The following is a 141,398-nucleotide window of genomic DNA, read 5'->3' on the forward strand; positions in this document are numbered from 1 at the left end:
GCCTATTAGACATCCCCCTCCCGCCTCAGACATGTTCGAGCTTCACTCACTTTCCCCCTTCCAAACCTCCTGCCGAGCTCTCTAATTTGGTGGGGGGAGAACATCACCTAAGTCAGAAACCTAGGAATCTTGATTTCTCCTTCTCCCTTAGAGCCCGAACCCGTCTGTAATTGAGACCTGGGGAGTCTGTTTCTTTTCCATCTTTCGTGTTAACCCAGGGGGAGGGCCTTGATCTCAGAGCCTCCTATCTCTTGCCTGGAGTAGATGCTGGTCTCCTTGATCTGACCTTGGCTCTTCTAATCTGCCAGAGTAATGCCTTTGCCGTTCAGGTTTACTTCCCGTATCCAAGAGTATTTTGGTCTAGCCAAGCTTCGGCTCTGTAAACTGGTAAACTGGGGAGTTCTCCCCAACCCTCGTGCTCGTTGTCACCCCAGCACACCTTCAGTGGATAGTCCCGCAGGTAGAAAGGTTGGCAAGATTTTTTTGGCTCACATTCTTGCCTGTGCCTGGAGAATTGACCCTTTGCCTGTATTCCTCCAACAATTAGCTGGCACCTAGGGAATTGCTGCTCACGCGGGGCTTACTGTCAGCATGAGCCTCTGCTCAACAGCCTCTGCTCCGCATCTGCCCTGCAGTAACTGCTCCTGTCTGTTTTAGCTGGGTCGCTTCTGGTCTCTGCCTCCTTATTCCTAAATACATCCTCGTGAGGCTACTTCCACCAGCCGCCCTCCGCTGCTGCCATTGTCGGCCTTTCTCGTCCTAAGCACGTGCCTAAGAATAGAACTCAGTCTCCACCTTCTTAATTTCACTTTTCCACCCACTGCACCTTAAGGAGTAAATCCAGAAAAAGATGACACTGACTCAGGGAAACAGGAGACACGGCACAGGAGAGAGGGAGTCTTGGTCCAGGAGGTGCGCAGAAGGCCCGGAGACTCTGGGATGTGGGAGGTGGGAAGATGAGGGCGCTCAGAAGGACGTCTCCAGGGGGAAGTGGACTGTGCTGATTCAGTTCTAGGGGAAACTGGGCTCCACCAATTCCAGGAAAAGTTGTATAATAACGCTAATCATGGTGTACCGCTGGCTCAGCCGAGAGCGATGTACAAGACATTGTAACAACACAAATACTCGTTTCTGATTAGTTTATTAATGTTGCTTTCTGACTCACTTGAAAGGACAAATGGGGAGCAGGTGGGAAGGGGTGTTCAAAAGCTAACTCTTCTGTTTTCTAGGAAGTCAAAGGGCTTGTTAAAATCTCTTGTCTCTCCTATGTTGGATTCTTTGTCTTCGTTTTCTGGATTTTCTCTCTTTCTCTGGTGGAGCTTATCCTCTGTGGTTCCCTGAGAAGACAGACCTAGGAGATAACGTTTTTTGAGGCCTTGAATCTGAAAATATCTTGATTCTGTCATTGTACTTGATAATTTGACTAAATACAGAATTCCTGCATAAAACCCATTTTCCCTCAAAAATGTGCAGGTATCACTCACTACATTGTCCTCTTTCTTCAGTGCAATTGGGAAAGTGAATGTCATCCTTTATGAGCTGGGTCTCTTCTCTCTGGAGGGTTTTGTGAATGTGTCTTCATTCGTTACTCTGGGCGTTTGGGATGGACTTGTTCAATCTGGAAATTCATGTCCTTTGAATTCCTATTCTGGAAAATTTTCACCTAATATTTGATAACTTCCTCCCCTTCCATCATGACATCTTCCTTCATTGTATCTCTTCTGCAGCTTTTATTAGTCAGCTTGTTCCACAATTTGTCTTTCTGTCTTTTCTCACTTACTTGCTGACCTCTCATCTAAGGCAATAAGATACAGAAGTGGTTGAGGCCTGGACCAGAACCTTAAGAGTTTGGGTGTATCTGAATTATGGAGCTGCATGTGTTGTTTATTTTTTAAAGCGGTACATCCCAAAGCTATTTACAACTTTTGAAGAGGAATGAATTTAATAATGGCATTTTATATAAATGCACATGTACCGACAGTGTGGGACAGTTAGCAGTTTCCTTCTAGAAGTATATTCCCCTTAGTACTCGGTTGTCACGATAGAGATTTTATTTGGGGCGCCTGGGTGGCTCAGTTAGTGAAGCGTCCGACTTCAGCTCAGGTCATGATCTCACACTGTGTGAGTTCCAGCCCCGCATTGGGCTCTGTGCTGACAGCTTAGAGCCTGGAGCCTGCTTTGGATTCTGTGTCTCCCTCTCTCCCTCTGCCCCTCCCTGCTCATGCTCTGTCTCTCTCTGTCTCAAAAATAAATAAAAACATTAAAAAAAATTTTTTTTAAATAGAGATTTTATTTGCTAAAGCAAGAGAAACACATAGATCTTATTCTGCGAAATGTGATTTAGTAAGTTTCCTTTTTCACTTACCTGCTAGACATTCACAAAATAGATTTCAGTTTTTAAAGATAACCTAAAACTTTTTAAAAAAGTGTGAGAAAGGGAAAGATTAGGGAAATATTTTGCATGTAAAATGTCATGGGTTCATACAACTGTGATAACAGAGAAAGTGTCATTACATGATTGTCCCTTTAAAAGTTCTATGGTTTGCAGATTATTTTTAAATGTACCAGTGACTTTTAAATTTGGAAACAGCTGGGTCTTTTTCTTTAGCAACCACCCTTTTTCCCTCCTCTGCACTATCAGGCGATATTAAAAATACCTCTTATTAAAGCCCTTGTATTATCTTCTTCCTGTGGCGCTTTTCTCCCATTGCTCAAGTGTCCCATCTATGCACTGAACACACGATGTTTTCAAGTTTCTGGTAAGTGAAGCCACTGTCCCCGTGGATGGGTTTATGACAGAGCCTGTGGGCGGATCTGTGGCTTGCTGAAGCCAGAGCCTACGTGAGGGAAGGAAATAGGTCAACGGGAATGGGGTTGCTAAGAGAATTTTATTACGGATTTGTCTTCGAAGAACAGAAGGAACAAATAGAATCAAAGTCTGATAATTTGGCAAACAGTCTTCAACTAGCAAAGACACTTTGCAGTTACTTGGAACACTGTTCTTAGGGCTGAGGTCGAGAACTAAGAAAATCACGTGGACACTATCATTTGGAAGCAAACAGGCGAGTATGGATATGGGCACTTCGTGAGGGGCCAGCTGTACTGAGTCATTCTGACCTGAATTTTGCATAATTCTTCCCAAAATTTGGGTTGAGAAGCAAGTTCCTAGTCTCAGTTTTTATTTTGATTTTTCAAAATAAAGTATACACGTAAGTATAAAATGCACTAAGTGCTCAGAGGCTCATAACCAATTAGAACAGCCCTATGCCACATCAGTCTTGTTACCCAAAGGAAAATGCATTCAACTCTTATAACTGACATTTTATGGCATTTATCTATCTCAAACTCATTTGCTCATAAGCTATTTCTTGATTTATCATTTGTAGACATTTTTCTAGTGATTTCCTATTATGAGAGAGGAGGATTTCGCTTTTTTAACCCAACTCATTGGGTTTAAGAGCTGTCTTAAAGCTCGTTTCTCCCTCTAGCTCTTGTTAAATATTTACGTTAAAATTCTGTGTTAAAGCAATAGTCACTGCAAACTAATTAGTGCATAAATATGATTCAAGCACTATCCAGGTGGTATGTTATGGGTATTTTTTAATATAACCTTTGTGTTTTCTGGAGTTAATAATAACTGCCTAGTTTTAAAAAATTGTTTAGTGGATGTACCTCTTTTAAGATTTTTCTAATTTCTCCATTGGTGTTTATCTGCCATTTAATACTTTTCCCCCCGGGTCAGGCGTATCAGTCTGTCAGATTCGTATTTTTCCTGGAGGCTTCTCCCCCAGAGTTCTCTGGCCTTTGCCCCAATATGGACTGGTCCCTTCCTAGGCCTGCTGGACATTGCCATCTCGAGACTTCCCTTGGCTGTGTTTCATGTCGGGCCCTAATTTTTAGAGTCTTCTGTCTTCTACATTCTTGCTTTAACAGAATACATCCCTGCCAGGCATTAATGTAATTGAAAATTGAGAGATGAGTGGAGTCACAGACAGTATTGGAAAGGGAGAAAGTTGACCCGTACGATCTCATCAGCTCATTGTTGCTGCGACAGGGAGGCAGTGATAGATCAGGCTGTCAGCAGGGGCTGCGTGTACCCTTGAGGTTGGCACCGGCCTTTGCATCACGAGGAGAAGCAGAGGGCAAGGATCCTGCCTAGTTAGCTTGACACGGCAATTATCCGACTACAACTCTGGCTATTGTGTTCTTTTCCGAGTTAATGCGGTTACAGAGCTGAAATCTGGGAGTAGATGTTCTCCTTCCCGTAGCTATTTAGGCACGTTGAAAATACACCCCAACCTCCCTCCCACCCCGGGGAGCATTCTGAGACTGTTTCTGGGATGGCCCAAAGGTTCCTTGCACAGAACGGTTGGGTCAGGGGGTGGACAGACAGGGGAGAAGGGTGCAGGGGGAATATAGAAAAAGGCGGAAGGAGAACTTCTGTAGTAGAAAGTAAGCTCAGAGCAACCTGGTTGACCAGTCAGCTTTCCTACTCTGCCTCATCTGGCATTTTTGTATCAAGTTGTGGGGAAAAGCGGTCACAGAGAGCACTGCTGAGGCTCAGTGGGAGGTGTGGAAAGGAAGGTTCTGGACAGAGTCAGAGTGGAGCTGGTCATAAAACTGCCTTCATTTCCTATAAATCAGTGGGAATCACCAGCCATTTGCCAGCAAAATTCGCAGTTCTCAGTGGCCAGTGACATTAGAGCCAAATGGAAGAGCAGTGTGTTCTGCAAGGTTAGGCCTCGCTGGCAAAGACAACAAAATCGAACAGTAGCTGTGTCCGATTCCTGGGGCTGCCATAGCAAATACCGCAACCGGGTGGCTTAAAACAACTTCTCTCTTTCTCAGTCCTGGAAGCTACAATTCTGAAATCAAGGTGTCAGTAGGGTGGTGCTCTCTCCGGAGGCCCTAAGGGAGGCTCCTTCCTTGCCTCTTCCGAGCTTCTGGTGGTTGCTGGCCACCCCTGGCATTTTCTGACTTAGAGACTTAATTCCAAATGTCATCACATAGCATGCCGTCTCCAGTCATATGGGACTTAAGACTCACCTTACTCTCGTATGACCTCATCTTGACTAATGGCATCTGCAAAGACACTTTCCAAATAGGGTCACGTTCTGAGGTGCCAGGACATAAATTTGGGGGGGGGGCGCACTCTTCAACGCAGTATAGTAGCTTAAATAAGAGCATGCTTTGCATCCAGGGACCCCCGAGGCTGATGGCTCTGTCATCCTCAGCTTGTGCCCTCCTCTTTATGGTCTGCGAAGGCCACTTAAGTTCCATCCATCGTGTCTGCCTTCCACTTGCGAGAAGGGGGTGGGGGACAAGAGGGGTCCACGAGGCAAGTGCCCGCGGCCCTGCACACCGCGGTGCAGTCAGTACTTTGACTTCCACGGTGGCGGACGGAACTCTGACAAAGGCCCAGCAGCTGCGGACGAGGCTGGGCCGTAGCCCTTTCTTCCGACTGCTCCGCGTCCCGCTGACACTGGCACGTTCTCTCTCCAAGGACAAGAAGGTGAATGGAGGGGAGGCGGGCAGCCAGGCTGGCTTGGCTTCCCCTCCACGTGTACAGGGAATGGCCTCTTAAAGGAATCTCCAGAAGTTACCGTGCTTGTTCAGTGGCTCTCACAATGTCTTGATAGTATGTTCCCTTAAAAAGTGACCTATGTATGTGGGACTCAGAGGCGGGTGAAGAACTCCTCACCTGACTTTTTTTTTTTTTTTTTTTTAATGGAATGCAGAGCTGCTGCATTACTTTAGAAATTCAAGGGAAATTTTGATGCTTCGTGTCTACCCTTTTGCGAGGCGAAAACCGTCCCGGCCCCCCATATCCTGCCCAAGATCCCCCCCAGTCCACAGCAGTCAGCCCCCCTTACCTTCCTGCACCCGGGCCACAGAGTCTTCTCGTGTCTTCCAAGCGTGTCATCCAAATGCAGTCCCTTTCCTGCCCTTCCTGTGCAGGTTCGCGAAGCCTCCAAAGGTACAGAAGCAGGGTTTCTGCAACGACCCAAGTCTGGACGTTATCGGAGAAAACAAAAGGGGAGACCTTTTCTGGGGAAGACACGGCATTTGCTAACAATAAAACCTCTGGTCCCTAGAAGGTCTTCAAGAGGCCGGGAGGATTTTCTCACCTCCCACCCACCACACAACCTCTTCCCTCGACTCCTGGTCTCCGAACCGCTTGGCATATTTGCCCGCTTGTCGGACGTGATCCGGCTGAGGTGAGCCCCCCCCCCCCCCCCATCGACCGAGACCGCGTTCTTCTCCAGGTTCTCGCCACGCTCCCGTCTTCCCCTGGGCCTCAGTAGTGCGAGCAGTTGTCAGTGCCCCGCACCCCACCCCGTTAAAGATTCATGCGCACCTTGTCAGGAGGACTGCCAGGAAGGAAGGGCAGGGTTTCTCAGCTCAAGTCTGGGACTTGGGGGCGGGCAGGTGCCTGGAGACGCAGCAAGAGGGGAGTAGGGTGCCCGCCAGTGTCCCCTTCCTCTGCCCGAGCTTACTTGTGGACATCTCTGTTTCATATATTCCTTGTCTTGGACCGAACACATTCTGAATGGCAAGGCATGGGCTTTGCTTGAGAGCTTCAAACCAAAGCCACCCTTTTTCTTGAGGAAGTGAAAACGGATCATTTTCTCAGATCCTCTGCAGACTTCATGATGGACAGTCGCTGACAAAACTCATCAGGCATCCGCCTCGGCAGTAAGGGCGGTGTATGATTTCCACACTTGGTGACGTCTCACCAACTGTTATTATTTTTTTTTTAGTGTTCACTTGTTTTGAGCGAGAGCAGGGGAGGGGCAGAGAGAGAGGGAGAGAGAATCCCAAGCAGGCTCCACGCTGTCAGTGCAGAGCCTGACGCGGGGCTTATCCGAAACCATGAGATCACAGCCTGAGCCTAAATCAAGAGTCAGATGCTTAACTGACTGAACCACCCAGGCACCCCCCACCAACTGTAGTATTTTTGTAACAATAACCACACAGGAATAAAGGCCATGCTTTCCCTCCAAGCGATCAGATAGGTGCATATTTTCTGACATAAATAAACTTTTCTCCTACATGTGCTCTTAGGTTTCCCACCAGGTCACCCACACAAGCCCACATTCTGAATACCAAGTCCCCTCCTACTTTGGGGCAAACCCAGAAGTTGTTTCCAAAGACTGAAGACATTGCCACCTGGGTGGTGCCATCAGACCCCCTGAGCTGTTTGATGGCCCTGAGTGAGCTTTCCTGGGTTGAAATGTTTCCTCTTCCCGGGATGTAAAAGGGAAGAAGCGGCTGAAGTAAGACGTTGAACTTCTTTATGAAGAAGTCGATTTGGAAATAGTAGGTGAGGAGGGAATGCGGTACAGCTTGCTTTTTTCGGTGTTAGAAAATGCCCTCTGTTTATCTGCACAGAATAACCATTTAAGCCCAACTGTAATTTGTTGACTAGAGCAGGTTGGAAAAAATATTCAGGGAAATTATATATTTTTATACCAGTTACCTGTTGATGAGGTATTTATTAAATTAAAAGTACTTATTAAAATTCTGTTAGGTCATATGATTAATAGTGTACCAGATGCCTTAAAATCATGTTGAAAATACAGGTATAAATATGGTTCTAAGATATGGTTCTATTTAAACAATAGTGCTAGCAAACAGATGAAGATATAAAACGCCGGAAAAACACATTGTGAGCTTTAGAGGAAAGATTATTTCCCCCGTTTTCTGGCTTTTAGAGCCGTATTAAAACAAAAACTTCCAAAGCATGAACCCCTTACGGAAGCCACTGAGCACCCCCAACCACCCAAACCCTCAGATGTTCACCTGGCTCGTGTAGTCTTCCTCGACTCCTCTTCTCGGCCAGGGGTGGGCGAGACCTGTGGTTCCAAGCCCCCATCAGTTTCCAGTTGTCAGTCCAGCCAGCCAGAGAGGGGCCCTAAGCACCCTCCGACAGATGACCGAGTTGAGACGCCGGACACCCCTACTAGACAGCATGTCGTGAATTTCGGATTAATCTTGGAAATCTGAAAACCGTTCATTTTAGTAAAACGTTTTAAAAGTCCTTAGTCCAAGATTGGTGCTTGTCTAGAACATTTGCTGTCAGTTTTAAGGACTGGGGTGTAAACAGAGAGAACGCATCTCCCATGGAGAACCCGTCACCCAACCATCACTGGGTCATTCTGAGCAAGACCGAAAGGCCTTCACATCCCCTCCCGTCCACACAGGAGCTCCGTGGGAACCGGCACCCCCTACCCCTTCTTTTCGTACCCTTGCTGCTTCCCAGCACCCAAGTTCTAATTCTGCCTAATGAGATGGCCGCAGAAATATCTGGGTCTTTGAGGGCAAGCTTTTGCTTCACTGGTAAAAGGGAAAGATGTAATGGTGCTCCTTTCCCGCACCCCACCACACCGGTCAACCTTGAATCACGTGGTCCTGGTGTCCGGAGACCCCCTGCCGCTTCTGGTAACACACCCCCCCCCCCCCCCCCCCAAGCTCTGCCTTGGGAAAGCCCTGCGGCCTGAGCTGCTCCTGTGACCCGGGCTGATCCACTCGCTTCCCAAGTAACACTCCCTCCCTTGGGAGCCACTCTTGCCGGCTCAGAGCCCTCGGTTCCAGCGGGGGTGGGGGAGGCGAGACGGGGTGGGGTCCCCTGGCACCCCACCCCCATCGCTGGAACCCTTGTGGTGGAGGCCAGTCGGCCATGACACGGCCAGATGACCAGTGGAAGGAAGAGATGAGAGCCAGGCGGGGTCCTGCAGCTCCCCCTCAGGTGGCCACCCGCCCCTAGGGCTTGGGGGTCCCGCCTTTCGTTCTGAGTGATGTCAGCACGCTTCCAGATGACGCGCTTTGGCCTAAGCTCCATTGAGTGTGCCGTCTGCGCTTTCGAACCAAGCCTTTTGGTGACCCCCACAGCTACTGGTGAAGCTCCCTCACTCCACGGGATTGTGCTTTCCACTCCTGCCTGTGACCGTCCACATGCTGTCCTCCTCTGTAGTCGCTAAGTGCCCTGGGCCTGAGGACGCTCTGCACCCCAGACCGGGACACCATTAGAAACTCATTCCCTAATTCTGGAAGCAGCAAAGGCCTTCTGAGAGCCGAAAAGCTCTTCTCAGATCCCATCTAGAAAGTCCCCAGCAGCAGATGTACAATTTAGCTTTCTTTTTAGTTGGAAACATGTTATTGCAAAAATAACCCACAGTTCAGAAGGTCTGGAAAATCTTTATTATGTTGGATATTTTTTGCTGTCCCAATCAGGGTCTTTCTGGTCGATAAGTAACCTTAGTCAGTGCCTTGGGACAGGAGCCCTGACTTGCTGATATGACATAACTGTTTCTTCAGGGTCTTTTTCTTTTAACTGTGGAAAAGTTTCTATTTAAACAGAGGAATATGAAGCAAATTAAACCCAAACTTTTGATATTTTGGGGTTAAGTTTAGGTGACCAGTATCTCTTGGGCATCTTGAGAACTTGTAATCTTAAGAGGATGTGGCAAATTTGAGTATCCAATGGACAGGCCTTGTGATCCCAGTTTAAAAAAAAAATTTTTTTTTTTTTTGAGAGAAAGAGAGAGAGAGAGCATGAGCGAGCACACGTGTGAGCCAAGGAGGGACTGAGAGACAATCTTAAGCAGGTTCCACACTCAGCACAGAGCCCAACTCGGGCTCAATCTCACGACTCTGAGGTCATGACCTGAGCTTTAAGCTAAAAGGTGCGATGCAATTTTATTAAGATTATCAGCAGTATGGGAACATTTAATAAAAGAACTGAAGATTCACCATATTTAGTTGGTTATTTGGCAAGGCTTGTGAGCAAACCAAAGTGTTCTGAAGTATAAAGTATTTCATAAATGCAGTTTTTAATTGATAAGGCAGTTTAAATAGCTGGGTTTCTACATGGGACCGGTCATCAAATTCCCCTGAACAATGACTGTTAAGTTTTACTATATTTTATATGATAAGGTTATAAGTAGAATAATGCAGCTTTGAGTTAAGTCTAAGAACTTAAGGAAAACCTAAAGTGCAGTAAAAATATATGTTCCTCCAACATTAGAAATTCTGCGTTTTCGGGGCGCCTGGGTGGCTCAGTCAGTTAATCTTCTGACTTAGGCCCTGGTCACAATCTCGCAGTTTGTGGGTTCGAGCCCTGCATCCAGTTCTTTGCTGTCAGCGTAGAGCCCACTTTGGATCCTCTGTCTCCCTCTCTCTGTGCCCCTCCCCTGCTTGCAGTCTCTCTCTCTCTCTCTCAAAAATAAACATTAAAAAAAAAAAAAAGAAATCCTGCTTCTCTTTTAAGCAGTCATTCGGTCCTCACATCGGGCCAACAACTAATATTCTCTGAATTTTACAGATGGGGACACAGAGGCAGAGGAGGGAAGAAATGGCCCGGGGCGTGGAAGGGAGGGCCAGTTCTGGAGCTGGTCACACATCTTCCACCATGTAGCCTCCACGATGCCGTCCAGTTTGCCTCCAAGTTGTTCTGATCACGGGTTAAGTGAGAGCCCACTTCGAAGACTTGCTTTTTCTCTGGAAGTGACAATGTGACTCATTTGAATCACAAAGACTCTTCATTTTCCTCTTCAGAAGGGCAGCATCATCTTCTAGGACCATAATGGGAGTGGAAAGCCACCGCTTGGCCAGAGCAGTTGTGCCTGACTTCTGGGAAAGAGGCAGTCTGGCTTCTCAGCCGTAAATAGGTTATTAAGACTAAAAACACTGAGGTCGGATGGGCTTGGGTTCCCAGCTCAGCCAAGCCCTCTGAGGGCTGTGATGCCCCGCCCGGAGGACAACGACTGACTGGAGAGAACACAGCTCCCTGGAGAGAGGGTGTGGCATGGTGAGGACAGTGGCATCTGTTGAGAGGCCCAGCTGGAGGTCTCTGCTCGTCTTTTGTGGCCAGGCGCCCAGGGCAGGCCACTTCCCTCAGCCGCAGCTTTGTCAGTAGCGAGTGGGGGTGAATGCTCGCCCCTGCTTGAAGCAGGAGTTTGTCAGAGTGCTGAGAAAAAAGGACACGCTCGTTGCGACAATGACAAAAAGCCTGGTCATCTGCTGGCACAGGAGCGAGCTTCACAAGAGCAGCTTGGTGACATTCTGGAGTCCTTCAGGGCTCTGATGTTTTCAGTGATTCCATCCTCAATGCAAGCCCGGCCCTGGGCTCGGTGGGCTTCAAAGGCCCAACTTAAACCCCGTTCGCTGCAGCCACTCTTCCCTTGTGAAGAAAGGGACAACTGTCCCCGACTGGCAGGGAACTGGGCAGCCCCAGGGCGTGCACTCCCAGCTGCTGGTGCCTCCAGAGCTGCTGCTGAGCACTAAACACAATGCTACTCTCCTTCTATCCGGGACAGCGAGGATGTGGATAGCGTCTGTCCCCTAGAGACTGAATCCTGATTTCTGAAACTCCGCGACCGGAAAGAGAAGAGATGATAATTTCATTCCAACACGGTCAGGGCTGTACTTAGGAACTGGTTTAAACAGGAGGATTAGTAGGAAAGAAGGAGACTCTCTCTGAGCCAGGTCAGACTGATCTGGTGGGCACCGGGGAGCCCACGTCCTCAGAGCAGGTAGGCCGTGCCCCCCACCGTCCACAAACCTGTTGCCCGTTTATATCCATTTATTTGGTTTAAGAAACTACCCTGCGGCAGGCAGGACTCCCACGTGGCCCCAGGATTCCTGGCCCTCGTGTACACAAACCTTCCCCAGTTACTCAAACACTAACCCAGTATTGCCGTGAATTTGCAGACAAAAGTAGGATCCCAAATCAGCTGGGCTTACGATACGGAAACCATCTACAAGGGCCTGTGTCCTTCCTTAAGGCAGGGAGTTTCCTCCGCTGGTCCCAGAGGAAGGGGTCAGAGTTCAAAGCCCGAGAAGCCATCCACCTGCCTCCGCTGACCTGAAGACAGGAGGCGGCCACGTGGCAAGGATGCGGGCAGCCCCTGGGAACAGAGTGCTGGCGGCTGGCGGCCGGCAGGAAGTGAGGACTTTACTCCTGAACTACAGGAACTGAATTCTGCCCTGGGAATGAGCTTGCGAGGCGGTTTTCTCCAGTCTCCGGTTGGGAACTCCCCCACTCACAGTGATTTCGGCCTCCTGAGACGCTGAGCAGAGACCCCAGTCTTGCCAGTGTGACTTCTGACCTACAGAATCGGGAGAGAATACATGGGTGGTATTTTAAGCCACTAAGTTTGTGGTAAAAGCTCCTCCTCACTGTGCTGCCTGGAAATTAGGCAGTTCCCATCATTAATGGTAATTAGTAGCTGATTACACAGCCAGATCAGTTTGGGAGTTGTCTCATTTAGCGAGTTCTGCAGTCTCTATGATTACTCTTTAATTTTTTTTTTTTAACTTTTTATTCTGAATTTTTAAACTTACAAACATTTTGCAAACAGTCTAAAGAAGTCTCAAACACCCCTCCCCCAATTCTCCAGATGTTGCATAAACACAGTACGGTTACCCAAATCCGGAAATTAATATTGGTACAGTACTATTCCTGTTTCACCAGCTGTCCTACTAATGTCCCTTCTGTGGTTCAGGAAGCCATCCAGGATCCCATGTTCCATTTAGTCTTCATGGCTCGTCAGCTGCCTGTAAAGCAAGAACACTTCCTCAGTCTATCTTTGTCTTTCACGATTTTGACATTTTTGAAGAACTGTTTGCTAGTTATTTTTGTAATGTCCTTTATTTTAGGTGTCTCATGTCTCCTCATGATCAAATTCAGGTTATGCATTTTTGCGCAAGAATACTGCCCATGTGATGTGTCCTTCTCAGTGCATTGTATCAAGAGGCACCTGATGCTGCTTTGGTCCATTACTGGTGATGTTGACTTTGATTAGGTGGTGGAGGTGGCTTCCAGTTTTTTCTACCGCAAAGCCACCACCTTCCCCTTTGCAACTAATGCTTACCTTGTAGGAGGTACTTTGAGACTGTTAGTATCCTGTGTCTCACTGCATTATTGCTGCTTGCTAATTTTAGCCTCCCCGGAGGGTTCTTCTGTGAAACAATTATTTCTGTGCTATTTGCCAAATGGTGACTTTTCTAGCACCATGATTCCTTCTCCATCTATGAGCTAGGATTCTAGTCATTTCTGTGAGGTCTAGGATTTGTGAGCAAGAGCTCTCCCTCCTCCCCTATGTATCTATTCACTTTCCTATTTATTTATGCCAGTGTGGACTCATGGCTTCTCACTTTGTTCTCTGGGTCACAATCCATTGCTGCCATGACTGTTTTGGAGGAGCCCTTTCACGTTGGACCCTGTGTGTTTTGGACGCGTCCCTGTCGTTTGTCGGCAGGTCTGCAAAATGATTACTTATTTTCTGGCACAACAAGATGTTCCAGGCTCATCCTGTGCTTAGCCGCTCAAACCCTCCGGGGGCTCTTGGCTCCTTCAGTCGGAGACTGGTGTTTAGGAACCAACAGCCGTGAGTTAGATGTGTCCTTATAGCTACCCTTAGTATTTATAGTTTTCTCCAATACTGTGAATCATTGATTCTTTCATAGTTCCATAATTAGGTGTGCGCAGGTGAACACGTGCATGCGTGCGCGCCCATGCACACACACATGCACACGCACACACATTTTGGTAATGGATACTTGTTCATCCCCCAGCAGCTGGATTTCCCTCGGCCCCCTCGACCCCAAGGAAGCTCAGCCCCGACATTCCTGGGCCAGCCCACGTGCTCCTGCCCCACGCCCTCCCCTCCCCCATGCTCCCCATGGCTTCTCTTTTCTTCTGGGACCCTTCCCTCTCACTACCCCAGGGCCCCTGCTTCCAGCTCTACTACTGCTAATGTTACTCATAATGGCAGCTGCCTTTCACTGAGCATGGGTGCTCCAGGCAAATACGATTTCACGCGATCCTTACAGCAACATGTAAAGAATGCATTATGCCCATTTTATAGGCAAAATACTGAAGCTTGAAGAGGGTCTATCATACAGCCTTGGGAAGCCATGGCAGAGATTCTCAGCCAGTGTCTTCTCCTCACCCCTTGCTTGCGTCTTGCATGCACCCACGCCAGGGCTGGCTGGCCGGAGGTCTGCCTTTTGGCAGGACCCAGGGGCCCAGAAGCTTGAGGCGGCAGCAGCTTTAAACTACCCGGACCGTATCAATGTGGGGTGGTCCACAGTGGGGACAGCCGATGGACTCACCACTCTGGGGAGTCTGGTGGGGGTGGGGCCCTCAAGTACTTTATGGGCCCTACTGGTCCCTGTCCCCAGGCACGCCCCTTCCTTCCTTCCTTCCTTCCTTCCTTCCTTCCTTCCTCCCTCCCTCCCTCCCTCCCTCCCTCCCTCCCTCCCTCCCTTCCTTCCTAACACACTCTTCTTTACCAGTGTTCCCTGACCCCGATCAAATGTTCCCTCTTCCTATGACCTCAGTTCCTTCACTGGAGACCAAACCTCACATCCTACAGCTAGAGAGGAAAGACTTGTGGGTAGAGATGAATTTCCGGCGTGGAACGTGTTAGATCTCTGAGTGTTACCCTCACTTTGGAGAGAGCATGAAAGCCTTCAGTTTGGCCTACAAACTGGAAAAGAAATCTGGGAAGGGGGGCCCTTTTCTTCCTGCAGTAAGGAAACCAGAGGCCATGGCTCTGGCACTTTCTGCCCCAAGAGCCTGGGCCGGGAGGCGCCCCGCCGAGCACCAGGACCAGAGGAGAAGGGCGGCTGGTGCCCTGGGTGGGAGGAGCCCCGATTCTGCTCCAGATCCTGCAGGACCCCTCCCAGCCCGGTCCCACTCCCCCTCTTGGGTGTCTGAGCGCAGCCCTACACAAGGAGGGCCGGCTGCACCCTTATCACCTGGGAAGCTTCAGGCCCCGCCCCAGGCTTACTAAATCAGAAACCGCCCCTGGGGCCCAGCCAGCTGTCACAAATCCAGGCCTGCAGCTTGCTCCCTGCCCTTGGGCTGGAGCAGCTCTGTCCTCAGACCCCCGATGACCCGGCTGGTGCTAGTGATGGTGGCCATTCTAGCACGATGACAGCTGGGGCCCTGGAGGAAGACTGGAACCCGCCTGAGAACTCTTGCAGTTTCTGCAAGGTTCCAGCCACTAGGCTCGACTCTACACGGCAGTGTGCTGTGCTCAGAGCTCCTCAGAAGAGTACTGTCCCGTCCATAGGTCATCAGACCCAGAACAGAAACGTCACCGGACACAACGGGGAGTTTGGGGAATAATGATGCGATTCCTTCACTCTGCGACTCACACTATATTGTGGAAAGTGCCTCGGAATATACTCTCCACTTAAGATCTCTTCAAATCCTGCCTCCGCGCCGAAAACCAGGGGGCTGTGAACCACTACCCCAGCCCATACTGGGTACTGGCCACAGAATTTTTCAGGCCACTCGTTTCTCTCCTGTGTGAACTTGCCTAGGCTGTTGCCTCCCTTGTGCAAAGGACAAGCAGAGACACTCTTGCGGTTATGAAGTGTCCACGGCAACCCTTGTTGGCAGGTTCTGACTGGACGTGAAAGAACAGACGTCCCCGGGGATTATGAACAACAAGACCCAACATCAGAGAGGGCTGCTCTCGGCAATGATGGGAATAAGACAGCCACGAGTCCCCTGTTGCTCCTATAGGGGATTATGCTCAAGAGTGGAGAGATGGGGCTCCGGTTCCTCTGTGGGGAACCGGTTTTCCTGCATCACTTCTGATTCCGCATGGGGGGGCTTTCCACACCTATGAGCTCTTCTCCCAAGTGTCGGGCAATTGGATCCAGTTCCCACACTAACTCCCTGCGCTTGGCATGGACCCCACAGGGCAACAAGGGGCTCAGCCCCACAACACTGCCCCCCACTTCAGATGCCAGTGCAACTACTGGGTGCCCAGGTACCCGCTCTTCTGTCTGACGTGGCCACAAAGTCTGGGGTCTCCGCGACTTTCGCTTTCAGGTTTGATAATTTGCTAGCGCTGCTCACGGAACCCAGAGAAGTGCTTTACTTGTTCTTATCAGTTTATTGCATGTATCAGTTTATACAACTCAGGAACAGCCAAATGGGAGAGGAGCGTAGGACGAGGTGAGCGGGTAGAGGTGCGTGGAGCCTCCCCGTCCTATCGGAACCTGCCACCTTCAGCCTGGAAACTCTCCGAACCCGTCATTTAGGGGTTTTTATCCAGGCTTCATTACATGCGCATGACTGACCACTGGTGATCCGACCCAATTGCCAGCCCCTCTCCCCTCCCTGGGTGGGGGTGGGGGGATAGAGCTGAGAGTTCCAACCCTCTAAGCATGATGTGGTCTTTCTGGCCACCAGCCCTTATCCTGAAGCTACCTAAGTGTCCCAGCCACCAGTCATTTCATGAACATGCAAAAACCCTCTTTTCGCTCTGGAGATTCCGAGGTTTTTAAGCGCCAGGTGCCAGGAACTGGGAACAAAGACCAAATACGCATGTCTTACTGTATCACAATCAGCCGCCTGAGTCCACAAGGCGGTAAAGGCACCAGCTACAAGGAAGAGGTCCCCGCCCCCCCCCCCCCCCCCCAGCGTGCATGTCCTCTGGCTTCACTGTGACTCGCAGCCGCACAAATCCGAGATGTGCAGGCTTGCATTTATCTGGCCTTAGATAAAATTTGCCTTCCTGCAGGTGAGTCCATGGCGTAAAGTGCAGGTCCGCTGGGTGTTATGGTTGTGGCAGGGGAAAGGGCAGAGGGCCTTGGCGATCTCTCTCAGTGTCAGATCTGCCCCCCCCCCCACTTCCTGTTCCTCTTACACAGACTGACACCCACACTCAGGAGCTGAAGTCGGAGAGCTCAGGAACCCAAATGACAATACCTTGTCTGAACCAACGCTGGCTTCCTTCTCCCAGACGTGGGCTCCCTTCGAATGTGGGGGTGGAGTCTGGACCACCACCCATAAAGGGTAGCAGCCCAAGGAACTGCACCCGCCCCCCCCCCCCCCGCCCATCACGAAATGATTAAAAACCCACGAACACCCCACTGGCTCTGACTTTTCAGTTCACCTGGATTTTTTTTTTTTCCACTACGTAGAAAGTGGGGAATTGCATAGGTACCTTAAATATTAGATCTGGACACTGTTCCCAACACCATTTCTTCAAACTGTAACATAAAATAGCACTTTTTCACAGGAACTAACTCTCACCTGGACGGACAGATGACCTCTGCCTTTGAGAAATTTGATCCCACCAAGTAGTTAAGCATTTTTCGGGTGCTGGCCTTCACACAAAATGTTTAGTGATGTGAGGAATGGTCTCCCTTCTCCATTTCGCGAGGTTACGGTTCCTGGAAGTCCCCTTATTATTATCATTTTAAAATTATTTTTGACATATGTATTGATCAGGATGTGAGGTGCTGTTCTAGGTCCCCGGGGAAACAGCGATGCGCAAGGGAGAGAGAGACGCACAGTTTGCCGGAGGCGATCACTGCCGGGGTGGGGTCGGGGTGGGGGGTGGAAGAGCGCGGGGCGGGAGCCCAGGAGCTGGAAGGATGGCGGCCAGAGATGCGCTTTGCGGGGATTACTCCCTCCGGCCTTCATTTAATTTCCGTCCACGCCGGCCAGCCGTTGGCGCCGCCCCCCTCCCCCACCCCGTGCCCGTGCCGAGCGCCCGAGGGCAGAATCAGCGCGGGAGGCGGTCCCCCGAGGCCCCGCCCGGAAGGTGTACCCGCGGCGTGGGGAGGGGCGCGCAGCGGCGCCGGGCGCGCAGGGGTTAAGCGCTTTCCGCCGGGCCCGCCCCGGAGGCCGCGCCGCCCGCCTCGCCGCGGTCCCACCCTCCGGCGGTGACGCGCCCCGCTCTGTCCAAATATGTCCCTTTCCCCCCTCCCTCGCCCGGCGCCCGCAGGCGCCCCCGAGCCGCGAGGCTGGCACTCGGACGTCGCCCGGCTTCGGTATCCCGGGCCGGCCCCGCGGGGCGCACCCCTCCGCGATGCCCTTCAGGAAAGGTAGGCGCCCAACCCCGCGCGCGGCCGCCGGGGACGCAGCCCCGAGAGCCCAGCCCGCGTGGTCTCCTCCTCCCCCCTCCCGGGCGCGCGCCGCTCCCCGCGCGACCCCCCGTCGTCCCCGCGCGACCCCCCCGCCCGGCCCTGCCTGCCGTGCCCGCCACCCCCACCCACCCCGGGCCCCGCGCCGCCCGCCACCCCCCGCGCTGCCGGGCACTGCCCGGCCCTCCGCACCGCCCCCCGCGCCGGCTCTGCCCTCGGCCCTGCCCGCCCCCGGTCCCGCACCGCCCTCGGACCGCGCGCTGCCCCGTCCGCCCCCGCCACCGCCGCACGTGTCCCGGCCGGTGCGCCGCGCGGGCTGCCCAGGGCCTGCGCCACTCGCGCGACTTTGAACGAACCCCCGGTCGCGCCTCATTAAGTTGGAGGTCGCGCGCGACCGGCGGGCTGGGGGCCCTCGGTGGCGGGGGCTTGGCCGCGTGGGATTCCCCGCTGCGCACTCGGTGGCAGGCTGAGTCCGGGGGGAGGGACCGCCGGGACACGCGGGTGGGAGAGGCAGGTCTGTGTGCGAGTCCTGCCGCCGCCCTTCTCTACCCTCCGACTCCTGGGACGTCATGTAAACCACCCGGAACCTCAGTTCTTCGGCAAAATGGGGGACTGGGGACGGCTGTGTGGGACCGGTGGGACAATGCACCGAAAGGCGGATACCGACCGGAGGTGAGGTCGGCCTGGCCTAGGAAGGTGCCCTCGGGCAAGACCTCCTCCCCCCCCCCCCCCCCCCCCCCCCCCCCCCGCGCCCTGCGCCCTGCGCCTGGCACGGGGACACCCACCTGGCCCACCTGCAGGCCTGGCATTTAAGCTTGTTCACTGGGCCCTCCCCCTCTGCAGCGGGTGTGTGTGTGGGGGTGCACAAGCCCTGTCCGCGAGCCTCAGATTCTCCTGTGGCCCCTGCCCCGGAAGGGAGACCCACTGTATTTGGCCTCAGTTGGCTAGCCGGGTGATGAAGGCCGCGTCACTGCAGAGCTCCGCTCGGATCCTGGCGGCTGCCGGTCAGCTCGGAGCCCAGGGTAGGGAGGGAGATTCAGTTTTACTTCCCAGTCCGAGCTGTCTGACTCCTTCCCCTTTTCTCTTCGTTTGGGCTCTGGTGACCCACCCCTACCTGGGTACCCTGGCCGGGTGAGGAGTAACTAAGAGGAAGCCTCCACCCCGCCCCCCCGGGGTGGGGGGCGGCTGGGACTGAGCTGGGTGGCCCTCTGCCTGTCTTCTTGCCGGCTCTTCCTTCCCTCATAACTCAGATTCTAGGCCAATGCTCTGGTTGCACTTGAACCCTGTTGGCCTTTGTCCTTTTTACAAAGGTTGCCGGATAGAGCTCCTGGTTGTGAACGGGACTGGTGAGAAGGAAGGCGGCTGCTTCTAAGAGCAGGCGGGGTGTGTGGGGGGGTGGTGAGAAGGAAGGCCTCTGCTTCTAGGAGCAGGGAGAAAGCTGTCTTTGGTCCTCTGTCAGCTCACGACGTCCCGCCCCTCGGTCACTGTCCTCAGTGTCTCCATTACTCCACTTATAACATGGCGGCCTTGCTTGGACGGTCCCTCAGGCTCTCACCTGACCTCATTTAACTGCAGCGTGAACAGTCGCATGTCTGCTGACTTTACCACTTCTCCGCTCACTCATTTCCTTGTGGTCTCTGCGGGGGAGCTCCCAGAAGGCCTGTCCCAGCACTTGTTGGTGGGGGCCGGGGAGGGGGTGGCGAGCATCCACATCAAGGATGAAATACCTGCGCAGCTAAATGATCTTGCACGTGTGACGATTTCCCTTGATGACAGTATTAATAGCTCACACAGGACAAAACATTTGCAAACTGCTAAAGGTTAAGGCTTTGTCATTGCTGCACGAAGGGGACAATACCATTCCTCTGTTCTGTGGATGCTAATTCATGAAGGTCCTAGGATGGGAGGAACAGTAGTTGCTGGGTTTTAGAAGCTTTGGTGGTAAGCCAGCCAGGGCTGGGACTCTGGAGGGCTTGGAGCCCGAGCCAGAACTCCCCCACTTGATTGAGTCGTGATCTCCTATCTAGAAGTAAGCCCAAGTGGAAATTGCAGGGAGACCTGGTTTGTTCAGTATCGTGATAGGATGTCATTTGGGGCTGCGCAAGGCAGAAAGGTCGGCCGTGGGGTGGGGCTCAGCACCGTGTCCCTGGAACTGTCCAGATGGTGGACACTTAAGTGCATATTATGTTTTACATATATATATATATTTGGATTTTGAGCCATCTGAATATATTAACAATTCAAAAAAATAATTTAAAAATTAGGAAATGAAAAGCCTTTCCTGCTTTCCCCACAACCCCCCCTCCCGCCCCCAAGATGAAAAGAAGCCCGATGGAGAAGGACTTCCTCTTAGCTAACCTCTTGAAAGTTACTTGACTACTAATTCCCTTCCCATGCTGTGTTTTTGGGGCTTGACAGGTAGGACTTTGGGATCAGCTCGGTCAGAGGCCCAGTGAGAACACAAGGTGTGCTCGCTCATAGGGGGCAAGCTGAGCAAAGTTTAATAAGGGGACTGTTAGAACATTTGGGTGGGGTGTACAAAAAGCACAAAAGAGAGTGCAGAACCTCGGGCATTACCGCCCGAGGCCCAAAGGGCTGAGGAGCCTGATCGGAGCTGAGCCAGCTTATGATCCGGGCAGCTCGTAGTCCCAAGGAGAGCGGAGAGCAGACTGGGAGAGTCAGCAGCAAGGTCACGCTCCTCCCTCCCTCTGACCTCAAGGCCTGGGCAGCCTGCCGGCCGGAGCCCCTCGATTCCACGCAGGCTGGCCTGCTGGGACGCAGAGCTGGGTGGGCTCACCTTTGGTGGAGGGCAGATCTGGTGAGACAAACAGGTGACCTGCCCAGGATCTTAGGTCCTGTGCCTTGAGTGTGGGGTGAACAAGCTGATGTCTCCCGAATGCAGAGTTCAGTGACTGCATGCTACTTCATTCTTTGTTTTGTTCGCTCATTCATTCATTCATTCATTCATTCTCTGGATCGAGTGCGTGCTATGCACCAGGGTCACGCACGTGCTGGCCCAGTGAGGTTTGGCACTTCCCTCCCTGGACTGACACCTCCAGTCCAGTCCACGGCGCTCCTGTATGGCCAGGCAGAAACCACCGAGTGCGGATGGATGAACGAAGCTGGCCGAGATCGGCCCGGGCAGCAGCTGCCAGCGACCTACCCCACGGGCAGGTGGGGATGACGGTGGCCACGGTGGGGAACAGAGCTGGGTCCTCTGCCATGTGTCTGGAAGAAGTAGGCTTCGAGATTGGTCTGGGTCAGGAGGAGGCAGCACTCTCCGAAGTGGGCAGGAAGAGCTTGGGCCAACACCAGGAGAAGGCGGTGGTGGGCGGGGGAGGCCGTGGTGGGGGGTGAAGGCTGGAGCCCCGCTGTGAAGGGAGGGGATGGCTCTTCTCAGAGGGCTTTACAGATGGGAGACGGGGTGACTGTTCCTGAGATTTAGGTGCGGCTCTGTCCGAGCCTGGGGTCTCCACTACCTTCTCGAGGTCCCCTTCTGGTTGAGAAGTAAAACTGTCTTAGGGAACGGGGTCGCAAGGATTCTGGCACAGCCCCACCTTCGGGGGGACAAGGGGAACAGTGAATGACAGTAAGAAACCCAACTAGCATCACAGAGCATCCTCCACAGGCCTTCTCCAAGTGCCTTCTGTGTGCTCACCCGTTCTCCCCACCTGCTGATGTGAGTGGCGTCATTTCCCTGTAAAGATAAAGGACACGTGGCTTACAGGGACAATGCAGCTTGTCTAAATTCCCTCGCTAAGTTGTGTGCTCCGCAGGGCTGGGACTTAGGCCTCTGCATTCTGCCTTTCCGGCACGGCCGGTGATGGCACAGGTTAGGAGGTGACGTAGGATATGATCGCCATCAGGCAGAGAAACCATACAGTATGAGAAGTTTGCCGTGTGAGCCAGCAATTTCTTTCACATCAGAAAGGAGCAGAGGGACAGACGGGGTTGCCTGACGCGTCTGGGTCTTTGAGAGACGGATGCAGGCGGATGCGGGTGGGCCCGCACAGGACAATACCGGCCTTCTGCCTCTCTTCAGGTGGCCCCAGGACACTGCTGTCATAAGTGCCGATCCCGTGTCGTGGAGCTGAAGACAGGCCGCAGCTGCTTGGGGAGCTGACCCGTGCCTGCTGGGCACAGGGTTTCCGGGGATGCTGAGGGAACTAAGGGAAAAACAAATACCATCACAAGGGATGCGACACATTTGGAATTCCTGCAACTCAGCCACTTGCAACAGGAAATCAGTTACATTTGTTTCGATTTTGCTGACTGGGGTCAGCATTTTGGGACCGTAAACCCAGGACCTGTCCTTCCTTTCTCTCCCCAGGGGAAGTGCGAAGATCAGATCCTGAAAAGACCTTCTCCAGGAGGGGCTGGGCTCTCCTTCCTTCCTGTCCCGGGCGCCTCCTTGCACTCTGGGTGTCTGTGATGGTGGGCTATGTTCTGGGGTGCGCTCTCCTCCCCCAGGGCCTAGCAGCTTCCTGGATGAGGCCGGGGTTCCCTGGCCATTTCAGAGCCGTATCCCAGATGTGCTTGCGGCGTGCTCCCCAAGGAAGGAGACCCAGCGGTGTTGTGTACGGACAGGTCCTGGTGTCGGGGGGAACAGTCTGGCCGGGGAGCTCAGAGACCAGGTAGTGACAGGGCGACTGGGGTCAGTAACTGGCTGGATTATCTCAAGTCACTTAAGAGCACTTGGCCTCAGTTTACCAGCCTGGGAAAGGAGCGTGAGCTAAGATTCCCTCCAGATCTGACTCCGTGCCCTCTAGTCATTTGTCTCACACACACGGAGTCTCCCACGCTTCTTGGGCAAGCTGTCTGCAGGAGGTAGAAGGGATCGTCTCTGTGCCTTTGTCCCCAAAGACTGTCCTGGGCATGCTAGCCTGCTGTCTCCCGGTGTCTTCAGGAGAGAAACTAAGTTTCAGGCAAGTGGCACATGACAAAGTCATGGCCCTGCGTTCTCTGGTCTCCGTGATCCTTCAGCTTTGACTTCAGGACTGAAATTTATGCCCAAGGAAGTTGGTATCGGAGTCCAATTTCTTTCTTTCTTTCTTTTTAATGTTTATTTATTTATTTCTGAGGAGAGCGAGCACAAGCGGGGGAGGGGCAGAGAGAGGGAGGGAGACCCAGAATCCGAAGCCGGCTCCGGGCTCCGAGCTGTCAGCACAGAGCCCGACGCGGGGCTCGAACCCACGAACCGTGAGGTCGTGACCTGAGCCGAAGCTGGACGCGTCACCAGCTGAGCCACCCACACGCCCCTCAGAGTCCAGTCTCCTGAATGTGCGTTATACCTTCCTGTCCTATGGAGTCTGGAAGTCTGTGTGTCTGATGTCGGGCTATCATATTCATGGGTCTGGCAGTTCCATCCGGTAGCTCCGGGGCTGAGAACGTTTTGCTCATCTTCCCAGAGTCTAAAGTAATCATAAGTAGCAGGCCCCCCCGGGTGGAACTCTATAGGTAAGAGTGACTGTGCCCACACCATGCTGACAGTCAGTTTGTCAGAAGGAGAGCCTCCCTCTTCCCCGTGTCCTTGGCCCGATGAAAACAAGCGGGTGTTCCGGAAATGTGGACCCTTCACCTGGCTTTCCTTTCTTGATGTGCAGGGAGCTGAGCTGTGCTGATGCTTTTTGAGGAAAGTACTGTGTTCTTCCTTAGGGCCAAACTGCTTTGGTGTTTTTACCTTCTCCTTGACGTATTGAACCCCAGCAATGGATTGGATTCAGGAAGCCCTCCCCTCGAGGCTGTGGACGTCATCACGGGCTTGGCGACCTGGCTCGGTCCAGTCACAGGCAGAGCAAAGTTTCATCGGTCACTGGGGGCACACAGGAGTTCAGAGAGGTACCCCAGAGAAGCGTGGGCTTCGGGGCAGGAAGAAAGAAAGAGAACGAACCTGTCAGGAGAGAGATGCATTTTGATGCAGACAGAACCTGGAAGGCCTGGCCCCCAGCACCATGGCCGCATGACTGTTCGTGTGGCCAGATGCTGCCTGGGAAGAGTGGGTGCAGAAAGTCCCCTTCTGTAGGGAAATGTCTAGACCCTGTGGGCCTTATTCCTGGCCACACATTTGGATTAACCGGGGAGCTTTTAAAAAAGTCTGATGCACCGGAAATTCTGATGGGATAGTTTTGGGCCGATGCTCGGGCAGAAAGTTTCATGAGCCAGTACTGATCCCAGAGTGTATGGCACGCTGTGATATTTTGTAGTCTCTTCTGCCTCATTGAAAAGGATTCTGGTGTGCTTCCAGCAAATCGATTTCAAGGCCACTAGTGGGGAGGAGCCCACAATCTTGAAAACACTGTTCTAGCGTGATAGCTCGTGCTGCAGAGGCTTCTCCCCTGCAGCTGGGGTGCCGAGCGTGACTTAGGGTTTTCATCAAGGTCCGAGTGGTCCTGCTTCAAGGATTCTGGCAGGTACAGCTGTGGAGGCGTCCAGCCTCTCAGCGGGGGGCTTTCTGAACCAGGCAGCCTCGGCAAGAAGCAGGGAACGTGGATAAAAGGTTAGCGTCCCCCCCGTTCAGTCAGCCATCCACAAAGACCCCATTTCTCTGGGGACATGCACAAAATAACCAGTTGGGGAACACTGAGAAAGGGAGGGTTGTAGACTCACTCAATAGTTGAGGACATTGACATAGAACGGGCAAGAGGGGCGCCTGGGTGGCTCAGTCGGTTAAGGGTTCGACTCTTGGTGTCGGCTCAAGTCATGATCCCACGGTTTGTGGGATCGAGCCCCGTGTCAGCCTCTGCACTGAGTGTGGAGCCTGCTTAAGATTCTCTCTCTCTTTCTCTCTGCCCCTCCCCCTGCTCCTGCTCCCACTTGCACTCTCTCTCTCTCTCTCTCTCCCTTAAAATAAATAAATAAACCTAAAAAAAAAAAAGCGAGAAACACAACTGGATGCCAGCTGGCTGCCTCTGCCCACAGTACCTACCTGTGCTGTTACTTCAGTCATTTCCATACGCTCTTCAATCATCTGGCAAAGATCTATCTGTTCGGCTCCAAACAAACCCCACAGCATCTGCTTTACCTGCGGGGTAAAGAGTTGAGGGTACAGCAGTGACCAGTGTAGGCAAAACTGCCTGCCTTCATGGGACTGACTTTCTAATGGGGGTAGACAGGCAATAAACAGATAGGTGAATATAGAGTGTGCCCAATGGACCTAATGGCTATGGAGAGGAGGAAGGAGAGTGGGGATGGGGGGCAGGCCTCTATTTTAAGTAGGATGGTCGCCCCCAGGGTGACATTTGGGTAGAGACTGAAGGGAGTGAGGAGTGGACAGTGCAGTATGTTAGGAGAGTGTTCTCACAGGGGGAAGTGCAGGTGCAAAGATCCTGTGGCCACAGTGGGCTGAGTTTGGGAGGAAATATGCAAGCCAGTGAAGCCACCTTTAGAAAGGTAGCAGGGCAGATGCTATAGATCAAGGCTACTCTAGGGCCTGGGCCTCTGACTCCGAGTGGGATGGGAAGCCCTTGGAGGGTTTAAGCCGAGGCATGGCAGAAATGAACTTGGCTACTATAAGCCATGAGTGCAGGATGTGGCTGCCTTCCTGAGAACAGGCTGTAGGGTGACGAGGGTGAATCAGGGAGACCAGGTGGGAACCTGTTGGTGAGCGGTGACATTGGCTTAGGTCAGGCTGGGGGAGGGGCAGGTGGTCCAAAGTGGTTGGATTCTGAATATATTTAGGATTCGCAGACTGCAGGGATTGTGAGGCATTGGATGTAGGGGAAGAGGAAGGGTGAGCCACGGGTGACTCCCTAGCTGCCTTGTGGGAGGGATGCCGAGGGCCCTGGTGGTTATGGTCGCGGCCGCGCCACCAGCTGAGGCGCCACCAATCCCGGGGAGTTCATGGCGCTCTGTAATTGTGCTGTTGACGTCAGAGGAGCGGACCTCCCCAAGCAGCGGTTCGGCTTGTATCCGTGGTTCGGGAGGGTTGGGACTCAGCAAGGAGCCTTCCAGAAAGACCGATTATGCTCTGAGCCACGTGTCAGACAGACGCCTCCTTTAAGAAAAACCTGGCTTTCAAAACCAGGATTGATTATTATTGCCACACATGAGGGATTCTTAAAGTTCGGGTGTGTTTTACATAATGGACACATGGCCGAGCACGGGTAGTTTCCCAGCCGGGAGAGAAGCGTGCGCTGGGGTGTTCACGTTGCCAGTGTTTCTGTGTCCGTAGTACCCGATTGCCAGACAATTTCTGTCCATCCTTCAGTTTCCTTAGACCACGAAGGCCTCCATTGTCAGAGAGGGGAAAGCTCCAGGCCAGAGAGCCATCCTGAACAAACTCAGCCCAGCCACCAGCTGACCATGTTGGCCTCCAAACAGGGTGACCGGCTCGACCAGGATTGCCCGGGATGTCCCCCTCCTGAGTGCAGGGAAACCAGGAGACAAGGCCACCTCCTGAGTGCCGGGCACACCAGGACGCTGGGTCACCCCACTTGCCTCCTGCCAGCCCTGGCCCCGGGCTTGATGGCCTCATTTAGAGGAATAGGTTTTAAAACCTCATTAGTGTTTGAATAACAAAAGGAAAGAATCCAAGCTAACATCACGGTCCCACAGACTTGAAGACTCAGGAAGATGTGTTTCCTTGCGGTTCTGCCAAGGGGCGTGGAAGGAAATCAAAGCAAGAATTGTCAGCCACTTGCTGCCTCCTGCTCACAGCAAAGGAATCCGAATCTGCAGATTGGCTGGTGTCTGTGTGAAAAGTCTGCAACTTGAATGTCATGCTTTTATGATAAAGTGAGTCGGTTGGCATCCACTTCACCGTGAATCATGTCTGCTGCAGATACATCATTTCCCAGATATACGTGGAGAACAAAAAGTGGAGCCCACTTCAAGCCAAATCATGTTTTGGGCAAATCCTGGATTATGTAAAAGCTTTTCATTTGAAGTCATTTGAATGAAGCAAAAGGTCCTGTTGTCACTGCTGCTGCTTTAAGGAAATTTATTATTTCTTAAGCGTATAAGACTTCAAAAGATTCATTTTGTAATGCACGCTAGTAAGTAACAAACGGCATGACGGTAGAATCACGATCCGTGCTACCGAGCAGTGAGACGGGCCTTTTTCCTCTGTGGCTACGTTCCTTCCCCTGGCTTCGGTGAGAAAGAACCCAATGGTTTGTAACACCTGTCCGTCACCAGGTGTGTCGTTCGTGGGCATGTCACGGAGAGAAGCTTCTGCACCGGTGATGTTCAGTCCAAAAGGAACAGCTTTCAGCGGCTAGATGCACACGTACAGGAGACGAATAAATGACCTTTCGGGGTAGTCGCGCCATGCAGTGTTACACTGTGGTCTGGGTGAGCCATGCGCTCTGATAGACGGCTGTATTTGATATTGTCATGACTGTTTAAAAAATTGCAAAATGTTAGGTGCAGTGAAATACTTAAAAAAAATTTTTTTTAACGTTTAATTTTTGAGAGAGAGCGAGAGCAAGCTGGGAAGAAGGGGCAGAGAGAGAGGGAGAGAGAACCCAATGCAGGGCTCTATCCCACAAACCGTGAGATCGTGACCTGAGCTGAAGTCAAGAGTCTTAACCAACTGAGCCACCCAGGGGCCCTGTAAAATATTTTTTTATAAAACACCTGAAACTAAACAATATTGCTTTTAAGCAATACTTACATAACAAAACAATATGTCTTTTTATTATTATTTTTTTTAAAGTTTATTTATTGAGAGAGAGAGTGCGCAAGCAGGGGAGGGGCAGAGAGAGAGAGAGGGAGACAGAATCCGAAGCAGGCTCCAGGCTCTGAGCTGTCAGCACAGAGCCCGATGCGGGGCTCGAACTCATGAACCGCGAGATCATGACCTGAGCTGAAGTCAGACGCTTAACCAACTGAGCCACCCAGGTGCCCCCAAAACAATATTTCTTTTGTAAAATTCAGTATAATGGCTACTTCCATCTGGAGGGAGACAGGAGCAGGGATGGGGGAACATGTATAGAGAGTGAAAAGCTCAGCTATCAATTGGCTGATGGGTTTCTGCTGATCTGTTATGTCACTTCAACAGTATAAAAGGGGGCCGTTCAAAGATCAATGAGGAGTGCATGAGATGAACCAAGGATTATGAACCCAAACCTCTGTGCCTGGGGCCCCCAAATCAAGAAAGAATGAAGAATTTTTCCTCCTACTTGTTAAGGAGATCAGCAGTTTCCAAAGCTGTGTTTTCATGGTTCATGAAATAATTGTCAGGCAAGTTGAGTGCCCTTTGTGTCTACAGTCTTGATTGTTTTCTAGGCAAATGGGCAAGAAAGAAGAGTGTGTAAGAAGAGTGTGGTAAATCGATGGGGCGCCTGGGTGGCTCAGTTGGTTGAGCGTCGGACTTCGGCTCAGGTCATGATCTCTTGGTCCGTGAGTTCAAGCCCCACGTCGGGCTCTGTGCTGACAGCTCAGGGCCTGCAGCCTGCTTGGGATTCTGTGTCTCCCCTCTCTCAGCCCTTCCCCTGCTCACACTGTTTGTCTCTCTCAAAAATAAATAAACATTAAAAACAATTAGAAAAGAAGAATGTGGTAAATCTAAACACTGAGTGTGGTACTTCATCAAAATAGGACATAAAATTGTATTTTTAAATTTTAATTGCTCGTTTCTATTACTACCAATTATATTTAAGTTTTTTTTAAAGTCTATTTGTTTATTTTGGGAGAGACAGAGATAGAGAAAGTGGAGGAGGGGCAGAGAGAGAGAGAATTCCAAGCAGGCTCTGCACTGTCAATGCAGAGCCTGACATGGGGCTCAAACCCATGAAGCCATGAGATGACCTGAGCCGAAACCAAGAGTCAGATGCTTTACCCACTGAGGCATCCAGGTGCCCCTATGTTTAAGTTTTAACAGGGAAATGGAATTATTTAGAGAGTCCATTTCGAGTAGTAGGTACTTGTAAGTATTAGGTCCTTAAAGATACGGACCCAGATATGTGTGTGTGTGTGTGTGTGTGTGTGTGTGTGTGTGAGAGAGAGAGAGAGAGAGAGAGAGAGAGAGAGGGAGGGAGGGAGAGGGAGAGAAAGAGAATGATACAATAAATACAGTACATGAGCCTAGACTAGGGACTGGGCATTGCCATGGCATTTGGCCAGATGCATTTGGAGTCCTTATTGTATTCGAGTTAATCTCCTGCTTTTAATGGTTATATTGTAGTTATGCGTGTAGGAAAGCATCTCTGCCTTTAGGTAATACACTCTGAAGTATTAAGAAGAAATGGGGCACATTTTGTCTCCATGGTTCAGAAAGAAATATGCATGAATTTTTTTAATTTAAAAAATATTGCGTATGTGCTATTTTGTCTATATAAAATATATATTTAAAAAATGTAATTACATAGAGGATGATAAAGCAGATGTGGCAAAGTATTAACAATTGGTGAGTCTGGGTGAAGGATGCGTGGAAATTCTCTGTGCTACTTGACATTTTTCTGTAAGGCTGAAATTATGTCAAAAGGAGAAGTTAAAACAGGAATGAGAAATGCTCGGTCACTTCTCCAGCCACATTGCCTAATCCCGTACCTTTTGCCCCATCCTTCCGTCCTTCGGTGTGGCCTGGGGCCATGTTCACCCTGCCTGGAATATTCCTCCCTCAGAGCTTGGCGTGAACCCTGCAAAGCATCACCTGATTCTCGCCTCCTCATGGAGGCCTTCCCTGACCACCCCTCTAAGAGCCCCCCACCCTTCCCATCACTCATTTCTTGGCTTTTCTCATCCCCCCATTTCTGAGGGTACAGGCAAGGGCACTTTTTATACAGAGTCACCGACTGTATGACCCAGCAATCCCGTTCCTAGGTGTAAACCCAAGAGAAATGAAAACAGTTGCCCACAGAAAGGTATACGTGAACTGTCAGAGCAGAGTCAGTCATGATACCCCCGAAGTACCAGCAACCCAGTACCCACCAACTGATTGATGAACACATACACTGCAACCCAGCACTAAAAAGGAATTGTGTATCTACAGAGCAGACGGGTCTTGAAAAACATGCTAAGTGAAAAAGCTATTCACAGAAGATTGTGTGATTTCATTCATATTTAATGTCCAAAAAGGCCCATCTGTAGACATAAAAGGTGGATCATGGCTGCCTGCAGGTTAAAGGAGGAGAAAATGGGGGTGTGACAGCTCACGGGTTCTTTCGGGGTAATAGAATGGTCCCAAAATTGCGATGTTCACACAAGTTTGTGAATACAGAAAATGCACTGGATTGTGTAGCTTTATTTATTTTTAATTTATTTTTAATATTTATTTTTGAGAGAGATTGAGAGTGTGAGCTGGGGAGGGGGCAGAGAGAGACAGGGAGACACAGAATCCGAAGATCCAAACCACGCTCCAGGCTCTGAGCTGTCAGCACAGAGCCCGACGTGGGGCTCAAACTCACAAACTGAGATCATGACCTGAGCTGAAGTCGGACGCTCAACCAACTGAGCCACCCAAGCGCCCATGGATTGCACAGTTTTAAATGGGCAACTTCTATTTCAGTAAAGCTGTTCCAAAAAACAAACCAACAAACAGATTTCATCATCCTCCACGGAAGCTGGTTTCTCACCCTTCGAGAAGCAACTCTTATCCCCATTTCTGGATAAGCAGAAAGATACCAAGATTTTACAAACTTTGTCAAGGTGAATGGAGGACCAGGAGGAGTGGCTGAGGCTGGGTCCTGGGTTCCAGGCTCCCTCATCTTCTGCCTGGACCACCATGTCCTTGTTCTTCCCGGGGGGGCCTAGCCTTGGGGCAGTGAGGACAGTGGTTCCTGACCTGAGCTCTGCCCTATAGCAGCACGGAGACCTCAGAGAACATAGAGAGGTACTGGGCAGAGACCTGTTTTCTTGTCCTGTGATGGCTCTATTTGTCATGTGGCTTCTGATTGGCCACCTCACCCCTCTGGACCTTCCTTCTCGCGTCTATAAAGTCAAAGGGTTACCCGGATTATCTCTTCCGGCTCTTATATGCTACGATTCTGGAGATTCTCTTTCATCTGTCATAGTGTAATTATTGGTTTTTACAACCTACATTTGGTTTTTAGCCCCAAGATGGGTATAGTAATGGTATTTAACTTGTGACGCATGTCATATTTTAATAACCTCAATGTGTATCAGGAAGGTCTTAAAAAATGAAGTTTAATTAGTAGTCCTTCTTCATCCCCTGCACAAAACGTGTGTCAGACTGGACTCTGGAAGAACATACATAGCCACCTTGAACACATCAGGACGAGCCAGTCCCCTGCCATAAAATGGCATATCCCTGTCATACTCTGGCGTCAGTAAATCTTTTGTCCTTAGCAAGTCCAGAAAAATGGTTCACAGCATGCCCTACGTCACTTTTTTGTTGTTGCTCTTGGCTTACATTTTACCTCTCTTTAAAGCTGAGGTATAACATATATACGTAAGTGTGCAAATGTACATACGTGTGCATCCGTGCAACCAACACCTGGTCAAGCTGTAGAACATTTCCAGTAACCCCCAGAAGGCTCCTTCCCACCCTTGCCATTGAGAAAGCTTCTCAGCAGAAACCACTCACTGTTCTTTTGACTTCTCTCATTATGTATGTTTGCTTGTTCTTGAAATTCACATGGAAGGAATTCTACCTTATATGTCTTTTGAATGTGGTTTTTTTCCCCCAACATCCTAACTGGATTTTTCTGTGTTGTTGTGTGTAGAAATCCTTAGTTCATCTTCATTGCTATATAGTATTTTATAGACTACGGTTTGCCCCTTCCATTGTATTCATTCATTCATTCATTCATTTGTATTTAATTAAAAAAATTCTCTTAATGTTTATTTTTGAGAGAGACAGGAACAGAGTGTGAGTGGGGAAGAAGCAGAGAGAAAGGGGGACACAGAACCTGAAGCAGGCTCCAGGCTCCAGCTGTCAGCACGGAGCCCAACGTGGGGCTTGAACCCACAAACTTCAGATCATGACTCGAGCCAAAGTCAGATGTTTAACCGACTGAGCCACCGAGCACCCCCCATTTTTTTTTTTTATTAAAAAATTTTTTAATTCCAGTATAGTTAACATACGGCATTATATTATTTTCAGGTGTATAAGATAGTGATTCAACAGATTCATACATGACTCATCGTGTCCCTTCTGTTGTTGTTGTTGGACCTTTGGGTTGCTTCGGGTTTGGGGTCGTTCTGTTCGGAGCCACCATGAACACTCTGTTGTACCTGTCTTTTGGTTGATAAAAGCATCCACTTCGTGGTCTTGCTGGGTCAGAGTGGAGGTGTAAGTTTAGCTCCTAAATCCCTTGGTCTGGATGATTTTCTCCTCTGTAAATTCGAGACTGGGTTATCTATATGATCTAGAGGAAAGGTACTATCTTCCTCAGGAAAAGTTTACCTTCTCAAGATTTTATTCCCCTTACATCTTCGTTACTGTGTCTTTGCCCCTGAAAACACTGTTTTCCCATTCTTTTTTTAATGTTTATTTAAGAGAGAGAGAGAAAGAGAGGGAGTGAATGAGCAGGAGGGAGGGGCAGAGGGAGAGAGAGAGAGAATCCCAAGCAGGGTCTGTGCTGTGAGCTCGAACCCACAGACCGTGAGATCGTGACCTCAGCCAAAACCAAGACTCGGATGCTTAACCGACTGGGCCATCCAGGCGCTCCTCCAGTTCTTTGCATTAACAGCCTCATGGCCTGCCTTTCCTTGGGCACACCCTCTCTCTCCCAGCTCTGCCTTTTCTCAATAGCTCCCTCCTTTGGTGTGTTTGCTCCCCATTTGCAAGGCCTCACTCTTCAAGCCACCGTCTGCCTTACAGCCTCACAGTCTCACAGCGGGAGGTAATCATGGTTCTTGTGCTATAATTTGTGTTCATTCCGTCTCCCCAACTTGACTGTAAACTCCCTGGGCAGTGCTCCTCCTGTCCAGCCGAGGGCCTGGCAGATGATCAAAAACTGTGGGTTGGGGGAATTAATTTATGGGAACGTTAATACTCCGGTGCCGTAAGATTCCTCAAAGAATGGCATTCTCTGACTCGAGATTCTTTAATTCTCCATTCATGATTAAAATTTCAAAGTGCATCAGAATCTTGTTGTGCTTCCTTACAAGGATCGCGTGAAGGGGGTGGTCAGGGGAGGCTGATGTGCTGAGTGAGGGAGGAATAGAAGGAATAGAAGCCCGGAAGGCCTGCAGCTTTCCCGAAGTCCTTTGCGGCTGACTGGTTCATGGAACTCCCAGCCTTTACGTCTTTATGTGTAGTTGAACCTGTAAAATCGTTCAGGTGACTTATTTTGGGGTGTTTCACTTCATCGTCTTCTCCGTCGCACCTTTCCCTCATCCCCCCACCCCCCGGGCCCGCCCCCAACAAGCCACATACTTATTTTTCAGAGGGAGACCGCGTTGGGTTCCACACCGCTTGCTGTACGTTGCTTCGATCGTGTCCTGTTATCCTAGCTGGGAATACCCTCCTCCGTCCCAATGACCTAGAGTGTCAGGTGGACATTAAAAAGGGAATGGAGCCTCGGGAGAGGGTGGCCCTGCGCTATGCAGGGCGACAAAGATGAGCGGTAGCAGGTGTCCCCTAGAAGGTGTGAGGACCGCTGCAGACGTCTGTTGAACGAACGGACCACACAGGCTTTGCCGGCCTCCCGCAACAGAGGAGACGCTGGCTGCTTAAGCGACAGCCAGAGAGGCATCGGGGCAGAACTGGCCAAAAGGAGGCCGAGATGTCAGGAGACCTCTCTGACCCACTTGGCCTCCTAATAACCCATGTCCGTGGTGTTCTTTGTTTTGAAACAGAAATTGCAGAATCCGCCCTCCTTCCTGAGTCACTTGACTCTCCCCGACACTCGGTGTGTGTTTGTACACTGGCCTCCGGAAGAGGGAAGGGCCGCCCTGCTCGGGAGAGATGGCTCGTAAGCAGACGGGAAGGATCCCTCTGTGTCAAACACTGGATAAAACACCTGGGACTTAGTGACTCACTTGCCAGAGACTTGTCCTGTTAATTTCATACGTATTGTATTTGTGTTTCTACACAAACATACCAACTTCGACTTGTAGGTGTTTGATGAGTCAGAAATACAGTTTCCTGGTCCGCCGAGCCTTGATTGCTTGTTAGGAACGTCAAGGCGTGTGAAGGCAAGGGACTGCTGGCCTGGGGAAATTTTCATTTCTGTCTCTTTCTGCTCTAAAAAATGTCCAGCCTTCCGAAAAGTTTCAAGAATGGCATAGAGAACGACCTGTATCACCGAGAGTCACCCGCTGTTGCATTTTACCCTGTTAGTTCCTCAGTTGATTTTGTTGATGTCAAATAACCAGCTGCAGACATCATGACACCATCCCCAAATGCGTCAGCATGTTCTTCCCAAGAACGAGAACATTCTCTTAAATTATCACGATATACTTATCAGCTAGTTGGAAACTGAACACGGACACCAGACTGTTACTAGCGGCTGGTCCATATTTGGATCATCTCGGTAGTGTCTCTTGTAGATTCTTTTTTCTTTTTGTATCTAGGATCCCATCACGTGTCACACATTTATCTAGAAGTCTCTTTTTATCTAGAAGAGTTCTGCATCTTATTTATAGTTATTTTAATGATACTGATATTTGTGAAGACCCTGGCCACTTCTTTTGCAGGAGGCCCCTCGATCTGGAATTGCCTGATTGTTTCCTTCTTAGATTGAAGTTTAACATTTTTGGCAAGAACACAGCATGCGTGATATGCGTCCTTCTTACTGGTGTTACATCAACAGACTAAGATATCCGCTTGTCCCTTTAGCAGTGATGTTAAATAACTTCAGTCATTTGGTTCACTTACAAAGATAACTTTTCCCCTTTGCAATTAAAAATGCATCTGTGTGGGGGCCCCTTGGGTGGCCCAGTTGGTTAAGTGTCTAACTTTTGATTTTGGCTTAGGTCACGGTCTCACGGTGCGTGGGATCAAGCCCCGAGTCGAGCTCCTTGTTCATAGGGTGGAGCCTGCTTGAGATCCTCTCTCTCCCCCTCTCTGCCCCTCCCTCCCTCAAAAAAAATTAAACATTTAAAAAATGTATCTGTGCGGATCCTTTGGGATCATTCACAAAATGTGAATAAAAGTACTCTTGTCCCCAGTAATCTTTTATGCAGTGGTTTTAGCATGGATTGATGATTCTTGACTGGAACACTCATGGTGCTAAAAAATGGCAGCGTACATTTCTGCCATCCTTTCAACATTTATTGGTTGGCATTCTGTTATAAAGAAGAGCTTTCCTGCCTACCCTTCCCTTTAAAATAGTTTTCATTTCATTATTATTAATAGTAGTAATGGTATCGGTCTAGATTCAGGGATTTTAAAAATTAGCATCACACGTATTATAAGCAATCCATCCCTGACTTACTCATTTTGATGCTCGGATTATCCCAAATTGGGATGAGAGCCCTCTCAAGCTGGTTGCTGTGTCCTTTCGACACCATCTGAGTTCTTCCTCATATGCTGGCACAACCAGAGGTCCCAAGCTCGGCCAAGGAGCCCTGGTTACGTTTAGGGGAGAATGAGAGTTGGTAACCAAGGTCTGGACTCTGCTGTGTTCCTTGTTACAGGGTGTCATCGTTTCTAGGGCCTTTCCCATGGACAGAGCTAGGAAACAGGTTTTTCAAGATCACAAATTCATATTGCTCTCATCCCAGTCCAATACCAGAAAGTTCTCCCTCTCTTCCCCCCATTCTGGGTTTTGCATCTTTCATTCACTTTTTATATTTTCCCTAGGAATTTAAAAAAAGGCTTGAATCTCCTTTACTCCTGGTCTTATTATGAAAATAAAATTCCTCGTGATTGATGTCTGTTTCCCCGTAAGTGAGGACATTCAGTAGATCATAAATTCAGGGCAGAGGTGAAGGCCAGTGCCCCATCTCCTGGGGCTCTAAAAAATATCTGCACAGATAGGAAAGTCTGGAGGGAAACACAAGCACGAATGTGTTATGTTTTTTCCATATTTTCTAGTCATTTCACGATGAATGTATGCTACTCTTAAAATAACAAAATAGGAGTATTTTAAGGCAAACGAAACCTAGATAGACTGGATGTCAGTACTTTGGTCCTATATATTGTAGGAAAGGAAAGATGATTTTCCCTTTACCCGTTTAGATTCTTGGCTGAGACTCTCCCCGCCCCCATAAAAAACAAACAGGAGGAACCCCCCCCCCACCAATTTTTAATTATGTATGTGCATCCATTCACGAGCCCCACAAAGATAAGAGACTCAAAAGGCCGCCAGGCAGTTGAGGCTCATGGACCATTCTGAGCTAAGGAAAGGGATAAGGGTCAGGGGTTTCAAAGGCAAGGAAGAATACTCACAGGAAGGTCAGAAGAGAAATTCATGGTAAACAAGGCTGCCCTGCCATGCACAGGAGTCAGGTGAAGTGATGTGTGGGCATAGCTGCATTCCTGGCATAACCCCCCTTTCTATGTAAATTCCCCCTATAAAAGGGTCACTTATGCTGTTTGCAGGCTCTTCCTGTGTCTGCAGTTTCTCAAAAACAATCAGCACAAAAATCCTTATGCCAGAGGCATACTTGGGGTGGCATGTTCTGGTCCCCTGCCATAGAGCCAGACACCGTGGGCACAGAGATGGTCAAGTACCGAGTAATAAGAGGATGGCAGGCAGAGGGCAGCGCTCCGGGGGCCTCTTCTCCAGCGGGAAGGTCGAGGAGGAGCCCCGGGCTCTGCACGCTCCCGCCCCTGGCAGCTCGGTTTCTAGGGCGATGCCCCCACCCGTGCCGTTTCTCGGGTCTCCGGTCGGGACGGCTCTGTGGGGCAGGAGCCGCCTGGCAGACCGGGGGCGCCACAGAGTCGGGCGACACGCCCGATCCCTTGCCACCGCCGGTGCCCGGCGCTGAGGTCAGCGGAGCCCGGCTGGCGGGGGCGAGGTCAGCCCGGGACACCCGGCGCGGGGCGGGGCGGGGCCAGCGGGCGCGCGCGCGCGCCGATTGGCTGCAGGCGCGGCGCACGGGCCGGTCAGCGCGCGCCCCGCCCCCGCTCCCCCGCGCCGCACGCCGCGTTCACGTGGCACCGCCCCAGCCTGCCCCGCGCCGCTCGCTCCGGCACGTGGGCGCGGCGTGCACCCGGCGCAGCTGCGCGCCTCGTGGATGCTCTGTCCCCTTCCCCCTCTCCGCCCCGTGGCCTGTTTTCGTTCTGCTGGCCGGGATTCCCCCCCCCCCCCCCACCATTAGGTCTGGGAGCGCGGTGCGCTGCCAGCGCGCCAGAGGAAATAGGTCGGCAGGTGGCTGAACGATCCGGTCGGGCGGGGCTGGGACGCTGGTGCACGCAGCGGAGGGGGAAGGGCATACCGGGACACGTTAAAAGAAAGAACGCGGGAGGTTGCTAAAGAGCACGCAGTGTTTTTATCTTTGGGGAGTACATAGTTCTAAGTGCCCGACGCTGCTTTTCCCCGCTCTCAGCATCGTGGACATGATGTTCTGTGCAACCTCAGTAAACAGCCGGCACAGGTGCTGCGCGATGACGCCTTACTGAGGGCCACAGTGGTCCCGGGACACAGCAGCCACCTCCTGGGTGCAAGCTGTCTCAGCCCCTGGTTTGGGGCCCAGGCTCTGACCACAAGCTGGGGGCACGCTCCCCTCCCCACTGGTCCCGGCCCCATGGCCTAGAATGAATTGGGACCTTGGCTGTAACGGACTCTTCCTTAGGAGGGCTTGGAGTTAACTTGCAGAGTGACTCAGCTGGTGAAGGGTCAGGAAACCAAGTCCTAGGAGAGGTGCCTAAAGAACTGGGGATGTTTAGCTCCGACCAGACGGGCCCCGAGGGCCTGTGAGCCTGTCTGCAAGTATTTGAAAGACTCATGTGATCAGATTTGACTGGTCTCGTGCTGCCCTAGGGGACAGAACAGAGCTGTTTACAGGAGGTGAATTTCAGGTCAATTACAGAGACAGGGCAGGAACGAATGTTGGGTTCTCCCCGGGAACCAGGTACAGCTAGGTGTTTGCATGTATCAGTAAGAAAATAGCAGAGCCACGATTGGAATTTCGATCTGCTAGGACTGCAAAGCTGCTCTCTGCCTTTCGTGATGCATTTGTTTAATGGAATGGGTTACTTTGGGCGTAGTGCCAAAGAGTTTCTGCATCGCTGGAACCCAGTGGACTGGAGGATTCGTTCAGCTGTGTTTAGCCGTGTCACTGATTCTCTACTTGGGTTGAAGAGGGAGGTTGCCCCGGGCCAGACGAGGATGCCAGAGGGAGGAGGCCACCTATCTCCCAGCAAGTGAAAATTTCCAGCAGGGTACATCTCTTACCCATTGTGCCTGTGAGTGCTCTCCGCCTGGTTAAAGCAATAACCTTGACTTCGAGTTTAACAAATGTGATCACAGTATCCAGCTGTCATCCAACGTCCTTACTGCCTCCTAGCCCTTCCTTTTTTCAAATCTGATACCCCTTTCCCTTATGCAGCCCTTTCTGCCTAGGCCAGACTAAAAGTGGGACCAGGGCAGTAAGCGCCGAGGAGCAGATGAGTAGATGCGCGAGTAACCTGGGCTCATTTCGGCCCTCTAGGCAGTGCCAGGTATGGTGTCTGGAAAGGTCAGGAGGGAAGGACCTGGGCTGCTCGGATTCGAGCTGTGGCCCTCGGGGTCTGATACTGCTGACCTTGAGCCTGTAGGGCAGATGCATGCAGGAGGGAACTTTCTCCGAAGTTCGTGAGTCATTTTGTGAATTAATAGCTTCACAAGAGGTCTTTAGGAATCTCCTTTTGTCTCGTGTGCAGGTATTGAATTGTCCAAAACAAACCCATAATAGCATCCCTGGAAGGAAGGTAGGAGTATGGAATGGGTATAAAGAGGCAATATCTGGTTTTTCTTGGCTCTCCAGCAGACCAGGTTACAGTTTCTTATCAAAACCCAGCCAGAAAATACCAAACTGAGCCTTCTTCTCCTGGAGGAATTGGCTGGAAGCAGAGTGGTCTCCTCTCTGCCCTGGACATAATTTTCAGAGATCTAGAAGGTGTGTACCTTCCTTTCAGTAAGTCTCTGGTTATTCCTTCCTAATCTCCTGGGTCTTAACGTGTGTCCTCTGCTTCCGGGGTATTAAGGTCGCGGAGATCTCCCAGGTAGCCAGTCCAGCCCAGCTAAGCAGTGCCTACATATAAGATTAAGATCTAAGCAGTGATGCAGAGAAGGTGAAATATTTGTGTCTGTCTGCCCGCAAGTACTCTCCTGCGTTCTCTCTCCTCTCTCAGATCCTTCCTTAACGGTGATTCTTTAAGGGATCGTAGCTCAGTTTTCGTTTTAACTGATCTCAAAGATCTTTAACTCAAGGGATGGCATCCTAATGGTGGGCTTTAAGGCTTAAACTTAGGGAGAGGGTAGGAGCAAAAGTTCAGATGCATTGTTCTTTCCCTGGCCTTTCGCTGTCCCCACCCCAATATCCCCCCCCCCCCCAACCCAGCACAGCTCCCTGGTCACCACCACCCTGACCCTGCCATCTTTGTATTTATGAATAAGGGGCAGACATGGAACCCCTCAGGCTCTTGCTGCAGCAGGGAGGGATAGCAAGAATGAGAATTTGTCTCTGGGCTCTGCACGTCAGACTTCCTGGGCTCAGACGCCAGCCAGGTAGGAGCTGTGTGACCTTGGAGAAGTTCCTTCACCTCTCTGTGCCTCAGTGTCCTCACCTGTCAATGGCGCGGGGTGGTTGTGAGGATTAGGCCCCAACCATGCCTAATGCTGGCATATGCTTGGTGCTCCAGGCGCCGCGGCTGTTTGTTCCTGACCGGAAGGAGCCCTCAGTCTCGCAGTGACCGCTCCGTGGTTGCTGTCAGCACCGCTTCCGTGTGAGCTTAAAAGGGCTGGAGGACTCCAGGATGGGTGGTCGGCACAGCAGGTGCCCCTGCCCCATGTGCTAACTGGTCCTCAAACCAGGCAGTCTGCATGGCCTTGACTCCCACCCAGGACAGCCCCTCCCAAAGTGGTCCTTAGCGGGACACCTCTCCTTCCTGCCCCCACATTTCTCTACTAGGCTGGTCGCCCTCTCCTACTCTTGCCACGAGGTAGCTGGTTGGGTGGCCACGTGCCTGGGGAGCAGAACTTTTTCCATTCTTTCTCATTCTTCTACCCGTGGGATTGTGATGGGGTCTCTGGTGGCGACCAGCAGAGCTGGGTCTCAATTTTAGAGAATGGAGGAAGAAGGCAGCTCCAAGGTGGGCGGAGTCAGTGCGGTTGGTTAGAAGGGGTAGGAGGCGGGGCGTCAGCAGACCCTGAGCAGAACCGTCTTCCCCTTCCCCTTCCCGTCTTCCGTCTTCCCCTGCGGCTTTTGATGTTGTCGCTCTTGGGCCTTCGTATCTGTGCCTTAGGCTGCCTTGGAGGTGAACTTGCCCCTGCTGTCTGCTGGTGTGGGGACGCCCGAGGGGCCGGGAGAAACGGGATAGTTTGCTGTAGTCCAGACAAAAGCTTGCTAGTGTGCAGAGCCTTTGAAAATACTCGGGAACAATTTGGTACCCTCTGCGTGTTACGCTGCGGGGTGATATCTCAGCTGCTGAGCTCTTGCGTACGAAATTGGCCACAAGGCTCAGGGAGGTTCAGGGGAGGGTTGGTTATAGTTATTTAATGGATGTGCATTTCCTCAAGCCTCTCCCAGCGTCTTGGGGAAAGGACGTTGAACTATCGATCGGTAGTATGTGTGGCTTGCTCCCTGGAAAGACTTCCTATTCTCTATTTGTAGGAACCTTAAATTAGTCACATTTGGGGAATTTTCTTTTTTGCGTCGATTTTCCTGGACTTGTGTTGTGGTGGTTTTGAAGGGTGGGGTTGGGGGTTGTGTGCCCTGGGGGCCCATCCTCTGGTTCTCTAATGAGGAGGCCATGGTTTTGGTTTCAAGCAGAAGAGTCACATTTACCAGAGCTCCAGAAATAGATGCTTATCCCAGGACAGTGGTGGTGGCATGCCTAGAAGCAATTTAAAAACCACTGTAGCTCTTGACTATCACCTTATCTTGAGCGACTTCTTGGTCGTTTGGTGATCTAGAAATGAGAAAGAACACTAAGTATTTTAACATAAAAAAAGAATCCCCAGAATCTCCCAGATTCTGCCCTGCTCCCCTCGGCCCCTCCTTTATGTTTTTTTCTTAGTCTTCCCGCAAGTGAGGTGCAGGAGATCTCCATTTAAATGGGACTAGAAACTCACAGCCACAAAAACTCCTGGGACTGTTGATGATGCCACATGGGAAGATTAGAACAAAAGTGGGGTGTGGGGGGCATCGCGAGATAGAAGGAGCGTAAGGAGGTGGTGGCCTTGAAGCTGGGTGGGTGCGGGGACAGAGGAGTAAGAACTTTCTGAAAAGAGGTTACTGGTACCAGTTCCATTAATCCAGGAGTCGGGACAGACAGGGCATACCCCATGTCCTTCTGTGGCCCCCAAAAAAGTACTTTTACAGCTCCCTTTTCTGTTTATTTTAGCGCATCCTTTTACACATATAATTTTGGCTTCAGTTTTATGATCTATACAGTATAACAGCACAGCAGCACGTGTATATAATTTACAACTAAAAACTGCCTTTTTGAGAGCTAATAGTTTGTGGTCAAAGAAAACCGGGCGGGGAAACAGCCTGTGCTTCTCAAATGTGGACGCGCAGGATGGTTGACGATGTTGCTAACATGCACACTTGGATTCCCTGGTTCTGGGCTGGAGCCCTGCATTCTGTGGTTGGAACTGACCCAGGAGGCATGAGATTGATGTTTTTCTTTCCTCTTTTTGCCGCAGTTTCGCACTTGGCGTCTTAGACGCGCAGGGAAACCCAGCGGCCCCCAGGGGGTCGGGGGCAGATGCTCTGGCTTTTCCTTTCCTGGAACGCCAGGGCCTTGCTCTTGACGCTGCGAGGAAGTCCTGTGCACCGCGGAGCAACTTGCCCGCATCCGTTCCCATAAGGGACGTGTCATTGTCACCTGTCACGTGGTGTCAGTTTGCTTCTTCCAGACACCACCTGGACCCCACTTCACAGAAAGGGAAGGTGCTGGGTGCAGCAGAGAAAAGCTGATGTCTGTGAAGTGTGGAGAACAGGTGTGCTCACCACACAGGCAGCTGTTGCCTCTCGCTGTTCCGTACCTGGCGGACGTCAGTGCCTTCCTTGGCTTTCCTTGCCCTCATTCGTGGCACTGGTGACACGGGTAATACGGCACCTGCTGCTTCTGATGTTAGCCAACATCTGCCGAGCGCATTTCAACACTGCTGCTTTAACGTGGCCGTTCTGCGGGGCCACTCTTCTGTCACCAACTTGCAGGTGAGGAAACGGAGGCCCTGAGTGGCCGAGTCACGTATCTGAGATCACAGGGCTTGTAAGTAGTAAGACAGGGCATACTCCTCCGACTGCGTGCCCAGTGTTCTCTCTGCTTGAACCAAATCTGCCCATGTCCTGGGAGCCAGTGAGAGTCCAGAGGCCTGGGTGTTTGAGGACCTAAGTTCTCATTCGCGCATTCATCGCGCAAGGCCATGTATCTGGTACTCAGCGTTCAGGATTCGGAGATGAACAAAATAGTCGGTGGCCTGAAGGAGGGGGATGGAGAAGCAAAGATGCATTTACCAGACTGCTGAGTGCCATACCGGGGTCAGGTCACTGCGCCGTGGGAGGGTCTGCTGGCCCATGGAAGGGGCGGCAGGGAAGGTGGACTGGCCGAAGGGTCTCTGAGGGGTGACCAAGAGTAGCAAGAGAAAGACGGGGAGGAAGCTGCCAGCAGGGAAATCAGTAAGCCGACAGCAGGAAGTTTTCCTAGATCCGACCCAAATAGAGATGATGGTAATTAATACGTTTGAGACTCAGTAAAGATAATCCTCGTGACGTGCTCATTAGTTGCCATGTCTTCTTGCCAGACCAGCTGGTGTCATCACGGTCAAGTGTCCCTCTTGAGCCCCACAAAAATTGTTTCTTTTGAAATTGACTTTGCTTACTCCCTTTTCGGTTGATCAATGTTTGTGTGGTGGGTTTTACTGTTAACTGGCTACATCTTTATGTTTCAAGTGGATTTCTTAGAGTTGGGCTTGCCTTTTCTTTTCACCCAACATGATTGTGGCTTTGCATTAGCGTTTAGACCATTTACCCTCTGAGCCAAGAGCCAAAAGGAAGCAGATGGGAGGTGAGAAGGGTGGTTCTCCCAGCCTGTTCTGAGCCAGAGGCTGGATATGGGTTTGGCCTGCTTGCTCTAAAGGTTTCCCCAGTGGGAGACCCCAGAGTCAGCGGCCTTCTGGGTGTGAGAGCTCAGGTTTGGGGGCGCTAGTTTGAGAAAGGAGGGGCCGGTAGATGCAGCCAGTTTAGAAACCACGCTCCCTGCCCTCATGCCCACATCCTGCCTTGGAAAGCATCCAGCTTTTCCCCTCGAATCCCCTTCTGGTCTGAAAAAGCTCAATGGCCTCATGATGACATCTTACAATGGCGAAGAGCTGATCGGTTTGCAAAAGGGGGTTACTTATGTAGGGCACATGAACTCCGGGTAAATCTGACGGTGCTCTGGGCTGTGGCGCGCAGCCCAGACACGGCCCGGGGAGAGTTCCTTTGAAAACAGGTTTTCTGACTCCTTACCTCAAGCCTACAATGTGACAGCCAGGGTAATGTGACACGTCCTGGAGCAAAAGGGATTGGCCCTGGGTGTGGGAAAGGACCTCCGCCTCCGTGTCTACACCATGCAAAGGAAAGGTCATCCTCCAGGTAAACATCCAGGCGCCCCGTGGATGCACCCTGTCAGGGCTCAGTCATCTTGCAGTCCAGACACTAAGTTCTCAGGTCTCTAGAGAGACCCAGTGGTCAGTGGGCATGGGCTTCTTCTGGGTTAGGAGGGAGCCACAAGAGGTGTGATTTCCAGCACCTTAAGTTGGAGGTCATGACCGGGGGTCTGCGGACCAGGGACACTGGGAGGGTGATGGGTCCCCTCGCTAGGGGTGGTTTTCCAAGGGCACGGTCGGAGTCTTCAGGGTCACCCTGGTGGACGTGGGGAAAAGGATAGACATGTCCATCGAGGCCCTGAGGACTGGAGCGATGTGCAGGTTGGCCCGAGGCCAGACAACTCGACAGAGAAGGAGGAGCAGAAGTAGGGCCTGCACCTCTGCCTGGCATGCGGGGGCCCCTGTGCCCTGTCCCTCCTGACACAGGGCCTCTCCCACGATTCTGTGTCTTCACCTGGTAAGCCTCGTTCGGGCTGTTATCCATCGGCCATCACGTGCCACCGCCATTCGGGTCTTCCCAGAGCCCCTCACTCACGGCCTGGACGCTCCCGGGTTCCCCCCGCCCCCGGACGCCCCCTTCTCTCTCGCCCCCGATCCCCCACCGCAACCCTCCCCTCGCCCGCTTCAGAGCTCACGAACCCCTCCCCCGCCTTGTGGCAGGATCGAGCCTTGTCTGGGCCTGTCCACCCGGCCCTGCCGCACCTGAGAACAGAAGCCGTGCCATCGCTGTCCTCGCTTGGGTCCGCGTCCCCGCGGGCTGGTGGCCCTGGAGAGGCAGAGATGGTGGTCTTGCTGTGCTCGGGGGCCGGGCCGGGTGGACGGAGAGCTCGCTGAGAAGGCCGCCGGTGTTGCTGGTTGTGTGTGTTTTTCTCCCCGAACTGCAGACGGCTGGACACGGGGAAGGGTGTTCAAGCTTGCGGGTGAGAACACACACGGCAGATGCGTGCGCGCCCCAGGAGCCAACAAGACGCCAGCGTTTGCCGCAGCGTGGAGATGGCAGCTGGTGGCCGTGGCCGGGAGGGATGCTAAGGGACGCGCGGGACGGGTAGGAATTAGGAGGAGAAGGGGTTTCTGGAGGAATGCTCGAGAAAGGCAGAAACGTACGGGAGGAGGGATTTTGCGGAAGAAGCAGGTCAGGTGAACAGAGCAGAGTGGAGGTAGGGGTGAGGGGAGAGAGGTTCTCAGGAACTCCTCCCCCCTCCCGGGGGGGCGGGGGAGAGCCCTGGAGGAAGCCAGGAGCCCGTGTTGGTTTCTGAGCGGGGGAAGCACAGACGAAGCACTGTTGCAGGAACCCAGGGTGTCCCAGGTGTGGGCGCTGGCTAGGGGTGGGAAGGGCGCGGCCTGTGGTCTGGGCGAGGCTCTGCGGTTTCATCCGGGTGGAGAAGGCAGCGGCACAAACGCTGATGACCAGTGGGAGCGCCACACGGAAGATGGGATCGGGGCTTCTTGGCCGTGGTGACTGGCAGTGCTTGAACCCGTAGGTCGAACGAAAGGAGGAATCGGTGGTACCAGGTGGGCCTTTACCCCAAAGCCCGTCCTTTGCCTGCAAACCTCCCGGAGCCTCAGTCTCCCTGTGTGCAAGATAAGAGGATTTGGTCCCTGTGACTCATTCCGGTCTCGAGGTAGACCTGGTCTCAGAGCACATTTCGCTGACCCAGGCCTGTTTCCCAGAAAAGCTGAGACTTCCCTGACCTCTTCCTGTCTGGCCATACAGCCTACTGTGTCAGTACAGCGAAGGGGCCCTGGGGACGGCCATCTGGCCTGAGGTCTTAGGCCCAGTCGTCAGGTCGGTTTGGTCCCTGGAGCCAGGCTTTGCTGACACCAGACCACAGTGCAAGGACTGAGGCCCGGGCAGGCCTGGGTGAGCCACCGAGCACTTTGCCTTTGTTTCAGGGCCCCTGGGCTGTGAGTGTCCCCTGAGGCCAGAGGGCTGGCGGGGTGGGGGCGGGCCTGGGGGAGCCAGGGGGTGTCCTCGGCTGCGTGGACACGGCATTCCTCTTCCGCAGCCTTTGCGGATGGTGCCCGGGAGCGTGGTCCTTGTGTCCTCGCGGACTGCTTCCGTTTTGTTTCTTTTCAGTGGGGATGAGTTGGCCCCAGCCTCCCTACGCAACCCCAGAGCCACCTCTTCTTTGGTTTCCACACAGGAGGCCAAGGTCTCTTTTTAGCAGGGAGAAGTATGAAGCCGCTATTCAGGTGGTGATACGTGACTGACAAATTGTGAAATTTCGTCTCAGTCTTGCGATGTGCCCTCCTCTTTCTTGGCGGTTTTGGGCACTTTTGGGGACAGAATGCTAGGTGTAGCGGTAAAAATCCCAACGTGTTGAGCACTTCTGATGTGCCCAGATTGTCCTGGGTGCTGGCGTGCATTCATTCACTGACGCATTCTGAGGTCTTGTTCCCCTCATCCGACCTTACAGACGGCACCGTGGGGGTCCGGAGAGGACTCAGCCAGCCCAGAATGACAGCCAGTTACTGCTAGAGCTGGAAAGTGACCCAGGTAGTCTGGCTCCAGAGCCCTTACTCAGGAAAGGGTTTTGTTCCCACATGTATAGATCCACAAAAGTCACCGGGGAGAAAGGAAAAACACAAACCAAGCAGACCAAAAACAGCTTATCATGGAAACAGTTAACATTTTTTAAAAAATTTTTTTTAACGTTTTATTTATTTTTGAGACAGAGAGAGACAGAGCATGAACGGGGGAGGGGCAGAGAGAGAGGGAGACACAGAATCGGAAACGGGCTCCAGGCTCTGAGCCATCAGCCCGGAGCCCGATGCGGGGCTCGAACTCACGGACCTAGAGATCGTGACCTGAGCCGAACTCGGCCGCTCAACCGACTGAGCCACCCAGGCGCCCCACAGTTAACATATTTTATGATATTCATAAAAGAAGATACTCCAGTAGCCAGGAAGCAATGAAAAGCCACTCGACCTCCTTAATCATCTAGGAATACGAATCAAAGCGATAGTCAGATGTTACTCTAAACCTGTTTTACACTACTCCGTACCAGAACAGAGGAAAAGGAACTCGCATGTGGAGTGAAAATTGATACAATCACTTTGGAAAACCATTTGGCAGTATTTACGGAATGGATGCACGTACTGTGGTCTAGCAACTCCACTTATTGGTAGAAACCCTACAGAAGTACCTTCACGTGTGCACTAAGACATGTACGAGAATGTTCCCAGCAGCATTACTTAACAGCGCAACCCGAATAGAAACAAGTCAAGGTACCATCAACGTGCATAAATAAGCTGTAGTGTATTTATGCAATGCAGTAGTGTAGATCGACGGTAATGAAGGAATCTGAGCTGCGAGAGACAACATGGAAGATCCTTCTGGGCAAAATATTGAGTGAATAAACCCAGACCCAACAGAACGCATAATGTGCTGTTCCACCGATACAAAGTCCAAACCATACAAATTAATCCGTGTTGTTAGAAGTTAAGATTCTGGTTACCCTGGGGGTGTGCACTGGCAAGGGGCATGGGAGGCCTCTCAGGTTCTGGTAAATGACCTAGTTCTCGAGCTGAGCAATGGTTACTGAGGTGTGTTTGTTTTGAGCATTTATCAAACTGCTTTTTTTTATTACATTTCTTTAATGTTTATTTTTGAGAGAGAGTGAGCACAGGGGGAGGGGCAGAGAGAGAGGGAGACACAGAATCCGAAACAGGCTCCAGGCCCTGAGCTGTCAGCGCAGACCCCAATGCAGGGCTCGAACCCACAAACCGCGAGATCATGACCTGAGCCGAAGTCGGATGCTTAACCGACTGAGCCACCCAGGCGCCCCCCCAAACTGTGCATTTTTACATGTAACACTTCTGTTTAACAGATGACTTGGGTGACAGGAAGCCTGGGTTCTGGTCCTAGTACCTACTACCTGTGAGTATGTCCAGCAAATAACCTCAGTCTGGATCCACTTTCCTTAAAATCGATGGCTTGGAGCAGATCGTGGTTTGCAAATCTATCTGAGCTGCAGAACCTGGAATCTAAACATAGGAAGCAGATCGCACGGGTTGGGATGAGGTCGGGCATGAAGGCAGCCCAGGAGCTGTGGCTGCCGTCTGGCTAGGGCTCCAGGAGGCAGGCGGGAGCGCCCGGACCGCATGCTCTCGAGGGGCTGTGTTTCCTGCACTTGGGAGGCGACTCGGGGGCTCTGGTACTCAGCCTACACGGAGGTACTTCAACCCTCCGTTGTTCTGTGGTGGCTCCCCTTGTGACCGATTTCCTAGCTCTTCAGTAAACTCTGACAGGGTTGATGGACTCGTTTGGTTTTCCTCCCAGAGGATGGAGAAATTCAGAAGCTACTTGGCGACTGAAATGCAGCCATTCACATCTTAGTATGAATTTCCCTGATCAGATGTTTTTTCCCCTCCTACACATAATAGAGTTCAATAAGTTGGAATTCATGGAAGTTTCTGATGCAGGAACAGAGTGTGATTGGTGAGAGGGAGACTGGGTAGTGCATGCATGTGTCAGGAACAAGAGGGGGGGAGGAGGAAGGAGAAGTAACCGTGCAGGAGTGCGGCGTGCGAGGGGGCAGCTTTGAATCCTGATGCCACTTCCGGGACAAGCAGGGGCTCCTGAATCACAGGTGCGGCCCCTTCCCCACCTTCCCCCCGGGCCAGCTCTCCACACCAGCACCCTGTACCTCCCTCGAGGGTGCAGCGGAATTGGCAGGGCAGGAGGCTTCTGTCCAGTAAGCTGGAAATGGCAGGGCAGAAGCCCCCTGCTCGGCACCCCCAGGCCTTAGTCCTCTGCTTGGCCTCCGCCGGTGCAGGCCGGGAATAGGGAGCCTTGACAGTGCAGCCAGCGGAGGAGGGAGAGGGAGGGGAGACCCCTGGACTGTGCTCAGATGTGGGTGAGGTTCGACGTCCGGTCTGGGTCCAGGGCCAGGAGGGCAGAGGGCTGGGTCTCTGCCAGACAGTGCAATACCTCACCGGTGCCCCTGGGGCCCTGCTTGCTGCACAGCGGGGTCAGCCAGAGTGGTTGTCTGTCCCCATGAACCCGTCCCGTTCACCTGAGGCCTAGGAAGTGGAGACGGCTGAGTGCGGATGTGTGCCCACACGGGCACACACACCCCTTCCCATCCCAGTGGACTCAGCCCTTTCCGGCCACACCTGCCGCGCCCACCGGGGACTTCCAGTGTTCTCTCTGTCTGTTGGGTGAAGTCCTGGGTGGGATAAGTGACCTCTCAGGGGACTTTTTTATCCCCGTGATAGCAGGCGGGAAGGAATTTTCTCTGGAAACTACCTAGTAGTTCAGAATCCTAAGAGTTTATCCAGCCTTCTTAGAGAAGGCCCACCCCGTTCTCCATGCTCAGAAACAAAACAAACAAAAAGGTTTCAAGGTAGCTAAATGGCTTGTCCTAAGCCACGGAAAAATCAGCGGCAGACGGAGCAGGAGCATCAACTCCAAAGGGTTCACTTGTTCTAGACCCTCGAGTTTTTGCTCCGAAATCTCTCCGGGATACCTCCAGACCCCACTATGCTTTTGTTCGGGAAGTTCTTCCCATGCATCTATCCCTCAACAAGGTAGCAGGTATTTGCGGTCAGGTGTTCTGTGCGGCTTCCCTATTCCTGTACTGCCAGCCTGAAGCTCAGCGCGTGGCTGGGGCCGTGGCTAGGTGTGGTGACAAGGGGAATGGGAATCGTTGGCTAGCCTCAGGACTCACTAGAGAAGCTTTTATCAAATTGCAAAGCCCGAAAGCCACCCACCAGTTCTGATCTAATAGGTCTAGCGTGGGTTTACAGACTAGGTATTTATTTATTAGTATTTTTTTGAGGTGGGGAGGGGCAGAGAAAGGGAGGATCCCAAGCAGGCTTCCAGTCGGCAGCTCAGAACCCGATGTGGGACTCCACCCCACGAACCGTGAGATCGTGACCTGAGCCGAAGCCAAGAGTCGGTCGCTTAACCGACTGAGCCACCCAGGCGCCTCACAGACTCGGTATTTTTAAAAATTTCCGTGGAAGATTCTTACACAGCACAGATGTGGAAAGCCAGCAATCTATATTGTGGTTCAGACTAAACGATCGGCTTTGCGTTGTTCACTCCCCCAGCCCCCACAGGTTACCCAGCATAGCAGCCTGGCATCTCAGGTTCCTGAAACCCGAGATAGACAAGCTGATGTAAAGAGCCAGGAGGCCAAGTCTGGCTTTCCTGCGGACTCTAGTGGAAGGAATACTTCGGTGACCAGAGGGCCCCAGAGGGCTTCCCTGTGAAGCGTCACACTTCCTGTGTGCCTGTAAGGCCTTCCAGCTCCTTCCGTACTTCCTCATTTGATGTTCTCATTGCTTTGGGGAGGATTGCAGAAACAGCCCGCTGGTGTCGTCCTTAATCCATTTACGAAGCATCCCAGGATGGGCTCAACTCATCCACTTTACACGGATGCTACAGCGTCCAGAGCTGATGTCTCTGACCTTGGCTCCATTTCCGGGAGTGCAGTCACTGTCGGGAGCCTCTGGCCCCTCTTTCCTGCATAAGACACGGGTGATACCCAGTTTGAACTATGAATCACTTGAGAGGCTCATCGTTTTAGGCAGAGCCATCCAAGTTGTACAATGTCTCCAGCATCCCAGAGGTCACAACGTGACCTGGGACCAAGCGGTCCACTCTTCTGTTTCATATGGAAAGGGCTGAGCTGGCCCACGGGCTCTTCAAACGAGTGCACGCAGCGTCTCAGAGACACACGCAGAGATCTCTCAGTTGTGGGACCTGGTGGAAGGAACCCTCATTTATACATGTCAGCTGCTATTCGGTTAGTTGAGGGGGGGGTGCTCCCAGGCAGCGCCTCCTCTGGAGTGACATGGGGCTCCCGGTGGCCCTTCCTGCCTGAGGTTTCCGGCAGACCTTCTCCATTGCAGACCTGTGCCCTTCTAAGCCTTTCTTGCCTCCTTTGCCAGATTTATATGTATATTCTTTAAAAAAAAAAAAAAAAAAAAAAAGACTTCGTTTCTGGAGGCCAGCAGGGCACAGATCTAATCTGTATTGGAATCCCTGCTGTGTGACCCTGGTATAAGAGTGTTACCTCTCTAATCCTGGATTTCCTTCTCTGAAAGTAGGGACACTATTACTTTCCAATGAGTTGTTGGGAAAACATTTGCAAAACTTGGGCACAGGGTCTGGCCCAGAATAAGTGCTCAATAAATGGTAGCTGTTTTAATGATGATTGATTGCTATTATGATTATAAAGTAGTTACTAGAATATTATATTATAGTTACTATAAAATATTTTGAAATACAGGAAGGCACACACACAAAGCGAAAATGAAAATTAAAATTCGGGGTGCCTGAGGGGCTCAGTTGGTTAGGTGTCCAGCTCTTTTCTTCCCTTCTTTTTTTTTTTTTTTAAGTTTATGTATTTATTTTGAGAGAGAGGGAAAGAGAGAATCCCAAGCAGACTCCGCACTGACAGTGCAGAGCCTGACGTGGAGCTCGAACTCATGAACCATGAGATCATGACCTGAGCTGAAATCTAGAGTTGGAGGTTTAACCCACTGAGCCACCCAGGTGCTCCTAGCATCTGACTCTTGATACCAGCTCCGGTCATGATCTCATCATGGGTGTGAGATCAAGCCCCAAGTCGGGCTCTGTGCTGACAGCATGGAGCCTGCTTGGGATTCTCTCTCTCTCTCCCTCTCTCTCTCTCTGCCCCTCCTTCTCCCTCTCTCTCTCTCTGCCCCTCCTCTGCTTGCGTGCGTTCTCTCTGTCTCTCTCTCTCTCTCTCTCTCTCTCTCTCACTTTCTGTCTCTCAAAATAAACATTTAAAAAAGGAAAATTACCTATTATCCAACCACCAAGATGTATCATTTCTGATGTGTAGAAATACCTAATAAGTTTTAGAAAATTTAAGATCCCGTTCGCACTACTTTTGTGTAGAATTTCCTTGTCCCCACACTTGGCTGTTAGGAGCGCATCTTACATATGGTGCATTGCGGTTCTCAAAGAACTCACTTACACTGACAGTGACACCGCCTGTGTCCTCTGACATCCACGTGCTCTGGCTTTTATCTTTCTGTTTCTTCCTCCCTGGTGACGAGTTTCTGACGACTTGCTGTGGCAGCGTGTCACCGAAAGGGTCCTCACTCTCTCTCTCTGTGAGGGGGCTTGGTTTCTGCAGAGCGAAGGACGCCCTTGCGAAGGGCTCTGCCTCTCCATGCCCGGAGAGTTCCCTCTTGCTTGGCGTGAGCGCGGCTTTCCCCACACGTCTTTGCCATTGCCAGCCCGGCCTTGTGCCCTCTGCCGTCTTTGGGGTGTCTTTCCATCTCCTCAGGCAGTGATCTGGGGCATCCCTGGGCCAGGACGCTGAGCGACACCGCCCACTTCCCTCAAGTCCGCAGGGAAGGGGGAACCCCTCCAGAAGGCAGGCGGTGGAGGGGCTCCCGGATCCCTCCGGAAGAGACCAGTCCCTTGAAACAGACCTAAGCCATGAGAGGCCATTCCCAAGTCTACCCAGAGGCAAGTGCGCACCGCCTCGTACAGTGGTGCCTGACTTGCTCTTTCTTCCTTCAACCTCCTCCTTGTGCGTAAGGCCTGGATAAAAACTAAAGGTGGGGCACCACAGCAGAGGGTATGCTCTGAGCCATTTAGCAGTCAGAGACGATTGGACGGGGAGGGGGTGCAGATTCTTTTCTGAAAGCAAGTTTGTTAAGGGTGGAGAGGGCAGCCCGTACAAACCGGCCACTGAAGGGGTGAGGAGGGCCTTGGAGGAAGACCGGAGCCTCCACGCTGTCCCTTCTGGGCTCATGTGTCTTCCCTCTGGTGTGGCTGGACTCGTACTCAGTCTGAGGGCCCAGCCAAGCCACTCCGTGGGGCCAGACCTCGCCTGGATGCCTTGCAGCGACAGCTTCTCCCTCTGGAACCCCTTTCACGGTGACGTCGTCTTGCTGACTATCCTTCAAGAGCAGGACCTCCGGCTGCATGTTCTGGGGTGGCCCCAGTAAGGCCGTTGCCGGCCTACTTTGCGTTCAGGGATGCCGTGAGGCCGACATCCAAAGCTTTTGGTGATGTGCAGTACAGAAGTGATTTTAGGTAACACTACTCTCGATCATATGATTAACATTTTCACTACAAAGTTCGCATTAGTAAAATTTTGATGACACCCGCAATGTGTTCGCCGGTTCGGAATGCTTTCGGCTGCAGCTAACAGAAAGCCTGACCGAGAGCGGCTTCCCCAGAGGGATGTCAGGTATTGTTTGTTATAAAGAGCTGGTCATATGGTCCCATCCACACTGTCATCTGCGAGGGGGAGCGGATGAGCCCCATCATGGCTTATCCTCGTGGAGAAGTCAGCATGGAAAGCAGCTTTCTGTGAAATCAGGGATCTCTATCTCCCCCCCATCTGCCAAATCAAGGGTCAGTCAGCCGGGAAGAAGTGGGGTGGGCTGTAGGCACATAATGAGCGGTGTCTCTATGCAAATTGAACTAAAGCTTTAGCTTCCTATATCTTACAATTAACGCACGCTATTCGATTTGCTTCAGTAGGTCAAGGGCAACGTGAATTTTCAACAGATAGATTCCAGAATGGCCTTGTCCGTGTTAGGGTTGGGGAGTGAATGTACAGAAACATCACTGATCTTGACCCAGTGCAAAGTGTAATACCTTTCTCACTTGGTTAATATGTAATAACGTATAACACATGAATGTATATCTCTTGACAGATGTGTGTTGGAAAATGGTGTCCTCAGAACAGGATACTGTGGTAGAGACTGCTAGCGTTTCCCTAGCGCCCGTCCCCTCCTCTTCCTGAGTGGCAGCGCCCTGGGCAGTCAGTCCCGCTAAAAGACTGCCCTTCCCTAAGTTATCTTTCAACATGAGGTTTTGAAATATTAGCGATGTCTTGGTTTGTTGTAGAAGAACGTGGATCCCACGTATACAGCTTCTGAATCTGGGGAAGATCCTTGGGAAGTGAACGTCCGGAAGAATCGTTACCGTTTTGTGCGCCTCGTGAACTTAAACATCTTTTGGGTTGTAAGTTTTCGTTTTGAAATAATTTCAGACTTGCAGGAAATCTGCAAAAATGGTGCAAAGCATTCCGGGTTAGGCTTCACCCAGATTTTGCAATTCTTAACATTTTACCCTATTTGCTTGATCCTTTCTCTCTCTCTTTTTCCTTCCCTCTTTCCCTCATTTCTTCTCTGCCCATCCATCCATCCGCCCACCCACCTGTCCGTCTTTCCATCTCTCTGTCGATCTAACCCATCCGCCCACCCATCTGTCCATCTGTCCATCTCTCTATCAGTCCAACCCTCCCACCCACCTGCCCTAAGTACCTCAGAGAAGTAGAATCGGACCGTATTTGTCCTACTGTGACTGGCACATTTCACTCAGCATCACGTCCTCCAGGTTCATCCATGCTTCAGCACATGGCAGGATTTCCTTCCATATTAAGGCTGAATAATATTAATACTCCCTTGCACGTGTAGACCCCGTCTTGTTTATCCATTCATCTGTGGATGGACATTTGCGTTGTCTCCACCTCTTGGCTACTGTGGTTAACACCATTATGAACACAGGCCTGCTGTATCTCCTCAGGATCCAGGCCCTTTATGTTTTTCAGAATATCGCTCAGGGTGGGCTTGTTGCTTCTTTATGATTAGATCCAGGTTCTCTATTTTACCTGAGAAGTTGTGGTGTCTTCAGCTTATCGAATCGGGAGACACACGATACTGCCCGGTCCCGTTTCTGGTGATATTAACCTTGATATCCTTGCATAGGATGATGTCTGTCAGGCTTGTCTGCTGCACGTTACTATTCTTTCTTTGTAACAGATGCGTGTTTCGTGGAGAGAGATTTTGAGACTCTGCATATATCCTGTTTCTTCTCAGATTTTCAGTCACTTGGTGATTCTTGTCTGGAATGATAATTACTGTGGTGATTCCCAAGTGATGAGTCACAAATTCTGTCTTCCCTTCTCTCTTGGTTAGTTGGCATTCTGCCAAAAGGAAAAGGGATCTCATCTCCTGAATTCCCTCGTTCCTTCCTTCCTTCCTTCCTTCCTTCCTTCCTTCCTTCCTTCCTTCCTTCCTTCCATAAATAGTTGAATGGATTTGGGGGTTCTCATTTTTCTCGGGATTATAATCTATTACTGTTATCACTCATTTTGCTGCTCAGATTGTTCCACATTTGGCCAGTAGAACACCCCTTAAAGTAGGTTCTTATGTCTTTTTGGACGGAGGCTTATCATGTTCTCATTAACTCATTATTTCAACATTAGCGTTTCCTGTGCTCCCGGTGATCAGTTATGGGTATAAGTTAAATACTAAATAATTGAAGTTAAATCCATTTAAAGCTGTGTGATGACCAAACCCATCCCAGTGGCCAGAGATGTTCCATCTATGAGAAGCCAGCTGAATGTCGGGAGTACACTCGTCTTGTACCCTAACCGCTGCGCCTGCTGTACATGCTCGGATGCTTTGAAAAAGCATCACCGAGAACTGGACATGGAGCCACAGTGTGTTCTTACCACCGGCGACGACAGACCGTCCTGTGCTCTCATTTGAACATGGTGCCCGAGTATAGCCCAGCTGTGGGGGGTTTCCAACACTTAGCCGGCATTATTTTCCAAAAGCTGCATTAAAACTTGTTGGCCTTGATTTAGCTCTATTTTTAGAATGCTTTCCACTGGGAGAAGGAAGAAGTGTAAGGGGAACAGAAAAAGGCCAGGATGCCAGCCCTGATGTGGCAATCCCAGAGTTGCACGTGCCGTGCCACGTGAGCTCGCCTTGCAACATAGGACCCATTCCCTGACTTTCTCCCCGCAGGCTCCCTCCATGCATCACCGTGACGAGCTTCCATACTGAACAGAAGATGGTCTGCATGTCCGTTTCCGTTCTCACCAGAGTCCTGGGTCAGGAGCCTCAGTTGTTCCAACTAGGGCCCTTGCCCCCATTTTGTGTGGGTGCTGGGTTGGGGGCGGGAGAGATGTAGTCTATCTGCTGGGGAAACTGAGGGATGGAGACCAGATTCCAGAGCAGTCAAGATTAGAGGAAGTCTATTCAGACATCTTAATCATCCACCTTGGGGTGGGCCAGAACAACTCAGAAATTCTGGTCTTTGGATGGCTGTGGAGGACTGCAGTCTTTCCAAGAGCGTTTTTATTCATATCTGATTCGATCCTCATTAGCACCTCTCAAGGTAGACAGGCAGGTGTTACCCTCATTTTACAGATGAAGCAACGGATTGGCCCACGTCCGGGCCCTGTGGTTCCTGGAGTGGACCCCTTCCAGTCCACGATGGGAGCCACACTGGGTCATTGTAGTCAGACCACTCTTCAACAAACACACAGATATCGAACACCTCGTACGTGCCTGATGCTTTGGTAGGTTCCGCTGATACAGGGATGAACCACTGTCCCTGCTTTGAGCTGTTTCTAGTCTAGTAATTACTATCAAGTTTCTATTTCATCGAGAACAATTGGGATCATTGGAGAATGAGAGACTGAGCGACCATGTAGATGGCCCATCAGATGAAGGCACTGAGGTCCAGAGAGGGAGGTCCTGCAGCCCGGTATAGATGGGGTTGGCAGCAGTTAAAGTCACATAATATAGAACCAACCGTTTTACGGCTCATGGTTGAGTGGCATTTAGCACATTCGCAGTGTGGTGCAACCATCGCCTGTGTCTGGCTCCAGGATGTTTTTATCACTCCTCAAGGAAGCCCCGTCCCCATTAAGCAGTCCCTCCCCCTTCTCCCCTCCACCCTGCCCCGACAGTCACAAATCTGCCTTCTGTGCCTATGGATTTGCCAATTCTGGAGATTCTATGTCAGTGGAGTCATATGGTACATGACTTTTTGTGTCTGGTTTCCTTCCCTTTAGCGTAATTATGTTAGTTTGCCCTGGTGGCCGTAACAAAATACTCCTAACCAGCAGAAATTAATTTTCCCACGGTTCTGGAAGCTGGAAGTCCAGGCTGAGGTTTGGTTTTTCCTGAGGCCTCTCTCCTTGGCTTGTCGATGGCCACTGCCTTGCTGTGTCCCCGTATGGTCTTTTCTCTGGAGTCCCTGTGCGTGTCCAAACTGCCTCTTCTCACAGAGGACTTAGTCAGGTCGGCTTGGGGCCCACCCTAACCTCATTTAACTTCTTTGAAGATCCTGTGTCCAAATCCAGTCACGTGGTGAGGTACTGGGGGCTTGGGCTCAGCATACGAGGTTTTTTTTTTGTTTTTTTTTTTTAACATTTTTATTTATTTTTGAGACAGAGAGAGACAGAGCATGAATGGGGGAGGGGCAGAGAGAGAAGGAGACACAGAATCGGAAGCAGGCTCCAGGCTCTGAGCCATCAGCCCAGAGCCTGACGCGGGGCTCGAACTCACGGACCGTGAGATCGTGACCTGAGCTGAAGTCGGACGCTCAACCGACTGAGCCACCCAGGCGCCCCTCAGCATACGAGTTTTGGGAGAACACAGTTCCGATCCGTGACGGTGATGTTTCAAGGCCCATCCATGTCGCAGCGTGCTTCAGCACTCTGCTCCTTTTCATGGCCGAATAATATTCCTCCCTGTGGATAGACCGCCCTTTGTTTATCCAGTCGTCTGCAGACAGACACTTGGACTTCTGGCTATTGCGAATACTGCCGGTACGCCCGCTGTCTTATTACGTAAAGAGGTGACTGGCATTGGGGGATGGACGGGAGACGGGGGCCAGGTAGGCCGTGCATACTGTCCCAGACACGGGTGACGGGCGGCTGGGTGCACGTCCAGCCTTCTGTATCAGGGGGTTGCTGGCACCGCTGTGCCCCTGGAAGCTGTAAAGCGCACGGGCATCTGGCGAACAGCCGTGTTGTCGTGAGCTTGCCACGACCGGTGAAAGCTGCCAGGCCGAGGGCCTCCTTCGCAGGCTTTGTCACCGTCCAGCTGGTTGCACGCTATTCTTGGCATCCCTGCCCTCTTTACCCACCATGACTGATGGCTGAGTAATGGTTTTCTCACCGATGAAGAAACAGCCTGAACTGTCAAAAACAACCCCAGCGCCAGAAGATGTGTAACATGTCCTCCTCCAACAGACCTGTGTTCGTTTATCCAGTGATACACTGTCAACATCTCTCACCTTCGGGAAGTCACCTGGTCTTTTTCTTAGCAGAGGGGAGTTTTCACCTGCGACGTGGGAGAAAGTGTCATGAGGGTCGTAGTAGACCCTTAGACAGGAGACATCAGGGGTTCATAGCAGCCATGGTTTCTCCCTGCCCCACAATGGGTCTACCCAGAGATGTCGCATCAGTTTATCCGGGTCTCACTACCCTTCTGGATGTTTTCTTCAACCTCTCTTTGTTTTGTGTCTATAAAATGCTGTCATTGGGAAACTATTCTGGCAAGGAACAAAGCCACGAGTGTCCTAGGGCATATATCCATGCTTATAATGAAAAGAGGCCAGATGGAGGTGTGAGGGCGAGAACGGGCCGGCCCCTCAGCCGTGCCCTCTCGGGTGGCTGGCTCTGCCTGCATGGGCCTGTGTGGCCGAGGGTCGGGTCCTCAGATGCTTCTCTGTAGAATTGGGTTTTAGCAGCGCATCCAGAGAGAGTCCAGCTTTGGGAGACCGAGTCACAAACCGAGCTGGCAAGACAGTGGTATATAAATATAGATTGCCCGCTTGGTACGTTTCCAAGAGGATTAGATGACAACTACTGCTTGGGGTAGAACGTTCAAGGCAGCTCGCCAGGAAATGCTCTGTGAGAGAAGGTAAGTGGTGGTTCTCTCTGCGAGAGAAGGCGAGTGATAATTAGAAGGCTAGTGTGCACGGTGGAACAGAGGAAGGAGAAAGTGGGGGTGACTGGTATGGCCACTTATAGAGCCTCAACAGCCCGGGACATCAGTTCCTCAGTGAATTATCCATGAAGTTACTCTCACTGCAGACGATAGCTTTCTTGGTGATATGAGGGCCCCTTCCCGCTTCATTTGGCTCAGTTACGGGTTCCAACATCCAGCTCTTTTTCTGCCCCCCCGCCTCTTGTTTTCAAGCCTTTGAGAGGAATTTTCCAGAATAAAGCTTTCTGGTCTGCCCTCCTCTTCCAGTTTTGCAAGGATAAACACTATCTGGGGGGGGGGGGGGGAGGGAAGAGGAATTGTGAGCCAAGTTGTTTGAAACATATCTCCATGCAGGGGCCTGTCTCTTAAGCTCTCATTCACCCCCTCTTCCTTATAAATCCAGACCAGGGATTTTGAAACTTATGATTATTCCAATGATCCCAAGATCATTGCCTGCCTGCTATAACCTGTTCTTAGCACAGCAACCAGAGGCCACTCTTCAAATGCATTTCCATTCGGTCAACCCGTGTTTGCTGAGAGCTCACCGTGGACGTGTCTCTGGTCCAGACACCCAGGATGGCTACATCCGTGAACACGAATGTGTTCATGGATATGGCCTCCCTGCCCTAGCGGGTCGTATCCTGCCGCCTGGTTCTGGGCCCACCCCCCACCTCCACCCCACTCGCCCCGGCCCTACCCCAGATCAAGCTCCCTATTCCTAGAGCCTTTGTTCCTCTTTCCTGGGATGGTTCTTACTCTAGGGATCTGGAAGGGTGGTCGCAGATGTAGGCTAAAACACGGAATGTAAAACACCTCAATTTGTTACAACATGATGAAATGACAATGTTTGGGATCTATGATTTTAGTTAACTAAAACATATAACTGATAGTAGTTTCACCTGTTTCTTTTTACCGCTAGAAAGTCGTAAGCTACGATTGTAGGCCCTAGGGGAGCGCTGCCCTCATAGAGATGTCATGCTATTGACAACCTGGATGAAGCAGCCATTCTGTAAAAATATGCTATTAATGGGGTGCCTGGGGGGGCTCAGTTGGCTGAGTGTCTGACTTCGGCTCAGGTCATGATCTCACGGTTCGTGAGTTCGAGCCCTGCATCGGGCTCTGCGCTGACAATGAGGAGCCTGGTTGGGATTCTCTCTCTCCCTCTCTCTCTGCCCCTCCTCTGCTTGTGCTGTCTCTCTCTCTCTCTCTCTCTCTCTCAAAAATAAATAAACATTTAAAAAATGTATTATTGGGGCGCCTGCGTGGCTCTGTCGGTTAAGCGTCTAACTTCGGTTCAGGTCATGATCTCATGGTCTGTGGGTTCGAGCCCCATGTCGGGCTCTGCGCTGACAGCTCGGAGCCTGGAACCTGCTTCGGATTCTGTGTCTCCCCCTCTCTCTGTCCCTCCCCCACTCACACTCTGTCTCTCTCCCTCTCTCAAAAATAAATAAACATTAAAAAAATGTATTATTAACAATAGAAATTTGGGGTTTCTCTAATAATTTGAATAATGTAGATGTAGGAGTATTTCTTCTTTCCCTTTACTAAATTAGGAACTCTTAAAACCTTGGAGAAGTACACAAGCACCCCAAGGTCTCCTCTGCCTCTTTTTTATTTTTTTTAAGGCCGATGCAGTTTTATTTCACAAAACTGTCATTTCTTTCTAAATGTACTCTCCTGTGCTGGCGGCCACGAGCCTATCCTACATGGAAAGGTGGGGTGCCTGCGGAAATACAAAGGTGTGTGACTCTTGGCCAGGGTGGGGGGGGCTGGCATTGTTTGATGATTCTTCGTCTTATTTCCACATCATAGCCAAATACTAAGTAATTTTGAGAGCGTCGTCAAAGCCACTCAGATTCAAGATTTCACCATGGGCATCGTTACTGGGAAGGAAATCTCACTTGGAAGGTGACTGAGTTTGGAGAAAGTTGAAAGAATACCAGGCTAGTCGATGATCATGTTTTTTTATTCCTCGGCTCATTAGCCGTGTGATCACAGGCGAGTAATTTAATACTTCTGAACCTCAGGTTCAGTAGCTGTAAGGAAAAAAAGGTAGGAATGAGTGAGCGTGTGTGTGCGTGTGCGCACGCTGTGGGGGCCCTGCGACGTTCAGAAGTGAAATCATAGTTCTGACAAGGACCGCATCTTACTTGTCCTTAGACTCCGTGGGGCAGCGGCGGTCCATGAATACTTGTGGCGTGTAGGAAGAAATGAGAGCTGTCGATTTTGTTTCGTGTGTCCTCTTGAACTCGGAGAAAAACTGAAGAACCCCGAGATGAACATGGAATTGCCAGTTAACGTGTCCCCATTAGGTGCAGACTTTTCTCACTGTCGCAGACGGACCTACCCATGGCCGGCTCTCACCTACCACCTCTCTCTTAGCTCCCTGCTTTTATTCTACTACATGTATATTCCCCGCTCTGGTCTTAAGTTACAAGCTCTTGGGCGTGGGAGCTTTTTCTCTGCAATACTCATTGTGACGCTGGGCACAGAACACCATGATGACAGATATGTGCCCACCCCCTCCTCTTGCCTGGCTGGACCCAAGATCATTGAGATCCCAGTGCAGCCTGCTCTTGGAGCATCTGATACACTGTCACCGCTGTGAGTGTCTAATAAATGCTGGGCACCCCAAGACGGGCAGCGACCTTCTCAAGTACTCGCCTATTTTTGTGCTGCTTTTCCCCCAGGGAAAGCCAGGGTCAGGGTGGACCTCTTGGAGCCTTCAACGGACCTCTGCGTGACTGTCCTTCCCTTCTTTTGTTTTAAGAAAGACAGAGACTACAGACCCGTGGATATTCTCCTAAGGATCTCTCCAAAGCCCAGAAATAGAATCATTTCCCCCTAAATTAAAACACAGCTTGAGCCTGATTCCATTTTTTCCACGGGTACAGGATTCATGCAAATTTCTGTGTGTACATGTGTGTCATTTGCAAGAAGCAAAGATGTTAGGACCGCGTGCAAACTGCCACAGAGTTCTTGACTCCCTTTCTGCCAGTTCTCTTCTCCCTCGATGCCTGGAGCTACATAATCTGGGCATTTTTTGCTTTTTTCAGAATTTGAGGGAACTGAACTGTCACTGATTTTACATTTTTTTTAACTTTTTATTTTGAAATATAAGGAATTACAAAATAGTTCACAGAGTCCCACAAACCTTTCACCCAGCTTCCTTTATTGGTGACATCTTCTGTGACCTAGTGAAATACCCAAACCAGGAAATTAACGTTGGTACAATACTGTTAACTAGATTGCAGAATATCTGGCTTTTAAAAAGCACAACTATTTTGAAGTCATAAAGTAAGACTTAAAAATTTTTTTTGAGTGTTTATTTTTATTTTTGAGAGAGAGAGAGAGAGAGAGAGAGAGACAGCACGCGAGCATGAGTGGAGGAGGGGCAGAGAGAGAGGGAGACGCAGAATCCGAAGCAGGCTCCAGGCTCTGAGCTGTCAGCACAGAGCCCGACATGGGGCTTGAACCCACAAACTGTGGCATCATGACCTGAGCTGAAGTCGGACGTTCAACCGACTGAGCCACCCAGGCGCCCCTGAATTGGGTTTTCAACCCACCGATGCAGCATCGTGTGGGCATTGGTGTCTCCGTTCCCGTTCATGTATGTTCACGTATGAGTGACAAACATAAAAAAAAAATCACCCTCTCTCTTGTTATTGGATGGATGGTGAGGTAAGGGTTTATTCCAATGTTTTATTTGGTGTCTCACTTCACTCTCTCAGACATGGGATTGTTAAAGGAGCAAATGACGACACTTCGTGTCTAATTAACAACTTCTGATGGCTCCCAGCCTGCCACAGCTTGTTCTCTCATTCTCTCACTGGGGAGGGGGTGGATACGTATAGCACGGTTTAAAGGTTTCAATCTGGCTAGCTGGCCAGAAGTGGGGTTGCTTCTGGCTGTTTAGCAGCATCAGGGAGCGGGGGTCAGGGGTAGATGACATTGGCCAACAGAGGCAAGAGAATGTCATGGAGAAAATCATCACAAGTGCCCATCACAAGCCCTCCGGGGAACTATCCCATGCCTGCGTCAAGTGAGGGGGAGAAGAGTTCCCAACTGGTGGTTCGGACCTTTGAGCGAGTTCCTTAAGCCCTCTAATCTCTAAACTTCCCTTTACTCAAAACAAGGGGCTGACCAGCCTGGAAGGTGCCGTCTTGCCTTAATTGTGTCTAGGACCATGGAATCTCCCCTCGTACCTGGAGCTGTCCTGTTTGTAACACACAGAGAAATTTTTATATCCTCAACAGCCTTTTCTGAAGGAGTGTGTGCATGATCACCAGACTAGTGACAGGGGAAGTTGGTTGAGGCTGGAGCCATTAGCAGAACTAGGGGAAAAGTTAGGAGGATGTCTCAACTCTGAACTAGTACCTTCTTGGAATTCGGGTGCAGTGGGGTTGTTTATAAACGGTTTTGCAGTGAAGCACTTTTGTCCTCAAGTACATTAGGGTAACACATAAGGATGCCACCCTAATGCACTTGAGCAAGGCTGCAAATGCCCTTACTAGTTCTAGCTGAACCCTAGCCCTTGCTTTATGTTCAAGTGTGAATTCCTCCTTGAACCCCAGGTTTTCCCACTTTGTGTGCACTTAGATGTCAGAAGCCTAGCCAGGTTAAGTGAACTTCCCTTTGCCTGCCCCCTCATCAGGTGCAGCAGGTGATGAGGAAGAATTTAAGTCTTTGGTCTGCACCACGGGACACACAAGCCCGAGGCATTCTGAGCACACAGGCAGGGAGAGTGAGCAGTCTGGTGGCCAGTGATCCCCAGGGAACTTCGTCTGCCTGGTGCCCTCAGAACCGGACTCTGCCAGACACATTTTCCGGGTCAGGTCATTAGGGATGTGCCTCCGCTATCGAGGACCCCACTCTCCCTGAGCTGAAACCCACAGCTGTTTGCCAGCTTAGAGGTTGACAGAATGCCACCTTGTCCCCTGCCCTGCCTGTGTGTGCAAAACATCCCATGGGAAAGTAGCAGGCATGCGAGGACACTCATTCTTCCCGGAGAGGCAAGCGTGCAAGTGTGCAAGCCACTCTCACATGCACACACGGCAGGCTCCCCTCCCTGACCCCAGCGAGCCCCGGCCAGCAACTTTCCTGAGGGCCCGGGCGCTAGCCTGCAGCTGTTTTTCTCTTTGGATCAGCCCACTCTTGTTTCAGGAGTGGAGTGGGACTCTCCCTGGGGCGTTATAGGGTGTCATCTCTGGCATTTGCTCCCACTGCAGAAAAACAAGTCCAATGCAATGCACTCGGGTTTCTGAACAGCTGCCCAAGCGCCGAAACCAGACAGTCAGCAAAGCTGTCGGAGGGAGGGAGAGCAGGGACTCCGGAGAGGGTTGGGGCAGCGGCGGGGGGGGGGGGGGGGGGCGGGGGTGTGGGGGGGTGTTGCCCGCAACACAGTCGGGACGCGGGGGAAGGGCGTGTGCACGCGCGGCGGGCTGCGTCTGGCACTCGCGGCCCCTGGACCCGCTGGGGTGCGGAGAAGGTGGGAGGCCCTGGCTTGGCGGGGTGCCCGGAGTGGGGGTCTGGGACACCCACGCGGTGGGCGACGCTCGGCGCTCCCGGCCCCTGCGCCGGCTGGGATGCTGGGAAGGGAGGGGTGGAGGCCCGGGAGGGGCGGAGCGGGGCGGGCTGGCGGGCGGGGCGGGAGCAGCTGTGCCTGCCGCCAGGGAGCGGGCGCGGTCCAGCCGAGCCATGCGGGACGTGAGCGACGTGTGGCAGCCTCTGCGCAGACTGTTCTGTTGCAGTGTGGATTTCAGGGAGCGCCGCCTTCCTCCTTCCAATCACAGCACGATCTCACAGTGAGGTATGCACTCTGCAAGGCAGGCAGCGCTTGTGTGCTGCTGTGTCGTGCACTAAACTCACATGCATGTGATGCCACCATGTGGGTGGCGTAAGTCCCCCCTAAAGCACCCCGGATCTTCACATGGTGGCCACTGGCCTGACTTCACGACTGTCCCACGTCACGAGCTGATGCAAAACTCCGAAGACCGTGGAAGCAGAAAACACACATAGACCAAAAAAAAAAAAAAAAAAAAAAAAAAAAAAAAAAAAAAATGGCGAGGAAGAGTTGCAAGCTGGACCAGAGAAATGTGAATTTTAGGGGTTTGCACAAAGTGCCACCTCCCGATAGTTATTCTGGGGCTTATGGTCAGGTAATGAATTCAGGTCGGAATAGGCTCTAGCTTGACTTTTCTGCTCAGAGATTAGAGTATATTGAAAATGTTATGAATGGTGAAGGTGGAAACCAAGGTGCCTCTGTCCTGCTCCGTCTGGTCCTCTGGGGCTTTCGTGTCCCTTCCTGATGCCCAGCCCCCTCGAGCCTCTCAGCAGCGAGGGCGGAGGGGACCCGGGGTTCCAGGTCCCAGGGCTGGGTGTTGGGGGAGCAATGTTCAGCACAAGCCAGGGTTTCTAAGGGATTTAAGAAAGTGGATGGGGTGAGGACGAAGGACCAGGGGGAGTCCCCTCCCCGCAGGTGGCAGGGGTCGTAAGTGGGTGAGACTCACAGGTACCCGGGAGCAGTTTTGGCAAGGCGTGACTCAGAGACCTATGCCCCATAGGGCATCCTCCCCCCCCCCCCCCGAGGTAGCAGAGATTCCCCCACCCCCGACGCCCCTAACCTCTCTCCAGCCTGTGGCCCTAAGCCTGGGTCATCATCTTGACTACGCCTAACCTGCAGTGCGTGTTAAGAATGTAGTGTATTGGAGTCCCACTCCCAGAGAGGCCGGGCCAGTAGAACGCATTTTTGCCAGCATCCAAAGGGATTTGGCTACGGGGGTCCACGGACCACACTGGACGGCGCCGCTCCTTTCCTCCCATCACAGCTGAGGTGGTTATTCTGGGAAGCTGTGCTCGGGGTTTTTAGGGGACGTAGGAGGAGGCTTAGGGAGTGCGACTTTTTAGCCGCAGCTGAGTTCAGGGCGTCTTCAGAGGGATTGTAGGAGCAGGGCGCGCTGCTGGTGCCTACCTGCAGGGGGCGCCAGCAGGCCGCCTCCGGGCTTGCCCACCCCGCCCCGCGTCGCCCTCCCCCCACCCCCCCGACGTGAAAGAGGGCTGGAACCCGGAGAATGCGTCTCCGCCCCGAGGCTGACGTGTGGCTCACTGTGGGCTCGACTTAAAAGCCCCGGCGCTGCGCGAGGCATCCTAGCAGAGCTGGAGACGAGGCGAGCGGGTGGGGAGGGCGTCCGACTCGAGCTGGCGCAGGGGGACCGCGGCTGTCACTGCGCTCCGAGCATCCCGAGGGCTTCCCGAGTAGACAAACCCGGCCCTGCGGCGGCTGCGGGTGCAGCCCTAGCCGCCTGCCTCCCTCGCCGCGCTCGTGGAGCCTCACGCCCCGAGCGATCGTTCGTGACTTAGCACAAAGCACGTTTCCAAAAAGCAGCGCACGGGAGAGCTCCCGCGCCGCGCTCCCGCGCACGCACCCCCTCTTCCCCTTTGTTTCGGGGTCGACCGGCTGCTCTCCTCCCCAAGTCTGAATTCTTCGCGGGGGTGGGGGGCGGACGGCCGCCGAGTCTAGGCTGTGAAGATGCCCTTGGAGCTGACTCAGAGCCGAGTGCAGAAGATCTGGATCCCCGTCGACCACCGCCCCTCGCTGCCCAGATGTGAGTGCAGATTCGCGCGGGGGCCGGGCTGCAGGGGAGCGGCGCGCCGCGCGGAGAGCCGGGCCATTGTGTGGCGGGCGCCGGCGGGGCCTGCCGTGGTGCCGGCTCCGCTGCTCCCGCGCGCTGGTGCCGGGCCGGGCGCCGCCCTCCACGGCGGGCCCCGCGGGCCGGGGCCGGGCGCTCCCCGCTCCTCCCCGCGGGCGGGCGGGTCCCCTTGCCTTCGCCGCGGGGCGGGGACGGCGCGGGCCGGGGCGCGGGCGCTGCGCCTCCCCCGGCCGGCGTCGGGGGCGCTGTGGCCCGGGCCGCCCGCCCCGCGGTGCCCCGCTCGGCCGGCGCCCGGAGCGCAGAGGCAACTCGGCAACTCCGAGCGCGCCCCGGCCTCCGCTCCCTCCGCCGGGGGCGGGACGCGCGGGACACGGCGGGAAGCCTCGGCTTCGGTGACGCTTGGCGACGGACGGCCGCGCGTCCCGCGGCCGGAACCGCTCTCCCGGGCGTCTGCCAGGCCGAGTCCGGCCGAGAGACGCGGCGGTCGCTCCCACCCCCTCTGCCGGTCGCTCCCTCCCCTGCTCTCTGCCTTCCTCCCTCCTCTCCACCTCGATCTCCGTCGCCCCTCTCTCCCGCTTTCTATATTTCTTTTTCTTCTGTGTACTTAAATCTCCTGCTTCTGTCTTCGGCCTGTTTTTAATACCCACTCTCTTTATATTTCTCTCTGCTCCCTCTTTCCCCTCTGTCTCCTCGCTCTCTCCTTTTCCTTCAGTATATTTTCTCTCTCCTTCCTCCCCCACCCCTCCCGGCCTGCCACCCACCCCCCCCCCCCCCAACCAGCTCCCGCTCCAGGGGTGACAAGAGAGCTGTCTGGCACCAAGCCCGAGCTCCTGGGTTTGGGGAGGGTCCGGGGATCAGTGACCGCACACTTGGCAGCGTTTCCTACCCGCGCGCACGCTCGCGCTCACACAATCCACCGTGCTTGGAATTTGCTGGCAGTCCACCTTCCTGCTCTGTCATCAGCCATAAATGCTTTGGAAAGGTTTGCCTTCTACCTTGGGCCCCGTCCCTAGCCACGGAGAGAGCCACCTAGTGAAAGGGTGGTCCCTGCGGTTAGAAGGTGACACCCACTCTCCAGGTAACCCCCCACCCCTCCCCGCCAGGCGCCTGCCAGGTGGACAGGGGCAGTGGAGTGGCGGGCATTTTGCTTCAGGCAGGGTCAGGTTGCCTGATTGGTAAACATGGGATCCCGTGAACAAGTCCTCGAGGTGGCTTCCAGGCAGCGGTGGCTCCTGAGTGCCAGGCAGCTTGTTGGCCCTCGCTGCTGCCACGTTTTCCGGGGGATGGTCACCAAGGCCATGGTGACAGCTTGCCACCTCAGGCTTTGCCCAGGTCTGAATCACCAACCCTCCCCCCACCCCCAGGTAGGACCCGGAGAGAGCGGGCTCTGGGGTGCTCCTAGGTCATCCTGTGTCAGAGACCAAGCAAGGTGCTCCCGACAGTGGGGGCCGCTCGCTCCTCCACCACCTTGCCCCCTCTCTGCCGGACCTGAGGGTTCTGGGGGCCACAGTAGCCTGAAGGAGACCTGGTTTCTTTGCAAGGTGGCCCCGGGCGGGGGCTTTGTAGTCTGTTTCTTGCTCCCATCCCTCTCTGATACACTCTTAAACAGCTTGCTGCACATGGGCTGACCACGGCGACCCCCTGTTGGTGCTGGGGAATGCAGTGCCGTAAATCATGAGGGAGATGTGGCCACGGCAAGACACAGAGACGACCCCGCCCTTTTTGACTTTGAATACAACCAGTATTTATGAAGCACTTCGTAAACTGTAGTTGGTCATACAAATCTAGTTTGGTTCTCTCTACCGAAGTACGGGTGTTTGTAGTTATGGGTGCTCACATGTGCACACATTTGTCTGTCCCCCGAGGTTCAGGGTGGGGGCTTGAGGTTGGGTGTGGACGGCACTGAGATTGGCTGGTGTTCGATCTGTCGTGTCAGTTGCAGAGATGAGAGTGTGCGATGATGCCTCCTTCTTCCAGGCTCCCGAGACCCATCCATTAGCCTCCATCAGTCTGCACGTCTCACACGCACATAAGAGATTTGCCTAATATCCCTGGTGTGTGCAAGGGGGGTGGGTGCTAAAGCTGATGGATTAAGTCTCTTATTCCCTTGTCCCGCCCACTGCTGGAATCCCCGTGTGTGGTTCTGGGGTGTAGTCTCAGACACATTCTTCCTTACAAGAGTGCCTGCACCCTGGGTATTTATTACATGACCTTATTTCCAGTTGTGCTGTCTTTCTCGGGTTATATAGTCACATTTGTGTCTCATCAGAATGGGGAAGAGAGAGTATCTCTTCTTGTTGCGTCTTACCTGATACCGTCCCCCTCCCCCATCAGCCTCCTCCCCTTCTGTAATGGTATTTGGAAACTTGGGTGGATTTTCTTCCTTCTGAACCTGTTACCATCTTTCTAAGTGGTGTCTTAGATGAGAGTCGACAGCAGGTTCCTCTGAGGTTTGTTCATGAAAAGATGGCGTGGTGAACATTACCATTCATGTACAGAGGACAGGAGAGCGACAATGGAAGGCTCTGGGTTGGTTAGTTGGACTGTCTTTCTGGCGCTAAAGCACATCAGTTGGGTGCCCTGTTGCAATGTGCACAGGGTGGTAAATGCGTCTTACAAAACCTGCCGTTTCCTTCAAATGCAAACCGGTAACAGGATTTACTGACAAGGAAGTCATCGACAAGGAGGTAGATTATTGACTGGCTAGCTATGCTATTTGTTTACCATCACTAAAAGCGGGGGGGGGGGGGGGGCCTGGGTGGAAGTCCTTACTTATTTGGGCCAGTTACTTATCCACCGGGAACCTGTTGTTACAGTCTGATATGTTACATACTGTCTACGGATAGACTTTATCTCAATAGGGGCTTAAAGCCACTGATGGTATTCGAACTTAAGGTAAGGGGGACATTCCCCAGAAACCCCTACCTTCTCCTCGGCTGGCCACTACAGCTTACAGCAGTGATTCCCAGCCCTGGTTGCACTTGACAATCATTTGGTGGGGGGGGGGGGCGGATTTGGGGGGAAAATAAGAAAAGGAAAATCCCTACTGGTAGCCCAAGCCAGGTTAGAAGTCCTGTAGGCGGGGTCCGGGGATCCTGCATCGTTTAAAAGCTTTTTCGGTTCCGCCACTGGTTGAGAACCATCAGTTTAGTTTAGGAAAGGGCACATGGAGAATTTCAGGTGAGAGAGACCCAGGTGAGCCCCAGTTCCGTGCCTCATGACTTGTGCAGCGGGACCTGTGTTCGCTTGTAGCTCTTAGCTTCCTCACATCTGGTATGATGGAAACCGTCACGGCTGATACCGATGGAGGCTGCTCTAGGAAGCAGTTCACGCGCGTCGCCCGGTCGTGAATCCTCCCAAGAACCTTTATGAAGCATCCCTCCGTTTTACAGGCCAGGAAACTAAGACGCTGAGAGATCAAGTAACTTCGCCAAGGTCCGAGGAAGGGGTGGGGCCCTGGCACTTCCAACACTATTTATTTGACTCCCGGCTCCGCTCTCTCAGCCGCTAGGCTATCTGTGCTATCTCCTGCCTCTCAAGGCTGTCAAATGTTTCTCTAAAATGCCCAGCCCCTCCCTGTTGCCGGCAGAGACCGCGTCAGGTTAGGAGGGCTGTTCGTTGGACACAGGTCAGTTAGGCAGGAGTTGAAGTGTGCATGGGAGGTAGTGAATGAGCATGGTATGGGACAGAACTTTCTGGGCCTGCATTCTGTTATCCCGGGGCCAAGTCCATGAAGTCTGTTTCCCAGAGGGCCCTTCGGAGGTGGCCCGGCGTGATGGCGGGGTCAACAACAGGTCTTTCTGTGCAGCATTGGGTTTGCCTTGCATCGGGGAACTGACCCTGTCTGCACCTGCAGCTGGCCATCCGTCTGTCCTAAACAGCCCTTTCACTTGTTTCCCTGGAACTTAGCATTGAAGCGTGATCACCTGCTTGCCCAAAAAGAATGCCAGTGACGTGGCATCTTTTGAAGTTGTCATTTTCGAGTGGCTTTGGATAGAAGAAAGCTTTCAGGAGGTGTGAGAGAGCCAGCAGCGTCTTCTAACAGTTTATTTCCTGAGCATGGGTTGTGGGTGTCAGTGTGGTGGGCGAGCTGTGGCGTTCCTGCCTGTGTCCGCGCGCTACATGTTATCAGGGAGGTGAGTCATTTCGTCTGGGGAGTGGGGCTGACATGGGAGCCTTAGAATGCAGCCTGCTCTGTCCAGGACGACAGACCCTGGCCTGTCGCCGGAGGCCGTGGCGCACTCCCCTTACCAGCCGGCCTCCTGGTTAGCATCTGCTTTCCTGTATCCACTTACACACGGGGAACACACACGTGGCCAGTGTGCGTTAGGTACTGGTAAGTCAGTGGGGCTGGCTGTGGACGATCAGGCCTTAGCTCAGGTGCTGCTCAGGGACACAGACTCTGGCTCCTCGATTCAAACAGACCCCCGTGGACCCCTAGCCCCAGCGTCAGCCCTCTGCTTTCATCACAGCATTTATCCCGCTCCGAAATGACTTTGTGCGGCTGTTAGCTCGTACATTGTCTCTTCCCCACCGCAGGCCAGATGCTTCCCAGCACGGGGGCGGTGTCCACATAATGCTCTGTGCTCACGGGGCACCTAGCACCTGTGTCTGTTGAGTGAATGAGTAAATGGAATGACAGAGTTGAGGGTGGTGTCCCAGAACGTGGTGGTTTTCCGCGATCTTTTACTCAAGTGGCAGCCTTAACTCTGGATGACACTTTTAGCTTGAGCTCCGTCCCTCCCGTGCCCCACCCCAAACTGCAGCCAAGATGTTTATAGTCTGTTAACCCCGCGGTCTTTAAGCAATTGCTTCTTTAGCCCTTCAACATAGTGAGCATACGTGTATCCCCTTAAACATGCTTATGTTGACATCCAAGTTTCACGTCTAAACACATCTGAGGATAAAAACTCTTTGCCGGGGTGGGGGGCGGGGAGGTCCAAAATGGGTTAAAATACTAAATGTTTGTGTACGATGAAATGAAGCACACAGAAACTTTTTGGAAGATTTTGTGTTAAACTCCACGCTTCTCTTCTCTGATCCCTGTGCTTGTTGGGGGGCGAAGAGGAAAAAGCAGAGCTCCGGGGAAGACGGTGTGGGAGGTGGAAGGAGGCGCTCTTCTGTGGGTTAACAGGATCCACAGAGAAGAAGAGACTGAGGGTCTGGGGGGAACTGAAGCAGGGGCAGGTGGTTATAAGATGAAGACACCTGAGACGGCCTGTGAGTTTGAAAGAAGAACATGTTAGGGTTCAGGAGGCTTAGTCAGGAGGTTTCCCTGCTCTGTTTGAGACCCAGGAGTGCCTGGCTGGAATGACAGCCACAGCCCGCGTGCAGCTCCTCCAAATCTTGTGCAAGGAGCCAAAGGAACAGGGAGAATGGTCTCTGCTTTGCCAAATGAAAGAGTGATGACTTACTTGGGTTTGAGATTCAACTTGAATTTTTGGCTTACAGTATTTACTCTGCCATGTCCTTATGGGATTTTCCTCTCAAAGCGTCTCCTGCCAGAGATTTGCGCGTGTGGTTCCTTGGTAGTAGAACTAATCCCCGATTTGATAAATCGGTCATCCTCTGTCTCCGCTCACTTGGCGTGAGTCCATCAAAAGTATTCCACGCACGTGCCCAGCTGAGGGGAGGGAGGGAGAGGGAGCGCGCGTCCGTCCGTCCCTGCATGTCTGGACGCTCTTGGGAGCAGGGGCATGGTGGGGACATCAGATAAGACCAGCAGCCAGCGGTGGTTGAGGGAAGGACTAGTAGAGTCGGTGCTTCCAGGCGACTAAGTGAGACGACTTCTCACGTGTCACCTGCGGCTGCCCCGATGCACACGGGAGGGCGTTGTCTTCTGTCCCCGCCGGTTTTCGAGAAGCCCATCACTTTTCTTGGGACTCAAGAAAGTCCACTGGCGCTTGTGTGCTCCACTTGTGTGCTCACACCGGGCAGGGAAATGCCTGTCTTCTAGGAATGTGTTTGTTCCCAGCTACTGGGAGCTGGAGAATCCCAGCCAAGTGCTTTTGTGGCTCCTACATGTCTCCTGGCCTCCTGATGGCCTTTCTTCTTCCTCCTCACTCTGCATGGTCTAGAACATGAAGAAACAGCCCCCTCTGTGTTCCATTTGCTTCCTCTCTGCCCCCAGCCCACAGGCACAGGGGGCAGATCCCGGAATAACGTGGTGGGTGTTTGGGCATGTGATCTCAGTTTGGTCATAGGCTGAGTATGGGACCGTGTTGGGGCGTCCAGCTTAGGGAAGGTGTCCTCTCTGAAGCCTGTGCCTGGCAGTGGCCTGGTGGCTCTCCTATCCCCATCTGGCACTCGCTGGCTTAGAGACAGAGCCCCTGTCTATGTCTGACATCCGCCTAGGTCTGTGGTGTGGTCCCAGGAGCTTTGCCTCATCGGGGTGACCAGTGCCTGGAAGCGATGGCACGTAGCTGGCCAGGAGAGCGAGGTTGCCTGTGGCGCCCAGCGAGCACCGGGCAGAGCTGCTGACCCGGGGGGGAGCAGGCAGCCAGTCTCGTGCTCTCAATGGGCAGCCCCTGCCGCTCTTGTCACCAGATGCTGGAGTCTCCTTAGAGTCTCAAGCGTAAGACACCAGCCAAGGAAACACTGCACCTTAAGTCTCCAGAACAGGTTTCTTTGGGCTGCTTTCTTAAAATCCAGCGAAAACCTCTCTCCCTGGTGTTTTGTCTTATTATTGGAACATTTCTCCTACCGTTAACCTCACCCCCACTGGTGTTGGGGAATCCCTTCCTTGTCACGCTTTCTGCTTTGGGGTTAGTAGCGGGATTCCTGGCTGGGTTTAGGGCCCTCGGGAATCAGGTTGGGAATCTGGGGTTGGGGCAGTCCCCCTGCCACACGCGACCCGAAAGGAACATGGAGATTTGTGACTGGGCTGGGGCGGGGCTCTGGCCAGTAGAGGGTCGAGGCGTTGCTGGACCGTAAAACGCCCAGGGCTTTGAGGTGGGAGCGAAAAAGGCATTTCTGCGGAATTCTTGAAGGTTCGCCGTGGGGCACACACTGCTTCATGGCTGACACCTCGCTCTGTCCTCTCCCCAGCCTGTGGGCCGAAGCTGACCAACTCCCCCACCGTGATCGTCATGGTGGGGCTCCCAGCCCGGGGTAAGACGTACATCTCAAAGAAGCTGACTCGATACCTCAACTGGATCGGCGTCCCCACGAAAGGTGAGGCGTGTGCCAAGGCCAAGGTCGTTACCTGGAGCCTTTCACTCTTGCTCACCAACCCCTGCGACCAAAACCACGTCCCTTCCGCCTCCAGCTGCTGGGACCTGCCGTGCAGGGCCAGTCTTGGGCTGGCCTGTGCCCACAAGCGTGGGGCACCCTTTTGGGCCTTGTCACTCGGTACACTATATACGTATCCTCGCTTGGCGTTGGGATCTTTTCTTTTCCTGCTCTGTCATTCCTGCTGCCCCACAACCTGCTCAGCCCTCACCACCTTCAAAAAGCCTTCTCTGGCCGCATGGTCTGTGGAGATCTGGGCCCTCCCCTTTTTTATAAAATTTATTTTTGATAGAGAGTGTTTACGGGGGAGGTACAGAGAGACGGAGGGAGACCCGAGGATCTGATGCAGGCTCTGTGCCGACGGCAGTGAGCCTGACGTGGGGCTTGAACTCATGAACCGCAAGGTCATGACCTGAGCTGAAGTCGGATGCTCAACCGACTGAGCCACCTGGGTGCCCCTGTGCCCTTTTAAGTACTCTAGCACTTAGTTGTGACATTCTTCTACTGACTGTCGTCAAATGTTCCACACCATCGGCTACCTTTGTGTGACTCTTGGCCTGGTCTTCCTGACTACACCGGAAAGGTGGTGAGGTGGGGGACTGGGTTTTGCATCCACTGTCCCCCACGGTGCCTGGCGCGTTGTGTGGTGTGGTGAATGCCCCGTAAATGCTCCACGCTTCCCTGGGGCGCAGGCTGCTGGCTCAGTAGGTGAATGGCAGATCTGGGCCCCATGGCACGCGTGAGACCCTGCGCTGTCCTGGGGGATCGTGCGCAGGAATCACTGCCCCTGTTTCCGCGGGACCCGTGGCAGCCGCCCCTCCGCACAGCCTTAGCACGCTGCACCTGCAGACGGGGCAGTGGAAGCCGGTCCCTGGGAAGGTAGAGCGGCCCCAAGCAGCGTCGGGTCTGGGGGAAGCTGGGCTGCCTTCTGGGCTCGCAGCCCTGGGCGTGGAGGTCCGCTCTCCCGCCTCGGTGTCTCAGCAGAACCTCATTCAGGTTGGTGTTGCTGTGTAGGCTCGGTTTCCTTTTTTAGAGAGAGCTCCCAGATGTTGGTGGCTCCTTCTTCCCGGGGGGTCAGCTAAGCGTTCCCGCCTTTGTCCCCACAGTGTTCAACGTCGGGGAGTACCGCCGGGAGGCCGTCAAACAGTACAGCTCCTACAGCTTCTTTCGCCCCGACAACGAGGAGGCCATGAAAGTCCGCAAGTAAGGCCCGAGCTGCCGTGGGGGCCTGGGCTTGGGTTTGCTCGGCTTCCCGAAGCCGGGTTCTGTCGGAGAAAGAAGAAGCTGGTCTGCGGCGTGGCTCCGCTGTGGCCTTGACATGTGACCCCACCTCCGGGTGTGTTAGGACGAGGCGCCGCCTCCGTGAAACTCACTGCCTCCTCTGCTCCCAGAGGGTCTAACTCGGCCGCTGGTTGATACAAATCAGCAGCAGTGTCTCGTTGGGAGTGAACAAGGCCATTTTTGCGGAAAACCTTCCGCTTCCATTTGGAGAGGATTTTTCTTGTAAGCCCAGGGTGGTCGTGAAACCCAAGTGCCATGGCGCTCAACCCTGGCAAGTGTTGTAGGGTCACCTGGGAGCCTGGGGAGATCCGGATGTGGGCCGTGCCCTGCATAGAGCCGTGAGAATCCATGGGCCGGACCTGGGCGTCAGCTCTGTAAAAGCTCCCAGTGAGATCTCGGGGCGCAGCCCGGGCATGAGCCCCATTTCCCACGGGCAGCCGCAGCCGCTTGTCTGCGGGGCTGGACTGGGAGCCTGTGGGCCCGAGTGGACTGGGCCCCGCAGCCCTGGCCAGCCTGGCGGTTTCCTCACTCTGCTCGCTGGGATGAGCGGCGGGTTGCTGGGCCCTCCCCCGCCGGACGGGCTGGCGTGATGCGTGCTTTCTCTTCCTGCCTGTTGTAGGCAGTGCGCTCTGGCTGCCCTGAGAGACGTCAAAAGTTACCTGACGAAGGAAGGGGGCCAAATTGCAGTAAGTCCGGGGGCGGGGTGCCAGCTCTGTGTCCGAGGCCATAGCACACGGTGCCCTGGGGAGACAGAAGTGTAGGCACTGCCCCGGGCAGTGCCGAGAGCCGCCGCAGGGACACCTCGGAAAGGGACAAGTGCCTGTGGCCTGAGAGTTGAGGGGAGCGACGGCCTAGAGCAGCGCTGGGGGGGCCAGGAGAGTGGTTAGCGGGGGGGGGGCGGACCTGGGGCACGGCTGGTGCTGTGCTCTGTGCCCACCCCTCCCCTGTGTGCTGGGGCGGGGGGAAGGGGTGGACCGGGGTGGGGGCTGCCGCTGCGGTAGCCAGGGGTCCCTTCCACGTGCACCCTCCCCTGTGTGTAGCTGTTGTTCGTTGGCTCTAAGTACCCTACTGTTCATCTCAAACGTGGCCTCTCTTCACGGCCCTACCGTCTCCCCATCAGGTGTTCGATGCCACCAATACCACCAGAGAGAGGAGACACATGATCCTTCATTTTGCCAAAGAAAATGATTTCAAGGTGAGCGGAACTTGCTCTGGAGCATGCGGGAGCAGGGAAGGCAGCTCGGGGACGGGCTGAGTCCTGTGTCTCTGCTCCGGGCCTGGTTCTCTACCTCCCGCTGCTCTTGTTTTGCTGCGGACACATTGGGCCTTTCCTGTGGGGGCTCTGGGAGTGGGGGGACGGTTACCCAGACTAGGGTGTGGGATGGGCAAAGGACTCAGGGTTGAGCAGGTAGTTCTTTTTATGTGTTTGAGTGTTCGTAAATGGGGTCCTTCCTCCTCAAATGAGGTTGGTGACATCACAGTGACACCAGCGTCCGTGCTTTGTGTGTGTCACATTTGTGGTTTTCTAACTTTCCTCTTTGCTTTCTTCCAGGTGTTTTTTATTGAGTCTGTGTGCGATGACCCTATGGTTGTGGCCTCCAACATCATGGTAAGACAACGTAGGACCCCACTGTAGGGCGACAGTCTGAGAAAAGTGGGGAACCAGCTCGGGCCCAGAGCAGTAACTAGACGCTGAGAACGAGCCGGCTGTCCCAGCCTGTTGGTTTTGTCTGAGTCGTGGGACCGGGAAGGTGGGAGGTGTGGAGTGGTGTTTAATTTAGAAGCATGTTCTGTGACCTGCCCTGGCTTTATCTGGGGTCCTTGCAGGCGGTTGGCAGAAAGCAGCCTTTGCGGGACCTCAGAGATAAAAAGCAGGGGCCTGGGAACAGTTTCTGTGAGTGGCAGTAGCTTGGCAGCTGGGTGGGGACAGGGCTGCTTGGGACAAAGGGCAGCTCACCCTTCCAGAAGGGAAGGAAGGCAGCAGGCTGGACTCTCTTTAGCTGTGAAGGTCCCCAGTAGAAAAGAATGACTGTGTGTTGATAAAACTTCATAGGACACAACAGACTGAAAGGCAGAATCCCCAAGTGTGGGAAAAACGGGGGCAGTAAAACTATCTTCCTGCTGACCTGTCTGTAACATACCCTTCTCCTCGCCCTGTGCCGAGGGGAGGTTGCCCAGATAAACTGAGGGTAATTGGCAGCTTAATTTGATTAATTCTTAAGTTTTGTCACTTGAAAGCAATATACCATAAATGGAAGCAGTTACCATGAAGACTTTACCACAGGTCACTTTCTCATGTAGCTAATTTTCTGTGCAGCTTAAATACATGAGAATTAGCTGTGTCTCTAATGAAAAGCAGGTCTGATGCTTCTACAGGGAATGCTGGGGTTTGCTGCGTTACAAGCGCGCATCTTTAGAGGGTTGCTGAGGATTCATTGGCTTCCGATGTTGGAACTTTTCTCCAAGGCAGTGGGAATGTGTACAAGCATTTCTAAGAACGGAGTTCATAGCTCAGAAAGGGCTGTTCACATTGTGGAAAACCCAGATGCGTTTCATCGGGTCCAGAGGAAGAGGCCCAAAGGACGGGGAGGTAGAACAGAAGTTGCTGTGATCTGGACAAAGGGTTTTGCTACGTTCCTTTAGTTTCGTTCTACTAGCTTCGTCTTGGTAGCAAAGCACAGCGCGGACGCAGAGTGCATTTTCCGCAGTGAGCAGTCAGCACGTGCGTGGCTAGGAGCTCACCACCGATCTTGTCCTCTGTTAACGCATCCAGTCGTTCGCCCCGACCCTCCGGGTTCAGGAATCTTGTGTCTCCCATTAAGCCCCAGAGCATCTTTGCAGGGTAGGCCTTCCCAGCATGCTCTCTGGCGGCGGCCGTGCTAGGGAGAAAGGGATTTGGGAACTTAGATTGTTTTTCATCGTGGTAAAATATACAATTTACCGTCTTCACCGCGCAAGTGTTCAATCCCGTGGCACTCAGCACGCTCAGGTCTCTGCACCGTGGTCACCACCACGGATGCGCAGAACCTTTTTATCTTCCCAGACCGAGACTCTGCACCCGTGAAGCGCTGACTCCCCACTGAACTCAGGTTTTGTTTTCTAATGTTTATGTATTTATTTTGAGAGAGCGAGCACGTGAGCTGGGAAGGGGCAGAGAGAGAATCTCAAGCAGGCACTGCAGCCAGTGCAGAGCCTGATGCAGGGCTCGGTCTCACGAACCGTGAGATCATGACTTGAGCCAAAATCAAGAGTCAGACACTTAATCGACTCAGCCACCTAGGTGCCCCTGAACCCGGTTTTTTGTTTTTAAGAATATATATATTTTTGATGTCTTTATTTTTGTGAGAAAGAGAGAGTGTATGTGAGCAGGAGAGGGTCAGAGAGTGAGGGAGACAGAATGTCTCCGAGCTGTCAGCACAGAGCCCGACACAGGGCTCAAACTCACAAACTGTGAGATCGTGACCTGAACAAAGTCAGACACTTAACCGACTGACCACCCAGGCGCCCCTGAACTCATGTGTTTAAAGAGTGTCTGCCTGTCTCCTGGCAGTGGTGGTGGTTGTAGAGGAAAAGAGCACGTGCAGGAACAAATTTCGCTAAAATTTCACTGAATTTTGCTAAAAACCCTGCCAGGTTTCTCAGACCTACTGTTCACTTACAGGGGATGGGTGAGTCCGAGGGCTGTTTCTTCTGCTTTCTCTTCCCATAAGAGCAAACCTTAGAAAGGGCTGGGCCCGGTGGAGAAGCACTAGTTGGGGAGCAGTTACAAGCATGTGGTGCCCCATCCATGGGTGGTGGCAGGAAGAATCCTGCCTGGCGCACAGGGCAGGGCATCACCAGCAATTCGGGAGCGTGCCTTCGCTGACCGACAGCCTGGCCCTTGGTGTGGGGAGTGCTGCGGGTGTGGATCCAGAACTCGAATTGAGGCTTGGCGGTCTGGGGATGACCTGGCTGCCGGGTTGACCCCGAATCGTGGCCCCATTCGGATGTGTTCAGTAGAAGCCTGTGGCTTTCCTGTGTACGTCCTTCCAGGGAGCGATCCCCTGTCCACTGTGGGTGCTCTGACTGTGTCATCACTGGGTTAGAACTCAAGCCCGGTGTATTTCTTTTTTTCTTTTCAACGCTGGGTGGGATCATCGTTACTCTGAGCTGGTCTGTACTTTCCCTGTTTCCGAGCCCCAAATCCCGCTTCGTCTAAGCAGAAAGCCTTCCAGCGTGATTCATCAGCTGCCTCTTTGTGGTGTTACAGGAAGTTAAAATCTCTAGCCCGGATTACAAAGATTGCAACTCAGCAGAAGCTATGGACGACTTCATGAAGAGAATTAGTTGCTACGAAGCCAGCTATCAGCCCCTCGACCCTGATAAGTGTGACAGGTAATAACGAAGAGGTGACTGTCTCTGACTCTTCTGCTTTGGTAGAGTTTGTTTGTTTTTTAGTGTTTTCGTGCTGTCCGTACAAAGCACTTGCTCCTGGATCCTTTTATAAACTGTCTTTTAAAACGTCTTTAAAAAAATCCTTGATTGCGTATTCCATGTGACTGTTTCTGGCACTAACTGTAGAAGCACAGAAGTACACACGTGAGCCCCGTCTTGCTCCTGTCCCCTTGACATGCGTGTCCTTTCTCTCTGCTCTGGTCTCCCGCCTCCCTCTCCCCTCTTCTGACCACACGCTGCTGTGGATAGTGCCCACGTGTTCTGTCTCCGAGAACACAGATTCAGTCTGCGCCCTCCCCTCGTGGGTCTGTGGGGGCTGAGTCTCTGCCATCGGCCGGGGCCATGGGGGTTTACACCCGGGCTGGCTGGGCTGGGCTGTGCTATCAGCAGAGTTCTGATCGGCTGGTCGCCTTCCCCGGCAGGGACCTGTCCTTGATCAAGGTGATCGACGTGGGCCGGAGGTTCTTGGTGAACAGAGTTCAGGACCACATTCAGAGCCGCATCGTGTACTACCTGATGAACATCCACGTGCAGCCCCGCACCATCTACCTGTGTCGGCACGGCGAGAGCGAGCACAACCTCCAGGGCAAGATCGGAGGGGACTCGGGTCTGTCCAGCCGGGGCAGGAAGGTAGGGGGAGCCGGGGGCAAGGCGGGCTGCCGAGGGGCTGGGTGCATCCCGTGTGTGCAGCGTGCGTGTGTGTGTGCATGCATGCATGTATGTGTGTGTGTGATAGTGTAGTCACGCCCCTGACGCGGAATGAGACAGGTCTTGCTCTGCTTCTCCAGGAGGGGCAGGAGCCTGAGTCAGGCCGTGTCCCTCTGTCCCACACCCTTGCAGTTTGCCAATGCCCTGAGCAAGTTTGTGGAGGAGCAGAACCTGAAGGACCTCAAGGTGTGGACCAGCCAGCTGAAAAGCACCATCCAGACGGCGGAAGCCCTGCGTCTCCCCTACGAACAGTGGAAGGCGCTCAACGAGATCGACGCCGTGAGTGCCGGGGCCTGGCCTTGGCCAGGGGGAGCGGGAGGGCACGGAGGTCTCTCCCCTGGGAAACGAGAGCCTGCGCAGACCCGCACGTGCCACGTTGAGCGACTCGAGGTGACGTCTGGGTGTTCCCGCCAGGGTGTCTGTGAGGAGATGACCTACGAGGAGATCAGGGACACCTACCCTGAGGAGTACACTCTGCGGGAGCAGGACAAGTACTACTACCGCTACCCCACCGGGGAGGTACGTGTGCCCGCTCTCGCCCGCGTCACTCGGTGCAGCCGGCGTGTACTGTGCGCACGGGAGCTGGTGACAGGCCAGGCTGAGAGAGGGCCGCGGGGGGCCCAGGTGGCCCCATTCGGGTAACTGTGCTCAGCAGCCACGTGCTCTGGGAGGAAGGGGCAGGAAGGGCTCTTGCATCCCGCCTGCCCCTTACGCCTTCTGATGCCTGTTCCCGGCGCTCTCCCTTCCGAATCCAGGTTTCCTAAACTGAACCTTGTAAACGGCTCCAGGAGAGGCACAGGTGTATTTTCCCGTGAGCACCAGCGAGAGATGTGTCTCTCAGATGAGCCCATGGTGACGTGGGAGGCAATAGCAGTCAAGGGTGATGGCTCACCCTGTGCGCGGGTTCTCCTTTGCAGATGCGATGGCAACTGTGTCATCTCAGGTCCCGCGCATCACTGATTCGCTGAGGGAGCCCTGGACGCAGCCTCCGGGTGATGCTCTGGTGTCGGCTGCAGGCAGCCTGGTGACACCTGGCGGGTCCTTGCTGTCTGCGGGCCGTCTCGGTTGTCTGTCACGTTTCAGTTTCCTCCTGCTCAGGGTGCTCACCTCCTCCGTGGCCCTTGTTCCCGGAACCTGATCAGTGAGAGAACAAGGGAGACCACAGAGGGATGGGCGTGAGCAGGAACCTTGGTAGCCTTAAAAGTCACATGCCCACCCATTTTTTTCAATTTTTTTTTTTTAATTGAGCGAAAGTTCACACAATATAAAACTCACTAAAGTATACGATTCAGTGGTTTTTAGGTGTATTCATAGTACCGGGCAACCATTACCACAAATTCTAGAACATTCCATCATTCCCAAAAGAAACCCTAGCCTGTTCCCCTCTCCCCCAAGCCCTGGAAACCAAGGGTCTACTTCCCGTCTCTGTGGCATTGCTTACTGTGTACGTTTGACAGAAGGGGGTCATACAACATGTGGTCACACTGTGTATGACTTCTCTCACTCAGGGGACGTTTTCAGGGTCCCCCACGTTATCAGCGTGTATCCGGTCGTCAGTCCCTCATCCCCCCGCGTGGAGAATTAGGAGGCAGCCGTTAGAGGGAGGACGGCGCGTTTATGTTCTGGCAGGGGATGCGTCATATCCTCACCAACACCGGGACGGCCTCCCTTTTCTAAGAAGCCAGTCGATGTGGGTCCCCGGGGGCCCTGAGGGGTGCAGCCCTGAAACACCGCCGGCTGTGGATCGATTACCCATCCGATCGATGGCGTGTTCTCTGGTTTCTAACGGGGGGAAGGGGCGTGGCTGAGGCGGCAGAGCCCCGCCCCGCCCGCGTGCGCCTCTGCAGCAGCACCGACGGGTCCCTCTGTCTTGCAGTCGTACCAGGACCTGGTGCAGCGCCTGGAGCCGGTGATCATGGAGCTGGAGCGGCAGGAGAACGTGCTGGTCATCTGCCATCAGGCCGTCCTGCGTTGCCTCCTCGCCTACTTCCTGGATAAGAGCGCAGGTGCCGCCGACCCCTCCCCCCCCCCACCCCGCCCAAGCCTGCTCTGGGTGGTGGGGGCGACGGGGGAGCCCGTGGAGTTCCGAGAAAGGGCGGAGGGAAGCCAGCCTTTGAGTTGGGGGACGTCGCCGACCAGCACCTTCCCCACGGGACCACGCGGGGTCTCTCTCCTTGCGGGGTTCACTGCTGCTGAGCATTCGGAAAGGCCTCGGCCGCGCCTCCTGCTGGAGCTTTCAGAGCACAGCCTCCCGCAGGCCCCCAGCCTCTCACCTCTGGGGTGGGGGGGGAGGGGCGGGGCGGGGGCAGCCCACCTCTAAAGAACAAAGAGCCCGGAAAACTCTAATGAGACTCTTAAAATTTAAGCCTATGTCTACCCGAGGCTCACTTGAATCCTGACACACCTAAATTGTTCGGGGAATGATTTCTTTTTTAAGTTTATGTATTTATTTTGAGAGAGAGAGCGGGAGATAGAGAATGCTAAGCTGGCTCCGAGCTGTCAGCACAGAGATCATGACCTGAGCCGAAACCAATAGTCGGACGCTTAGTTGACTGAGCCAGCCAGGCACCCCTGATTTTTTTTTTTTTTAACTCTAGTGCACCGTGCAAGGGTGGGCTTGGGGTTTGTTTTGATTCTCGTCTTTTGGCTAGTGGTTTTCCTAGGCTGCCTGCCTGGAGCAGGGGGCGTGTGTGTAGCGGGGAGGAGGAGACACCCCTGTCTCCCACTCGGCCTGGACTCCAGGGGCACAGACGACAGGCAGAAGCTCTCACTGGGGACCTGTGTGTATCTGTCCTCAAGGCTCCTAGCTGATCGCGAGGCCTTTTCTTTTCAGAGGAGATGCCTTACCTGAAATGCCCCCTTCACACCGTCCTGAAACTGACACCTGTTGCTTACGGTGAGTATGGGGACACAGCCCCGGCCAAGATGTCCCCTGGGACGCTGGCTCCTGGTGGCTCTGGGGCTGTCAGCGGCCTGTGCCCTCTAACCGGAAGCCAACCCCTGTCCCCCCCCCCCCCCCCCAGGTTGCCGCGTAGAGTCCATCTACCTGAACGTGGAGTCTGTGAGCACACACCGGGAGAGGTCAGAGGTGAGTCTAAACGCCCCCTGCCTCCTGCTCCCCAGCGTCCCCGTCCTGGCCTCCGTCCCTAGAGGGTCCCTGTCGAGTGACAGGGCCAGGGGGTGTGAGCACTCGAGAGGTCCCCGTGTTGAGTTGCCTGCAATTGAACCTGTGTCTTTTAGCGGGTTCTCTCTGGAGTAGTAGTTGGTTTGAGATTGGCCGGCCTTTGTGACCTCCTCCCCTGCTCTTCCTCAGCTACCGTGTGTTCCTATCTCGTGTTTATATGTGGCTGCTTGGCATTTTCTCTTTCTCACTTCGCATGCTTTTCCCCCCCATTTCGACTTAACCCATGACGTGAGTATTAAAGAGGGAGACGCATCCTGCGCTTTCAAGAGTAGGCGTAGTTACCGTCGTCTTTTCCTTTGGGGCAGCTGAGATGCCTTCCAGGTTCTAGAGTCACTGGTTCACACGGGATTAGCAAATCCACTCAGTCGTCTGTGTACACTTCGGTGCAGAATTACCAAGAAGATGGAAATCGTGGAAAGGAGGTGGGAGGGCAGAGACCAGGTGGTTTGGGCAGGAGGGACTCGGGGCATGGTGGGTGGAGGCTTTCTGCAGGAGGCCCCGGCGGTAGAGCAGATTGCTGCCCCGGACGCGGTCGGGAAGGAACGTTGGGTTGACTTTGTACCGAGTGTCAAACAACAGCTGACCGTTTCCCTCACACAGAGCGTGGTGTTCCCGTCCGAGCAGGACACCTCTCTGTTTCCCAAGGAGCTCGGTCCGAAGGTCTTGGCCTTAAAATCCCAGCTTCCGCCAGCTTGTCCGGCCGGGTGGCCACAGGGGAAGCGGGTGGGCCAGCCTTGGCCCTGTAACGGCCCCCACTTCTGAACGTGGGTGGTGGGGTCCCACCTTTCTTCCCGGCCTGACTCCACCGGCGGGGCTGGGCCGGAACGGGGCTCCGATGGCCCCTGCACACGCTTGCCTGTGCCTAACTGGGGCAGTGTCGAGGGAGACAGAGCTCTGCGCAGGCCCCTGGGCTAGAGGCTGCAGAGCCACAGGCCTGGGGACACAGGTCCTCGCTCCACTGTGTCGTCACTTGGCGGGAACGCTCGTGTTTGGGCCTCGCTTGCCTTGCTGCCCACCTCGGGGTTTCTGCACCTTTAGTCCCCTGGCAGGGGTTGAAGCCGGCACTCCTCGTCCCAAGCCGGGGGGGCAGTGATGGGCAGCGGGCGCTGTTCCTTGTCTGCTGTGCAGATCCTGGCTCACAGTCAGCGCAGGGAGTCTGGCACCGACACCTTCTCCTCCCTGCCCTCAGTGGTGGACCTGAGCCTCCCACTCAGGCCTCCCTCCCCCTTCCTTGGCTCTCTTGGAGGCTGGCGGCCAGGTTCTTTTCTCCGACCTCATCATCTGCCGCCTTTGAATGACTGTCTGCAGAGCTGGTCTTGTGTTCTCCCTTCGCCTGCCTTGAATGTGTTGCGCTTGTCCGAGTGGGTGTCTTGGAATGTTCCGGCACAGGGGCTCAGGAGGTCATCCCTTGTTCTTGCAGACTGGGGACGCAGGACAGCATGGCACCCCTGCTGGTCCCTGGGGCCAGTCGCCGCGGTCAGTCTCGTATCTGGGAAATCCAGAAGCAGAGAAACGTTTTTGGTTTGGTTTGGGGTTTTTTTGGCTTATATACTTCCCCACTCCTTGTAACTGTCGCCTTCTCTCTTTTGTCTTTGTCTCGCTTAGGATGCAAAGAAGGGACCTAACCCGCTCATGAGACGCAATAGTGTCACCCCACTAGCCAGCCCCGAGCCCACCAAAAAGCCTCGCATCAACAGCTTTGAGGAGCATGTGGCTTCTCCCTCCGCTGCCCTGCCCAACTGCCTGCCCCCGGAGGTGCCCACGCAGCTGCCTGGACAAGTGCGTTCTCCCCTCTCCTTCCTCACAGTCAGTCTGGGTCGGGAGGAGAGCAGCCGTGGGCAGCGCGTGTGGGCGGTGGACGGGGAGAACGTGGGCACGCCCTCCCACGAGGTCCGTGACACCCTGGGGTCCTTCCTCGCCGACCTGAGCGTGCACACCTCTTTCCTGAGGAGCAGAAAACTGGGCAGAGCAGAAGAAATGGCCGAGTCTGCGTCCCGCTCACATTCCCAAACCCTTTGTTTTCTCAAACAAGATTGAAGACAAAACCCTAGAAGTTTCCATTCAGCTCTGGGCCCTTGGTCATGTGTGGCCTGAGGACGTCTTTTCTGTCCCAGGCCAGTGGCTGAGGACCTTCCTTACGTGCTCCCTTGCATCCGGTCCCCAGTTAGAGAAAAGCGTGTCCCCCTCCAGAGCCGGGTTAGAACCTGGACAGCCAGACCCGCAGGATGGCCTGGGAACAGCCACTTTCTTTCATCACGTAGTTACTTTAGCAGGTAGTAAAAACACCAGTAAGCAAAAACCTAGCTAGATTTTCCTTGTGTCATATGCTACGGAGATTAAAAGCTGAAGGCTCTTGGCTGCTGGACATTAAGATTTATTTTTTTCAGAAGAGCAGTCTTTTCCTCGGTGACAGCCAAGAATCTTTGCCAACACGTGAGACATAGAAACTCCTGGGCACATATTTGGGGGCCACCTTGAGGCCTCCCCCCCCCCCACCTCCACTCCCACCCACCACATCTGGGCTCTTAACAGATAACTCACGGGCTGAATTTTGAGTCAGACTTACGAACTCCGTGCTGAGGCCCACAGACTTATCCTGCATTTCTCCTCAAGCTCATTTGAATTGTGTGGTGTCTGGAATTGGGATGGGGGGGAGAGGGCCGTGCAGCCTCGGGGAGGCCACCGAACCTCTTCAGGCCTCAGTTTTCCCATCTGCGGAATGGGGGCGTGGCACCTACTGCAAGAGGCAGGGCCAGCGAGGTAGTTCGTGCTGAGTGGCCGACACGCTGGTGTCCCCCACAGGCAGTAGCTGTAGGATTTTACTGCGTTTTTCTGTGAAGGCTGAGAACCGAAGTGGTCTGCCTGTGACGCCCAGTTGTGGTGGAGACCGTGGGGTCATAGTTGGAAGTTCAGCGGCTGCTGTCGCAGACACGCGGGGGGCACTGGCCTGGGCCGGGGTTGGATGGTATGTGGGGCCGACCCGGAGGAGGGTCACGGAGGACGCGTGGCTGGGGCTCCCCCGACTTGGACGGGACTGTCCTTTTGAGGTGGCCAGGCCAAATCCCCGGGACGTCTGGAAGCCGTTGGGTGGGCCAGGCCGGGAGGCCGGACAGGGCTTCGTGTCTCCACAGAGGATGCCTTGGTTTCGAATGACTCGGGGCCTGTACCCTGTCCTCTACTGACTTCTCTCTCTCCGCTTTTTCTCTCTGCAGCCTTTGCTAGGGAAAGCCTGTTTGTAAGTATTTTTCTCTGAATCGTTTTGCCACTCGCCCCTCTTTCTCCTTGCTTGCGGGTTTGGCCTTTTGCCTGTGAAAATGCTGCGGGTGATGACGGGTTTTGTCATATCTGATAGAGAAGGATGGGCATGGGGGCGGAGGGAGGGAGGATCCATGAACTTCTAGAAAAGGAGACAAGAAGCCACACGGCCCAGCTGCCTTCAGCGCGTCTGGCTGCCGGCACTTGCCGCACACGGCTGGCTTCTCGCACGCCCCTCGGGGTCCCGGTTACCAGTGCTCGCGGTGGCCCGTGGCTTGACAGAAGTCTGCTTTTTCCTTCAGAGTCAGATTTCCGTGCCAGGCTGGGTCTTCTGCCCCTTGCATTGTCTTTTAAGTTCTGTGCCTCCCCTTGGAGAGGCCTTGCGTGTTAGAAGGCAAAATCTGCAAAACAAACGGAGGACAGACTCTTGGTGGGAGTGCGGTGGGGGCTGCAGCCCTGAAGCCCCCCCCCTTCTGTCCTCGTAGAGGCTCCCGGACCCTGACACCCTGGGAAACCGTAGTTCTGGGTCCGGTTGTCCTGTACCAGCACGTGCTTAGCCTTAACGGTCACGTTCAGGGTCAGGTGCAGCGTTCCGGTCAGACCCTTGGTTTCCCCTCTCCTTCAGCCGGAGCTCTCCCTGCAGGAAGTTTCTGGTTAAGGGTCCGCCGGAGCGCCTGCTGGATAATTCAGTGTCTCCGCTGTTCCAGTGCGCCTCACCCCAGCCCCTCAGGTCACACCTGCCCGTCCTCCCTTTTGCTGATTAAGTTCTTTTCGCCACTTGATGCAAAAACTGAGCTGGCTTGAGGAGTCCAGCCTGTCAGCTTCAAATCGGGGCTTGTTCTTGGAAAATAGTAGCAGAGCATGGTGCTTCGATTCCGTGGCACCGCCTGCGGGGAAATCTATTTTGGGATACTGGACAGCTCACGGCGAAAGTGCTTGCTCACGTGTGTTCCGTGCCTTTGGGCCTTAAAATAAGCCCAGGAGGTCTGCAGGGCAGTTCTGTCCCTTTTACCAGATGACCGAGGGGGAGGCACCTGCCTACGGCTGGCCAGCCAGTCAGTAGCAGAACCAGGACTTGAACGGGTCTCCTGGTCCTGAAGGCTGACTGCTTTCTCTCTGCTGGTTTCTGGGAACGGTCAAGGGACTGCTCACCTACCCCTGTCCCGGGCAGCTGTGAGGCACCGGGCCGAGCTGTTGGGTTTCCTTTCTAGCCCTTGCAGGGTCCCCATGCAGCCGCCCTCCACGGCTGGGTGTGTAACTGTCCGTTTAATTCAGTCTTAAAGACGAACCGCCCTATGTCTGGTACCTCCTTGAAGTCAGGCGTAGAACACGGAGTGCGTCTAGATCAAGAGTTCCCCTTGGTGAAAACGGGCCTTTGGATTTGGAGCCTTCCGCTTTTGCCTCTGTGCATATTCTGTTCTTTTTGGACCGTGGCCTGATGTTGCCAGGAAAGAGCTCTTCCTGCTGGGAGGGTCCTCTCAGGCACATCCCCCCACCTTCCGAGGTTGACCTTGCCCGTCTCTGTGGCTAATAGTGCTTCCAGCTAGAATGCCTCCAGTTCAGCAGAAGTGTCTCCTCTGGACCCGCCACGCCACTCTGGGGTCCCAGCATCCAGCCCAGCCTGGGAGCGTGGGCCCGTGTCTGGGATTGCAGACTCCACAACTTACCGCTAAAATCGAACTGAGCCGGGCTTGGATCTCGGTTTTACTACCTTCTCTCTTTAGAATTCTGGGCGAGGTGACGCAATTCTGGCACATCTACTTCCTTGTCCGTAAGGTGGAGGCGGTGACACGTTGAGGTGTTTTTGATCAGGAGGGTATACACGTAGCACTTAGCAGAGTGCCCGGTGCGTATTCAGGGTCCAGCGGAGCATAGTCGTTATCGTGGGGAAGGTAGTGCCCTGCACTTTGGGGGGATGCCCGAGGCCCCTGGGCTTGCACTTGCTCTCTATTTTGATGCCCCCCCCCCCCCCCCCCCGCCCCGCCGTCCCTTCCACACAGGCCAGTAGGATTTCTTCTGAGTAGCAGGAGCACCGGGAGCCTGGGGAGTGTGGGGCACCCCTGGGGGCTTACGGGTCGTGGCCTGAGGACACCAGCGATCGTGGCTTCATGGTGAAACTGTCACGGTCGGTGACGATAGCCCAGATGGATGCAGCGCCCTGGGGGGCCACACTAGTGCTCCCGGCCACCAGACCATCCGGCCATCCTTGATTTTTAAGTTTCAAATGCGCACTGAAAAGAAGATAGTACTAAAGATGTTTTGTTTTGTTTTTCTTTTCCAACATGTTTTCTTCCCTTCCCCCCACTATGCTTGAAAGACGAACTGTTTGTCACATTTTCTCAAAGTTTTCTCCCTACTAACCTTGGAAAGGTAAATGGCTCGGTGCATGCCCCTCTCTGTCCCCTCTGCATCTCCCCGAGTCATGGCATCTCAGCCTGTCAGGGCATCTTGGTCTGTGTGACGACGGGCCATCGTGCAGTATGTGACTCATACACCCGTGCCGGATGACTTGTGTCTTTCAAGAGCAGCACCATTGTCTCGAGGTCCTCTCTCTCTCTCTCTCTCGTTCCCTCCTTCCCCTCTGTGTGGCCTGAGCCAGGGCACCATGAGTGAGTGACGTGACGTGGTCCCCAGTGTCATTGTTGCATCTATCATCCGTGGGCGCTCGGAGCCTTGGGCGCGAGATGTCTGAGGGTGGGTTGAAGCCGGCAGGTGCAGCGGGACCTGGCAGCATTCCGGGCTCTGACCCCATATCGGGGGAGACTGGGTGCAAGGCCACAGGGTCCTCCTGGGAGACCCCCCACTCACAGACACTGTCTGATGTGCTCGTGACTGGAGGGTCGGGTGGCCTGGGCGGAGTCGGGCTGAGAGCGGGCTCAGGTCTGAGTGCGGGTTCTGCGAGTCCCTAGAGGTTTCTCCACGGTGGGCCCTTGGTTCTGCCTGGAGGGGAATGGGCTGCCATGATCCTGCATATGTGCGTGCCCAGCGTCCACGCTCCCCTCACCCTGTCCCTTTAAGACAGTCTCGGTGGACACAGGGAGGGAAAGAACACTTACAAAAGTGGTGTTTTCTTTCTTTGCGGCGGATTCAAGTCAGGCAGAGAGCCTGCTGCTGTGCAGTGGCAGCTGTCATCTGTTCCCAGCCGATTGAAAAACTATTTTTTTTAACGTTGAGAGAGAGAGAGTGTGAGCAGGGGAGGGGCAGGGAGAGAGGGAGAGAGAGAATCCCAGGCACAGAGCCCGACGTGGGGCTCAAACTCACGACCCATGAGATTGTGACCTAAGCCAAAATCAAGAGTCAGCCACCACCCCGAAGAACATTTTTAAGGGGTTTTTGATTCTGGCAGCTTCTCAGGGGTGGGACTTGTGGCCAAGATTGCTTTTGTTGGAACAGGAAGAGAGCTTTAGTGAGTGACACCTGCCTTCTCTGCCTGGGTCCTCCCCTGTGACGTCCACTCAGCCCAGGGCACCTGTGTTCTAGCTGCTGAGCCCATGTTCCTAGAATGTGGGTTCTGGGGGCTGGAGCATACGGTCTACCTGAACCCTGTTGGGAGGAGAGTCCCGACTCGTCCCCTGCCCGGCTGCGGGCAGCAGGAGGGCCCTGGGTGCGGGCGGGGGCGATCTCGAGGCGCGAAAGGGCCAGGCCCTGGAGGCTTCCTTAGGTGCTGGCGCTCAGTGCTCCCCAGAGCTCTGACCCGCCAGGGCCACCCCACCCCCCTTCCCCATTTAGAGGCAGATGCCTGGCCTCCCCCGGCCTTGCCAGGCCCTTCTCCCGGGCAGCTCTGGGCTTAACCTCCGCCACATTCCCGGAGCCTCCCTGGGCTTTCTTCTGCCCAGTTGGTGAGGACGCCCACCCAGGGTTGTGTTTTTCTGTCTGGGTGAAGTGGGCGGTCTCACATGCATGGCTTTGGTCTTGAGAAGCCTAGTCGACAGGAAATGCTAATTCCCGTTCCTCGCCCCTCTCTTCTCCTGGAAACAGAACATGAAGAGCACCCAGAGTGGCATCGACACCAGGATGCACTGAGGCAGGCCCGTCGGCTCCGTGCCAGTTCTGTTCCTGCAGCTTCTCCTTAGTGCTTTTCCACCCGCCCGAGGCCAGCCATCCCCAGGACGTCTTCCGAACAGGGTGGGTGGTGTAGAAGAGGGGCCCGCCACTCAGACAGAACCGTGCCCCCGACGGCGGCTGAGACCCCAGGAGGCCCCTCCCGTGTGCGCACCCCGCGCTGGCGGCCCCCCCCACCCCCCGCCCCCAGCCTCGCTGACCCCCCACGAGGCTCGGAAAGGACAATGAGCGGTGCAAGAGGGCAGAGAGGGCCCTGAGGAGGGGACGGTGGCCTCCAGGCTCTTCTGTTTTGTTTCGTTTCTGTGATCCTGACCTGGTATGTTCCCAGCCTGGGGAGAGGACACGGGCCCCAGAATCCTAAAATCGAAGGGGGTCTAGTTGCTGAAGAAGAAGGGATGTTGAAAACTGTCACAAGGCTCTTCTGTGAGTCGTGGCCCCGGACGTTGCCTCGTGAGGGCAGGACTCGGGCGCGTGCTGGGTTGGGGCCGGTCCCAGAGAAGGAGGGTGAAGGCTCTGAGCCACCGTGCAGTGCGTCCACAGCTTGCTGGGTCTGCGTCCTGCCTCGGAAGAGGGTGACTCACGCACAGTGCGGTCGTGCAGGCGAAAGGAAAGGTTCTGCCGGAACAGTCCCGGGGCCTCACCCCCCCCAGGGAGCTCTGCTGTCTCTGCCCTCCCGCCTGGGCCCCAGGCCCCCCTGGAGCTGCTTGCTTTTGCACTTTTTCAACAGCAGAAGGCGGGACCATGTTTGGGGTTTGTGCCCGTGGGGGCTGGAGCTCGGAAAGAACATGGGGAGTCGGGTGCGCCCGTGCCATGGGGAGCTCGGAGGGACCCAGGAAACCAGCCGGAGAGCAAGTCATGTGGATCGTTGCCAGGCTGACCCAGATGGTGGCACAGAGATGATTGAGGGTCACCTCCTTCCTCCAGGATGTTCGTCGCCTCCCTGTGCTTCCCAGGCGGGGATGGTGGCCCAGCCGAGACCTCACTTGCGGCCACTTCCTCCAGGAGGCTGCCTGTGGTCTCCTGGCAGGACTGAGGACTGAGCTCAGCCTGCTGGTTTTTGTGCAGCACCTGCCCTACGCCCAGCGGGTGCCCGGTGGCTGCGAAGTTCGAAGAAGACGGTGTCCTCGCTGGTGTTCGTGGCACCTGTGGCATCTTTTTGGGGTGGCTCACAGCAGGGAGACGTGTGGTTCGAAATACCTGTAGTTTCTGCCTCCTGGTTTCTCCTCGCTGCCTCCACGTCCTGGGGAAAAGGAGGCGTCTTGAGGCCCAGACAGAACGGTTTGGAGACTCCGGCGTAGGATCTGTCCAAGTGACCCTTTGAGGACCTCTCACAGCTGGAGCCGAAGGTCACTTCCCTTGCTTGCCCTCTGCTTTCGAGCCTGACGGTCTCGCCCCCTCTTGTCTTACGGGACAGGCTCTGGGAGAGCGGCTGTGGGGGCTTGAACCTCCGGAGAGGGCACCGGACAACGTGTGTTTCTCCGGTTGGGGTTCAGTGGGAAACTGGGATGTGCTGTAGATGCCCTGCGGTCAAGTTCGTGGGCTTCACACCAAAACCCGCCCCCTCCCCCCCACCTCCTTCCCAGCCGGGCACCGTGCCCGAGGACATGTAACATCTCTATTCCTGTGTGACGGAAGAAGGGCTATTTCCCTTTCCTGCCAACTGAGTCTCGTCAGGTGGCGAGTGTGCACGGGCACAAGCATGTTCTTGTGGGTTGGTCTCCTCCCTGGCAGCCCGGCTCTCGCGAAACGGCTTCCACGTGTCCCTCCCTCTGGCCTCCTTTTCACACCGGTTGTCTGTCGGAGCCCACGCTGAGCTTTGACCCTTCCTGCCGATGATGCTCGTGGGGCTGGGTGTGGGTGTGGGTGCCCCGCCCGCCTCCGGCTGCTGAGGTCATTACCCACCGAGGCGAACATCCTGCACACGCGTTCGTCGGGGCCCAGATGAGGCGACAGAACGTGCCAGCGGACGAGGAGCGAGACCTCAGAGGTTGCAGAAGGCTGCCCAACTGAAAGCCGTGATCGGACTCAAGGCGCTAGCTGGGGGACGTGTTTGACCTGCATTCACGGGGCTCCTGCCACTCTGACTATGGCCTCTCCCCGCCCCCCTCCCCCGGCCCCCTGAAAACCACCTGGGACCAATTTTGTTCACTTGGCATAGTTGTTTGTGGGTGGGTTTCCCCTTCTCCTCATTCTGTCCGGAGACCGTGGGCGAAGCTCGTCATTTGCGGGCAGCAGAGGAACGGCCACACCAATGATGTTTTTCGTTTGCAATACTTGAAATTTATTTTTTTATTATTTTGATAGCAGATGTGCTATTTATTTATTTAATATGTACAAGGGAGCCTGAAAATAGAAAGCTGTATAGATTGGGTGTAGTTCGGTGGTTGGTTTTGGGGGGCCTTTTACGTGTGACTCATGACTTCTCTGTGTTCTGTATAGTTGTCTGAATTAATGACCTGGGATGACGCTGTGCCAGCTTTCAAACAGGGGATGCTTTTCAGAAATTTGTATATTTTGCAGTTGCCAGAACAATAAAATACCTGATTGAAATACGCTGATGAAGTGCGCCCCTGGTCCTTTCTGGGGGGGGGGGGGGGAAGCGGGAAGAGAAGTCTTCAGTTGACGCTTGTGGTCCACGCACCGGGTGGCTATCGCCGGGCACCTGACCGACCTGCCAGCCGTCATCTTTAAACAGGACGTGCCAGTACTGATTGCCAGCATTGATGCGTTACGGTTGACTAGAACCCGTGGTGAACACTAGGGCTCCCTCTGGTTCCACGGGTTTTGGCCAATGCATACCCGTGTAGATGTCCCATTACCACAGACAGAGCGCCCAGCAATACGCGTCCCCTTCACCCCGTGTCCTTTCCCCTCAGCCCTTTGAACGGCAGCAGTGTCTCTTACACAAGCATCGCCCAGTGGGACGGGCCCTGGGCGGATTACAGGAAGCCATTGTGTTTCAGGTTCTGGGTTCCTTCCACCATCCCCCCCCCCGCCCAGCCCCTTTCTGGTTTCTGCTGGGGGAAAACAGTCCACGTCTAGGACCAGTCTGCCACACCTCGAGCAAGTTACTCTCCTTCCGCACCTTCATCCCTACCGATGAGGACGCTCGCAGACCGGGCTGAGGGCTGAACGAGAGCCAGGAGCATTTCCTTCAGGCAGAGGATTGGCGACCAGCAGTGCCCTCACCGGGTCCGAGTTTTCCTCCACGGGCCCCGCTGTTAAAGACTCCAGAAATAGCCCTTCTCCCAAATTCGTCTTTGGGCGTCCCTGACGCGTTCTCCGCCCCAGGTGTGAAGAGAGCCAGAGTCGGCAGTTGGGCACCTCCATTTGAAACGGCTTCCGAGGTTCTCTGTAACCGGCATGGTGGGCAGAGCATTTGGGTAAAGGGCCTTGTCCGGTGACTGGGGTGCGAACACCCCCGTGCGGGCCGGGCTCGGCCCACCCTTCAGGCCAGCCTCTCAAGTTCTGAGCCCACGCTTCAGCGCTCGCTGTGCGTTGGGTGCAGGGCTTGGAGACGTGGCCTTCGCAGATGTGGGTCCTCACCCCTAGGTCGGGCCAGTCTCTCAGGTTATGGCCCCAGGAAATTAGAAGGCTGTCCTGAAGGAGGATGTGTGCACGCTTTCAAAACCCGGGCCTGCTGGGTGATGGGAGTCCGCAGGTGTCATGACCTTTTGGGCAAACTCTGAGACCCATCTGCGTGTGACCTTGGGCCAGAGCTATAATTACTGGATAAATATTGACGAAAGGGTGACCAGGTGGGTGAGTCGGGGGGGAGGAGAGGGGCAGGAAGCCGCAGGACGGTGGATGCCAGAAGGAAATGGATTCGTTCACTGGGTCCCCAATGTGAGCCAGACACCCTGTGGCTCTTTGTACCTTGAAAGCCAGAGCAGGAGTTCCCCTGTAGCAGATACAGTCATTGTGCTAAGTACTAACAGATACAAGACTAAATAAATACTGAGTTAATGATCTTCAGTGATCCTTCGGGGCGCCCTGGGAGTTAACCTGCTGTTGCCAGGCCCGTTTTGCAGATAAAGAATATGAGACTCCCCGAAGGAAAGCAACTTAGCCCTGAGCGTGGCAGGCCGGTTTTAGTGGTTCCGATCCAGGTCTCTGGGACTCTCAAGCTTGTGGCCTCAACCGCTGTAAAATGTCGCCTCCACGTGGCCTGGGTCTTTCCACAGTAACGGGAGTTAGCAGTGCAACAGGTGAGGCGTCCGGTGGGCTTTAAAAGCTGCTTGCCTGTCGGGCCCGGGAGGATGGGCTGGCCCTCCCCACGTGCTCCCTGCGGTGCTCGGCTGCTGCTCAGGTGGTCAGGGTCTCCAGAGGAGTCAGCAGCAGCAGCACGTCAGGCCCAGATTTCTGAAATCCCCAGGTCATGCCCCAAATCTGTCTTGGCAGAAGTTCCTCCAAGAATTTTACTGGCACTTCCAAGAGGCAGCAGATAGATAGCACTGGGCCAGAAAGGTGGGCGGCCAGCGAGGGGTGGGGAGCGAGCATGAGGGCGTTTGGAGGGGCTCACGGCGAGAAAGCAGCTGGTGGCTTTGCTCTCAGCAAGGCAGGGCGGTACCTGCGTTCTTTAAAAAAAATTCTTTTTAACGTTTTATTTGAGAGAGTGCAAGCCCGAGAAGGCCAGAGAGAGAGGGAGACACAGAATCCAAACCAGGCTCCGGGCCCTGAGCCGTCAGCACAGAGCCTGATGTGGGCCTCGAACTCACAAACTGTGAGATCATGACCTGAGCCGAAGTCGGATCTTAACCGACTGAGCCTCCCAAGTGCCCTGGCACCTGCATTCTTTATGCTGGAGGCTCCCACCGGCAGTCCAGACCTGCCGGTGGGAGCCTCCAGCCAGCCCGACTCTCCTCTCCCTCCGCCCTTGGTTCATTTAACATTTTTCTCGCCAGCATCATTGGGGATATTTTTAATAAACGGGATATTTTAATAAACAGAACTGGGAAAATTAGTCCGCTATTTGAGAAGAAGCTAATTAGATCATAGCATTGCACTATCCATTTTGACCTCGGTGTTAAAAAAGGATCAAACTGTTCAAAAGGAGAAGAAAATATTGGGTGGACAAAAGTCCAGCTTAAAAGCAGTAAAATAAACCACAAAGGAAATACTGAGATTCCACAATGTAACTATTTTAACTTCAAACTCGTTAACAACCGTTGTAAGCAGAAGGGAAGCAACACGCTAAGAAATTTTGCAACAAATCTGTTATCCTGATTATCCTAAAATACAAATTGGAGACCCATCCAGAGTGATCAGAAAAATGTGCAGACTCTCCTAGATTCCCAAAGGCTTTTATTTAATCTTTACCCCACACCTTTGCAATCTTATTTTCTTTTTATGTTTATTTATTTTAAGAGAGAGTGCAGGGGAGGGTCAGAGAGAGAGAGAGAATCCCAAGCAGGCTCTGCATGGTCAGCACAGAGCCCAAATGCAGGTCTTGAACTCACGTACTGTGAGATCGTGACCTGGGCCGATACCAAGAGTCAGAGATGTTTAACCGACTGAGCCGTCCAGGTGCCCCTGCGATCTTTTAGACTAAAGACAGGGCAACCGAAGTCTGGTGGGGTTAACGCTATGAAGGTTGTTTTATACACTTCATTTTGAGCTCACATTTTTTCAACACAGCATGAGTGGGTTTAAATCAAGATTTTCTCGGCAGGTGAGCAGGCTTTACAGTCAATGCATCGATGGCCCAGGTAATCTTTATAAAGGCACTGGTTTCTCAGCCTGCAGGTTCGGACATACTCCTAAGACCGTACTAAAAGAGAACCCCCATAGAGACCACAGAGGCACCTCAGAACATGGTACTTTTGCCACTTAGGACTAAAGAGGATCGTTTGCACATTCCCGGGGAGAAGTCTTTGGAGATACTCAATTGTCTGGCTGCCAATGGCAGAAGCCTCATCTCTTTCACGCGCAGGGATCGTTGGCCGCGTAAGATTCAATGCACGGGGTGAAGTGCAGATTGGGGCGGGCTGGGTTGGGGGAGATACGGGATGGTAGTACGGGATGGGCTCAGCGGGGAAGTGTCCCCCATGTATAACGTGCTCCCCAAAAAAGGAGGTGCCTAGGTGGCTCAGCTGGCTGAGAGTTGACTCTTAATTTCGGTTCAGGTCATGATCTCACGGTTTGTGAGACTGAGCCCCAACTCCACGTTGACAGTGTGGAGCCTGCTTGGGATCCTCTGTCTCCCTCTCTCTGCCCCTCCCCTGCACACGCCTGCTCTCTCTCTCTCAAAACAAATGTTAAAAAAAAAAAACAGACTTCATAACATGGCATCGTCGACGAATCCTCGATGCTGGGGGGGGGGGGGGGGTACAGGTAAGCTGTCCGTTTTCGGTTCCCTGAGGCCTTAACTAAGCCGCAGGCATCAGAGACATACTACTTTGGACATGTCTGTTGAACTGATCTAAAGACATCGCACCTGTTTGTTCTGGCAACTGTATCTGGTGAGGAAAGGGGCAGAGGCGGCTCTTAAGGCCTGGGGGCGACTCAGCTCATTTCCAAGTCCTGGCTGTGTGGTAGAATCCAGGGGCTGGGGCCAGGGGAGGCAGGCAGCCACAAATTGATGGGGCACCCCCAGGCTTTGGAGATGGATGGTCCCAGGTCTGTCCGACTGTCCCACCACGTTCTAGATGCATGGCCTTGGACAAGTTACTTGTCATGTTTTTTGACTTGCTTCCTGTTCATAAAGCGGGGATGTTCATACCGCTTTTTTTTTATTATAAGATTCACCACTGATTTGTTAAGTTTTCATGCAAAATAGAACAAACCATACGTACATCCGATGCGAGACACAGTTCAGCTTCTGGATGTGTTAAATGAAGACAAAAATTCTCCTTAGAAGTGAAGAAATACCATAATTACTTTTCAGGCTTTTTGTGAGGATTCAATCTTAGAAGTGAAGAGACCTTGACAGTTTCTGGCACAGAGTAAGTACCGAAATGGTAGCTATTCGTCTAATAGCACCGGGTGCTTTAAATGCAACGTGGATATTGTTATACCCACTTCGCAGATGTGGAACTGAGGCCAGGAGAACTTAATGATCCTGCTTGATTTTGCCCAGCCACCGCTGGGGGTAAGCCTACGTTGGTCAGACTGCCAAATCACGCAGCCTAAGAACCACACAGCTGAGCCAGGCCCGGCTGGATGAATCACCAACCACAAGACGGGGACTGAGTCGCGTGTTAATTTTAGCAAGCAGGCTTTTGTATCTGGGGCTATGGAGAGGTCTGTGGGCATTTAAATGAATAGATTTTCTTCAAAGGGCTGTGATTCAGGATGATTGCAGAGCCCTGAAGACCAGATGTCCAGTGTCTAAGGTTCTGTGTTTTCCCCTCCCCTGCCCCCCCCCCACACCGTCTTCCAAGCCAGCATCTTTTGGGATACCCTATTCCCGGGGTACATAGAATTTCCCAGGGGTACACACGCATAGTTTTAGGGGAGTAGGTTTCCAGATCCTCAACCTCCATACTCACTCTTCCTAAAACAGCCGGAGAACACTGTCAGCACAGAGCCCGATATGGGGCTTGATCTCGCAAAGTGTGAGATCATGACCTGAGCCAAAATCAAGAGTTGGACACTTGGCTGACTGAGCCACCCAGGCACCCCAGAAAATTCTTTTTTATTATTTTCGTATTATTTTTTTAATGTTTATTTATTTTTAGAAAAGACAGCACGTGTGTGGGGGAGGGGCAGAGAGAGAGGGAGACACAGAATGTGAAGCAGGCTCCAGGCTCTGAGCTGTCAGCACAGAGCCCGATGTGGGGCTCGAATCCATGAACTGCGAGATGGTGACCTGAGCTGAAGTCGGACACTCAGCTGACTGAGACACCCAGGTGCCCGTCCCCACCCCGAAGAAAATTCTTAAAGTATTGAAAAACTATGGGTCTGATAATGTTAGCTATAAGTTTTCTACGTTTTTAATTTTTATTTGAAAACTTGAAATTTCCAACAAATACTGTTAGTTGTTTTCCATAGTGATAGCTCACTGCGTTTTTGAGAAACTGTAGGTATTGTTTTTATAAATTAAACCCCCCCACCCCCTTTTTTTTTGTAAAGGGGAAATCTGATAATACCCATGCATAAATCCTTTCAAGGACCACCCATTCATTTCCCACAAAAAAAGGACAGGATGTTATCATGGCAACAAGGTTCCCTCGTAATCCCTCACTAAAGACCTCCAGTCCTTACAATCCCAGCTGCCACCATCCTGAGCCATGCACTTCATTCTTGAACCCTTTCATTTTCTCCTCTACCTGCCTGGATCAGAAATCATTCCCTCCAATTCCACCAAGTCCCACTAGTCCTTTAGGATTTAATTTTAGGGGCACCTGGGTGGCTCAGCCAGCTGAGTGTCCAACTTTGGCTCAGGTCAAGATCTCACGGTTCATGGTTCGAGCCCTGAGCCGGGCTCTGTGCTGACAGCTCGGAGCCTAGAACCTGCTTTGGATTCCGTGCCTCCCTCTCTCTCTGCCCCTCCCCTGCTCATGCTCTATCTGTCTCTCTCTCTCAGAAATAAACATTAAAAAATTATTTAATAAAAAAAGATTTAATTTTAGATCTCAGTCTTTGGGTCTGTCTCCCTTCACTTGTGTATCAACTTGACTGGGCCACAGGATGCCCAGATATTAAGTCAAACATTTTATTGTGGGTGTTTCTGCAAGGGTGTTTCTGGATGAGAGTCACATCTAAATGGGTAGATTTCACAAAGCAGATTGCCCTTCCTTATGTAGGTGGGTTTCACCCAATCCGTTGAAGGCCTGAATAAAACAAAAGGCTGAACTTCCCTGTGTAAGAGAGAATTCCTCCTGCCCGACAGCCTTTGGGATATTGGTCCTCTTCTGCCTTTGGACTCAGATTGAAACACTGGCTTCTCCTGGGTGTCAAGTCTGCAGGCCTTCATATAGGAATTACGTCATCAGCTCTTTTGGGTCTCCAGCGTGCTGACTCATCCTGCAGATCTTGGGATTTATAGCCTCCCCTCTCTCTTTAAATATACACACATAAAGTGTACAGGCTTATAAGTAGACCATTATATAGTCGTATGACAACACGAAGCTAAGTGTGGGGTGCTCTGAGAGTCCAGAATGTTGAAGTGTCAGGATTATTCTCCAGAGGACCAGAACAAGTGAGACATCTATATATATACATGGTGAGTACTCAATAACCAACCTCAGAGTGAATGAGATGATGGCAAATGAGTGAAGGAAGGGCTACCATTTGGGAGCCCTCATCCTGTGGTTCAGATTCCTTCATACCTTTCTGTCTTTGCCAACCAAATTGTTTTTCACCTGATTGATCACATATCATATTCTCGGCTGCCATTCTGATCGTATAGTATTTGTTAGATGCTATGGTGGCTACCAATGGACAAAATGGAACTCATGCAACTCTGCATTGCCCTGTGATCCCATGAGTCAGATGGGGGCGGGCCATCTCCCTAATTGCTTTTCCAAGAATCTGGGTCCAGGTGATCTTACCCAGTTGAGCCCTCTCTTTGCTCAGACCACCATGACTCATTTAGCACAGTGGTCTTTCAACCGGTGCACGGTTCGGTTTCCCCTGGGGCTTTCGGGAAGACTTTCTAAGACGCAAGGGGAACAGCAATGGTTTCTGACCAGCTCAGATCTTCAATTCCACGTGTATTCTTTTGCAAAGCCGATCTGTCTGAGAATGTGCCTCTTACCCATCTCAGATCTCACCTGGCTGCATTGCCCAGCATGTAAAAAAAATTCTAGGGTACAACACAAAAAGTAAGACCTCCTCAGTTATTTAATCAAGGTAGCATAAGCCCTGGGACTTTCAGCCTTTCCCTGCCTTGTGTATATTTCTTTATAGGGAGAATCACTTTGTTCCATTATTCTGAATGATATATGGTAGAATGAAATGGTAGAAATAGTAATCATTGTGTTTCAGTGTTTTGTCCTCTTCCAGTTGTCTGCTAGTATGAAAGGACATTACCCTCTTGATGAAGAGTTGCCTTGAGAGCAAAGCAGAGAACATCAGTAAGAAATACCGAGCGCTGAAAATTAAAACCATATTTAAACATGAGCAATATTGTTGGTATTCTCCAGCTGGAAAGAAAAATACCTTTAAACGGTTGAAGCAGCAATATAGGTTAGCCATACAGATTTGTTAAAACGTGATGGGAGTGTTCTCTAGGACTTAAAGTATTTTCAGAAAACACTGAAAAAAATCCCTGCAGATAAAACTTCTGTGTTATTTCTTACAGTATTGAAGTTCCCAGACCATGGTGTCTGCAGACCTACAACTTACTCTAAAATGGTTGAGTGAAAATTCAGAGAGAGAGAGAGAGAGGGAATAAAGAGTAAACCAACTGGGACACAGTGTTGACCACAGGTAGGTCTAGGTAAAAGGTATATAGGCTGTTGTTATTCTCTTCTTACTCCTGCAACTTTGCAATGTTCTTAGAATAGTCTTGCAAGCAAAAAAGTGTTTCCTCAAGTTCAAGTCAGAGGGAGTTACTCCCCCAAATGTTAAGTAAAACGACATATGTCAGTATGAAAAAATGTTCAAGTTTACATCGTCTTTACCACTTTTGATCTTCTGAATAGTTTTATTCAGCAAAATGGGATAAAAAGGCTGCATGTTTGTTTTATCTTCAGGAATGCAAAGGTCTAATTACTCAAACAGTTTTTATTCTAAAACTAAACTCCGAAGGTGTATTCGGAGTTGGCTTTTTTCTTTTTCTTTGCTTTAAGTCAGTAGATTACCAAGGACTGGAAAAGACAAAACTCTGGTGTTTCTGACAAAGTCCAAAGGGTGAAATCGTAAACATGTAGATCTGTAAAATGTGTAAAATAATTGCTTCTTAAAGAATTCCAGGAATTCTTTAAGAGTCTGTGCCGTTTAATGCGAGATTAAAACCTATTTTGTCAAATCATATCATGAAATACTTACTCTGGTTACCATCAGTCCTCATGGTTTATCTTCTAAATGTGTAGTGGTGTCTACCTCCTATTAACAAAAATTTAAATTCTGTGCCCACTGCCCAGCAGATTAGATTATAGGCATGCCTGCCTTTTGGTTTTGTGAACTATATGTAGAGAAAATCTGAACTTGATGGTCAGTGAAAGCATTGAAGCTTCTTCTTGTTTTTATTTTATTTCTGTTTTATTTTTAAAAACAAAACTTTAAAAAATTATTATCCTTCCTTTATAGAGTCAGTGTTTGTTTGGACTTGCCCAGGACACCTGGGTTCTGGGGACAATTGCTTACCCCCTAGTCATTAGAATAAAGTCCACGAAATGAAGGAAACATTCATCAAACACTTACCATGTGTTTGCTGCTAGGGTGACGAACACTTGCAAGCTGGCATCCCTAGATTTCTTATATATACTTAATTTTATTTAAAATTAAAAAAAAATGTTTTTATTTATTTTTGAGAGAGGGAGACAGACGTAATGCAAGCAGGGGAGGGGCAGAGAGAGAGGGAGACACAGAATCCAAAGCAGGCTCCAGGCTCTGAGCTGTCAGCTCAGAGCCCGACACGGGGCTTGAATTCATGAACCATGAGATCATCACCTGAGCCGAAGTCGGACGCTCAACCGACTGAGCCACCCAGGCGCCCCATAGGTTGCTTATATTTAAAATGAAGAGCTTAGGGGTGCCTGAGTGCCTCAGTCGGTTGGACGTCTGACTCTAGGTTTCGGCTCAGGTCATGATCTCACGGTTTGTGAGTTCACACCAGGCTCTGTAACATTAGTACAACACTGTTTTAACAAAACTGTAGACTTTATTTGAATTTTCCTGTGTTTTTCCACCAATGTCCATTTTCGGTTCCAGGATCCCATTTCGGGAGGGAACATTGCATTTGGTTGTATGCCCTTAACCTCTTCGGATCTGTGACAATCCGTCGTTCCTATTCTTTCATGGCCTCGATGTGAAGAGTGCTCATCAGGTGTCTTGGAGACCGCTCCTCAGTTTGGGTTTGTCTCATGTTTTCTCACGGTTGGACTAAGGCTCTGCGTGTTGGGGAAGAAGAGCACAGAGGTGAGGTGACTTGTGACAACGACATGACATCACTGGTCACGTTAACGGATCATTTGGCAGGTGGCACCTGCCGGGTTTTGCCACTGCAGAGTTAGTATTTTTCCCTTCCCATTTTTAGTTATTTGGCGATGAGTCACGGAGTCCACTTCCCATGCAGGGGAAGACCATTAGATCCCCCTCCTGAAGGGAGGCGTGTCCAAGAATTTGCAGACCTTTGTTAAAATGCCACTGTAATTAATACATATATCGGGAGAGATACTTTGAGGACATACAAATATCTGTTTCTTAAAGTTTCAGCCTCTGATTTTATTTATTTATTTGTTTATTTCGCGTTTTATTTATTTTGACAGAGAGAGAGAGCATGTGAATGGGGCGGGCAGAGTAAGGAGGGGCAGAGAGAGGGAGAGAGAGAATCCCAAGGAGGCTGCACACTATCAGTGCAGAGCCCGATGCAGGGCTCGAACTCATGAACCATGAGATCATGACCTGAGCCAAAATCGAGTCAGATGCTCAACCGACTGAGCCACGCGGGCGCCCCGCAGCCCCTGACATCAGCACCCGTGAGTGTATTTTCCTAGCAGCAATTGCTGTGATGTTCTAGTGGTAATTGTCTATTTCCCCTCATTCCTTTTACATTTATTACGTGTGATTCTTCCCCGAGGAAAATGTGCCCCTTCTCCCCATTTAAGTGCTTACCCAACCATGTATTTATATTACTGTGGAGTTGTGGATATTCCTTCATAGATGAGCTTCTGTGTTTCTTTCTTTTTCTTAATTTTTTTTAATGTTTAGTTTATTTTTCAGACAGAGACAGAGCACGAGCAGGGGAGGGGCAGAGAGAGAGGGAGACACAGAATCCGAAGCAGGCTCCAGGCTCCCAGCTGTCAGCACGGAGCCCGACATGGGGCTCGAACTCACGAACTTCGAGATCATGACCTGAGCTGAAGTCGGACGCTCAACCGACTGAATCACCCAGGCGCCCCAGAGTTTGTATTTCTTAAACGTTGATCGTTTGATTTCCATGAAGACATGCCCTCCACTGCCTGAAATGTCAAGCACCTAATATTCCTGACTGCGTGGGAGGCAGTGGCCTGGCCTGTAAGTTGACGTCATCCCGGCTCACATTTTCGTCCGAGGCCTTAATTATTAGGGAAGATTTCACTCGGCCGTCTGGGCGAAGCCTGCCGGTTGAAAATATCCTCCCTGTAAGGTGCTGAAAACAGTTTTTCCAATATCACCTTCTGTGACTGTCCAGCCTGGAGGGGTTCGGTTTTACTTATTCCAGTGAGGTCTTCCAGTGTGACTTGGGAGGGGGTCACCCCGCTGCAGGCTGCAGGTGGCTGTTATATGCCTCTTCTGTCGCAGTCTGAGGGTTCGTTGTGCACATCAGAGCTGGAGAATGTTTTCGGCCTTGGCCGCTCCTTTCAGACCTAGGAGTCTGATGGGTTCACTAGGGATGCTCAGGTCCTTAAAGTTCCAGAACAGCCAAGGGAGCTGGGTAGAGAAGACAGCAAGAGCTTCAGAAGGTCTCGTTAAGGAAAAAAGGAGTGAGAGAGAGAGAGAGAGAGAGAGAGACTGACTCCTTTAAAAACCACATTTCGAAATGGAGACACTGAAGGTCCCCAGGACAAAGAATTTAGCATCTCTTGTGCAGCCCCAAGATTCAAGGGAAACTTGGTCCAAGACTTCTTTACTTTGTGGTTCAACCCCAGAAGGCTTCAGCGGATGCACTTACTGAGGAATGGCCAACAGAGAGAGAGCAACATGAAGGGAGAAATACACCCACTGTGACCGCGTCAGAGAAGCCTGCCCCTCCCTCTGAAAGGGACCGGAGACACAGCCCCTGTGAGCAGGCTGGCCTTTGGGCCCTGTCATTCTGATCTCCTTTGCATCTGAGACGTAGAAGCTGAGACATTTTCCTACTGGGGCCTCTTCTCTTTTTCTGATGGTTTTGCGTCTCCTCACACGGAGTGGGGAAGAAGGGGGGACATAAATTGCCATTCGGCATTTGATGACTTCAGGGCCTGTGAGTTCAAGTGTTGGCTCTGTTTCCTCAGCTCACGGTGGCGGGGGGCAGGGGCAGTGTGACCTCAGCTCAGCTGTTTGGGCCTTTCTGGGCCTCAGGCACCACACAAAGAGCAAGGCACCAGATCCCTCACAGGACTAAGAAAGCACCATATCCAAGGAGTGAGGCACATTTGGTGACCCCCAAACTCGGCTCTCCAAGCTAGCCGGACGACCACAGGCCGCAGGAAGACGGGTTCAGTCAAACTGGAAGGGAATTTCTGGAGACCCCACGGTCTCCCTGGAGCGATCTGCTTGCTCGTTCTGTTTTAGAAACACACGAACTATATTCCAGTTCAGACCATGCCTGAGAATGTGGGCATCGTACCAGGAAAAGCACTCGGCAGGTGCTCTGTTTCGACCATGAAGTGCACCTTAGCCCAGTCAAGAGTCTGGGCTTGTACGGGAATGAGTAGGTGCTATGGCAAGCAGATTATATGTGGAGAAGCAGTTCTTGGTGTTTTAAATCCACAGCTCACAAAGGATTAGGGTGGACCGAGAAGCCGCCAAGGGCAGTTGAGGACAAAGGCATATCGTGCTACTGTGTGGGGCCCTCATCACGGCGGGAGTTCGAAGACCTGGGTTAAATCAGGTTCGTTCATTCATTCCTTCATTCACCCAGAATTCAAGGGGTTCCTCTTATGGTCCAACACTATGTGCTGGGAGGAACTTTTACAGAAGATACATGAGGAAAACAGTAGTCCCTATCAAAGGGAAGCGCAAACACATTGTAACATGAGCTTTTTAGTTCTAGAACCTTAGATCGCTAGGGCTGGGAACTTCGAGGTGCTCTCGTTGACCCCATCACTTAACAGAGGAGGAAACTGAGGCTCACAGAGGGACAGTAATTTCAGACACGATGGCAGCTGGGACTAAACCAGCTTGACCCCCGATCTGGCTCTCTTTTCCATGAGGGTTAACCTCCCGCAAGAGAGGGAGAGAAAACGGTGCCACAGGACGTGGCAGAGCTCTGCGTGGCTCTAAGAGAAGAGCTCCGTGCTGCCAGATACAGCTACTGAAAGCTGGCCCTTCTAGCCCTTCTCAAAGACTCTGCTGCTCGGGATCCCTCAGCCTCCTGCAGGCATCCCTTGGCCCCAGTGTTCTCCTGGCTTGCTTTGTGGCACTGGCCGTCCGCCCCGCCAGACCCAAGCTTCTGAGTCTCCTGTTTAAAGGGTAAACTTGCCATGTGACTCGCACCACGAAACTTGGGCACTGTTTCCCAAAGAAAGGGCCAGAGGAGTTTGCCCTCAGATTAAAACCACAGAACACAACCCTTTAATCGGAGAGCAGGCGATCACTTTAGAGTGACCTTGAGACTTTCTCAGGGGCTCTAGGACATCAGAGAAAAATACATCAGTTTCGCCAAGTCGGGTGCCCAAGAAGACCTCTTGAGATGGCAGGAGCTGGTGTGTGTAATCCATGTGGCTGGTGAGGAGTCTGAAATCCGACAGGTCCCATAGAAAGGAAGAGAGAGGCCTGAGGCTGTTAGTAGACAAACCAAAGGGAATCTCGGCTTGTATTCGTTCATTGGAAGCAGAAACAAGATGTCTGACTAGTTATCTTCATGCTCTGCTGGGCTCACAGGGGTCTCCCCTCCTGGTACATGTCGTGGTGGGGCCAGTGTTTCTCTTGGGCAGAAGAGTCCAGTCCTTGGTCTCTGAGGGAGAAAACATTGTCAGCTGAATAAGAAAGAGGCAGTATTTCTTTTACTTTGGGGGCCAAACCTTGCTCTAAAATGGAAGGGCTTTGCATGTCAGACAGCCTGATTTCGTTGCTGAACACAGCTCTCTTCTTTGTGGGGAAGAAGGAAGAGGGCTTCAACAATTAGCCCTCTCAAAATGTAGGTCTATAAAAACAATCGGAGGAAATGGGCAATGACATCCATCCGCCCACTGCTGTGGGCTGGTCCAGGGGAAGGCAAAACAAAGGAAAACACATCTAGTTGGTTCAAGAGTTCAGCTCTCCCTGCATTAACAGAAAAAGCCATCTCTCTTCTCCTGGCCAGTCCAGCTCGCAAGTCCCATTCCACTGCTGTGATGTGTTCTCTCCCAGACCCTTCCTACTTGAACCTTCGTAGTTTTGACATGGGCATCTTGTATCTCTACAGCGGTTAGTTTGGGTGCTCAGATGGTTCTGGGAATCACTAGAAGCAAGAACTTGGTTTTCTTACTAGAGAATATATGAAAAATGGTCCCAAAGGATAAACGGAAGCAATGTTTGAATGCCTACTATGGGCTAGGTGTTTAGTCTTAGAACATTGCACTAAACCTCCTCCATGGCTTTATGACCTGATTCTATGTCCTTTTTCCATTTTATATTGTTAAAAAACAAGACAACAGGTTCCAAATGGAGTCACTTATGCTAAGGCCCCCGTTACCAAACAGAGGCTTAATTACAGTGTGGGTTCTCCCAGAAATGGAATCCTAAATTAGACCATCAGGTATCTCTTGAGCAGCATTTGGCTGGGTCATCTGCCGCATAGACCCCTGCCATCTCCTAAGGAAAGTGACCTTGCAATCATCAACATGCTTTCTTGCCTAATATAACCTAGTTCTGGCTCCACTCTGCCTATAAAAGACTTTCCTTGTGTAGAGCAACTCACAGTTCCTCTCTATCTTCTAGATTGGATGTTTGTTCTATTGGGATGGATTTTTCCTTGAGCTTTCAGAAATTGTAAGAGGCCTCAGTTTATCTTTTCACAACATATATGAGGTCTGGCTCAAAGGTTAAATAATTTGAGAGGTCGAATAATTTGCCCTAGATCGCACAGATTGCCATAGGTGGCAGGGGAGGGGGAGGGGCAGGAAACAAACCAGGTGATCATGGTTACCAGGTGGCCATAAAGCCAATGTCTTTGTTGTTCTGCTGGATTCAACGTGCTGAGAGACAAGTCAGTGAGTTTCCAGAAAGAGGAGAAACCCTGTGGGAGAAATCGTTTGAGATGGGAAAAAATGGACCTTTTCTTTCATTTTTGTGATTTCCCTGGAAATGTCATCACTTCCATTTTCCTGGGCCCATAGCATAAGGTATGTATTTTTTCTGGCTTGGAAATGCCATTCTGTCTCCTTTATTTGAGGTGTTATATGTGTAAAGAAATGCATTTAATTCCCGATATTGGGTTCTTAAAGACCAACTGTCATGGGAGCGTATTTAATCAATCACCTTGTGAACATTTGTTGAATCCCTACTGCATGAAAGCAATATGCTTTTCTTTATTTATTTACCACTTTAATGATTTTTTTAAAATTTGAGTATAATTAGCACACGGTGTTTTATTGGTTTCAGGTGTGCAATATAATGATTCAACAATTCTATACATTCTGCAGTGCTCCTCAAGTGTTCGTCATTAGTCCCCTGTATCTACTTCACCCCACCGCCCACACCCCCTTCCTTCTGGCAACCACCAGTTGGTTCTAGTTAACAGTCTTGTTTGTTTCTTCTTTGCTTGTTTGTTGCTGAAATTCCACATATGAGTCGAATCATATGGTATGTGTCTTTCTCTGACTGACTTATTTCACTTAGCATTATACTTTCTAGCTTCGTCCATGTCATTGCAAATGGCAAGATTCCATTCTTTTTTAGGGATGAATAATAATCCACTGTATAATACATACCACGTCTTCTTTATCCATTCACCTATCAATGGGCACCTAGGTTGCTTCCATATCTGGGCTATTGAAAATCATGCTGCAATACACATAGGGGTACATGTGTCTTTTCAATCTAGTGTTTTCATTTTCTTTGGGTAAATAGCCAGCGGTGGGATTACTGGATCATACGATAATTCTATTTTTAATTTTTTGAGGAACCGCAGTGGCTGCACCAATTTACATTCCTACCAGCGGTGCACAAGGGTTCCTTTTTCTCCACATCCTTGCCAATACTTGTTTTTTCTTGTGTTTTTGATTTTAGCCATTTTGACGGGTGTAAAGTGATACTTCATTGTGGTTTTAATTTGCATTTCCCTGATAATAAGTGATGTTGAGCATCTTTTCATGTGTTTGTTGGCCATGTGTATGTCTTCTTTGGAAAAGTGTCTATTCAGGTCCTCTGCCTATTTTTTATTGGATTATTTGTGGGTGTTTTTTCTTTTTTTTTTGGTGTTGAGTTACATAAGCTCTTTATAAAATGAGTATTAACCCCTTATCTGATATATCACTTGCAAATATATTCTCCCATTCCATAAGATTTTTTTTTTTTATGGTTTCCTTCACTGGGCAGAAGCTTTTCATTTTGGTGTCATCCTGATAGTTTAATTTTGCATCTGTTCCCCTTGCCTCAGGAGAACTATCTAGAAAAATGTTTCTATGGCCAATGTCAAAGAAATTACTGCCTATGTTTTCTTCTAGGAATTTTATGGTTTCAGGTCTCACATTTAAGTCTTTTAAAAAAAATGTTTTTTAAACGCTTTTATTTATTTTTGAGACAGAGAGAGACAGAGCATGAACGGGGGAGGGTCAGAGAGAGAGAGGGAGGCATAGAATCGGAAACAGGCTCCAGGCTCTGCGCTGTCAGCACAGAGCCCGACGCGGGGCTCGAACCCACGGACCGTGAGATCATGACCTGAGCCGAAGTCAGACGCTTAACCAACTGAGCCACCCAGGCGCCCCTCACATTTAAGACTTTAATCCATTTTGGGTTTATTTTTTTGTGGATGGTCTAAGAAGATGGTCCAGTTCATTCTTTTGCATGTTGCTGTCCAGTTTTCCCAACACCATTTGTTGAAGACACTGTCTTTTTACCATTTGATATTCTTGCCTCTTTTGTCATAGATCAGTTGGCCATATGACTGTAGGTTTATTTCTTGCTCTCTATTATGTTCCATTGATCTGCGGGTTTGTTTCTGTGCCAGTACCATACTGTTTTGATTACATTAGTCTTGTTGTATATCTTGAAATCTGGGATTCTGATACCTCCAGTTTTGTTTTCAAGATGGCTTTGGCTATTCAGGTTTTTTTTTTTTTTTAATTTTTTAAAAATGTTTATTCATTTTTGAAAGACAGAGACAGAGCACCAGCAGGGGTGGGGAGGAGAGAGGGGGGGACACAGAATCTGAAGCAGGCTCCAGGCTCTGAGCTGTCAGCACAGAGCCTGACGTGGGGCTCGAACTCACAAACTGTGAGATCATGACCCTCACAAACTGCGAGATCATGACCCGAGCCGAAGTCAGATGCTCAACCAACTGAGCCACCCAGGGGCCCCATTCAGAGTTTTTTTTTGTGGTGCCATACAAATTTTAGGATTATTTGTTCTAGTTCTGTGAAAAATGCTGTTGGTATTTTGATTGGGATTGCATTAAATGTGTGGATTGTTCGGGGAGTATAGACATTTTAGCAATATTGTTTCTTCGAATACATGAGCATGGGATGTCTTTCCATTTGTTTGTGTCCTCCAGTTTCTTTCATCAATGTTTTCTAGTTTTTACAGTCTTTCACCTCCTTGGCTGAGTTTATTCCTAGGTATTTTATTATTTTTGGTGCAACTGTAAATGGGATTGTTTTCTCTATTTTTCTTTCTACTACTTCCTTATTAGTGTATAGAAATGCAACAGATTTCTTTATATATTAAATTTTGTATCCTGTGACTTTCCTGAATTTGTCAGTTTTAGTAGTTTTCTTGGTGGGTCCTTTAGGATTTTTCTTTTTTTCTTTTTTTTAAGATTTATTTTATTTTTTGAGAAAGAGCGTGGGCAGGGAGTGGGCAGAGGGAGAGAGAGAGAATCTTAAGCAGGCTCCACGCTCAGTGTGGAGCCCCGCACGGGGCTCAATCCCATAAACCTGGGACCATGACCTAAGCCAAAATCAAGAGTTAGATGCTCAACTGACTGAGCCACCCAGGTGCCCTGAGTTTTTAGGGTTTTCTAGACATAGTATCATGTCATCTACAAATAGTGACAGTTTTACTTCCTTCTTACCAATTTGGATACCTTTTATTTCTTTTTCAATTTGGATGCTTTTTCTCTCTTTTTCTTATCTGATTTTTGTGGCTGGGACTTTTATTATTACTGTGTTGAACAACAGTGGTGAGAGTGGGCATCCTTGCCTAGTTGTTAATTTTAGAGGAAAAACTCAGTTTTTCATGATTGGGTATGATGTTACCTGTGAGTTTTTTATTTTTAAAAATTTTTTTTAATGTTTATTTATTTCTGAGACTGGGGAGAGCAAAGAGAGGGAGACACAGAATCCAAACTAGGCTCCAGGCTTTGAGCTGTCAGCACAGAGCCAGATGTGGGCTTGAACTCATGAGCTGTGAGATCATGACCCGAGCCAAAGTTGGAAGCTTAACTGACTGAGCCACCCAAGTGCCCCACCTGTGAGTTTTTCATATGTGGCCTTTATTATGTTGAGATATGTTCCTTCTAAACCTACTTTATTGAGAGTTTTTATCATGAATGGATGTTGCACTTTCTCAAGTGCTTTTTTTTTTGTTTGCATCTGTTGAGATGATCATATGGTTTTTTATCCTTTCTCTTGTGAAATATCTGTTGATCGATTTGTGAATATCGAACAACCCTTGCATTCCTGGAATAAATCCACTTGATTGTAGTGAATGATTAAAAAAAAATTTTTTTAATGTTTATTTATTTTTGAGAAAGAGAGAGAGAGCACAAGTGGGGCAGGGGCAGAAAGAGAGAGATGAGACACAGAATCTGAAGCAGGCTCCAGCTCTGAGCTGTCAGCATAGAGCCTGACACGGGCCTCGAACCCATGAACCATGAGATCATGACCTGAGCCAAAGTAGGACGCTTAACTGACTGAGCCACCCAGGCACCCTGATGAATGATTTTTTTAAATGTCTTGTTGGATTCGGTTTGCTAATATACTGTTGAGGAATTTTGCATTTGTGTTCATCAGATTTATTGGCCTGCAGTTCTATTTTTTGTAGTGTCTTTATCTGTTTTTCGTAAGTGGGTAATGCAAACCTCCCGGGATGAATTTGGAAGTTTTCCTTCCTCTCTGTTTTTTTGAGAATAGTTTGAGAAGAACAGGTATTAACTCTTCTTTAAATATTTGGTAGAATTCGCCTGTGAAGCCACCTGGTCCTAGACTTTTGGGAGTTTTTGACTACTGATTCAATTTCATTGCTAGCAATAGGTCTGTTCAAATTTTTCTATTTCTTTCTGATTCATCTTTGCAAGTTTATATGTTTCTAGGAATTTATCCATTTCTTCCAGGTTGTCCAATTTGTTGGCATATAATTTTTCATAGTATTCTCTTATAATTCCTTGTGTTCCTGTGGTAGTTATCTGCCCTTCGTTTCTGATTTTATTTATTTGAGTCCTCTCTCTTCTTTTTTATAAATGAGTCTGGCTGAAGATTCATGAATTTTGTTGCTCCTTTTCAAAGAACCAGTTCCTGGTTCATTGATTTGTTCTTTGTTTTTGTTTTTGTTTTTTGTTTTGTTTTGGTTTTTTGCTCTCCATTTCATTTATTTCTGCTCTTTTATTGTTCCCTTCCTTCTACTGGCTTTGGGTAAAGCACTCTATGGAATGCTGTGAAAGATACAAAGATGATCTCTCTATGTTGCCTGAGCACTCAGAAGAGTGAAGGAGATAAAACATTGACACGTAAAAGTCTAACCTAGACCGTAAGGGATCATACGAGCATGTTGAACTAAGCCTGTGTGTCTTAATTTTGGCAACACACCAGAATCGCCTTGTAAACTCTATGAAGTGCTGAGGTCTAGACCTTACCCACAGAGGTCTTGTTTTGATTGGTCTGATGCCCCGCTGCCCCCTCCCCCCATGGTTGTTCTTTAAAGTTTCTTAGGTGATTCTAACATGCAGCCAAGGTTCAGAACCATTGAACTACAGTAACCCAAACTATCTTCTCCAGCTCTCAGATTGCATAAGTCTAAACTGATGTGAGGAAACCTAGGATGTTCAGAGGGCAGGGTTGGGGCGGGAGGAAACCACTGGATTAGTATTTTATCTCAGTTAATCTTCACGGGGATTATATATCACCTTCCCTCAGTCTACGGCAGCCCCATCCATCCTCCCACCCGTCCCCATCACTGCCTCCAGAATGAACTGCCACCTGCATTCACAGGGGGGAGAGACCCTCTCCCTCTAGAATTTAGTTTGTAGACCACTTTGAATCCCAGTAGCTTTTTTAACAAATATGTGCTTGCTAGTTTATCCGGTTTCCTTTTTCTTTTTCCTCTTCTCCAAGGGTTGTGGTGGTGGGTGTGATCGTTTCTTCTGTATTCCAGTTGGAAGTGGATCTCTCTTAGGTACTGGGAAGCTCTGCAAAGAGAGGCATGCAAATTGCTGTGCGGGAAGATTTGTCTGGGGGCAAAGGCAGGATAAGTTAAATTTAGGAGAGTCAGGATATGGGCAGGAGGGAGGATGTTGTAAGAATGGAACGGAAGTTGATGAATGAGAGGGGTATTATGAGAGAACAGGCTTCAAGTTCTAGGGAAAGACTCAAATTTGTGTCTACCTCCAACGCCTGAACTCTTCCGTATCCTTTGTGTAATTGGCCAGAGGAAGCTTACTGCCCCTGCTGAATGGCTAAGATAGAAATAATACTCTTTGGCTTAAGCTGTTATCCTGCTGTAATTGTAGAATACGGTTTTGGCTCCTGGGACGCCTACATTGAACTTTGTTGTATCTGAGAACGAATGACATGGTTCAGAAAACTTATGCCAAACTTATTGGGATGAGCACTGGGTGTTGTATGTATGCTACTCCTGAAACCAATATTACACTGTATGTTAACTAAAATTCAAATAAACATAAAAATAAAAAAAGAAAACGTATGCCCAAACTCATGGTAAGATTGTTAGCAGGTACCTAGAACATCCCCTATAGAAGTCTCCTTTGTGACTTTTTTTGGTGTTGTTTGTCATTGACAGTAGTGTAGACTTTCTGATTGGGAATTGGATACGTAAGCATGGAAGGCTTCTGTTTTAAAAAGTTCGTTTCTTCTAATTTAGTGATTCAGCTTCTAGAAATCTGTCCGAAGACATAAATGCAGGCAAAGATTTGTGTAGAAAGTTATTTATAATAAGGATAAATTTAGAAATGATTGAAATGTCTTATATTAAGGGATGATATATATAATATATATCTGCAAAATCATGTATATGTGATTATAAAAATATCTGAAACAACTGAAATGGACATCAATACAGAATTGTTAAAAAACTATAATCTAGGGGCGCCTGGGTGGCTCAGTCGGTTAAGCGTCTGACTTCAGTGCAGGTCATGATCTCACGGTTTGTGAGTTCAAGCCCCGCATCGGGCTCTGTGCTGACAGCTCGGAGCCTGGAGCCGGCTTCGGATTCTGTGTCTCCTTCTCTCTCTGCCCTTCCCCCACTCACACTCTGTCTCTCTCTCTCAAAAGCAAATAAAAAAATTAAAAAGCACTGTAATATAGTCATACGATGGAAAGCAGCAACAATTAAGAGTAACGAGATAAACATACATGTACAGATTTGAAAAGATCTCTAACACATATTATTGTGTAGTATGGTGTCATTTATGTCCTATACCTATGCTATTTACAAATACTATATGCTAATTCATAGAAAAAAATCCTATATGTTTAGAAGGATAGGTACCAAACTGTTAGCAGAGCTAAGTTGGTTTTGGGGGTAAAGTGGGTGGAGATGGTAAAGCAGGACCTTTACGTTTTACTCTACAAACTTCTACATTTGGATCTTTTACAAGGAGAACAATTATATCTATTACCTATGTAATTAAAAATGGTAAAATCTGGAAAATCATGAGAGACTCAAAATCCAGAGAACAGCCTGAGGGTTGATGAGGGGAGGTGGGTGGGGGGATGGGCTACCTGGGGGATGGGCATTCAGGAGGGCACATGTTGGGGTGAGCACTGGGTGTCATTTGCAAGTGATAAATCTCCGAATTCTACTCCTGACACCGTTATTACGCTCTGTGTTAAGTAACTTGAATTTAAAAAAAAAACACAGTAAAATCGTAAAAAGTCTCGAGTGTTAGTTTTCTGCCTCTGTACTTTCTCTTGAAGCTTGCCGGCTTACTGCAAGATTTTAAAAAAGCTACCTCCTCTTCTAGAAATCTAAAGTGGTTTCATAAAACTCAACCACTTGGGCAATAGCTTCGAGGTGAACCGGCGACCTGGTGAGGTTTGCAGACAAGCTGTGCTGACGCGGGTGTCCGTGGGTGGCAGGATGTGGTCGCCTAATGCAGACAGAGGTGGTCCACGTGAGGGTGACAGTGTGTCGTCACCCAACAGCCAGGGCTGGGGTGTGTTCTGAGACGTGAGCTCAGAAAGAGCACCCCGTCCTTCAGTCCCACGTCCTTCTACCTTGGCCACTGGTGTAGAGAAGGAAAAGATGCCACCGTGGCCTGGTGCTGGGGGAGGGGAGAGCAGTGCACCACCAGGACGAGGGAAAGGGCACTGTCTTTAGGCGGCCTTTAGTAGCAGGTTTCATCTGGGACCAGGAACAGACGGTCTGTTAATTCAGGTACTTTCCCCTGTATCCGCTTCTGATGATCCACTGAAGCCACTCAATCCACAGCGTGCTTCTTCCTATGCAGGAGTGGAAGAATGGAGTTTCTGGAAGGGACCCTGGCTCACCCAGTCCAGCCCCTGGCTGACACCGGGAGAGGGGCCCCTGGCACCAGGACGCCCAGCTGGCCCTCGCCCCAGCAGCCCGGAGCCCAGACCGGCATCACTCCTCTGGCTCTCTTGACAGCAGCTTCTGGTGATGCCCTGGAAGAAACCACATTAACCGGAGACCAAGATGAGCCCCAGAGAGAGGGTCTCCTCGTTCTGTGGCCACTTGCCACTCTCAGATCAGTGTCACTTGAGTGAAATAGCTTTAGGGTCTTTACTTCTGTGTTTTGCTGGTACGGACCAGTTGAAAATGGCTGTTTTCTGTTAACCTGGCTTTTTTTGGCCGTTCATTCTCTTGGGCCCCACTTACAGCCTCATGGGGAGGGGTTTACATGTGTTTTTTCTAACCCCCATGGGAATGAAATAAAATTTAAATCAACCTCTTTTTTTTAAATCAATCAAGCTTAATGCAAAAATGCAAGATATATTTTGTCTGGGTAAGATTTTTTTTTTCATTTTAAAATTTTTATTTAAATCTAAGTTAGTTGGGGCACCTGGGGGGCTCAGTCGGTTAAGCGTCCGACTTCGGCTCAGGTCACGATCTCACAGTTGGTGAGTTCTAGCCCCACGTGAGGCTCTGTGTTGACAGCTCGGAGCCTGGAGCTGCTTCGGATTCTGTGTCTCCCTCTGTCTCTCTCTCTGCCCCTCGCTAGTGTTTTGTCTCCCTTTCTCTCAAAAATAAACATAAAAAAAAAATAATAAAATAAAATAAATCCAAGTTAGTTAACATACAGCATAGTATTGGTTTCCTGAGTAGAACCCAGTGATTCATCCCTTACATAGGACACCCAGTGCTCATCCCAACAGGTGCCCTCCTGAATGCCCATCCCCCATGTAGCCCATCCCCCACCCACCTCCCCTCCAGCAGCCCTCAGTTTGTTCTCTGTATTTAAGGGTCTCTTACAGTTTGTTTCCCTCTTTCCTTTTAATCTCATTTTTCCTTCCCTCCCCCTATGCTCGCCTGTTTTGTTTCTTAAATTCCACATATGTGTGAAATCATATGATATTTATGGATAAGATTCTTTCAACAGGTGTCTTCTTTTAAGAGGGCGTAAACAGGAGAGCACTTAAGAGGAATGTTTCCTGACGTTTCCTTTAGTCTGCAGGACTCGGCCAGGTCAGTGGGTCTGACGGCAGGCTTTGCCCTGAGCCAGAGACAGTTTGGATGTGCGGATTTCAGGGGGAAGGTCCCGAGTTTTGAATGACATCACTCTGGGGATGCTCTCGGCTCTCGGCTCTCGACCCAGGGGGGGCAGTTTGGGCGGGCCTGATGCTAAAGCCATGGGGAAGAAGTTAGCCAAGTGTGAAAAAAAAAGGTGACAACAGCATTGTATACCAATAACACTAGTAATAGTAATAATAAAGTGCTGGCAGGTGATCCGAGGGGCCTTGACATTCACTCTCCTTCCTCGTGTTCCTTCTGCTTCCAAGAACATTAGCAACATATCTTAGTGGAAAGAGCCGCAGGCCAGGAATTAGGAGAGCAGGCTGCAGTCTCTGATTTGCCACTAATGACCTGGCTTGGGGTAAACCACTTAAACTCTGAAAACTTGTATTCCACATCCCGCTCCTTCACAGTCGGATTGTGGGGTTCCCTTCTACCTCGAAGTTTCTAGGGTCTGTGGCCTCAGCCCTTGCTTTGTCTTTTGCTGTTAGCATCAGGACTGAGATGACTTTTTGAAGACGTGACTCTCCCCTTCGCGGATGGTTTGGCCCAGCATCCTGAGAACCCCGGGAAGTGGATTGCCTGGGATTGAAGACTTTTTTTTTCCAGGACAGGAAGGGATGTGTTCATAGGAGATTAAGAGGTGCAGGTAAATCAAACTGTCTTAAGTCTGTCATCCCCGATGGAAAAAAAAAAAAAAAAGGAGAGATCCTGTCCTTGCTGGGATGTGAATGCTAACACGCCAGGGAGATGCTGTGTCTCCCCAGCTGGTCCCAGGGTTGGGTGATGGGAATGTGTCTGCAGCGTTCTTTCCTGTTCCATCTCTCGGCGAGGCTGTCATGCAAGCGGGAGACGCACCTGCTACATCTCCTTTTCCCCCATGATGGCTGTGTTGTTGTAAGTGGACTGACTTCCTCAATCGCCCTGGAGAGTTTCAAGAATGGGGGCGGGGTGGCTACGGGCAGGCATATTTAGTATGATGGAGATTTGTCATCCTGCAACCCCATTGGAACGATTCAGTGAGTAGAAATCCGTAGTCAGAGATGAGTGGGGCCTTTCAGACGTTGATAGATCACATTCACCCACGAGGAGAGAAAAAGGAAGGAACCAAATTGCTGCCTGTTAGGTTCTGTGCCAAGAGAGACGGATGTGGAGGAAGTTTCTACTCTGGTGATTCCCTGGAGAGTAAGACAGTTTGGCTTGTTTTTAAAGGTTTCCTAAAACAAGAGTTCCAAGCAGATTTCCACATGTCTTAGCTGTTCATTTCAAATAGTCAACTCACTTGGAGTCTTTTCCTTCCAGAAATTCCCAGAAAATTTCACAGTCGCGTCACTACATGAAGTCTCTCCATCAGCAAGGGCTCATCTTTTTTTTTTTTTTATTTTTTTTAATGTTTATTTATTTTTGAGAGAGAGGGAGACAGAGCGTGAGTGGGGGAGGGGCAGAAGGCGAGGGCGACACAGAATCCGAAGCAGGTTCCAGGCTCTGAGCTGTCAGCACAGAACCCGATGCAGGGCTCAAACCTACCAACTGTGAGATCACGACCTCAGCTGAAGTCGGATGCTTAACCAACTGAGCCACCCAGGTGCCCCAGGGCTCATCTTTTTCTGGGGACCATCCAAGGAGTTGGGAAAAGGTTAGACACTGAGATGTAAGACCCCGTAATTTCTCAAAGGGCTCTTTCTGAGTCATTGATCTGAAAATACGTCTCCACCAGCCTCTGGGGAGGGTGTGTGATAATAACCATTGATTACTTAGGAATCTGAGAGGAGGGTGGTTTGAGAAGCTGCGTGGGCCGAGGTCTTTGATCTTAACTCGGTGTGGGGGGGGGGATAAACAAGCACACTGACTCATTTATCTTCCTGGTTGCTAATAAAGTTAGTGGGTTGCTTGCAGCAGTGTTTACGTTCTTATTTTTAAGCAGTGACCATAGGGGGCCAGACAGCTGAGTTGACCACCAAAGCACCTGGTCAGAGTTGCCAAGTGGGGGGCCACGGAGGACTCTGTTGTAGGAGCAGGGTGCAAGTGTGTGTGTAGCATGGTCTGGGATAGAGAAATTCAGAAATAATATGGAAGTCCAGTAACAGGAGATCAGTTAGGAAGATGAAGGCACATCCAATACCGTGGAATATTGTACGTAATGAATCGTCCCTGAATGCACCCTGCAGTGAGGACTCGTCTGCATGTGATTTGTTACCATTTATTATTACAGGAGTGTTGGTAGGAATGTGGAAAGAAGGAGGTGGGGGCAGATAAGGGGAAGAAATCAAGTCAGGGAGTGACTTCAGACCACCCCCAGCACCTTTGGGTGATCTCTGGAGAATGAATTGTACCAACTGGAGGCAAGGAGCTGGCTCTCATAATCCTACAGGTGCTCCCAGTTCTCGGTGTCTACAGGCAAGATGGCTCCGGAAGGTCAAAGGCAGGCCTTAGCAGGTGCGCACTGCTAAAGAGAAGCGCACATAGGCCAGGGGATGGACACACACTGAAATGGTGGAGGGATTGGAGGGTTTGGCTCGACTCTGCTTAACTACTCAACTCTTGAAAAGAATGCAGTGTGAAGTCCTCCCGTTGAAAGTTCTTTGTGATAAACACTGAGTGAAAAGGCAAGTTAACAAGCAACATATTCCAGGGTGTTTCCCAGCACCAAACGATTCTCCAACCCCCGCTGGGTAGCCGGTGATTCAATTCAATTCTGACACCCACTCCCTGGAGAGTCAGTCCCACAAGACCACCCCCACAGCAGATGACAGCTACAAGTCTCAGGCTGTCACCTGTACTGCTGGCTGACTGGCTATATACTGGGGTTCCCAGGATCCCCTCCTCAGATTTGAGAATTTGTTAGAGTGGCCCACAGAGCTCAGGAAGACACTTGTACGTACATTTACTGGTTTATTATAAAGGATACAGCTCAGGAGCAGGCAAATGGAAGAGAGGCCCAGGGCGAGGTGCACTGCCCTCACCAACCTGGAAGCTCGTCAAATCTCATGCAAGAGTTTTTCTAGAGCTCGACCTCCAGCCCCTCTCCCCTTCCCCGAGGTTGGTGGATGGAGCTGAAAGTTCCAGTTCTCTAATCACTTGGGTCCAGCCCCATCCTGAAGCTATCTGGGGGCCCTCACTGGCAGAAACTTGGGTGTGATCAAGAGGTGTACCTTATGCATAACAAGGCCTTCCAGTTACTCAGGAAATCCCAAGGGTTTTAGGAGCTCCGTTTCAGGAACTGGGGGCAAAGCCCAAATAGATCGCTTCTTATACTCCATATATATTTTGATGTCATATTTTTATAAAGAGAAATGTGTGTCTGTGTGCATGTAAAGAAAAAAGCCTGGAAGGAAACAGATCCAACAGTTAACTGTGTTACTACATGAGGGCCTGAGAAGGGGGTGGGGTGGAGTAGGGGGAGATGTTCAGATTTACGGGCAAGCGTATTTATTATGCTTTATAATAGGAAAAAATAAAGCAGCGTCCAAGACCTCTGCCGTGTGACCATGGTACGTGCCTCTGTAACTCTGTGTGCAGCTCTAAGAACCAGACAGGCTTCCTGAGTGAAAGGGACATAGTGATTGCTTGGTGCATATCGTGATGTTTCCCTGCAGTGAACAAAACTTTGAAGTCTACAATTACGTACAATACCGGACTAGAAATTGTGGCTTTGGTGGTCTCCATTCCGGATGCCTGTTTGTCATTTTAGGCTGTCTTAGGAAAACATGCTTTTAGCCCGGTGCCTCCTCGTCATGCTTGAGTCCCTATCCATTGGATGTTCATCAGTTTAGCCTCTGCTCCCTGTGGGGGGTCTGTCTGGGTGGAAAAACTACTCTAATACTCGGCCTTCAGCCTGAATTGGTAGCCCTGCCAGACGCTTAATTTGTAGGTAAAATCAAATTAAGATTTGATGGTAGGTATTATAGATCCAGGTTGATATAATCCCTTCCTCTGGCCAGTAAACAACCAAGAAGGACCATGAGAAGGTCTGCAGAAGTGGTCACCAACATCCCTGTAATCACAAAGGCTGAAATAAAGTCTTGTCTATGAGGTTGTGTTAGGCTCTGGGCAAAGAGCAATGCATGGAGAAAGTCTTTTCACTTTGGAGCTGCAAGATTTGCATCACACCAACTCTTGTTTCAATTTATCCACCCATCCTTCAGTCTGTCCGTCCATCCATCCACCCACCCACCCACCAATCTACTCACCTACCCATTCATTCACCTACCCACCTATCTACCCACCCACCCATGCACCCATTTGCCTACCTACTCATCTACCTATCCATCCATCCATCCATCCATCCATCCATCCATGTTTCTAGTAATTACTGGGAGAGTGTCATGAGGCAGGCAATTTATTCCTGGTCTTTTGGCATTTATCTGTAGCAAACACACTTGAAATTCACCTCCAACTTTTACCTACAGCCTTTAGCATATATTAGAAACCATTTCCAGGCCCTCTGACTGCTTCTTATTAGGGTTTGTTTTCTCCTAGTCCTGGGTTCATAGTTACTTTTGTCTCTCAGTGTTACTACACCCGATAATAACAACCAGCATGTACTGAATGCTTATTGCCTGTCAGGTACTTTGTAAAGCTCTCTATACACTTTATCTCATTTAATCCTTACAGTGATCCTAAGAAGTATGTATTGTCTACGTTTTAATCCTCTTCATTGTGAAATAGAACGTATATGAAGACAGGTACACTGCAAATAAGGTATGGCTCAATAGCTTGTCAAAGAGCAAAGTCGTATATATATAACGAGGTAAAAAGTAGAACATTGCCAGAACCCAGAAGTCCTCTGTGTGCCCCCTTTTCAACTATCACCCACTCCTTACCTTCCAGAAGTCACCGCTATCCTCATGCATATGGTAATGACCTCTAACCAAGCTTTACTCAAACAGTATAGTTAGGTCGAAAGCCTTTTTGTATATTTTTTTGGACATTTGTCTGTCACCATTTGCAAAGTATGTTTTGAAGTCTTTGCCCCCTTTACCAGCTTTATTGAAGCATACATAATTGCCTTTTAATTACTTAAATGCTATCTTTTGATATTTTCCATGCAGTTCAACTCACCAAGCATTTCCTTTATGCTTAGCACTTTTGGGGTCCTACTTAAGAAACCTTTGCTTACCCTGAGGTCATAAGAATCTTCTTGCATAAGAATCTTATTGGATCAGCCATCACGGGAGTTAGGAAACTGAAGTCACACCGGGTACAACAGAGAGAATTTAATAAGAAGTGGTTACATGGGGATCGGGAGCTGAAGGAAAAAAAGGGAGCTTACAGCAACACAGAGATAATCACTTTGGAAAACGGGTGGAGCTTCTAAGACTAGGGCAACAGAGACAAGAGTGGGTGTTATCAGAACCTTGAACTCAGAGATGAGATCCTTCACAGCCGAGGAGGCAGGTGCCGGTGCTGTCCTGCTGATGCTGAGGTCTCCTGGGCGGGAGTGATAAGACGGGCTGAGCCGGAGGCCGGAACCAGGTGCTGCCGGGGTGAAGGGCTGTAGCTGGAGAGATGCGCACAGGACAGCTCACAGAGCCAGAAGGAGGAAGGATTTTCTCAGTTTCTCCCACCTCTCGGTCTCCCTCTTGCAGCCCCAACCACAGAATCTAGCAGGAAACCAACTGGCAAAGGAGAAATGTAGAAAGTCCCAGCCCGAATCACAAAGCAGAGAACAGAAGAGTGGATTTGGAGCTGAGAGACAAGAACTTAATAACTGGCACAGTAATCTTCTAGAAGTTTTATTATTTGGCCTTTTACATTTACCTGCGATGCTCCTGGAATTGATTTTTGTGGATGGTAAGAGTTAGGAGTCTGGCGTCATTCCCCCCCCTGGACCTGCCACCTCTAGTTGACTCAATACCACTTCCTGGAAGATTGTCTTTTCCTCATTGCTCTCCAGGGCCATCTTGTTATAAATCCAGAGGACCCGTTTCTAGATTCTCTATTATATTCTACCGATTTGTCTAAACCTGCATCAATATCACCTTAATTAATGTAGCTTTAAAATAAAATTTGGTATCTGATAAAGTAGATCATCTCATTCTGTTTTTAAGGTTATCTTGGCTAGACTTGGCCCATTGGATTTCCATTTGATTCTAGAATAAGCTTTTCAACTGCCATAAACATTCGCTGGGATTTTTATTTAGACTGAATTGACTCTATAGATAACTTTGGGAAAATTGACATCTTTACAGTATTGGGGTTTTCAATCCATGAATATGGCTTATTCCTTCTCTTATTTAGGTTTCTAATATTTTCTCATCATGATGCTTGGTGCTCTTCTGTTCTCATACATATTTTATCACATATAGTTTTAGGTATTTGTTCTTTTGTTATTTGAAATAATATTAAACTTATAGAAGACCTGCAAGGAGAGTGCAGAGAAATAAATCCCTTAGTCCCTCTATCCAGATTTGACATTGGAAACTTGGCCACATTCACTTGTTATTCTTTCTTTCTCATTCTGTCTATAGGTATTTTATTTTTTATTTTCTAAATCATTTGAGAGTAGATTGCATAATCAGTCCCCTTTACCCTTTAATATTAACATGTGCATTTTCTAAGAACAAAGAGAGTCTCCTATAGAACTACAGTGAAGTTCTCAAACAGAAAACTTAGCCTTGATCTTATTCTTTCATCTAAAGCAGTTCACCTTCCAATTTCGTCGGTTGCCCTCATAGCATCCTTCCAGTATAGGACCTAGTTCAGGAGCACAGACTGCATTTCGTGGTCATTCTGTGTTTGTCTACTTTGATGCGGTACAGATCCGTGGGCCCTCGTGGGCTTCCATGAGGCCGACCATGTGGAAGGCTACAGGCCAGTTATCTCATTGGATGTTTCTCAAGTTGGATTGTCTCATGTTGCCTCACGGTCAGATTCAGGTTATGCACCCTTGGCTGCAATATGTTGGAAGTAACACGTGTCTCTCAGGGTGTTCCACCTGGACTCACGAGGTGCCCACCTGCCTCTCGTTGGTAACGGTTGTGATCACCCACCCAAAGCATTGTTCAGTTTCTCCACTCTACACATATCCTCTTTCCCCTCGAAGTGAACATGCAGGTCTGGGGGAAAACACCGAAGCCCTGCCCAGGAGATATCCTGCTCCCTGTGAAACATCTCCCTTGCTGTGAGCATCTGCTGATGGTTCCTGCCCAAACCCATCTTTGCTGGGATGATTGCAAAAAGGTGATTTTCCAGTTTTGCCACTTCTTCCACATTTATCATTCAGCATTTGACTTGACATCAGCAAGAGCCCTCCTTTCTCCCTCATTTCTTTTTTTGTTTCTCTGCTTTTTGTTGTATGGACGAATGGATTCCTATTATAGTCAATGGATTATAATCCATTAGTGTCCCTCTCTTTCTTTCTTTCTTTCTTTCTTTCTTTCTTTCTTTCTTTCTTTCTTCTTTCTTTCTTTCTTTCTTTCTTTCTTTCTTTCTTTCTTTCTTCTTTCTTTCTTTTCTCTCTTTTCTCTCTTTTCTTCTCAAATTGTCCCAGATTTTGGGAGTGAGAACATCTTTGAGCTGACTCCTATGTCCTTTGGCATGCCTACCCTCTTTGAGCATGTCCTTACTTTCTGGCCCAAGAGCCCATGCTCATCCCTGCCTTCCCTGTTTCAGCGCTGGAACCAGCCATGTCTCCCCTGAACTCTTGTTCCTGGATCTGGATGGAGGGCTGTCCAGTGCTCTTTCAGTGGCCAGAGCTAGGATAAATATATGTGTGTGTGTGTGTAAATAAAACTAAGTAGAATTAACATTAAGTAGAATATATCTGAATATATTTATATTAATATGTTATTAATATATATTATATTCAATTTATATTAAAATTATATGTATTTATATTATTAGACATATAAGTTCCCACTGGTAGCTTCAGTTCCAACCAGGAAAATCACCCAGGACTGTCTCCGTAATCTGTGGCGTCCAGTGCAAGATGAAATGTGGGACCTCTGGTTCAAAATTTGTCCAGAATTTAAGCAGCAAAGAGCACTGAACCAAACCCTCTGTGACTGCCTGCATCTCACGCACACACAGCAGGCTCTGTCTTCATCCCATATTTGTATCGTCTCCCTTTTTCCATAGTGAGAATGCTCACGGGGCAGTATTGACACATTTGTTCAAGACTTTCTATAGCATTTGGGAACCATGTGTGAAACGAAGATGCTAAACCCTTTGTTCAAAAAGGGGGAAAATGTCATTAAAGGTACTAAAACATGAAGCATCTTCTTTTTGCTGCCTCTTGATTTGTCATGGTGTTTTTTATTTGCTACTTCCTGTCATTCCAAATAAAGAAAAATTAAATGTAAGTTCTCAGCACAAATTCTGTTGTCCATCTTTATATTGCAGAATGGCAACTTAATTTTTTAAAATTTATTTATTTTGGGGGGCACCTGGGGGCTCAGTCGATTAAGTGTCTGACTCTTGGTTGCAGCTCAGGTCATGATCTCATGGTTTCATCAGTTTGAGCCCCACTTGGGATTCATTGTCTCTCTCTCTCTCTCTTCCCCTCCCCTACTTGCACTGTCTCTCTCTCAAAATAAATAAACTTTAAAAAAATAAAGTTTATATATTTTTGAGGGGGGGAGGGGCAGAGAGAGAGGGAGAGAGAGAATCCCAAGCAGGCTGTATGCTATCAGCATGGAGCAGGATGTGGGACTCTGTGAAATCATGACCTGAGCTGAAATCAAGAGTCCCACACCCAACCAACTGAGCCAGCCAGGCACCCCTATTTCACTTCTTGATATGCCCACATTCTACCAACACTTGCTCCCTTTGGGTTACTGATGAGGGAAGAAGGACTGAGAAGAAAAGACACTCTGGGCTGTTGGTCTTTCCCCTTCCTTCTATGTCATTATTTTTAGCGTATGTGGCGACTGGAGGGAAGAAAGATGATGTTCAAGCTCCTTGGTCGTTGCCCTTTTCTAGAAGCACAGCCTTCTGTGTGCAGTCAAAGTAGTTCAAGGTCAAACAAAGCATGGTCTCCTGGGGCTCTTCTCTCACTTACCCAGCTGCAGGCATAACACACTTTCTGTGCACTCGCTTTGAACCTCCCTGAACTCCCATGCGTGATGGCATCGGTTGGAAGATAAAATTGTGAGAATTTCAAGATGGTGACAACAGAGCTTTAAACCAAGGGCAGGTCCTTCTGAGCACAGAGCCCTGGGTGACTGCACAGTTTATAGGACTCCTATTCTTCAAGGATTTTCTTAAGACTCCCCTCCCCACTCTTTACCCCCAAGGTCTTGAAGCCCCAGCAGAGCTCCAGTGATATCTTTGTTGCCATTAAGTGCGTATTTCTCTGCATAACTTGGAGTTCCTCCAGATTCTGGTAATGCTGAAGGCATGTGTGGTTTATTTTCACTCCTTGATGATCTTGTTTTGGGGAGGTCGTATGGAGAGTTTTAAACTCAAGTGGCTGCTCTTATAGTACAGATTAGGACGTGTGTGCGTTTGATGCTATTGTGAAAATTTTCTCTTTCCACAACAAAGGACTGTTTAATCAAAACCATTATTATTATTATTTTTGGACTGGGTGACACATTCAGAAAGATCAAACATAAAAGGTTAAAGGTATATTCAAAATTTGATTTTCTAATTATTTACTGTGGTTACGTAGAAATAATAATTGCTTTTTAAAAACCTATCTATGTACCTCCAGACCTTGTTAAATCCACTTACTAGCTCTTAATACCTCATCTGCAGTTTTGTTTTGTTTTGGCATTTTACATAAACCAATTACGTACTCAGAGAATGATGACCGTTTTCCTTCTTTCTTTCCAATTCTATCCTTTCTCCATTTTTCTTGATTTACTGCTGTTAGGCCCTCTGGTACAGCATTGACTAGAAGTGATGACAGTGGGAATTTTCATCATTCCTCAGGTCAGAAGGAAAGTGTGTACTTTTTTTTTTTGTTTAACCAATACTGTTTTTTTGTAGTCGCTTTTTAAACATAAAAGCAAAGAGCTTCTATTCTTAGGTTTTTAATTGACGAATGTATGTTGAGTTTCATGCCTTTTCTGTGTTTATTGAGATGTCACATGATTCTGACTGACTGGTTTTTGAATGTTACATACATCCAGCATTCCTGGGATGAGCCTAACTTGGCTATAATGTATTAATTTCTCTCTATATTGTTCGATTTGGTTTACCCTTCTTTTGTTTACACTTTTATGTCTGTGTTCATGAGTAAGAATGGTCTGAAAGTTTCCATTCTTGTAATATTCTTAAGAGGTTTGGGATCATCATCAAAAAACCAAGTTTGAGGGGCACCTGGTGGCTCAGTCGGTTAAGCGTCCGACTCTCGGTTTCGGCTAAGGTCATGATCTCACAGTTTCGTGAGTTCGAGCCCCGTGTTGGGCTGTGCGCTGACAGTGTGGAGCCTGCTTGGGATTCTTTCTCTCTCTCCCTCTCTCTCTGCCCCTCCCCTATTCACGCTGTCTCTGTCTCTAAATAAATAAATAAATAAAAAATTTAAGACCCCACAAATTTTAGATTGCTTTTTTTCCTTCTTGGAAAGAGTTTGTGTAAGAGTTACATTATTTCTGTTTTGAGTGTTTATTGGAATGCCCAGTGAATTCATCCGGACCAGGACTTTTTTTGGGGGGGGGGGGTTAAGTTATGGATTCAATTGCTTTCATAGTAACATGACTATATTTTCTACTTTATTGTGACAGTTTGAGTAAGTTTTATTTCTCTGGTAATCTGACCATCCATCTAACCTTTCATAGGGTTGTTTATAATACCTTCATAGGGTATTTTACACTTGATCTTAGCCAAAAGGCTAAGGAGCGATTTGTAGTAGTATATTTTTAATACATGTAGGATTGGCAGTGCTATTGCTTTTTTATTCCTGACTTTGTATATACGTGCTTTCCCTAAGCACTTTAAAGGTACCATTCTGTTGTCTTCTGTTGAGAAGTCTGTGGACATTTTATTTTAGGTCTTTTTAATATAATATGCCTTTTTTCCTCTTGTTGTGTTCAAGATATCCCTTTTGTCTTTGACTTTCAATAGTTTTATTATGATGTGCCTGGGGGTGGGTTTCTTTTGTTTGTTTATCCTGCTGGAATTCTTAGGGTTTTCTGACTTTGCGATTTGATCTTCACCATTTTTGGAAATTGCTCAGCCATTATTTCTTTCATATCACTTTCCCCTTATTCTCTTCTATCCTTCTAGACTTTCATAAGCACATACCCTAGACATTCTCAGCGTGTACTCTATTGCTGTTAGCTGCTCTGTTGTGCTTTCCATGTTTTTGCTGCTCGGTGCCTTATTATTATGCTTTATCTTCCCCCCTGTATATTTTAGTTTTCTAATTTTCTCTTGAACTTGTCCATAGCACTCTTAATTTTGGATACCGTATTTTCAGTTCTAGAACTTCCATTGGATCTTTTTAATTTGGGGGCCAAGATGGCAGAGCAGCATGGAAATCCTTGGCTTTTCCCGTCCCTGAAATACAGCTAGATCAGCACCAAACCATCTTACACACCTAGGAAACTGATCTGAGGATTGACACAACAATGTGCATAACTTGGGCCACAGAACTTGGCAGGTAAGTGGCGTGGAGAGGTGAACTGGGGGAGAGAGAGGCCATGGAGGGTAAGCAGCTGTTTTTATGGAGAGAGGACAGAGAAAGGGGGGAGAGTGCAGCAAAGCACTCCCCCCAAAAGTAGCTGGAAAGAAAGAGAAAGAGTGGAAACACAAGGGACTGAACAAGAAATCTGTTCCCCAAAACCATTAATGGGGAGAAAGAAGAGGGTTTCAATACCATTAGGATTCTATAAACGGTGGACTGCAGAGTCAGAAATTCCAGAGACCAGTACGTGGTGGTGCTCTGGTGGGAAGGAAGGGCAAATCCCCAGGAACAGTCAGTGAGGTGTGAGGGGTCCGTGGGCCACACGGGGAGAAGCAGTTCCCCTGCTTGGAGGGTATTTGGTAGAGGCTACACAGCCTCTCCACAGGCAAAGGTCCCAGTGGACCCTAAAGAACTGCCACGTTTGCTGGTTCTTTTTAAAAGAAATAATTTCCATTTCTCTGCTGAATTGTTCAGTCTTGTATTTTATCTCCTTGAGCATATGAAGCATTTAACTGTTCGTGCTTGTTCACTGGAGCCCCTGGGTCTTTCTTTCACTGTTTATTGCTCAATGGTCCAGAACGATTTAGACTTGTCTTAGGGAATAACACATGACATTTCCTTTTCATTTCCAAGACTCCGGGTCTGTTTTATCTGTGGTGACAAGGCCATGCTGGCAGTGCAGTGAACATGGCCTGTGCTAGGAGCGAGGCATTGCATTTAAGAAGTTGGGGGTGACTTAGAGTGGAGAAATAGATCCAGTGTGTGGAGAGAAGAGGAAGTAAAGCTTAACCACTCTTAGAAGTCGACATCAGGTGGCTTGTATTTCTGGCCACTGGCTGAGTCCTTTACACCCACACAACTTCAGAAATCAGCATGTCAGATGCATAAGTTGAGAGGGTCACAGAATGTGACTATTGACAGATTTTTAATCTACTTTATTTTTTATTTGAGAGCGAGAGAGAGAGAGAATAGGGGAGGGGCAGAAGGAGAGAGAGAATCTCAAGCCAGCTGCACCTTCATCGCAGAGCCCAACATGGAGCTCAAGTCCATGATGCTGGAATCATGACCTAAGCCGAAATCTAGAGTAGGATGCTCAGCCAACTGAGCCACCCAAGTGCTCCTGACCTACTTTTAAAAAAGAATGGATGTTTAGAGATTTGGGAACATGGGACAAGGGGCCCATGGTTTAGCCCCTCATACGCTATGACCAGGCAAGTTGCTTTCCTTCTCTGTGTGTCAGGACTGTCATCTCCAGAGGAGATAACAATTCCTACTTTTTCCTATTTCATACGAAAAGTACAGTACAGCTGATATTACTTATGATGCCACCACTAAAGTAACATTTTTGAAGTGACAGTTTGATTGTGTCATCCCAGTGATCAAAGTCCTTCCATGGTTCCTGTGGCTCTTGGGCTTGGTGACAACCTTGCTCAGCACAGCTCACTGTTCATCAGGTGGCCTGGCCCTTGGCCGCCTTCTTGGCCTCATCTTAGACCACTTACTTCTCCGGTCATACTGACTTTCTGAAGCTCCCTTGACCTGGCCATGATCCTTTCCCTTGGAACTTCCCTTGCACTTGCTGTTTCCATCTGCCTCGTAAGTGTCCCTCTTCCCCCTGCTGGCCAACTTCTGATGCATCTGCTGTCATGTCCTCAGGGCCATCTTCCCAGCCTGAGACCAGCTCAAATCCCTGTGACATGCACTCATTAGACCGCACCTCTCTCTCCCAGGGGGCTCCCAAAGTTGCAGTTCTGCATTTATTGGTGTGATTATTTCCTTCATGTCTGCTCTCTTGCTAGAAGTCAGCCCCCGGGGCAGGCATGGTGCCTGTGTTTGCTCATCACTCTTAGCCCGCTGCCTGGAGAGAGGAAGCACCCAATAAATATTTGTCACATAAACGAAGGAAGGAGAGAAAGCTTGTTAATTTCATTAATTTCATCCCAACTGTCGGTTTTGCCTGTTTATTAACTTGTTTTCTGAGAAGTGGGTTGGGCAAGAAGCTTTAGGAACAGATGATTCAAATTAGGAAAAAAGGGAAAGATTGGTCTTTGAGTGTCCTTGGTTACAAGTAATTAGTATTCAGCCACGTCCACCGTCTGGAACCTGGTTTCCAGTGCGAAGGGAGCACGTGTTTAGAATTTAAACAAATTCTCCTGGAAACACCCGTGCGATGCAATTGTTAAGGTAGCCAAGGAGGCTGTGTGGTTGAAAAATCTCTTTTCTGTATTTGTTCACTACTTCGTTCACTTTTTCTTCTTCTTCTTCTTCTTCTTCTTCTTCTTCTTCTTCTTCTTCTTCTTCTTCTTTTTAACTGCTGGCATTATAGTGAGGATCTACCCGGGTACAGTAGGGGGCACGGGGATTTTCAGGAAATGGGAGACCTCTCTGGCCACTTGCTGATCAGCCAAGGGAACAGAAGGTCTGGTCGTGATTGCTGCTGCGTCTGGTTTTGGGGCTCTACATGTCAGCACTGTCTGTGGCACCTAGAAGACAGGGCTGAAGACTGCAAAAAAAAGTGTCATCTTTTCGTTGATTTCCTGGTGCCTGTGTGATAGTCTGGGGAAGTCCTCTGGTCACCGAGGGACTCTGAAGGCAGCCTGCTAGGAGCTTGGGAGCCAAGGGGCAAGAAGTCAAATGTAGACATGGCTGTGGGATGGCAGGGTGAAGGGCATGGTCGCGGTGCTTAGAGAGGGGCTGGGAAGCCAATCGGTCTTTGGAAATCACAAAGCCACCTCCACGTAGGGTGCACGCCTCACCGATGAACGCAATGTTTGAATCAGCCGTATCTGAGCTCCAGTCCTGGTTCGATACCGACTGAACGGAACACATCTGACCCCACATGTGGGCTTTTGTCCCGGCCAACAACCTCTTGTCTCACACCCCCTAGGTGTCTGCTGATTCAGTTAACTTCTGACGCTATATGCCTGGCGTTAGCGCAGACCTCATGGGGTAAGGGCTTATTCCCACACGACTGTCACCCTCCTTCAGACACCAGGCGCAGGATACCAGCTTGTTACCTGTACTTCTGACCCTCTGGCGATACTGTGGGGGGAATCGGCCTCCCCTGGTTTGGTAATTGGCTGAAGTGGCTCACAGAACTCAGGTGCTGTTATGGGCTCATCATAAAGGATGCCAGGTCAGGAGGAGTCAGAGGGAGGAGATGCGCAGGGCCTATGGGACGGGGTGTGGAGCTCCCCTGCTCCCTGGCAGTGCCCCTCTCCCTGCATCTCTCCGCCATCACCAACCCAGAAGGTGGTCTTGTTGTTCTGTAGCCCCCAGCGCCCTATGGAGGGCTCAGGGGGTAGGGCTGGAATCTCCCCACCCTGAAAGCCCCATCCTGAGGCCATCTAGGGGCCCCACCTGGGTGTGGGTTTACGCTAATGTGTGACCTCATTGGCATAAACTCAGGTGAGGTCCAAAGGGGCTCCTTGTGAGAAACAAAGGACACTCCTATTACTCAGGAAATTCCAAGGGTTTTAGGAGTTCTGCCCTGGGAATAGGGGACAGAGACCAAATGTATTTCCTATTATGCCACAAATACCCTCCAGCCGTGTGACCTCACCTAAGATGTTCAACCCTTAGCCTGTGAGTCCTTCATATAAAGTCACTGTGCAGAATGAATGAGGCAGTCTACATTCGACCCTTGACAGACAGGGAGTGTTCAGTAGAGCAGCCGGGATCCGGTCACCCCACACCGCCACAGGGCCCCGTCCAATGGGTGGGTCTGTGAGGCATGTTGTAGTGGCCTTTTTGCTCCCATACTCTGGGCATATTTTTAAAGCTGAATTTAAATGAACTTGGGTCACCCTGAAGGGCAGAGAGTGCCACAAAAGGGCACAGGCTATCGGAGAGGTGGGTGTGAAAGTGGGAGAGGCTTTTGTTTGTCTGCTGAACAAATATTGATCGGTGTTGGCCATGTGTGGGAATCTGTGCTTAGCACCGAGAATATGGCGGTGGGAAAGACGCACAGTGCCCCCTGGCCTCTAGCAGGGAGGACAGGGAGGGACGCGGCTGTTATATGCTTCATTACTGCTGTGTTTGTATTTAGTATGTGATGAAGAAATGCCAAGTGCCAAGTTCATGCAATGTGGGGGCTGTAACCAGCCTGGTACGCTTTGGTAAACGGCTGATGGGGGCATTGTTCAGAGATGATTAGTGTCCCAGATGTCACTTTAGGACCTGCAGGCAATAAGATCCCCTGTTCCCTGCCTTGACTTCAAGCTGCCAAGTGGAGATGATCATTTTGAATGCCTCAGTGAGACATGGGTGTGCTGGTTTCTTCCTTCCTTCCTTCCTTCCTTCTTTCTTTCTTTCTTTCTTTCTTTCTTTCTTTCTTTCTTTCTTTCTCTTTCTTTCTTTCTTTCTTTCTTTTAAAATGTCATTTATTTTTGACAGAGAGAGAGAGAGAGAGCGTGAGCGAGCACATGTGCAGGGGAGGGGCAGAGAGAGAGGGAGACACAGAATCTGAAGCAGTCTCCAGAGTCTGAGCTGCCAGCGCACAGCCTGACCTGGGACTCAAACCCATGAACTATGAGATCATGACCTGAGCCAAAGTCAGATGCTCAACCAACTGAGCCACCCAGGTGCCCCTGGTGGTTTCTTAAGTAAACCCTGAATGACGATCAGATTTATGGATTCTAGCCGGTGTATTGAAATATATCTGTGTGGACCCGAGCAGCTCTCTGCTTTGACTGGTTTCCATTGGACTGGTTCCATATCTTGGATTTGTGCATATCCACAGCTAGGTGGAAAGAGTCCATTTCGGCTCTCTTGAGAACAGGGTCAGATGGCGGGGGCGGACGGGATTTCAGATTTTCTTACTAGGTCTGAGGTCAAGATTTATCAGAGAGTCTCTCAGAGAGAAATGGCGAAATTTCCCATTTTCCTACAGTGTTCAAATGTCTTCTGTGGAGTAAGTAAGTGCTGTCAAGGCTGTAGGCATTTTCTTGGAGACCACAAGTGGACCCCCTGGGCCCCGTTGCCCAACACTGTATATGCCTGATACGGACGATCCAACTGCTACAAAAATTAAAGATGAGACTGGAAGCAGCTTTCAGCGGAAAGTAATGAAATTGTATCACCAGCGGCCCCTGTTCCTTCTCTGGGGCCAAAGAGCTGGCTGCCTAGTAGATGAAAAGTTTTGCATTCGGATGGACCTTGCACACTTCTGAGAGTGTCTGCCAGGGAGAGATCGCCATTGAACCTACAACTGCAGTCCTTTCTGGTTTACAGAGCACTGTAAGTCCTGAACGAGGCATTGGGGAGTCTGTGTTCTGCTGGCAATTTTGTTAGTTTCTCCACTGTTCTGGGCCTGAGGCTCCTCACGAAGAAAGCATGGAGATTGCATGACAGTATGTGTCTCTTAAGGGTTGAATTGTGTCCCCCCAAAAACCATGTGTTGGAGTCCTAATCCCCAGGACCCCAGCATATGACCTTAGTTGGAGACAGGGTCTCTGCAGAGGTGATGAGGTTAAAATGAGGTGATTAGGGTGGGCTCTAATTCAACATGCCTGGTGTCCTGAGAGAGGGGAGAAATTTGGACATAGGGACCCACATAGGAGGAAGGTGATGTGAACAAACGCATTGTCCATAGGCCAAGAAGACAGGCCTCAGAAGGAACCAACCCAGCTGAAACCTTGATCTTGGACTTTCAGTCTCCAGGTGATGGGACAAAGTTCTGTTGTGTAAGCCACCGGTCTGTGGTCCTTTCCCACAGCAACCCCAGCAAGCTTCTATGATGTCTTTATGCTTTTTCCTCCCACAGACCTCTTTGGTGGTCTAAGGTTAACCCTGGATCCCTTCTCACAATAATGCTTACATGTAAAAAATAATACATCAAGCTATAAGAATGTTTACTGAAATACAGTTATCAAAATACCAAACATTTGTGAAGAGGAACGTAGGTGCTACTTTAATAATAGATTCAATACCAAGAGAGAGCGGCAAGTCTAAAAGAATCATAAATTCTAAGTAGAGATGAAGGGTGAATGCTATTTCAAGATATGCAACAACCATTATGGATTGTGACCAGGTTATGGTTTTTATTGGTGGCAGACACACGGCTGCTGATGTGGCATGATGCCTACAATCATAGTTAAGATGCTAGATATCTGTTGCTGGTTAGCGGAGCAAGGATTTTATTTTCATCCAAGTGTACATATTCCCGGACTGGCCGATGTCTGGGACCTTTGGAGATCTGTGATTGGGTGACTCTGGACTAATTTCTCTTGGAGGCTTAAGTCTGTGGCTTCTTGCCTTGTCCCACTAACCGTCCAGGTGGGCCTTGGGGACTGGGTGTCAGGGGCTGGTGGTCATGCCACACCCTCCTCCTCTCTGTTGTCATGGTGGTAGGGCCCATGTTGTTCGTGGAGGTGGTCCCCTCTCAGTTGTAAGCACCACAGTGCTTACTCCAGAAGACTTCTCTGCATGGCTGGCCTGTGACTCAGCAGAGCTACCCCAGTTATTGTTGTGTGACTCAGCCGAGCCTTCCTGCGGACCCACACAGGCAGGAAGTAGCTGATTATCTATCTCAGGAACTGCATCCTTGCCCTTGTGATGGAGTCAGTGGTGGATGAATCATGGGCCTCCAGTCAGCTGGTCTTCACTCACACATGGCTGATCCCAGGCACTGGTGTCGCCGGGCAGTTTCACATGAGCTCATCTCATCCGTGCAAATAACCACACTCTCCCCTTCCCTTACAGGTTCTTATCTTCCAGAAAGGAAGCCTCTATTTGGACCTTGTGGTTTGAACGGAGGGATTACATCACCACAAATAGAAACATTTTCTTTATGGCATAAGGAAGGGTCCTGTTCTTGAAATAAACGCAGAGGTTACATGTGGAGATCTACGGATGGAATTTTGGAGGCCTTTGGGTGGACTATTCACAGTGTTCCACTGATGCTAAGACACACCTCGTTTATGCTTGAATATTTCCAAAATCAGGGTGTCTCTTAAAATTCCTGGCATCTTGTATTTGACAAAATGGGGTGCATAAAAATACAGGCTATTAAGGAACTAGAAGATTTTGATAAAAAAGAGGGCCAAGACTTCTGCCCACCTAAGAAAAGCCTTTGGTCACTCAGAGTAGATAGTCAGCCAAATGCTACCTTAATTTTGTGGGATTTTTGTCCTTTGAATCAGATTCGGGGGGCATGTTTTGTGTATAGATAGCAAAGAGGATAATTCTTCAAAAAGAAGGACAGAGGAATAGAGGGACCTGTTACTCATTTGTATGTATGAGTCATAGTGTGTTTTAGATCATACTTTAGAAAATGTATAAAAGTCCAAAATGGGGTTGTGGATCTGTTTAGCAAACAAACAGACAGACAAACATCTCTGTCTATGGGATTGCCATGTACCTGCTGGCAGTTTCATTGCATGTTAATGGCTGATTTAACCATTGACTATAATGATCTCAATTTGAATTCTGCCAAGGACCCACAAAATCTTTGCTTTCTTAGGGCAATGGCCGCAAGGCAAGGGCAGAGATGTTGCAGCTACTGCTGGAGTTAAATAGTCTCCAAAAAGGGAGAAATACTTGCACGTTAGTTAAATTTTTAAAAAAATTTTGAAATCATTGTAGATTCAGGGGAGTTGCAGAACAAAATACCCGGGGGCGGGGGGGGGGGTGGCGGTGGTGGTGAGGGGAGGGTCCTTGTGTTCCTCACCCAGCTTCCCCTAATGGTAGCATCCTATATGACTACAGTACAGTATCACCACCAGGGTGTTGACATAGGTCCGCAGAGCTTATCCAGACTCCCCTTGTTTTATATGCATTTGTGTGTGTGTGAATTGTTCTATGCAATATTATCACGTGTGTGGATTCTTATAACTTACTGATGTCCATCAGTTCCATCAACATAGCCACCTCATGCTGCCCCTCCTCCCCCACCTCCCATTCCTAACCCCAGGCAACTACTAGCCTGTTCTCCAGCTCTGTAATTTTGTTATTTCAATATTGTTACGTAAATGGAATTGCACAGTGTTTAAGCTTTTGGTTGACTTTTTTCTCTTGGCCTCATTCCTTTGAGATCCGTCCATGATGTTGCATGTTATGTATTGCTGGATGGTATTCCATGATACGGGTGCACCGTGGTTTATTTTATCCATTTGTACACTGAAGGACATTTATTTCCTGTTTTTTTTTCCTCTTATGAATAAAGCTGCTTTCTGCATAGTAATATTCAAGGTAAAAAATTATACTGACTACTAGACCAACAGTTTGCTGAGGGCAGATGGTGTTTTAGACACATTTTTATCCATTGTGTTTAGCACAGTGTTCATGTATGCATACTTGATAAAGGCTTGGTTAGTGACTGAATAGATGTAAAGCAGCCATTTCAAGGAGACAGTAGGGGGGTGGTTAAAATAAAGATTTAAATCCAGACTAGAATTTGGGGCCTGACTTTATCACCTCCTGGTTGATCGAATGCAGACCTCTGTTCCTCATCTGTAAAATGGGATAATAGCACGACTGCTGTCGTAGGGCTGTTGTGAAGAAATGCATGAAGCTCTAAGCACAGTCTGTTATTCACTAATTGCTTAATCAAGTTCGGTTGTTATTGCTATCATTCGTAAGCTGGTCATGGACCTACATAAGATTGTAATAATGCAAAAGTCATATCTTTTTATTGCTTTTATTCTGTAAAGCTTTTCCATTTGACTGAAGATGTGCCATGATATACATGATATTTACACAAATTTAAATTCTGTGTGTAGGTATACATGAACATTCAAAATATCTTGTATCTTCTTTTTATTTTTAAATTTTTTTAATGTTTACTTTTTGAGAGAGAGAGAGAGAGAGACAGAGTGTGAGTGGGGAAGGGGCAGAGAGAGGGAGACACGGACTCTGAAGCAGGCTCCAGTCTCCGAGCTGTCAGCACAGAGCCCGATGCGGGGCTTGAACTCATAAGCTGTGAGATCATGACCTGAGCCGCAGTCAGATGCTTAACTGACTGAGCCACCCAGGTGCCCCTCTTGTGTCTTCTTTTTGAAATGACAACTCTTGCTTAACCCTATCATGTATAGTATTATCTTAGGAACATTAATGGCCAAATACCAAACCGCCTATGCACATTTTTAGACATTTGTAAAGATGGGAATGTTCTTCTCTGTGCAGCTGTGCAGGGGTTTCTAGCCACCTTCGAAAATGGCATCTGCTCATATAAAAGTGGGTGAACAGATTTTATTTTTCCCTTTCCATACATATAAGCAACATGTGTCTTGGTTCCTTCTTTTCTTTTTCAGAAATTTCATTGCTGCCTGAATACTTAGAAGGGAGAGGATCTCTCCTCTTGTCTGCTTGTGCTCACAGCGTGTGTGCCCGGGGTCACGTTCAGGGGGAGTGTCTCTCCAGTGACCTCTTGGAATGTCATACTCAGTAAAGCCCTGAGTCATACGGAACCTCCTGCCAGACAACATGAGGCAGCAATTAGAAACTAACCATTAACTAGCTACAGGGGCAGGAGGAGGTGACTGAAATTTCCAGCTATTTGACAAATAAAGACCAGTGATATTTACCATTACATAAATGGAGCTAGAGTCAATTGGCTTTGACATGTCAAGGCAATGTCGGGTTTATAAAGATTATTTTGTCATTGCGCTTGACCCTGGCAGGATGCAGAGTAGGAAAGGTTGTTAAGAAATGCCTCTTGGAGAAATCTGGGATTTGCAGGTGGGCAGAGTAGCTAGGTATGAGAGACAAAGGATTCCAGAGATTTTCCACACTGTCCACATCACACACTAGCCATACCTGACTACCTTCCTGCTATGCTATCTTTGCTCAAGTGCCCCTTTTCCCTAAACCACCTTTCCCTGGAGAAATTCTACTCATTTCTCAAGACCTGGTTACACTGTCACTTCCTCTATGATGCATTCCTTGACTCTACTGGACAGGATCAGTTGGTTTTTTCCTCTGTGGTGACAGTCCTTTATTATATTTATGTAATTAAGCATAAAAGCTATTTATAATATATATATATATATATATATATATATATATATATATATATATATATAATATCTATATCTATCTACCTACCTACCTATCTATCTATAATATCTTTAGCCTATTGATGAGACAATCAATATATTAATTGATTTTTGAATGTTGAACCAGCCTTGCATACCTGGAATAAATTTCACTTGGGTTATGTTGTGGTATATAATTCTTTTCACACACTGTTGGATTTGATTTGCTAATATTTGGTTGAAGATTTTTGTATCTATGTTCTTGAGAGATAATGGTCTGTAATTTTCTTGTAATGTTTTTGTCTTGTTTTGGTGTTAGGTGAATCTCATAGAATAGTTAGGAAGTGTTCCTTCTATTTTCTAGAACAGATGGTAGATAGTATGATTTGCTCCTTGAAAGTGTAGTAAAATTCACCAGTGAAACTATCTGGGCCTGGTGCTTTCTGTTTTGGAAGATTATTAATTATTGAATCATTTTTTAATAGAAGCCTATTCAGATTGTCTATTTCTTCTTGTATGAGTTGTGGTAGACTCTGTCTTTTAGAGAATTGGTCCATTTCATCTAAGTTATCAAATTTGTGGGTATATGGTAGTGTATAATATTCCTTTATTATCTTTTTAATGTCCATGGGATCTTTGGTGATGATATCCACTCTTTCTTTCATTTCTTATATTAGTAATTTGTGTCTTCCCTCTTTTTTTCTTGATTAGCATGACTAGGAGTTTACCAATTTTATTGATCTTTTCAAAGAACTACCTTTTGGTTTGAATGATTTTATCTCTTGTTTTTCTGTTCCCAATTTCACTGATTTCTCCCCTAATTTTTATTATTTCTGTCCCTCTGCTTACTTTTGGATGTGATTTGCTCTACCTTTTCTAGTTTTCTTAAGTAGAAGCTTGATCACTTATATATATATATAAATGCATACATATATATGTATATATATGTATATATGTATGCATTCATACTAAAAATTTCCTTGTAGGCACTGCTCTCACTGTGCATACAAATTTTGTGGGTTGTATTTTCATTTTCTTCAAAACATTAAAAAATTTTTCTTTTGTCTTCTTCTTTGACTTGTGTTATTCTGGACTGTGTTGTTTAATCTCCACGTATTTTGTGTTTTTCCAGTTATCTTTGTTGATCTCTAGTATAATTCCACTGTGGTCTGAGAGCATATTTTGACATTTTCTTCACCCAGAATATGGTCTCTTGGTGAATGTTCCATGTGAGCTTGAGAAGAATGCATACCCTGCTGTTGTTGGATGAAGTTACTCTATGAATGTCAATTACATAAAGTTGATTGATGGTGATTTTCAGTCAACTGTATCTTTACTGATTTTCTGCCTGTTGGATCTGAACATTTCTTGACAGAGGAGCGTCAAAGTCTCCATCTATAATAGTGGATTTTTCTATGTCACTTTGTAGTTCTATCAGTTTTTGCTTCATGTATTTTGATGCCTTGCGTTAGGCACATACACATACACATTAAGAACTGTTATGTCTTCTTGGAGAATTGACCCTTTTATCATTACATAATTCTCCTCTTTATCCCTGATAATTTTTCTTGCACTCAATTCTGAAAATAAAATAGCTACTCCAGTTTTCTTTTTGATAAGTGGTAGCATGATATGTCTTTTTGTATTCCTTTTCTTAATTTTTTTTTTACTGTGGTAAAAAATATACAACACAAAATTTGCCATTTTAACCGTTTTTATATGTATAATTCAATGGCATTAAGTACATTCGCATTATTGTGTAACTTTCACTCCTATTCATGTCCAGAACCTGGGAACAGAAACTCTGACCATTTAATGATAACTTCCCCCCCCTGCTGGTAGCCCTCTATCCTACTTTCTGTCTATATGAATTTGCCTATTCTGAGTACCACATGTAAATGGAATTGTACAATGTTGTCCTTTTGTCTGACTTTTTTTTTTTTTTACTTATAACGTTTTCAAGTTTTATCCATGTTGTAATGTATCAGAATTTCATTCCACTTTTAAGGATGAATAATATTTCATTGTATGAATATGCCACATTTTATTTATCCATATATCCATTAATGAACATCTGGGTTGTTTCTACCTTTTGGCTCTTGGGAAAAATGCTGCTATGAACATGGATATACAGGTATCTGTTTGGGTCCCTGCTTTCAATCTTTTGGGTATAAACCTTGAGGTGGGATTGCTGGATCATATGGTAATTTATGCTCAAGTTTTTAGGAACTGGCAACTGTTTTCCATAGCAGCTGCGTTATTTTGTATTTATACCAGAAGTACAGAAGGGTTCCAATTTCTTCTCCATCTATTTACTTTTTATGTATCTGTATTGTTGTATTTCAAGTGGGTTTCTTGTAGACAGCATGTAATTGGGTGGGTCTTTTTTTTTTATTCACTCTATCACTCTCTGTCTTTTCATTGGTATATTTAGACCATTCACACTTAAAGTTATTATTACAGTTGCTTTAGTATTGACCATGTTTTTAACTGTTTTCTATTCAATGCCTCATCACCCTTGGTTCTTTCTTTTTTCTTTTTTCCCCACTTCTGCCCTTTTTCTGTTTTGTCTGTTTTATTTTTTCTTTTTTGAATTGAAGTATAGTTGAGATACAATATTATTTCAGGTGTACAAAATAGTGATTCAACATTTATATACATTATGAATTGATCACCACAAGTATAGCTACCACCTGTCACCATACAGCATTATTATAATATTATTGACTATATTCTGTATGCTGCACTTTGTATCCCCCAGTCATATTTTTTATAACTGGAAGTTTTTACCTCTTAATCCCTTTGACCTGTTTCACCTATCCCTCTACCCTTGTCCCCTTTGTCAAGCGCCAATTTGTTTTCTGTATTAATGGTCTGTTTCTGTTTTGTTTTGTTCATTTATTTTGTTCTTTAGATTCTGCATATATGTGCAATCATATGGTATTTGTCTTTCTCTGTCTGCCTTATTTCACTTAGCATAATATCCTCCAGGTCCATCTGTGTTGTCACAAATGGCAAGATTTCATTCCTTTTTATGGGTAAGTAGTATTCCATTACGCACATCACATTTTATTTATACACGCATCTATTGCTAGATACTTAGATTGCTGCCATATCTCGGCGCTCGCAGATAATGGCGCAATGAACATAGGGATGCATATATCTTTAAAACATTTTTAAGAATATTTATTTATTTTCTGAGAGAGAGACAGAATATGAGCGGAGGAGGGGCAGAGAGGGAGACACAGAATCCGAAGCAGGCTCCAGGCTCTGAGCTGTCAACACAGAGCCTGGCATGGGGCTTGAGCCCATGAACCGTGAGATCATGACCTGAGCTGAAGTTAGATGCTTAACTAACTGAGTCACTCAGGTGCCCCGGGAGGCATATATCTTTTTGAATGCCTTCTCTGGTTTTAATTGAACATTTTGTACGATTTTTTTCTCTTCTCTTAACATATCAATTATACCTTTTTTTTTTTAACCTTTTTTAGTGGTTGTCCTAAAGTATGTAGTCTGCATTTACAACAAATTCAAGTCCAGTTTCAAATAACACTGTATCCAGGTATATCTGTTTGGTGTTCTTGGAGTTTCTCTGAGGATCTCTGGTTAGAGCCCTTAGCATATGAATTATAGTTCTTTTAACTTCTCAATCTCTGTAGGGGTGCCTGGGTGGCTCAGTCGGTTAAGCATCCGAGTTCGGCTCAGGTCATGATCTCATGGTCTGTGAGTTCGAGCCCCGCGTCGGGCTCTGTTCTGACAGCTTGGAGCCTGGAGCCTGTTTCAGATTCTGTGTCTCCCTCTCTCTCTGCCCCTCCCCAACTCATGCTCGGTCTCCCTCTGTCTCAAAAATAAATAAACATTAAAAAAAAATTCTCAGTTTCACAATCCCCAAATTGCTACCATATCTGAGTCTGGTTATGATACTTGCTTGGTCTCTTCAGATTGTGTTTTTTT

The 141,398-nt window shown here is 50.2% G+C and overlaps 1 protein-coding gene and 3 long non-coding RNA genes across 8 annotated transcripts; 2 read left to right on the forward strand and 2 right to left on the reverse strand.

Moving 5' to 3' along the window:
- Positions 1 to 12,174: 12,174 nt before the first annotated feature.
- LOC106982339 (uncharacterized) lies at positions 12,175 to 17,510 on the reverse strand. The gene is made up of 3 exons (XR_008299890.1): positions 17,324 to 17,510; positions 17,063 to 17,202; positions 12,175 to 12,558 (listed from the first exon to the last, which is right to left on the reverse strand). It is a non-coding gene; the product is annotated as an uncharacterized LOC106982339 (long non-coding RNA).
- Positions 17,511 to 17,702: 192 nt separating this feature from the next.
- PFKFB3 (6-phosphofructo-2-kinase/fructose-2,6-biphosphatase 3) lies at positions 17,703 to 90,176 on the forward strand. 5 transcript variants are annotated; one of them, XM_053225228.1, is made up of 16 exons: positions 17,703 to 17,859; positions 72,932 to 73,057; positions 74,221 to 74,317; positions 75,015 to 75,081; positions 75,516 to 75,590; positions 75,948 to 76,004; positions 78,645 to 78,769; positions 79,252 to 79,459; positions 79,670 to 79,816; positions 79,952 to 80,056; positions 81,414 to 81,543; positions 82,371 to 82,433; positions 82,561 to 82,625; positions 84,327 to 84,500; positions 85,934 to 85,956; positions 88,294 to 88,346. In XM_053225228.1, the coding sequence occupies exons 1-16, from the start codon at positions 17,844 to 17,846 to the stop codon at positions 88,334 to 88,336; spliced, it is 1,521 nt and encodes a 506-aa protein (XP_053081203.1). In that variant the 5' UTR covers positions 17,703 to 17,843; the 3' UTR covers positions 88,337 to 88,346. The 5 variants fall into 5 exon arrangements, with proteins under 5 accessions (XP_053081203.1, XP_026929161.1, XP_053081201.1 ...); XM_027073360.2 differs by lacking the exons at positions 17,703 to 17,859; positions 88,294 to 88,346 and adding exons at positions 65,362 to 65,839; positions 89,955 to 90,176; XM_053225226.1 differs by lacking the exon at positions 17,703 to 17,859 and adding an exon at positions 65,362 to 65,839.
- Positions 31,852 to 35,718, reverse strand: LOC128316270 (uncharacterized). Its single transcript, XR_008299891.1, has 2 exons — positions 33,182 to 35,718; positions 31,852 to 33,069 (listed from the first exon to the last, which is right to left on the reverse strand). It is a non-coding gene; the product is annotated as an uncharacterized LOC128316270 (long non-coding RNA).
- A 34,696-nt stretch (positions 90,177 to 124,872) lies between the features above and the next one.
- On the forward strand, positions 124,873 to 127,450 carry LOC128316271 (uncharacterized). The gene is made up of 2 exons (XR_008299892.1): positions 124,873 to 125,774; positions 127,264 to 127,450. It is a non-coding gene; the product is annotated as an uncharacterized LOC128316271 (long non-coding RNA).
- Positions 127,451 to 141,398: the final 13,948 nt, after the last annotated feature.

The sequence above is a fragment of the Acinonyx jubatus genome, chromosome B4 (genome assembly GCF_027475565.1).
Source record: "Acinonyx jubatus isolate Ajub_Pintada_27869175 chromosome B4, VMU_Ajub_asm_v1.0, whole genome shotgun sequence".
NCBI lineage: Eukaryota > Metazoa > Chordata > Mammalia > Carnivora > Felidae > Acinonyx > Acinonyx jubatus.

Excerpts from the sequence above, each read along its gene's own strand:
- PFKFB3 (XM_053225226.1), top strand. The coding sequence starts at position 65,764 with ATGCCCTTGGAGCTGACTCAGAGCCGAGTGCAGAAGATCTGGATCCCC. Across the intron at positions 80,057-81,413 it reads ACCGCTACCCCACCGGGGAG|TCGTACCAGGACCTGGTGCA; the intron begins GTACGTGTGCCC and ends TCTGTCTTGCAG. Across the intron at positions 84,501-85,933 it reads CCACGCAGCTGCCTGGACAA|CCTTTGCTAGGGAAAGCCTG; the intron begins GTGCGTTCTCCC and ends TTCTCTCTGCAG.